This window comes from Dermochelys coriacea, chromosome 6 (assembly GCF_009764565.3).
Source record: "Dermochelys coriacea isolate rDerCor1 chromosome 6, rDerCor1.pri.v4, whole genome shotgun sequence".
Lineage (NCBI taxonomy): Eukaryota > Metazoa > Chordata > Testudines > Dermochelyidae > Dermochelys > Dermochelys coriacea.
The window spans coordinates 10,270,543-10,377,296 of record NC_050073.1 but is presented as its reverse complement, the minus strand read 5'-3'; the positions used below and the strand labels follow the sequence as shown (position 1 = coordinate 10,377,296).

General features: G+C 51.7%; 5 protein-coding genes and 1 pseudogene across 9 annotated transcripts; 1 reads left to right on the top strand and 5 right to left on the bottom strand.

Moving 5' to 3' along the window:
• Nucleotides 1-2,404: 2,404 nt before the first annotated feature.
• On the bottom strand, nt 2,405-10,327 carry TMEM109 (transmembrane protein 109). Of its 5 annotated transcripts, none has more exons than XM_043516895.1 (4): nt 9,574-10,327; nt 8,887-9,155; nt 5,668-5,770; nt 2,405-4,616 (listed from the first exon to the last, which is right to left on the bottom strand). In XM_043516895.1, exons 1-4 carry the CDS (start codon nt 9,599-9,601, stop codon nt 4,228-4,230), a joined length of 789 nt encoding a protein of 262 aa, XP_043372830.1. In that variant the 5' UTR covers nt 9,602-10,327; the 3' UTR covers nt 2,405-4,227. The 5 variants fall into 5 exon arrangements, with proteins under 5 accessions (XP_043372830.1, XP_043372831.1, XP_043372829.1 ...); XM_043516896.1 differs by having other exon boundaries at nt 10,169-10,312; XM_043516894.1 differs by having other exon boundaries at nt 9,580-10,162.
• A 13-nt stretch (nt 10,328-10,340) lies between these two features.
• Nucleotides 10,341-18,794, top strand: PRPF19 (pre-mRNA processing factor 19). Its single transcript, XM_038405347.2, has 16 exons — nt 10,341-10,707; nt 11,986-12,135; nt 13,083-13,159; nt 13,401-13,542; nt 13,793-13,866; nt 13,961-14,023; nt 14,236-14,277; nt 14,520-14,594; nt 15,088-15,163; nt 15,457-15,566; nt 15,768-15,923; nt 16,046-16,115; nt 16,609-16,694; nt 17,452-17,622; nt 18,036-18,141; nt 18,330-18,794. The coding sequence occupies exons 1-16, from the start codon at nt 10,689-10,691 to the stop codon at nt 18,425-18,427; spliced, it is 1,515 nt and encodes a 504-aa protein (XP_038261275.1). The 5' UTR covers nt 10,341-10,688; the 3' UTR covers nt 18,428-18,794.
• A 1,154-nt stretch (nt 18,795-19,948) lies between these two features.
• On the bottom strand, nt 19,949-24,198 carry LOC119856935 (annotated as a pseudogene).
• Nucleotides 24,199-30,735: 6,537 nt separating this feature from the next.
• On the bottom strand, nt 30,736-44,352 carry LOC119858105 (zona pellucida sperm-binding protein 1-like). The gene is made up of 13 exons (XM_043516899.1): nt 44,111-44,352; nt 43,254-43,375; nt 42,897-43,082; nt 42,524-42,680; nt 41,167-41,310; nt 40,189-40,373; nt 40,005-40,102; nt 34,719-34,846; nt 34,436-34,625; nt 34,197-34,347; nt 33,899-33,983; nt 32,724-32,849; nt 30,736-32,161 (listed from the first exon to the last, which is right to left on the bottom strand). The coding sequence occupies exons 1-13, from the start codon at nt 44,295-44,297 to the stop codon at nt 32,022-32,024; spliced, it is 1,899 nt and encodes a 632-aa protein (XP_043372834.1). The 5' UTR covers nt 44,298-44,352; the 3' UTR covers nt 30,736-32,021.
• Nucleotides 44,353-50,647: 6,295 nt separating this feature from the next.
• On the bottom strand, nt 50,648-64,062 carry LOC119857180 (zona pellucida sperm-binding protein 1-like). Its single transcript, XM_038405726.2, has 12 exons — nt 63,861-64,062; nt 63,007-63,128; nt 62,442-62,835; nt 61,085-61,228; nt 60,107-60,291; nt 59,923-60,020; nt 54,637-54,764; nt 54,354-54,543; nt 54,115-54,265; nt 53,817-53,901; nt 52,641-52,766; nt 50,648-52,080 (listed from the first exon to the last, which is right to left on the bottom strand). Exons 1-12 carry the CDS (start codon nt 64,045-64,047, stop codon nt 51,941-51,943), a joined length of 1,950 nt encoding a protein of 649 aa, XP_038261654.1. The 5' UTR covers nt 64,048-64,062; the 3' UTR covers nt 50,648-51,940.
• A 7,583-nt stretch (nt 64,063-71,645) lies between these two features.
• LOC119856933 (zona pellucida sperm-binding protein 1-like) lies at nt 71,646-103,774 on the bottom strand. The gene is made up of 24 exons (XM_043516321.1): nt 103,533-103,774; nt 102,679-102,800; nt 102,114-102,507; nt 100,757-100,900; nt 99,779-99,963; nt 99,595-99,692; nt 94,308-94,435; nt 94,025-94,214; nt 93,786-93,936; nt 93,488-93,572; nt 92,312-92,437; nt 91,619-91,750; nt 83,779-83,931; nt 82,981-83,042; nt 82,191-82,308; nt 80,838-80,981; nt 79,860-80,044; nt 79,676-79,773; nt 74,389-74,516; nt 74,106-74,295; nt 73,867-74,017; nt 73,569-73,653; nt 72,393-72,518; nt 71,646-71,830 (listed from the first exon to the last, which is right to left on the bottom strand). The coding sequence occupies exons 1-24, from the start codon at nt 103,717-103,719 to the stop codon at nt 71,691-71,693; spliced, it is 3,522 nt and encodes a 1,173-aa protein (XP_043372256.1). The 5' UTR covers nt 103,720-103,774; the 3' UTR covers nt 71,646-71,690.
• Nucleotides 103,775-106,754: the final 2,980 nt, after the last annotated feature.

Genomic DNA, 106,754 nt, shown 5'->3' with positions numbered 1-106,754 from the left:
GAAGGTGTGAGCAAGGAAATGAAGGAGGGGAAAGAGGAAGGGGATGAGTGAGAAGCTATCGAAGGAGGAAGAGACAAATGGAATGACTGTGAGCGCTGGAGAGGGCCAAGCAAGGCGCAGAAGGAGCCAAGGATGGACAGGGTGAGCCAGTGAGGGGGGAGGGGACACGGTGTGTCAGCTGGAGGCACGATTGGTGCTTCCCTGTGCATGGGAGATTGGAAGCTGCTTGGGGCAGGGACTGGCTCCCGTGCTGTGCATACAGAGCCTGGCGCCATTGTTCCTGAAACACTGATTTGGGCTCGGGGCTCCAGTATCATACAGGCTATAACAGGGACGGGACAGATCAAGGGAGCAACAGGAGAGGAAGTGCAAAGGAGAGAGAACGTGAGCAGGAGGCCAAAACAGGCAGAAGGAGAAAGAGCAAAAGAGAGCAAGAGGCAACAAGGAAGAGTGGTAGGAGAAAGAGCGAGGGAAGGTGAAAGGTGAATAGACAGATGGCCAAAGAACCACAAGGGACAGACAGGTAGACAGTGAGAGACCCACAGGGACAGATCGGAAATCCAGCCCTGTGTCTGCCTGCCTATTAGGCACAGTAGACATGTGCCTAGGGGCACTAGCGTTCTAGGGGTGCCTTCTCTTTCTAAAATTGTGTGCAACACGAATATCAGCTGCGGCGAGAGTGCTGAAGATGTAAATCCGGCCCTGGGCAGACAGCTAGAGAGAGCCACAGGGACAGACAGAGGTGGGGACAGCTCAGCCCTCTGGTGACTGGTGCTTTGTAAATAACCAGACAGCCGGGACAGAGCGAGTGGATTCTTGAGAGTGCCATAAAGCCTTTGCCCTGCGGCTCCCCCCAGCCCAGCTGCACCAGGGCCTGCGTCATGGCCTGCAGCCTTTCAGAGCTCCCGGGCACCAGAGGAGTGCTGGGAACCACCCGAGAGCTCACGCCCAGTGCTCTTGCTCTGACATGCCTCCCCCCCACCGAGAGGGGCCAGCCAGCAGGAAGGAGCTGCAGCTGGTCGGCTCTGCCCTCAGGCTCTGGGAGAGCACAGGCTGCCATGGACCCTACTTCACCTGCACCCTGCCAGGGCAGAAATAAACCTGCCTAGGCCCCGAAAGGTTAAAAAGGCCAGAAAGCAACAGCTGTATCATATAACAGCTGGATGATCATGGGGGAGACCCAGACAGGGGCATGGGGAGGAATTGGAAGCTTCAGATACAGGGATAGAGGGGATAAGCAAACAAGGGACATGGGAGAGAAGTGGGGTGAGGGTGATACTGAGCCCACACATAGCTGCTTTGAGATCAGGAGCAGCCTAGCCAGACGCAGCCCCCCAGGACCCCACCCCTTTCTTCTCTGTGACTGTACAGTGCCTAGTGTAACGGGGCCCTGGGCCACAAGTGGGGCTGCGAGAGTCCTAGAGTTTAAAGCCACAAAGGTCCATCAGGTCTGCTAGCCTGACCTCCTGCATGCCACAGGCCTGCACACCACACCACCACCACCCACCTGCTAAACCCAACCAGCAAAGTATTATAGCCTGCAGGAGACCTGGCCAGTGTGTGCCAGAGGCAGAGACCAAGAGAGAACGAGGTGCACCAATGCCCGAGACCCCTGCAGCAGCAGGGAATTGATTGAGAGGAGCTGATCAGCCTGCAGGGGCGAGGGGATGGGACCCCACCCCGCTGCTGGACTATCCCAGCGCTCCATTCACATCCAAAGAGGGGGAGAGCTCTGGGACTGCAGCCCCTTCTTGCTCCCACCCTGCTGGATGGTATCCCCACTCCCCCCTGGCATGTCCTGAACTCTCAGTCCCTGGGGGACTGTAACCCCGCAGGGGAACCGGCCCTTCTCCTACTGAGCACAGTGAGGGATGGCAGCACAACTCCTCTCCCCTTCCCAGCTACACACTCCTGTTCATCCCTGGGGCTTCTGGGGGCTCCAGGTGGTGAGGGATGAGCACAGACAGCTTCATGGACTTTAATCCTCCCTCCCCAAGACACCAGGGCTTGTTGCCTAAAACCCGACTGTAATACAAGAAGTGCTGGGAATCCCTATCCTGACAGCTGGGCACAGAGAGGAGAGGCAAGGGCTTAGCCAGCGCGTTGGCAAAGACTCCCTCCCACAAGGCTTGTAGCAGCTGTCCTTGTGCAGCAGCACCTCCCGCACCATCCATCTCCCAGCAGCCAGGGCACAGCTCTACTTCCCCCCAGCGCTCCTGCCCCACTCCTTGCTGGCAGAGGCTGCGACCAGAGTCGCACATTGTTCACCCCCACAGCCAGTACTCCTGTGCTCTAGTCCTCCAGCGGGGAAAGACTGGGACTGGAGTGCAGTCATTCCCTGCAGCGCCACCTGCTGGGAGTGGCGGAAGAAAGAAACCCAAACTTGCCCATGGGCTGGACAGAGTGTGGTTAAATAGATTTTATTTCGAACCTGGTAACAAAATGGCCTGTTCGTTTAAAATAGACAGAACTTTCAAAACACAGATTGGCAACTATCAGCCAACAACACATGCCCAGTCCAAGCCCCGGCCGCACTGGCCTCCTCTCCAGCCCCTAGCTGGTGGGGCAGGGGAAACAACAGCTGAGCTCATCGTGGTCATGACAGGATGGGGCTACGAATCCCTGCAGCTCAGAGATGCTCGCCCTACTTCTCATGGAGCTAGCACAGTAAAAACAGCAGCGTAGCTGGGGTAGCAGGAGCTGCAGAGAGTGGTGGAAGGGGCTACTTGGGCCAAGTCTGCACCCACGGGGTTCAGGAGGGTTTGTACTTGGCCAAGCTGTCTATACTACTGTTTTCAGCACGCTAGCGGAATGAAAGCTAGCACAAGTATCTACACGAGCTGGGAATCACACCCCTTGCTCCAAGTGTAGACGTTCCCTAGGGCACATAGGAGGATGAACAGGAATTGCTACGTACCCCTCCTTTCTGATCAATCGTGGCCTGCTCCACCACGATCCTGGGGCAGATTAACACGAAGGCCACCTGCCATGCTTGAGGTGGCACCAAAAGACAACTCCCACACCAGCTGTGACAAACGTAGGAGGAACTTCCATGTGCCCACTTCCATGTGCTGTGTGTCTTTGGCTTGGATGGTGTTGGAGGGTTCTTAAAAAGGACCTGTAAACATCTTCCCATATCCACATATCCCAGTTTCCCCTCCCGCCCCACAACAAACACCATCCACTTAGCATAAGAAGGCACCATTGGCTTGGATGAAGGCACTTGGGGGAAACCCTTCCCCTGTACACACCCTCCCTGATCAGAGATCCCCCAGGGGTACACTGCCCCCTCCTGCAATAGGATACAATGCCCCTGCTCCCAGTTTATCTACCCAGTTTCTGATTTCTAAAAGCACTGAGCAACCGCCAGCTCCAGCTGAAGTCAATGGGAGTGGCAAGAGCTCAGAACCTCTGTGCATCAAACCCTTAGGACCCAGCCTTCTTAGTGAGACTCGTCTGGGGCTAGGTGAGGGGGTGGAGAAATGAGGATGGGGTGGTGGTGGGGAAAGGATCAGGCAGAGGTAGAGGGTGGAGGGAAAGGCCAGGAACCCCAGCGGCAGCTGTAGGGCAGCATGGGAAGGGGACAAGAGGGAGACAGCAGGGACATAAGAAGGGGCGGAATTCAGCATCTTAGCACCCAAGACCAAACATTACTTGGTCCCAGACTTCACCAACATCAAAGCAGCCCTTTTAAGCCCCAGCATGATGAGCCCCATGGCAGCAAATCTATGGGAGATGGCAGGGGTAGGGGCAGGCAACTGAGGGAGCACCTCCCATCCCCAGCCCATGGGACCAGGGCAGGCTGGGGAAAATCACACCACCTCCCACTGGTTCATTCCTCCACTCCAGAGAGCTCTCTTTTGGTTTTACTTGCATTCTGTCCCCCACACCCGCCCCAGAGACAAGTGCCCTAGGGAATACAGGTGTGGGTAAATTTGTGCATGGGGGTGGGGCCTGCGAGTCCCTGAGGTGGGTAGTGTCTGTCAGTTTGAACAATGGGGAGGCACCTCAGGAGGACCATGGGGCAGGTGGGGCCTGTGAGTGTGCAGAGGAGAGGGGCCTGAGAAGAGCCACTGAGTGGGTGGGGCCTGTGAATGTGCATAGAAGGGAGGGGCTGTGAGTACCCGAGGGTGGAGATGCCCCCATGAGCACGTGCAGAGGACCAGGGTAGCTGTGAATTGTGGAGTGAGAGTCCGTAGTGTGCTGGGAGGGGCCACCTCCTGCCCCTCACTCGTCCTGCTCCAGGTTCCTAGGGGATACCCGCCTCTGCTGGCGCCGCAGCTCCTCCACCTGCCACTCCAGGTTGCGCACCTTGGCCTCCAGTTGACTCCCGGAGTGGCGCGCCCCACTAAGCCTCCCCAGCAGGGCATACAGGATGAGCAGGCACAGCAGCAGCAAGGCCTGCACCGAGGGGTTGGGCACCGCCGAGACGATCAGCAGGAAGCAGCCCAGGAAGAACACCACCTTCAGCCCCCACATGACACATCCCAGGATGGATAGCAACAGGCCCAACAGCTGCGAGAGCAGCCAATAGCCCACCACAGCGGCCAGGCCCCACAGCAGAAGGGTCTGTACCTGGGCAGGGCCCAGCTTAAGGGGCTGGACCACATGATCACCTGGAAAGGGAAGGAGAAGGAAAGTGGTTAGACACATGTGCTGACCCTCTGTGGGGCTGGGATAACCCCCATGTACAGGCAGGAGGATCCCCACCCTAATGGGGCTGGGACAGGCTGGGGGTGGGTGGGTTAACCCCTGTGCTGGAAGGAGGATCCCCACCCCTGTAGGGCTGGTACAGGCTGCTCCTGGAGAGAAGGGCATGATGGGGAAGGAGGTGATGGTTGCAGGAGTAACCCCTCCTGTCCTGGAAGGAGAAACCATGTTGTCTCCTGATCTCCTCACACAGGCTCGGGCATCCTGAGGTGGGGTACTAGGGGCTGCATGTGTGAAGTAACCCCCCTGCACTGGAAGGAGAGATTCCCTTGAGAGACACAAACCTTCACCATCAGACTGGGAGGCCCCTCTTTCCTCAGGGGAAGGACCATTTTTAACCCATCAAGTGCTGGAAGGGAAGAAGCACCATACAGTGATACGGACACCAAGTGCAGATTGGACAAACCCCTCTTTGCTGTGGAGGGTGGACTGGGTCCCTTGTGCTCCATTTAGAGACAATGATGAAATGGATCCTCCCTGCCAGGTAGGTGAATGAGAAACACACGGTCTCCTCCATCACATGCAGGTGAGGAATATGCCCCGATGGCTCAGAAAGGCAGTGTCAAACAGGGGAACAGACACTGAACCGGGACTCAGGAGAACTGGGTTTTATTCCCAGCTCTATCACTGGCCTACTGGGCCAGCTTCCTCACACTCTTTGTGCCTCAGTTTCCTCTCCCACCCTTTGTCTATTTGATCTGTTTAGACTGTAAACTCTTTGGGGCAGGGGCTGTCTCTCACAGTGCGTCTGTGCAGCGCTTGGCATAATGGGACCCTGAACTCAGCAGAGGCAGGGACTGTCTCTCGCTATCTGTGCAGCACATGGCACAATGTGGACCTGATCTCAGCTGGGGCAGGGACGGTCTCTCCCTGTGTGTCTGTGCAGCACCTGGCACAATGAGGACCTGATCTCAGCTGGGATCTCTAGGTGACACTGATAAATAACGAACAACTTACCATTCACTCCGAAGGCGCTTAGGATGTGCCCTGCGATTCCGGACAGGGTGATCAGACCTGCCGAGATGCCAGAGGACACAATCCAGAACCCGGCAGAGACATTCTGCAGGGAAGAGAGCGTGAGAATGCTTTTATCAGTCGGCTCGGAGATACCCAAGAGGGTGAGAGGAGCCAGGGAGGAAAATAAGGGGAGAATGTGGGAGCACCCTACTCCTTCATGTCTGCTAAAGGCACTGGGTCAGAGCCTCAGCCCTGACTTGGCCAAGTTTCAATTTTCTGGCTGTGCAGGTAAATTCACATGGGAGTCCCAACAGGAGCTGGTGCCTGGCTGGGTGAGTACAGCCTTCCCTGCCAGTAAGGGGAGCAGCACCTGACATGGGAGATTTGTCCAAGCTGCCTCCTACAGGGAGCCCTGTGCCCCTGCTGTGCCCCCCTCTGCTCCAGGGTGAAAGGGAGATCTTGCCATTGCTTGCCCTGTGGAGAAGCCAGGGCAAGCAGAAAAGCCCCAGCAGATCCCTCTCCCAAGCTGCAAAGGAAGGAGGGATGGCTGGGCTGTGCTTAAAGTGCTGATTTAGGACACTCATTCTTGGCTCCATGTTAGCCCCCCGTGTGACCTGCAAGTCACTGCATCTCTGCAGAGCTCTGCTGCCCAGCTGTAAGATGGGGAGAACAAAGGCTATTCCTCCACACTGGCTTTGGGCCTGTCTGGAGACATGGCTGCCTTTCAGATCTACCACTCCCTTGCCTTCAAGATAATAGAAACGTAGGGCTGGAAGAGCCTGGGGAATTCCCCTTGCATAGGGAGAGTCTCTGGAGAGCCTAAGGCAAGCTCTAACTACATTGGGAGCTGTTGGTGGACAGTGCTACGGTCTTCCTTGGGGAAGGGGTGGCATGGCCTGAGTGTCATTGTGCTCTGGCTATTCCTGACTGCAAGGGTAGCCTCTTGGGGTCTTGGGCAGCCTCTGAAGCTGTTCTAACTATACCAGGGGCTGAGACAGTCTCATCATAGGAAAACCACAAAGGTGGCGTGGAGTCCGTTTTCCCACCACCCCTGAGGCCTGGTGCCAAGCTCAGCTGGGCTGCAATCAGGGTGGAGTGATTTAAATCAAGGGGATTTACATCAGTGATTTAAATCACCAAGTGGAAAGCCTCAATTTTAAATCAATTTTAATTAATGGTTCCATTTGTACTTCAGTTATTTTCTAAAGAAAAGTGTTCTCATTGGTTGATCTAATCTTAGAACATGCTGATCTACAGCTAAATAGAGCCTTGACACTAGATTTGGTATATCTTTTTGCTCCCTAGTGATAAGACACATGGTAGCGGCTTCTAGAGTCAGAGGCCAGATCCCAATGCCCATGACTAGATCAGTCTCTTGCGTCCAGTAGCCCAGCCCCCATGTCCCCTCTTAATACAGGACATGACCTGTTGTGCCATATGTAGAAAGCATGACCTCAAAAGTGAGATGTTTTACCCCTTATTCTTTATCTAGTAAAGCAGCCTTTAACTCACAGTTTTTGATAGAGGCTCAGGGATTTTTTTATTTAAATGTTCTAAGAGATTACAATAAATGTAGGCCTTAACATATTTTGATTAAATTCAGGATTTCATTTTAAACAGGTTTATTTTTTTTAAAAGAAACTGATTTAAATAATTTTAAAAAATCCAATTTAAAAACAAAAAACAAAAATACCCACAAATTTTTATCCATCCTGGCTGCAATCCAGCCCAGAGCAAACAGACTCCACTCAGCTCTTGCATCCAAGAGAATGCATCCAAGAGGCACAAGTATTTAGGGAACGTATCCCAAACCTTCAGCTAGTCAGGTGCCAACACTGCTATTTTCAAAGGCGGCTGGCTGGTTTCCCCGGTGACAGAGACACAGCCAGTTTCCCCTACACATAAGTCAGCCTGGGTGCTGGAATCTCACTCACTTAGTAAGCCTTAATGCTCTGAAGTGCTGCTGAACCAGCCAGCTGGCTCCACCACCCCGGATGAAAAACACAGGGGCTCCTTCTCTCTAACACACTTTTACAGCCCCCTTTACCATAGTATCTGCGCGCCTCACAATCTTTAATGTATTTATCCTCACAGCACAAACAGGAAAGGGCTGTTGTCCCCCTTTTACAGATGGGGAGCTGAGACACAGAGGGGCTAAAGGACTTGACCAGGAAAGCTGGGGCAGAGGAGGAAATTCAATCCAAGTCCCCCAATCTCAGGCTACTACCATAACCATGGGACCATCCTTCTGATATAACCATTTCTGTGCACTTAACGATCCTTAATAAACCAAGGGCTATCACCCCCTACCTTGGGAGGCAACTGTCACTTGACAGATCAGGTAAGAGGTTGCAGGGGGTTGCCACCAGAGGAGCTAGGAATAGAACCTATTGAGAGTCCCAAGACTTTGGCACACCCTGCCTTCTGTCAGAGTAGATGGCTAAGTTGATCTAAACTTCCCTGCTCTGAAATCCCTGGGGGGACATACCAAGCTTCTGGAAATGAGTAAGCTGGGTTTTGGCCAATAGAGGCTGCACTGGAAATGTATTGTACCAGACTTCCTAGCCTATCGCAATGTGCTTCAGATGCTTCACCAAATTTGGTTCACTGGTTGGATCATTAGCTTTCCCAGCTCAGGCCGGGTACTGACGGGGGAGTGTGATGTGAGCACTGATCCATACCCCTCTGTACCAGTTATTTTGCCTAATGTAGATAATAAAATAATACTACCACCACCTAACTCATATCTATCACTTGTCATCACTAGATCTCAAAATACCTTACAGTAGCTTTTGCTTCATTTTATAGATGGGGAATCTGAGGCATACCCAAGGTCACCTTGCCCAGCTGGGAATGGAACCCTGATCTGCTGAGTCCCAGTGGCTGCTCAATCCACTAGACTATGCTGCCTCCCTCCATAGGCCTCTTTTGACAGCTCTGGCAATGCTTATAAAGTTATTTCAATGGAAATGACAGAGGAGGTGAACCTTGATCCTAGAGAGCAGTCAAGCACACTGCACAAATACATGAAGCCCCAACCCCTTTTCCTGACTCAGCTAGGATTCCTCTGTATTTTCCACTGAATGCATCCGATGAAGTGAGTGTAGCTCATGAAAGCTTATGCCCAAATAAATTTGTTAGTCTCTAAGGTGCTACAAGTACTCCTTTTCTTTTTGCGAATACAGACTAACAGGACTGTTACTCTGAAACCCACCTTACCTCTGTCACTAGCTGAAGTGTGTCCCGGCCAATCCACTCCTCCAGGGTCTCCCTCATGCCCTGAGCCAGCTGGGACAAGAAGTCAGCCTGGAAAGCCCCCTCTCTCCAAGCTTCCCTGCAATAGTGCTGAGTGCGCACCACGGCTACATGAAGGAAAGCGACTGACATCAGGATAACCACGGCTGGTTGGAGCAGAGCTTGGCGGCAGCACCAGACCTTAGGATCCCACCCAGTCATCTCTCCAGCTCTACTCTCAGCCCCAGGAATCTCTGCCGAGAGAAACGAGAGAGATGGCTAAAGGCACAGATCGTAATGAAGTTATAGGATCCATGTAATTTTTCTGGCCCCAGGCCTGAACCGCAATGTCAGGAATGCCGAGTAGGCAAATAACATCCTAGCAACCCCAGGGCAATTGCAATCTCTCCTTTTAGTTGAGAATCAGCCTCTTACCAGTTCTCACTTATAGGCTTTGTGACCTCTCCCCAGCTCCCCCCCCCCCCACTCATTTCCCTGTGAGCTGCATAGCCCCATGGAAAAGGAAAAGGTGACTCATGTTTCAGCCTGTGAGCTATGATGATGCAGACTGACAGGGCACCAAGCCAGTCAGAGGGAGTCATTTGACACCCAAGTCCCACCCTCTGGACCCCAAGCATTCACAGCACATGGGAATGAGGTCAAAGGTCAAACCTTCACCCATCTGAGGCAGCGATTGCATCACACAGCCCCTGCTGAGCAAGTTCACAGTAGCTCAGTACTTGGATGGGAGAGACTGAAAGAACAGCTCGGTGTTGCAGGCGGGCTGACTCAAAAGGAGGCGCTCTCTCTGCACGGGGACCAGCAATGACTCAGCAGCCAGAGGGGCCATCTTTGGGAAGAATCATCTAAGCCAGGTCCAGGATCACTCCTGACCCGACGCCAAGTTCCCACGTAGCAGCATATTGCAAAGCCGCAGCGTGTCACACAACAAGAGGAAAACAGCAAGGGCAGCGCAGGCACCGCTCGCTGGCTCCAATTACTGCGTGCAGGTGGCCCAAGCTCCCCTGTGTCATTGTGAGCTCCCCCCTCCTGTCCTCTATGAAGTCAGCTGCCTGCCCGGAACAGGTGCCGCGGCGCTCCCCAGGGCTGGCTGCCTTCCCGGCGATGGCGGAGCCAGCACAGCGCGTGACACAGGGGCGAGTCGCCCCGGCGGGAGCAACGAGCGTCGTGGGTGCTCCAGGCTTCGCACGTCACCGCCAGGCCCGTGACTCCCAGGGAACGCCCCTGGCCCAGCAGCGCGTCTCACCCGCTGAAGGCGGGGCGGCCTGGGCCCATCTGGCTCCTGGCAGGGCGGGCCTGAGCGGAGGCTGCCTGGCTGGGGCTGCTGCTGCTGGGAGCGAAAGTCAAATCCGGCAGCTGGCCCGGGCCCGCTGGGAATTGGAGTCGTCGGGGCTGGGAGGCGGGCAGGGATGTGTCCGCCCAGTGCATTCTGGGAATGGCAGTCTCCAGGAAGAGGTGCATGCCGGGAGCGGCAGTTCCAGCCAGGCAGTTCTCCCCCTCCGGAAACTCCCGAGCAGTAGCCGGAAGGTCCCGATCTATGCGGCGAGCCGGCCCGGGGCATGCCGGGAAGAGTAAAGTTCCGTTTCCGGTGAGGGCGGGACTCCGGGTCTCCCGCGCGCGCTGGGGCCCCGCGTGAGCGAGTGGACGCGGAACGGGGCCGCCCTCAGTTGGGACCCGGAGAGGAGACACCCTGCCCCCGGAAGCAGAACCGGAAGCGGAGCCCGTGACCCGGAAGCAGAACCGGGACCCATAGGGGAGACGCCGCCATGTCCCTCATCTGCTCGAGTGAGTGACGGGCTGGGGGCTGGGGGGGGGGCGCCGGCTTCCCGAGCCGGCCCCGGTTACTGGCCGAGCCGCGCGCCTCGTGGAGCTGACACCCCCTCGCCCCAGCCGCGGGCCCTGGTGTCTCCCCAGCTCGAGGAGACTCTAAAAACTGCCCCCCCCCCCGCACTGTGCCGCCCGCTCTGGGGGTCCTCGAACTCGGCTCCTCTGCAAAGCCAGGGACCGCATCCCCTCCCCCCCGTAGGGCCCCGAGTCTGCACCTGCACCCCTCCCTCTGCATGGCCGCTTCTGCCTGGCGCGCAGTCACTCCCCCGCCGGCGCCCCGTGGTTCTTGAGATAGAAGCAGTGTCTGGGTTGGGAAGGCTCAAGGACAGACAAACAGATTCCCGCCCTCCTACCTCAAGCTGTTAGGGCAAGGGAGTTTCATAGCCAACACAGCGATGGGGCCGGCGTCACCCGCCTTTGCCTGCTCTAGGGCTCAGGTACTAATTTTGCAGCTTGGGTAAATTGAAGGTGGCCTTCCAGAGTGGACTCGAACTCACAACCTTCAGTATTGTGGTAGAGCACTGTAACCCCTTGCCCACTGTGCTGCTAAATAAATAAAGTTGGGGAGAATTAGTGGAGCTAAAATATCAGTAAAAACATTTTAGATGTTTGGGTGGAAATCTGCATGTGCAGTTTTCAGTGATGCCAAGATCCTACCAGTTCATGTGGAAATGAGCTTGGAGAACTTTCCATGGTAGCTCCTTCCCCTTATGCACGTGCACCATAACAATTAAACCTCTGAGTATTTCTCACATTTTATACCTGTACAAATGTTGCATGTTGCATTGGTCTGTACACCTCTGACAGCTTGTGATGTATAAAAGCAAGCCAAGGTTTTGCAGCCTACGCTATGGATTACATGTAACGGCACAGAAGAATAGCTATGGTGTTTGTAGTTATGTTAGATTCGTCATTAACTGCCTGATCTGCCCCAAGGAAGACTGAGCTGCTGGTTGAAAGGGAAATGTGTAGCACAAAGGAACTAACAGCATTATTAGAATGCAGACCTTAGGGAGAAGGACTGAGCACAGAAGTGTAAGTTGCTAAAAATAAATTAGGCCATGGTGTCAATAGCGTACGTAGAAAACATGGTAACAATGCTGCACATGTAGAGGCTGTAGGAAAGATTGATCTGTGTCTTGAGGCTTCTCTGTTCTCTGGTAAGCATGGGGTACGGGTGGGGATTTAGGCTCTGTTTGTCCACTTCTCACCCCTGCAGTCTCTGTCTCTTTGCAGTCTCAAATGAGGTGCCAGAGCACCCCTGCGTGTCTCCGGTCTCAAACCACGTCTATGAGCGAAGGCTGATTGAAAAATACATCGCGGAAAATGGGACTGACCCAGTGAACAACCAGCCGCTGTCTGAAGAGCAACTGATTGACATCAAAGGTATCAAGCAGAGGAGAGCAGAGCTAGAGGTGTGACCTGGTAGATTCTCACCAGCTCCAGGCAGTTGGGCAGACCATCGCTACCCTGATGGCCTGAGCTCCCACAGCTCACCAAGCAATTGCCAGGTGGGCCTGACCATCGCAGAAAGATTTGGGGAAGGAAGGACACCAAAAGAATGTAGCAACCCTTATAAAGGGGTGAATCAGTATTCATTTTATCATCACCGACACTCAGAATCTTTAGGATTTCCCCATAGTCCTCTTACTTGCCAGGCAAGTCCAAAGTTTCCTGGGGAGGCAGGCCCATTCTCACCGAACTCTGTACCTTTCCCCCAAGGAATTTGACTCTCCCCTGGCTCCTTTCTGGCTATGTTTTTTCTCTTGACATGCCTTCAGCCTTTTTGAATGCTGCCTCTTCCTCTCCCTTGTTGGAATGAGCTGGGTTTGGCTTGTATAAGCCAGAGTCCTCCCACTCCCAGCAGCCTCTGAGAGGACTGGTTAAATGGAGTCAGCTGCTTGGGGATTTCTTTTCCTCTCCCTCCCATTGACAGTTCACAGTATTACAAGAATTGCATCGCTGGGTTTGGGGGGGGTCTCTGCTGTACTTGATACTGGACACCATCCTAGGCAGGCTACTGGGCTAGCTGGGCTACTAACTGGGGTCTGGTGTGGTAGTAGTTGAGACACCAGTTTAGCTGCTGTGACCCAGTATGATGACTGCAGAGATACGTTAACAGCCTCATTTTGCAATGGGATTCTTCCATCAACAGCTGATGTAGGCATAAAGTAGACAATGAAGTGAGGGTGCAAATGGATCTGGATAAAGGGATGGATGAGTGGGTGTGTTTGAGGGTGGGCGGTGGGGATGGAGAAGTAGGGATGCAGGAGACAGGGAAAGGAATTAATCCTCGCTGCTGAGGCTAACACTCCCATGCATCTCATTCACAGTTGCCCATCCGATCCGACCCAAGCCACCCTCGGCCACCAGCATCCCGGCCATTCTGAAAGCCCTTCAGGATGAGTGGGTAAGAGCTGTCATGGGGACAGTGTTGGGGGCCATTGAAGTGGGCAGATGATGGGATGGGTGCTGGGGCAGCAGAAAAAACAGGGTTCTGCTCCAATTGGGTGGGGGGACCCACCCTCTTTTGTTGCTGAGGTTGGGTGGAGCCATCCACTCTACTTACCGGGTGGGCGGAGCTTGCTGAGCTGGGGTGGGCAGAGCATTGAACCCTGGCTGGCTCCCTCACATTGCGGGTCCTTCCATAGGACGCTGTCATGCTGCACAGCTTCACACTCCGCCAGCAGCTGCAGACCACCCGCCAGGAGCTGTCGCATGCACTGTACCAGCACGACGCTGCCTGCCGCGTCATCGCCCGTCTCACCAAAGAGGTTACCGCTGCCAGAGAAGGTAAATCAGTGGGGGCAGGGGGTCTGACTGAAGACAAGGCTGCAGCACCATGGGGACAGTCAGTCCAGGGAGAGAATCTGACTCTAATGCCCTGGGAGCAGGTAGAGGGAGGAACAGCTTGCGCTTCTGGAGCAGGCAGGGGTCAGTACTGATGGGAAAAGGGAGCTGTAACAAAACCTCTGTGGCACTCCCGTGAGCCTGTAGTTGGCTCCCATTTTAACCTATTGAGCCGCTGTTTGTGTCTCCGCAGCGCTAGCGACTCTGAAACCCCAGGCTGGCCTCATAGTCCCTCAGGCCATGCCATCTTCCCAGCCCAACATCACGGTGAGTCCTACCCGCACAGCTCTCTCTGTGTGTCTCCTGACTGTGTTCTCTCTCTTCCTGCTGGACTCACGGGCCTCTTATTTCCCTGATCCAGGGTGCTGGCGAGCCAATGGATCTCGGAGAGCTGGCAGGCATGACCCCTGAGATCATCCAGAAGGTAAGGAGTCATCCGTCTCAGATTCACCCTTTGCTCTGCTGTAGGAGTGACTCTCATTCCTGCTTCCCATGAGGTCACTCCTTTTCCATCTCCCTGACCCATCTGTTGTGCCCTGGTGCCTGCATGGTGCAGGCAGTCAGATAGCTGCCCTCCTGTGCCAGCCTTCCGGCTATTAGGGTCACGATTCCTGAGTTCACTTTCCTGTTTTCCAGCTTCAAGACAAAGCCACAGTGCTGACCACGGAGCGTAAGAAGGTGAGAGCCTGCTCCCTGAATCCCCTTTCTTCTCTGCGATGGGGTCAGGATCTGGGGGGGCCTAAGTTGGGAGGGGACTCTCCATTGGAGCAGGGGTAAAGAAGCAGGGAGGTGAGCTCGGCAGTTTTGGAGGTCTCTATGGAGGGAATCTGTCTGCTCCCTGGGTGGGGGAAAAAGGCAGGGGGCTGGGTGCTCTCCCAGAAGCATAGTCATTTCTCTTTGGGTGCTCTTCTCTTCTGCAGAGAGGCAAGACGGTTCCAGAGGAGTTGGTGAAGCCGGAGGAGCTCAGCAAGTATCGACAGGTGGCCTCACATGTGGTGAGTTCTCTGATGCAGAGGGTTGAAAGTTAACTTGGGGTCTCAAACCTTGCTGTTGACAGCGAATGCCTTCCCTGGATAGCACAGTCCCTTTTGCATCTACACTGGGCTGTGCTGCCCTTCAGAACCTGGGCACACTTTGTCCCCACCCTGACATGGCAGCAGAGGGTGCTGTGCTGTTTGGGGATGGTTGCTGCTTCTCCCTCTTCGTCCACTGAGGCTCTGGAGTCTCCTCTCAGCAGGTGGGCCATTAGCCTTGGTGCATCTCTTGGCACCTGGACCCTGAGCTGTCTCCTGCTTGCTTCTCCCATCATTGTTGGCCATTAGTGCTGCTGCAGGGGGGATATAGCAGAGTGCGGAGCAGATCTGGGTGGGAACAAAGAGCCCTGGTTATGGAGTCTGTTTCCAGAGCTCTTTGTTAGGGTCCCTCCCTGTCTCGAGGGGCTCTTCCTGCTTGGCAGTGGTTCTGTCTGATTCCCTTCTCTTTGTACAGGGCTTGCACAGCGCCAGCATCCCAGGGATCCTCGCTCTGGACCTTTGTCCTTCTGACACCAACAAGATCCTCACCGGTAAGGCAACCGCCTCGGCGGCAGCTTCTCCCACTGGACTTCCGGGGATTGTGGCCTCTGGGACCCACTGCTGATGTTTGCCAGATGGCGGGAATATGGGTTAAAAGTCTCCCTGTTTCCTGGGGACACCCCTCTTCGGCTGCGGGCTGGTGGGGATGAGGTAGAGGGCAGTAAGGATCTCTCTACTCACAGCTGCCAGGAATTGTGGGTCTCGTTCAGTTCCAAGTTGGTGGATGTTGAGGGGAGACAGATCTGCACAGCTCTGGGCACCACCCCCTCTGTTTGTGTTCCAGGCGGGGCGGATAAAAATGTCATTGTCTTTGACAAGATCTCGGAGCAGATCCTGGCGACTCTCAAAGGGCACGCCAAGAAGGTCACCAGTGTAGTGTTCCATCCGTCCCAGGTAAGGGCCAGGGCCAACTCTCCATCTCCCCTATGGCCATGCCATGCCAGGGGAGGGATTGTGGGGCCACCTCTTGGGGGTCTCCAGGCCCATATCGCAGTCTGGTCCCCTTCTACAATGTGCCTTGATTATTAACCCTTTCTCGCCCCTCCCAATGCTGGTGCTCTATCCCCCAGGCATGTTCTCTCCCCACACATCTAGGAGCTGGTGTTCTCTGCTTCTCCCGATGCCACTATCCGGATCTGGTCAGTCCCAAGCGCCACTTGCGTGCAGGTTGTCCGGGCCCATGAGAGTGCCGTGACGGGGCTGAGTTTGCATGCCACGGGCGACTATCTCCTGAGCTCCTCTGATGACCAGGTGAGACTCAGGTCGCCCCGACCTCTCCTTTCCCCCATGTCGATCAGTGAGCTGGTGTGGGCAGGAGGCAGTGGAGGGCTGGCAACTGTGGGATGCACTCATGCCTTGTTCCTCTCTTTCAGTACTGGGCTTTCTCTGATATCCAGACAGGCCGTGTGCTCACCAAGGTCACGGATGAGACCTCTGGCTGTGGTAAGGATTGGGTATTGAGGATCCCTGGCTCGCAGGGTCATTGTGCTCCATTTCATTTTAGCTGGATGATTTTCTAGAGCATAAGATGAGGAGCTTGTTAAGAACATGTTTCAGAAATAGACCGTAGAACATGGTCACTATTAACCTTGGATTACATGTTCTCACTCCTTGCATGTTAATCTAGTGTACAGTTTAAGTGGAGTCCAACATCAAAATCAGATAAAGTTGCTTTCTGTAACATTTTTAGCAGGACCTTTTAAAGAAACTATTTTATATGTTAAAAGAATATTTTCTTCTAGATAATTTTTCTGTACTCTTGCTGAGGAAGAGGCTGCAGGAAGGGCTGTATTATGTGTCACGAGAGTCCTTCAGAACCCTGTCATGGGGAAGGCTGGGAGAGGGCCTTGCTTTCTGCTGTATCCTTTTGTTATCCAAGTGAGATGTCCTCTTCGGCAGTGTCCCTGAATCTTTCTGTCTCTCTCTGTCTCTGCAGCTCTCACCTGTGCTCAGTTTCACCCTGATGGGCTCATTTTTGGGACGGGGACTATGGACTCTCAAATCAAGATCTGGGACTTGAAGGTAGGGCTGGCTGACTGGGTGTGCCCGATGGGTGCAGAGCCTGGTGCCGGAGGATGCTGGCATGCTGGCACCTCCAACCTCATGGCTAGGAGTGCATTCAGACTAAGGCCTGGTCTCTCTATACTTTCTAGAGCATGGGGCCATCAGGCCAGCTAGGGCCTCCTCCCTGGCATACTAGGATCTGTGCTTTCATTTAAAGAAAGATGTCTCTAGCTCTTACCTTGTTGTCACAACCATTCTCCACGTGACTGGTGTGAGTGAGGCAGCAGTGGCTTCCTGAGTTTGCAGTCAGTTTGAACCAGTGGGGGCGGAGTGCTCCATTCAGCTCAGTAATGTTAGCTCTGTAATGTAACGATGCTGTACGTTAACATTGACTGTGTTCAGTGCTGTTTGAAGCATGCAGGAAAAGAGAAGGATGGTCTTAATATGGAGAGCTGGCCATGAGCTTGGGTGGTGGGTGGAGCTTAGCGATCACATATGTCTTCCACTCTGACCCCTGTTGGATAGATGCACAGATATCCTAGCTGGGTGTTTTCCCCAGGGAAGAGTCGCTCTGTAGCTGTAGTCTGGTTGTGGGGGATGAGAATCTATCACAGCACAAAGGGGTGCGGAGAAGGCTCCTGTCCCCTGGACCAAGCTCTCTTTGTGGGAAGAGAAGATCCAGCCTACCTGCTGCCCCCATCTTTTCCCAGCTGGCCCAGGCTCGACTCAGCGCCTGCCTTTCAGCGACAGGTGACTAACTGTCTGTCTGTCTCAGGAACGCACCAATGTGGCAAACTTCCCAGGGCACTCGGGTCCCATCACCAGCATCGCATTCTCAGAGAATGGCTATTACCTGGCCACAGCTGCTGATGATTCCTCCGTCAAACTCTGGGATCTGCGCAAGCTCAAGAACTTCAAGACGCTGCAGCTGGACAATAACTTTGAGGTGCATGCGACCCTCCTGCTCTGTTGAGTCCCGTCCCTGCTCTCCCAAATATAATGAGCCAGCTGAGGGGTGTGACCTGGGGGCTTTTCCTCTACATCCTTGTGCATCCTAGTTTGACTGGGCTTCTCCCTGCATCAGGGAGCCAGTGCCTAGTATGGGGTGTGTGCATGCATATATGTTGGGGGTTCTCCCTCTCCCCAGGGTGGGTATATGGGGAGAGGTGTCCCTCTGGGAGCCAGGTGTATGGTAGGAGTAGGTGAGTGTGCCGGGGAGGGGGTTGCCCAGTGTGTGTGTGTGTGTGTGTGTGTGTGTGTGTGGGGAGGGAGTACGTGGCAGCCTGGAACAGGTGCCCCCCTCCCCCCCAGTCTGGCTCAGAGTTGTGCCTGGGGCTCAGATCTCTCTTTTCTCTGTAGGTGAAGTCCCTCATATTTGACCAGAGTGGTACCTACTTGGCCCTGGGTGGCACAGACGTCCAGATCTACATCTGCAAGCAGTGGACGGAAATCCTCCACTTCACAGGTGAGGTGCTCAGCTGGGAGAGTGATGTGCCTGTGCTAGGCTCATCAAGTGGATGAGCGAGCTGCTCCTCTCCCTGTGTTCCTGAGATCCCATTCCCATGGAGTGCGCTGCGTGAGGTGGCCCTGGGATGGAGGGCAAGGTCTAGTAGGATGAGTTCCAAATTAACCATGTGGTGTCTCTCCCCACAGAGCACAGTGGCCTGACTACGGGTGTGGCCTTTGGCCACCATGCTAAATTCATCGCTTCCACAGGCATGGACAGGAGCCTGAAGTTCTACAGTCTGTAGCCTCTTTTACTAGGATCTGGGGGGATGGGCTGTGTCCTTCACTGTAGTGTTGGGGTTATTGAGGGGGAGGTAACATGGGTGGGTGGGGTTATTGCTTTACTTTGATGTATCAAGGGCAGGCCAACCTAGCGCGTCCCCTTCCCTGTGCTCAAAGGCTTTGTTTTTCCAGTTTTATGTTTGTCTTTCCAGCTTAATTCTGTTCCGTGACTGTAACAAACAAAATAGAACCAAACCCATCCACTAACAGACAGCTGTGAATGAGAGGCTGGGTGGCATAGGAAAGGGAGGATGGGGAAATGTGCTTTTTTTATATATATAAGCAGCTATCTACTTTCATTAAAAAAAAAATAAAGAATGTTGAACCCTCTCAGGGTGTAGGAGTTGTATGTACCTTCTCCCAGATGAGCTGTGGGGTAGAACATGGAGGGAAAAGAGCCCCTAGGCTTGGGGCAAGGGGATCTAAGGGTAAGAGATACTATCCACATCATCTGAATCCTTTCTAAGTGCTCCCAATGCTGTTTGTGTAGTGATGACAGGAAGAGAGGTGAGGGCCTGCATAGGGTTAGGATGCCCTAGCCCTATTTCCTTGCAGTTCTCAGGTGATGAGTAAAGTCCTGGTACCTGGATGAGTTGTAAAATTGTCTACCTCCTTTGCGTTTGTGGGATAGCACTGGACTTGCTGTAGTTTCTTGAACAAACAGGCTCTTGCTATTTTGCATGTGCCCCTCAGCTAGTGATCTCCAAACACTTTAAGAATGAGTCCTCTGCAAAGTTGGTATGGAATGTATCTCAATCCCATGTTACAGCAAGGGCAATGAACGTGGCAGAGGTCACATAGCAGGGCTGGGAATACCCGGCTGCAGGCCTGAAGCCCTAGCCCTTGGTCTAACCACCAGATCAGGCCTCCCAAAGCAATTCACAGATCTACAGAATTTAGTTTTGTTGCAGTTTGAACCACTAAAGATGAAATGGGTCATTTTAGTGGGGTTTGAAAAGGATTTGTCAAAGGGTGGCCCTGCTTGGAGCCCAGGACTAGTATGCCTGCCTCACTTTCCCCTGAAATAGTCCTTAAAGACTTTCCAAATGTGCATAACCCTTGCAGGGTTAATTTATTACAAGAAACCACCACAGGAGACCAGAATTCCCCAGCACAGTCCAAAGTGTATCTGCAACACACCAAGTATAGTGCTGGTCTCTCCATGACAGCTCTTGTGTCTCATCACACCTCATGCCCAGCCTTGAGCCCTATCTGGCTCTGAATGAGCCAGCTTATCCTGTTGCTGCCTTCAGCCTTCTCCAGTGCAGGAAGGGTAGCAGGCCCAGCCCCTCCATTGGCTTCCTGACACTTCCTTCTCCCTCTCCAAGGAGGGTCTGGAGTAAGCATTTCCTGATTGGTTGCTTACAATGCATATAACCAGGTGCACTGTATTTTGAAGGTTATACCGAAATGGTTGACTTGTGGTCTGCTGAGGAGAAGTTAGGCTGTGCTTATGTTAAATCATCAGCTGGTATCTAGAATGTGCCTGCTTCTGGTATTTAGGTCCTTAGAGAGTGATCTGGTGCTGGTAAAACTGCCTCACATCCTGCCTGCTCTACAGATAATAGATCAGACTTGCTTGTAGCAGCCCCTGGTGGACAAGTGGTCCTGCAGGCCTCCAGCTGAGAGGGGTAACAGGTAGATGCACTACAGAAAATGTACACCTGAAACCCATGAGGTAGATCTGGCCAGGGCTGCCTAATGCACTGAGCCAGGTGCTGTGAGGTCCTACTTTCTAGGGGAAGCACTGGTGCAGAACCAGGGATGGGTCTGTTCTCTGCAGGATGCAAACCTCCACGTAGACAGGGTCCCTGAGCACCTTCACCACAGGGTAATCTCTCTCTGGAAGATAAGATCTGTAGCTCATGTCTGTGGGGGAGAGGGCAGAGCTGAGATGCCTGTGGCCCTTCAGGGGGGATGGGTTCTCTGTGCTGGAGTCAAAGGGGCTGCCTACCTGTGGCGATGTGCAGCTCAAGCCAAAGGGGTCCTGCCTGGGTGACTGGAGCAGGTGTGGAGGGCAAGACTACCTCGACCTGGACTGGCAGGAAGTCACTGGTGTTGTAGATGCAGCGAGCATGGAGGCTGCACAGGAGAGAGCAGAGGGAGGAGGGCATGCTCAATAAATTCAGATTGAGCTAATACTGCTTCTGGCAGTGACCTTATTAGCACTTCAGACAAGCAGGGGCAGGCCCTATCAGTACTTGGATGGGAGACATCCAAGGATGCCAGTACATCAACTCGGATGTTCTTTACGACTCAGGGGCTCAGCAGGAGTGTCTGAGCATGGCCACATGGGGGCCTTCTCAGACAGGCTAGAAGCACCTGCTCACTTGTAGTCAAATCTCATTCCTGGCATATCAAGTGTCATGAACAGAGGGTACTTCTGGTCTGCCTCCCTAGATGAGCCCATTACAGCAGTTGTTTCTATATGCTGTTAGCTAGGTGGTGCACTGCATCTCAGAAAAGGGTTAGCTCACTTCAGAAGATGGCTTCGACTGCAAGATGCTTGGGAAACCTTCTGGACAGGAGAGGCTGTTGAAGTGGGGAATTGTGGGATCACAGTATCTCACTAGTCAGTGAGGCAGCCTATTCCCTTCCCCTAGGGATATGGGAAGGTTAGAGTTACTTCTCTAACACCATCCCTTCAAGCATGGAGCAGGCCAACTTACACTAAGATGCTGTCCTGGGTGATGGAGCCATCTGGCCCAGTCTGAATGTCAATGCCTGAGATCAGCTAGTTCTCATAGATCAGTTTGTCCTCAGTCACCTGGCAGAGTTGAGACATAAGGTGGGTTAGTCCCCCAAAACCCTGAGCAAAGCACTCACCCTGGCTTCCACAGGGAGTGTCCTCACCTGGACTGTGGTGCCACACTGCATGAGGGGGAAGTGGAAGATCACAAAAGCCTCTGTCATCCTGATGGGAATCTCACCCTGTCTGGGCATAGGCTAGCTGGACACTATTTAGGATGATGGGGTGATCAGACATGTCCCTGGAGACCACCAGAATGAAGTGACCATCCACGAGCCACTGAACAGTGACTAACACAAGGGAGCAGGTTAAGTACAGAGGCCTTAGAGAAATAGATTTGGAACACTATGGGGCAGGAGTCCTGGATCCCACCCTGGTTTATATAGTGATTGTTAAGCATCAGTATTTCATATTCCTTGTAGGGTAGCAGCTTATATCTGTCAAGAATCAGCAGAGCTCTTGAAGCAGGTTCCAGGCCCTACTAACTCACAATGCAACCCTATGGAGCTAGAAAATGGGGTTCCTCTGCTAGTTAGGTAGCAACAGAATGTGTGTTGTTTAGGATCTCTATATACACACTGGCTGTTTCTCAGCCTCAACTCTGTGGATGCCAGGCTGTGCTCCCTGGCTGCTCTCTTCTGCCACACACCTTTGGTGGTATTAGTCTTGCTTTACTCAAGACAGATCTGAAGAGCAGATGAGAGAGACCATGCTCTGGGAAGTAACTCATTCTGCATGTGACTGGCCCTCACTGCAACCCTGAGTAAGAGGTACATGATAGTAGTTTCCACTTGAGACAGCAGTCCTAGAGCAGCAGCTAAATCCCAGCCTAGTTCACCACATTAATAGGTGGTGACCAATCAAATCTGAGATTATATTACCAGGCTTCACAGGACAGAGAAGGGCTCCATGTGTCAACACAAGGCCAGGTCTCTTACCTGTGTTGCCATAGTAGCAGGGGGTAGAGAGGTCAGTCTCATAACAGCAGCCAGCCTGGAAGCAAGCAGCTTGACCTGGGGCGTCTGCACAAGGAATCTTCCTAGCCACTACATGGCACTGCTCCTGTGTGAGATGGGCCCCTAGAACAGCAGGGTGTGGATTAAGGAGAGCTGGAGATCCTCTGAAGGGATTGCAGTTAGTCCTACCCAAAATCCTTTAGATCCATCAAATTTAGCCATTTGTGCGCTCCATTATTCCAGCTGCCAAATCACCGGATACTCCTCCCACCCCTTCAAATAGCCCTCTACTCCAGATAATCATTGCAGTATCCTTACACCACAGGTTACCTCAAACCACCATGTACTCAGAGCCCCATGCCAGGCCTCACAAGTATGAGATGTGGCCGGTCATCTTCTTGGCAAAAAGCAGGCACAAGTGACAGAATTTCTCATGTGAACTCATGTTCCTTTTCTACTGGCTAGCGTGGTCGTGGGAGAGAAGAGCCACATGACAAACCCCTGAGACATGACCACTATCAATTTTAACAATATATCAGCTGTGAGAAGGAACATTTCCAGTGAAGGCCACCACACAAAATGACATACCTATGTTGATTGGTGGAAGATAGATCTGGGCACCGGGCGCACCAGGCCCGGCTGCGGCATGTAGCACATGGTCTCCTCTGGGGAGGAGTCACATTCAGTGGGCTTGGGGCAGCTCATGTTCACATCATAGGTGGCAGCAATGGCCCTGATGCTCAGCAGTTCCTCCACTCGGACCTGCAGCTGGTTACGCCCATCCTGCAATAAAGAGACACCAATCAGAATTGTGGCATAACAGACTTTCTGTAGGCGCTAAGCACAGCAGCCCCCAGCTGCACAGGCTGCTGTGACAACAGGTATGGACCCATCTACAGCTTCTGTAGTTGCTCAGGTACACTGGGGTGAGGCGCGCCAACCGCCCTCACCTTCTTATGGACATGGCAGCCATTGTAGCCAGCCGAGAAGATCATCACTCCTTGCTCACCAGATGTGACCAATGGAGACAAATGGAGCAGTTGGTAACTTCAAAGGGTGTCCCAAACTCATCTGTGGAGAGAGTCATACAGGTCATGGGTAAGGAAGAGTTAAAGCCCTTGATGAAGCTTAGCCAGGTAGCCATGTTTGGAACAGTGACCGTGGTTTGTCACATCCTTCAGTTTAGTGGAGTTTAGCATGGTGGTAAGCAGCTCCAAAGGTACAGGATGGCCCTCATTTACCAAGTCTGACCTACAGCCAGGAGTGCTGAGAGTGGCCTAGCCAGGCCAGGCCATCCCACACTAGGTCATGACAACAGTGAGGTGAGGCCCACAGAGGCCACAGGATTCAGGTGTCTGGAGCTCAGAGGGCTGAGTTACACCAGAGCTTGGGATACCCAGCCACATTTTGCTATGTCCTTTTACAGTCTCCCCCCCCCCCCCCAGCATGATTCCCGATTTACCCTTTGCTATTTTTTGGGTCACGGTCAGCAGGCTGTTGTGAGGAAAACTTAGCTACCTGGATTCAACTGTTAGGGCTAACTCCAGTCTTTTCTCCAGGGGACAGAAACCACAGACTCTCACTTCAGGAGACCAGGGTTCTCAACATTTGAGGGTAACAGCCAGGCCACCAAGAAGCACTAGAGTAGGACCTTCTTTTTCCCCTTCCTAAAGTTCTCATTACATACTGTAGAAGTAAGAGGTTTCCACAGGAGACCCATAAAACCCTCCTGCATGTCTAAGAGGACAGACAACCAGGAGGCTTTTCAGCTTTCTTAAGAAGCAGCCAGGCAGCTACTTACCCACAACTTTGAAGCGGACGGTGCGGCCCTGGCTGGGAAAGACCAGCAGCTGCATCCCATAGTCTCCACAATCATACTCATGTTGCAAGACAGAGAAGCTGACCCTGTGGAAGTCCCCCTGCCCAAGGGCTATCCTTAGGGACCAGAGCAGCACTAAGCCCACAAAATACCTACAGCTCAGCCCCATGGCTGAAAGTGCTAAGAAAGAAGCCTTGCTCAACAGCCACTTCACATCAATAGGGAATCTGTGGGACTGGGGCTTTCTAGGGTGAGTGGTGTGGAAGGGGCGGGGTGTGAATCAGATGAGTAGAGAGGCAGCACCTGGGGAGCTGCCTGCTGCTGGGGAGGGACCGGGTGAAAAGTGCAAAGCTCAGGGTGAAAAGTCCCATGGTAACTGATGTTTTATTTCAAGCTGCATCTCCTGGAAAGCTGGAGCTTCAAGAAAAGCACAACGTATTGCATCACGCACAATAACCTGATGAGAGTTGGTAACTCTGTCTCTGCTTCTTCCCCACTTCCCTGTTGTGTTGTGAACACTGGGGCGGAGGGGCATCGGTGGAGGAATATAAAACTTATTCAAAGATGCTTTACCTTTGCAACAGGCAAGGTATTTAGAGAAACTGCTCCTGTGACTGGGGAATGGAGAATGGGGCCCTGAGCCTGATGCTAGCAGCTGCCAAACACGCCTCCCCCACAGCTCTGCTAGTGTAACATTACATGTCATACCTTTGGACGGATCAGGCCTGCTCAGTGCTGAGTAGGGGATCTGTGGGCAAAACCCAGGAGGTTCAGGAAACAGTGGTGTTTCACTAGGAGTCACTGCGTTCTTTCTGAGTCCATGTTGAAACAGGGCTCTGGCATGGTGCCAGGGGCTGATGGAGGTGCCACTGTTCTGCTGAGGTGTGCAACTGAGGCCCATGATTGTTAATGATTTTATAGCTCTTTAAGATTAAGGGGGTTAGCCCTGGTGGCCTGTGCAGAGTCCAAGTTCGGAGTGAAACTAGTCAAAAAGCAGGGAGGCCTCATACCAGGCCTTGAAGAAACCTAACCTGGCCAAGTATGGAGCTCCACAGAACGAGGCAGGCCTCAGCCTGAGCTATTTGAAACCTGAGGATGGGACGCAAGGACACCTCAATAGGCTTGGGCCTCTTGAGCTTCTCTTGGCTGGTGACTTTCCTAGGCTCCCTCTGTCTTTTTCTCATGGCACTGCTAACCCTCAGTACGTCCACAGTACAAAATTATTTCAAAATTATTCTATTCAACTTTTCGGAAGCTATTTTATACGTTCGGTCTTCTGTGTCCCCACTAAAGCGCGTGAATTTGCGTCCACATTACCATGCTAGCATCGAATGTCGGAGCGGTGCACGGTGAGTAGCTCGCCCACAGTTCCCGCAGTCCCTGCCACCCATTGGAATTCTGGGTTAAGCTCCCAGCGCATGATGGGGCAAAAACATTCTGGCGGGTGTTTTTGGGTGTGTGTTGTCAGAAAGCTATGGCAGACAATCGTTTCGTGCCTTTTTGGCGTGCAGACGCCATACTGCTTTCAGCAGATGGTGCACCGCTGCTCTCCTGCTACGATGAATCCACCTCTCCAACTCAACTGTGCTCGGCCATCGTGAACCGAGCAGCACAGCTTCTGCTGCCGCTCTGCTCTCCTACGTTTCGCGCCCTTTTTCCAGCATTACCCGTGCAAGCGCTATAACCATGGAGCCCGATCAGATCTCTGCTGCAGTTTTGACCATTGTAAATACCTCGCGCATTATCCAGCAGTATGTGCAATACCTGCAAAACCGGGCGAGGAAGTGATGACAGCGCGATTACTATACTGATGAGGACATGAACACAGACGGCACGGCATGTGGCGATTGGGAGATCATGGTGCTGTTGAGCCAGGTTCATGCTGTGGAATGCCGATTCTGGGCCTGGGAAACAAGCACAGACTGGTGGGACCGCATAGTGTTGCAGGTATGGGATGATTCCCAGTGGCTACGAAACTTTCGTATGCCTAGGGCCACTTTCATGGAACTTTGTGACTTTCTGTCCCCTGCCCTGAAGCGCAAAGACACCAAAGTGAGAGCAGCCCTCACAGTTGAGAATCATAGAATATCAGAGTTGGAAGGGACCTCAGGAGGTCATCTAGTCCAACCCCCTGCTCAAAGCAGGACCAATCCCCAACTAAATCATCCCAGCCAGGGCTTTGTCAAGCCTGACCTTAAAAACTTCTAAGGAAGGAGATTCCACCACCTCCCTTGGTAACGCATTCCAGTGTTTCACCACACTCCTCGTGAAAAAGTTTTTCCTAGTATCCAACCTAAACCTCCCCCACTGCAACTTGAGACCATTACTCCTTGTTCTGTCATCTGCTACCACTGAGAACAGTCTACATCCGTCCTCTTTGGAACTCCCTTTCAGGTAGTTGAAAGCAGCTATCAAATCCCCCCTCATTTTTCTCTTCCACAGACTAAACAATCCCAGTTCCCTCAGCTTCTCCACATAAGTCATGTGTTCCAGTCCCCTAATCATTTTTGTTGCCCTGTGCTGAACTCTTTCCAATTTTTCCACATCCTTCTTGTAGTGTGGGGCCCAAAACTGGACACAGTAATCCAGATGAGGCTCACCAACGTCGAATAGAGGGGAACGATCACGTCCCTCGATCTGCTGGCAATGCCCCTACTTATACATCTCAAAATGCCATTGGCCTTCTTGGCAACAAGGGCACACTGTTGACTCATATCCAGCTTCTTGTCCACTGTAACCCCTAGGTCCTTTTCTGCAGAACTGCTGCCGAGCCATTCGGTCCCTAGTCTGTAGTGGTGCATGGGATTCTTCCATCCTAAGTGCAGGACTCTGTACTTGTCCTTGTTGAACCTCATCAGATTTCTTTTGGCCCAATCCTCTAAATTGTCCAGGGTCCTCTGTATCCTATCCCTACCCTCCAGCGTATCAACCTCTCCTCCCAGTTTAGTCATCTGAAAACTTGCTGAGGGTGCAATCCACACCATCCTCCAGATCATTTATGAAGATATTGAACAAAACCGGCCCAAGGACCGACCCTTGGGGCACTCCACTTGATACCAGCTGCCAACTAGACATGGAGCCATTGATCACTACCCGTGGAGCGTGACAATCTAGCCAACTTTCTATCCACCTTATAGTCCATTCATCCAGCCCATACTTCTTTAACTTGCTGGCAAGAATACTGTGGGAGACCGGGTCAAAAGCTTTGCTAACATCAAGGAACAACACATCCACTGCTTTCCCCTCATCCACAGAGTCACTTATCTCATCGTAGAAGGCAATTAGATTAGTCAGGCATGACTTGCCCTTGGTGAATCCATGCTGACTGTTCCTGATCACTTTCCTCGAAGCGAGTGGCCATTGCCCTGTGGAAGCTTGCAACGCCCCACAACTACCGGTCAGTCAGGAATCAGTTTGGAGTGGGGAAATCTACTGTGGGGGTTGCTGTGCTGCAAGTAGCCAACGCAATCATTGACCAGCTGCTATCAAGAGTAGTGACTTTGGGAAACGTGCAGACCATTGTGGATGGCTTTAATGAGCTGGGGTTCCCTAAGCGTGGCGGGTGACAGACGGAACACAAATCCCCATCTTGGTCCCGGAACACCGGGGCGCCCAGTCCATAAACTGCAAGGGGTACTGTTCCATGGTTCTGCAAGCACTGGTGGATCACAAGGGATGTTTCACCGACATCAACGTGGGATGGCCGAGAAAGGTGCATTACGCTTGCACCTAAGGAACTCTGGTCTGTTTGAACAGCTGCAGGAAGGAACTTACTTCCCAGACCAGAAAATTACTCTTGGGGATGTTGAAATGCCTATAATTATCCTCAGGGACGCAGCCTACCCCCTAATGCCATGGCTCATGAAGCCGTACACAGGCACCCTGGACAGTAGTAAGGAGCAGTTCAACTCTAGGCTGAGCAAGTACAGAATGGTGGTAGAATGTGCATTTGGACGTTTGAAAGTGCGCTGGCGCAGTTTACTGACTTGGTTAGATCTCAGCACAACCAATATTCCAATTGTAATTGCTGCTTGTTGTGTGCTCCACAATATCTGTGAGAGTAAGGGGGAAGACATTTATGGTGAGGTGGGAGGTTGAAGCAACTTGCCTGGTGGCCAGTTTCACACAGCCAGACAACAGGGCGATTAGAAGAGCGCAGCAGGGCACGCTGCACATTAGAGAAGCTTTGAAAGCCAGTTTCATGAGCGGCCAGGGTACGGTGTGAGAGTTGCGGTTGTTTCTCTTAAAGTTACCCACCCCCGTGTGTATGTATATATATATGAAAGGAAATAAAGTCACCGTTGTTTAAAAAATGTTCTTTATTATTTGTTGCACAAAACATTGAGAGAAATCAGAAGCTAGAGGGGGGTATTGGGTTAGGTGGGTGGAGGAGGAGGAGGGAAGGATAAGTCCAGAAACCAAATCAAAATTTAGGATATGCTAGCTTTCTGCTGCTTGTGCAATCCCCTGGGGTTGACTGTGTTGGTCCCCGTAGCCTCCCCTCCCATGTTCTTGGGCATCTGGACGAGGAGGCAATAGAACTTGAAGAGGAGGGAGGATGGTTATTCAAGGGCGTCAGCGGCGCAGTCTGTGGTCTTGCTTCCTTTCCCGCATTAGATCCACCATACAGCAGAGCAGGTCAGTTTACTCCCATGACTGTGAAGCAGGCCTTTTCTGTCAGTGGAAAATCATCCCTCACCTTCAGTGTCTGGAAGAAACCCCACGCAATGCCATTTTATATATGTTCAGAACTGGCCTTTCAGTAGGCTACTGAGGCCTCCCTTCTTCTTCACCCTACCTTTAGAATTAGGGATAGCCAGGGTTTTCCGTTTAAAGATTTTAATAGGCAGCAATAGCAAAAAGACAGAAGTTACCCCCTTGTGTCTGAAACTTGTTCTTCTGCTGCCACCCTATTCTTTTGGCTCCAGGGTAGTTCGGTTAGCTAAGCTCCCCTCTCCATCACTACAGTCCTGGAAAGCACATAACCCGCCCCCCTCCCCCACTGTCCATCAACCAGTACTGATGCCCAGTTTTGCATCATTTAAATACACCGTTGGGTTGTTGGAGGAAACAGCTTATTGCTATTGTTGTATCCTGGCACAGATCGGTGCTGGCAATCCCGATGCAAACATTGTAGCTTGCACCATTCCCTGTGGATTATATCCGGTACCCTAAGGCAATCATGTGTCTTACTTCTGGGCCAAGATGATACCAAGTCTTTCATGTGCAAGATGTGACAATGCAATCAGCATAGACAGTCATTTAGCTGGTAGAAAGAAAGGCACAGGCACCCATCCAGTTGCATGCAACTTGTATCTCCAGTGTTGCGTTATTCCTTATAGTTAGCTGTCCGCTGCCAGTGTTGATCTTTCAGGGAACCCCCTCTCTCTTCTTTCATAGACTTTAAGGCCAGAAGGGACCATCCTGGTCATTTAGTCTGACCTCCTACGCATTACAGGCTACAGAACCTCACCCACCCACTCCTGCAATAGACCCATGACCTCTGTCTGAGTTACTGATGTCCTCAAATAATAAATATAAAGACAAAACTAAACAGAATCCCCCATTTACATTAGTTTAAACCTGCAAGTGACCCCGTGCCCTGTGCTGGAGAGGATGGCAAACCCCCACCCACAGGGTCTCAGACATGGGGGAAATTCCTTCCCAATCCCCAAAATGGTCACCAACTAGATACCTTGGGGAAAGAATTCTCTATAGTAACTCAGAGCCCTCCCCATCTAGTGTCCTAGTCTCCAGCCCCTGGAGATATTTGCAGCTAGCAGTCACAGATCAGCCATGTGCCATTGTAGGCAGTCTCATCCTACCATCCCCTCCATAAACTTATCAAGCTCAGTCTTGAAGCCAGTTAGGCTTTTGCCCCCCGCCCCCTTTGAAAGGTTGCTCCACAACCTCACTCCTCTGCTGGAGAGAAACTTTTATTTAATCTAGAGCCTAAACTTCTTTATGGCCAGTTTATATCCATTTGTTCTTGTGTCCACAGTGGTGCTTATGTTGTTAATTCCTCTGTGATAGTTATCCCTCTGCTGCAGTTGGAGAGAGCATTCATCACTCTCTCTCCTCAGCCTTCTTTGGGTTAGGCTAAATAGAAAGTATTTCAGTCTCCTCTCCTAAGTGAGGTTATCCATTCCTCTGGACATCCTCGTAGCCCTTCTCCAGATCTGGTGCAGTTGGAATTCATCTTCCACATGGGACCACCACAACTGCATACAGTATTCCAGATGAGGTCTCACCAGTGCCATGTATGATGGTACTAGCACTTCCCTGTCTCTACTGGAAATACCTCACCTGAGTATCCCATGACTGGTTTAGCCTTGTTCCCAGCTGTAGCACAGTGAAATCGCAGAGTCAATCTGTGATCAAGCAATACACCCAAGTCTTTCTCCGTTGCTTCTAGTGGATAAGTGCCCAGCTTTCAGCAAAAATTCTCCTCGTTAGCCCCCAAGTACAGAACTTAAGCACAGAAGCAAAGGCCTTTACAACTACAGCACGATCTTTATACTACCTTGAAATTTTAGCAAATGGCAAATTCGTTGCCTTGTGCCTGTAAGCCACCAGGCTTCAATTCGTTATTGTGCCAAGCCATGCGGCAATGCTTTTTACAGAGTAACAAAAGCATGATCCCTGCTGTCATCCTCTTCCAGTCCAGGACTCCGACTTGCAACACTCCATTTTGGGACGCAGGAGTAGCCAGTCAGGCAGAGCAGGGACTCAAACCACGTCTCCTAGATCTCAGGAGAGTGCCCATGCATTTCTAGGATACACATGCCTTTCGGCTTTTTCCATGAGGAGTTTTGAGGCATTGGTTTTGCCTACTGCAGAATGAAAGTTGACATTTAATGAAAAGTTTGTGTTGCTTGGCCTGCCCTCAGCATGTGCTTAACTCCATGCATGGATGAAGTCATTACACATGCACGTTCAGTGTCTGCAGGATCAGGTCCCACAGCAGGCAACCCTAGAAGATAGTAGTAGAGGGGTTAGAACAGTTACACCACGTTAGCGTGACTGGCCCTGTGGGTTCTACAGTAGGTGGAGGGTGTTGACATGGTAGGAGCAGTGGGAGAGAAGATTTTAGCTGTTGGAAGGGGATTTGGAGAGGAGCTGGAGGGCTGTAGTTTCCCCAGGTGAGATGGAAGGAAACTAATGCAAATGGAGAAGGGTAGAATGCCGTGTAGACAGAGGCGAGGGTGTAGATGTAGCCGAGGTAGCTTTGGCCTAGCCAGATCAAGCAGTAGAGCAACAGCAGCACAGGCTACCCACGGGAGTGCGACCCAGAGGCCCAGGTAGTCTTGTATAGTCCATGCTTCCACTACTGTTATTGCAACTCGCTTGATGAAAGCTCGCTCATTTACGTCCGTGTGTGCACACTACAGCCACACTTTGGAATGCCCCATAGATATAGCCTACGTGTCAAGAAGCAGAAGATACAGCTGGGATCTCCCCCATAAGTTGTAAGGCAGGATGCTTAAGGTCTTGAAGCACCAGGTTTCCCAGTCACTAAACACAAGGGGGAAATCTTCACCACCCCTGTAAGCTAGGGGCTGGCCACAGCCCCCACAGAAGACACGAGAGTTTCTAGTTACCAGACTTAGGCTCGTCCCCGGGCTTGCTCACATGGACTTCACGGTAGATTGGCAAGAACCAGTAGTTCTTACTGTGTGCCCAGTGGAGTTAGAATCTAGCTCTTCACAGGAAAATTAGCCAAAAAGTCTCTAGTTCGGCTGACTGGCTACCCCTCCCCCCCATAGGGCCCCAGGAGACAAGACAACGTCACTTGATTTACCTTGTCTAGTGCTAGCTTGCAGTCTTCTTCCTGTCCTCTATGCCACATCCTATTCTGGTGTCTATCCCTGCAGAGAGGTCTGTTCTGCTGCTGAATGGGGAAAAGCTACAAGGCCAGTAGTGGACCCCTGGCCTCAGCAACTGCTGTTCCCTCCCCCAGAGGGACACATGCTACCACAAGACATTAGAGCAGTCCAGAGACTTTATTTCTGCCCCCCCCCCCCATTTCACAGTCATTTGCCTTGGAAGATTTGGGACCTTGCCATCCAGTTGCTTCTCCTACAGAGTAGTGTCACAGTAACGAGAGAAACCACAGCCACCAGTGAGAGCATGGCCAGAAGCATCAGGGTCAGGTCCAGTCTCGAGACAGGGTCTGGAGGAGGAGGAGGAGGGGAGGTTAAGACACTCCAGATTTGTGGAGGGTCTAAAGTGTGGAGACGACACCTGGACTTCCCTGCCCCGGTAGTGCTCCCCCTACCGCTTAGGCCAGCCTTCATCAGAAAGATACTTGAATTGTCAACTCACTTTTTAGATTGTGAGTCAGCACCACCATCCCATTGATTGCCCTCTATTGGATGGCTGAGGCAATGCTAGCCCCAGTGCATTGAGTGCCATGGAGGCTCAGGGCATACAAATCACCATTGAGGTGCTAAAGTGTCGTCCCCCCCTCCCCCCCAAGTTGGCTGGTTTTTGAGACATCCTATGAATGTCCAAAGAATAAGGAAATAACCCAACATTGGCCCACTCATAGGAAGCACTCACAGGGGTGGTGTTAGCCAGCATTAGCTTACATATGGATCGTCAAGGAGTGACTTCTGCATGTAGCCCCCCCATGAACATTTATATTAGAACCCCCTAGACAGCATTGACTTGCACAGTAATCTGGAATACAGCAAGATGTCAGTTGTCCTACGAGGGGTTAACAGAAAACTCACCCTTGTTCTCATAGACGTGTTCTCTCCACAGCTCTGGGCTCTCCTGGAAGATCACAGGGCCATGAGAACTCACCAGGTCCTGGGGCTCTCCTGTCCCATTGTCAATATCCAGAAACCGGCGGCCTCCTGGGAGATGGAATGGAGAGTTAGGGAGCTGTCCATCCAGGGCCCTCTGGTTGCGAGTGTGCATCATGTGATGAAATGCAGCGTCACCATGGACTCAGCCATGAGCCCTTACAGGCCTCCTGACAGGTTGTGGTACCAGGTATTAGATCTTCATGAATTGCTTATTTGAAGCGTGGGAGAAGATGGGAAGAAAGGCCATTTCATCATCAGGAGTAGCAGACACTCCACTCTCCAGAGGCAGTTTCTAGTATGGTCTCCTATATAGGGCAGGTGTAGGAGATTAGGCCATTTACCTCTTAGCGTTAGCCCATCATACCCTAGCTAGTGCTACAGTACATGGTAGAGGTACATAAGGAGCTGGGCTGAACTCCTTCCAGTCAGTATATAGCACAGGGCTGGGCAAACCTTTTGGCCTGAGGCCAATATTAGCATTGCAAAACTATATGGAAGGCCAGGTAGCGAAGGCTGTGCCTCCCCAGACAGCCTGGCTCCCTCCCACTTCCTGCCCCCGACTGCCCACCTCAGAACCCCCCCCCCGCCCCCAACTCCTTGTCTCCTGACTGCCCCCTCCCAGGACCCCTGCCCCTAACTGCCCCCTGGGACCACACCCCTATCCAACCCGCTGCTCCCCGACAGCCCCCACCGGACTCAGATGGGGGATCCAATGCCCCGACTGCCCCCTGAGCCTCTGCCCAATCCAACCAGCCCCTGTGCCCCCCAGGACCCTCAGCCCCTTATCAAATCCCAACCCCCTTATGATGCTGCTCAGAGCAGCGGGAGCTCACAGCCCTACTGGAGCAGAGTGCTGGAGGCGTGCTGAGGCTGCGAGGGAGAGGGACAGTACGGGAGTGGCCGGGGGCTAGCCTCCCCGGCTGGGAACTCAGGGGCCGGGCACAATGGTCCTGCGGGCTGTATTTCGCCCACCTCTGATATAGCAGGACAGGCAGATCTCTGTTCACTACGAGTCCTCTGGTATTTGGGAGGGGAGCTTGTAGAAACCCACATGGATTTCAGACCACTGGTGTCCGGATGAAGCCACTCTCACTTACTTGTGGCAGCTCCTGATGGGCACATGGTCCTGCAGGGCTCCAGCCGGGAGGGGTAGCAAGCAGAGGCGCTACAGTAAATGTACACCTAAAATCCACATAAGTGAGAATAGAGTTAGTGAGTGACTGGCCAGTGCTGCTAGGAGCCAGGAAGTAGATCCACAGCCATCCGTTTGGTTGTGCACGTGCAGCGCCTCAGCAGAGACAATTTGAAGGTCAGAACCTGACTAAAATAGGAGCTCCTGCCCCTGCACTCAGACGTCCCCCTCCTCACCCCCTTTATATGCAGGCCCCTTCTCACCTCTCCGACAAGCACCACTGGGGAAGCGGAGTCCACAAAGGCAAAGGTGGAGAGGACGAAGCGCTGGTGGTGAGTCGGGAAGGGCAGCTCTGATGAGGCAGGGCCCACGGGCACAAGCTGGGTTCTGTAGTTGTCTCCCAGGAACGGGCACCTGGGAGCAAGGCATGAGAGAATGGTGGACCAAGGAAACTGCCTTCCTCCTCCCCAAGCCATGCTCCCCCTCCAACCCAGCCACTCACCCGTCCACCAGGATGGGCCACTGCGGCTGCTGCAGGGGGTTAGCGCTTGGGGTGGCCCAGCACTGGTGCAGAACGAGAACCAGGGATGGGTCTGTTCTCTGCAGGATGCGAACCTCCATGTAGACAGGGTCCCTGAGCACCTTCACCACAGGGTAGTCTCTCTCCGCGAGATAGGATCTGTAGCTCAGGTCTGTGGGGGAGAGGGCAGGAGGAGAGCAGAGCTGAGACACCTGTGGTTCTTCAGGGGGATGGGATCTCAGTGCTGGAGTGAGGGGTCACCTACCTGTGGCGATGCGCAGCTCAAGCCGGAGGGGTCCTGCCTGGGTGACTGGAGCAGGTGTGGGGGGCAAGAAGACCTCGACCTGGACTGGCAGAAAGTCACTGGCATTGTAGATGCAGCGAGCATGGAGGCTGCACAGGAGAGAGCAGAGGGAGGAGACAGGGGCTGATGCTCTGTGAATTCAGATTGAGGCCACGCTGTTTCTGATAGTGACCTTATTAGTGCTTGAGACAAGCAGGGTCAGGCCCCATCAGTGTTTGGATGGGAGACATCCAAGGATGCGAGCGTATCAACCCTTTTAGCATCTCAGATGTTCTGCCCTACAACGCAGGGACTCAGCAGGAGTGCCTGAACACGGCCACAGGGGGGCCTTCTCAGACAGGCTAGAAGCACCTGCTCACTTGTAACAGGTTTCAGAGTAGCAGCCGTGTTAGTCTGTATTCACAAAAAAGAAAAGGAGTACTTGTGGCACCTTAGAGGCTAACAAATTTATTTGAGCATAAGCTTTCGTGAGCTACAGCTCACTTCATCGGATGCATTCGGTGGAAAATACAGTGGGGACATTTATACACACAGAGATCATACACACTGTAAGGAGAGTAAGGAGACTGAATTTAGCCGTATGGAGTGGAAATCTATCAACTTCATGACAAAAAGCTTGTACAGATACAGACAGACATCTTCCTCTCCAAATGCAAAGAGATGGACAACATACCAAGAGGACTGAAGGGAAAAAAATCCATTACAATCTGCATACCACACAGACTATGCCAACAGCTTGTGCCACACACTCTCAAAGAAACTGCGGAACCACCTGGTCAACATCCTCTACAGCAAACCGGGAAAGATTACGAATGAGCTCTCAAAACGGGATACTCTCATAAGAGCCAACCTTCCACACAAACTTCCTCATGGCTGGACTTTACAAAAAGTAGACAAGCCATCTACAACACACTTGTCCTTTTTCTCTTGTAGAGAAGCAGGACACTAAACTCTTGAAACTACTACATGCCACAAGGGGCCACAACAGAGGTTCCCTTATCCCACCCAGCAATATTGTTCATCTGTCCAACTATACTCTTAGCCCAGCAGAAGAATCTGTCCTATCTCGGGGCCTCTCCTTTTGCCCCTCCACCCCCACGAACACGATACAGTTCTGTGGTGACCTAGAATCCTATTTGACGTCTCCGACTCAAGGAATATTTCCAACACACCTCTAACCAACGTATTAACCCACAAGGACCTTCCTACCAACGCTACAAAAAGAAGGATTCTGGGTGGACTCCTCCTGAAGGTCGAAACAACAGACTGGACTTCTCCATAGAGTGCTTCCGCCGACGTGCACGGGCTGAAATTGTGGAAAAGCAGCATCACTTGCCCCATAACCTCAGCCATGCAGAACACAATGCCATCCACAGCCTCAGAAACAACTTTGACATCATAATCATAAAGGCTGACAAAGGAGGTGCTGTCGTCGTCATCATCATGACTAGGTCGGAATATGAACAAGAGGCTACTAGGCAGCTCTCCAACACCGTTTTCTACAAGCCATTACCCTCTGATCCCACTGAGGGTTACCAAAAGAAACTACAGCATTTGCTCAAGAAACTCCCTGAAAAAGCACAAGAACAAATCTACACAGACACAGCCCTGGAACTCCAACCTGGGGTAGTCTAACCTGGAAATCCTGGACGCCCCATCATCTCAGGCATTGGCACCCTGACAGCAGGATCGTCTGGCTATGTAGACTCCCTCCTCAGGCCCTACGCTACCAGCCCTCCCAGCTATCTTCGAGACACCACTGACTTCCTGAGGAAGCTACAATCCATCGGTGATCTTCCTAAAAACACCATCCTAGCCACTATGGATGTGGAAGCCCTCTACACCAGCATGCCACACAAAGACGGACTGCAAGCCATCAGGAACAGTATCCCCGATAATGTCACAGCTAACCTGGTGGCCGAACTTGGTCCTCACCCATAACTATTTCACATTTGGGGACCATGTATACCTTCAAATCAGCGGTACCGCTATGGGTACCCACATGGCCCCACAGTAGGCCAACTTTTTTATGGCTGACTTAGAACAACGCTTCCTCAGCTCTCGTCCCCCAATGCCCCTACTCTACTTGCGCTACATTGATGACGTCTTCATCATCTGGACCCATGGAAAAGAAGCCCTTGAGGAATTCCACCAGAATTTCAACAATTTCCATCCCACCATCAACCTCAGCCTGGACCAGTCCACACAAGAGATCCACTTCCTGGACACTACAGTGCTAATAAGCGATGGTCACATAAACACCACCCTATATCGGAAACCTACTGACCGCTATTCCTACCTACATGCCTCCAGCTTTCATCCAGATCACACCACACGATCCACTGTCTACAGCCAAGCTCTACGATATAACCGCATTTGCTCCAACCCCTCAGACAGAGACAAACACCTACAAGATCTCCATCATGCATTCTTACAAGTGAAGAAACAGATTGACAGAGCCAGAAGAGTGCCCAGAAGTCACCTACTACACGACAGGCCCAACAAAGAAAACAACAGAAGGCCACTAGCCATCACCTTCAGCCCCCAACTAAAACCTCTCCAACGCATCATCAAGGATCTACAACTTATCCTGAAGGACGACCCATCACTCTCAGACCTTGGGAGACAGGCCAGTCCTGTCCTGTGCCAGTCCAGGACAGCCCCCCAACCTGAAGCAAATATTCACCAGCAACCACACACCACACAACAGAACCACTAACCCAGGAACCTATCCTTGCAACAAAGCCCGTTGCCAACTCTGTCCACATATCTATTCAGGGGACACCATCACAGGGCCTAATCACATCAGCCACACTATCAGAGGCTCGTTCACCTGCGCATCTACCAATGGGATATATGCCATCATGTGCCAGCAATGCCCCTGCCATGTACATTGGTCAAACTGGACAGTCTCTACGTAAAAGACTAAACGGACCCAAATCGAACGTCAAGAATTAGAACATTCAAAAACCAGTCGGAGAACACTTCAATCTCTCTGGTCACATGATTACAGACCTGAGAGTGGCGATCCTTCAACAACATAAAACCAGACTCCAACGAGAGACTGCTGAATTGGAATTAATTTGCAAACTGGATAAAATCAACTTAGGCTTGAATAGAGACTGGGAGAGGATGAGTCATTTCCCCATGTTATTTCTCTCCCCACCCCACCCTCCACTGTTTCTCAGACGTTCTTGTTAACTGCTGGAAACGGCCCACCTTGATCATCACTACAAAAGATTTTCCTCCTCCCCCCCCGCCCCCGGTAATAGCTCATCTTAAGTCATCACTCTCCTTACAGTGTGTATGATAAAACCCATTGTTTCACGTTCTCTCTCTCTCTCTGTGTGTATATATAAATAGATCTCCCCACTGTATTTTCCACCAAATGCATCCGGTGAAGTGAGCTGTAGCTCACGAAAGCTTATGCTCTAATAAATTTGTTAGTCTCCAAGGTGCCACAAGTACTCCTTTTCTTTTTTGCTCACTTGTTGTCACATCTCTCTTGGCAGCATTCTCAAGTTTGCCACCAACTGTTATCCAAGCTCTCTTTCCACCAACCCTGTAGTGAGTTATCCAGGTGGAGGCCTTCTCAGGTCAGACTGGCTGTGCCTACTTGTCATCATTGGAGATCACATAGCAAGTGGCATGTAGAATCATAAGATGAGGATTGGAAGAGCTAGTCCCACCCGCTGCTCAAAGCAGGACCAACCCCAACTAAATCATCCCAGCCAGGGCTTGGTCAAGCCAGGTATTCAGAACCTCTAAGGATGGAGATTCTGCCACCTCCCTAGGTGAGCATTCCAGTGCTTCACCACCCTCCTAGTGAAATAGTCCCATCCCACCCCCCAGTAGCCAACCTCGACCTCCCCCACTGCAGCTTGAGACCATTGCTCCTTGTTCGGTCATCTGCCACCACTGAGAACGGCCTAGCTCCATCCTCCTTGGAACCCCTTCAGGTAGTTGAAGGCTGCTATCAAATCCCCCCCCACACTCGTCTCTTCTGCGGACTAAACAAGCCCAGTTCCCTCAGCCTCTCCTCATGAGTCACGTGCCCTAGCCCCCTAATCATTTTTGTTGCCCTCTGCTGGACTCTCTCCAATTTTTCCACATCCTTTCTGTAGTGGGGGGACCAAAGCTGGACACAGTACTCCAGATGGGCCTCCCTAGTGCTGAATAGAGGGGAATCGTCACTACCCTCCATCTGCTGGCAGTGCTCCTACTAATGCAGCCCAATATAGTAGTAGCTTTCTTGGGAACAAGGGCCCACTGTTGATTCGTAGCCAGCTTCTCGTCCACTGTAATCCCCAGGTCCTTGTCTGGGGAACTGCTGCTTAGCCAGTCGGTCCCCAGCCTGTACCAGGGAATGGGATTCTTCCCTCCTAAGTGCAGGACTCTGCACTGGTCCTGATCGAACCTCGGATTTCTTTTAGCCCAATTTTCAATTTTTCCTAGGTCACTCTGGACCCTATCTACCTCTCCCCCCAACCTAGTGTCATCCATTAACTTGTGAGGGTGTAAGCCATCCCATCATCCAGATCATTAATGACGAACAAAACCAGCCCCAGGACCGACCCCTGGGGCATGCCGCTTGATACCAGCTGCCAACTAGACAGAGCTGTTGATCACTACCCGTTGAGCTTGACGATCTAGCCAGCTTTCGATCCACCTTTTGCCAGCAAGTTAAAGTAGTATGGGCTGGATGAATGGCGAGACTACTGTGGGAGACTGTATCAAACTTTGTTAGAGTCAAGGTATATCATATCCACAGAGCCAGCTCTCATCATAGAAAGCAATCCGGTTGGTCAGGCATGACTTGCCCTTGGCGAATCCATTTTGGCTGGTCCCGATCACCTTCCTCTCCTCCAAGTGCTTCAAAACGGATTCCTTGATGACCTGCTGCAGGATTTTTCCAGGGACTGAGGTGAGGCTGACCAATGTTGGCATTTGATGAGACAGTCAGCTGCACAGAGTGTCCTTCCCTTCACAAAGCAAGATTTTGCCCCATGCCCCATTAGGGATCAGGTGCATTGCCCCACACTCAGAAAAGGGGATGTCCCCGACTGCAGGGAATCCATACCTGTAGAACATCCCCCAAGTCCTTTGGTGCTCAGGAGAGGCTGTCGAAAGAGATTGATGGATCGGATCTTTGCCAGGGGAAGTATCTGGCCTCACGCTTGCACTGTGGAAGGGCTGAAGACTGCTCACCATCACTTCCTTGCTAGTCAATAGAGCAGGCCAACTTACATGAAGGTGCTGTCCCGGGTGATGGAGCCGTCTGGCCCAGTCCGGATGTCGATGCCAGAGATCAGCTGGTTCTCATAGATCAGTTTGTCATGGATCACCTGGAAGAGTGGAGACATGGGGCAGGTTAGTCCCCCAAGACCCTGAGCAGAGCACTCACCCTGGCTTCCCGTGGGTGTCCCCTCACCTGGACTGTGGTGCCGCACTGCATGAGGGGGAAGCGGAAGATCACAAAAGCCTCAGTCATCCTGATGGGGTCACACCCTGCCTGGGCATAGGCTAGCCGGACACTCTCCAGGATGATGGGGTGATCAGACACGTCCCTGGAGACCACCAGAACAAAGTGACCGTCCAGGAGGCACTGAACAGTGACTGCAACACAAAGGAGCAGGATTAAGTATACATGTTCCTGGTATAGGAATTGGGCAAGAGTTCCATGCCACACCACGGATGATAGATTGGAGAAGAGCCATGAGAAATATTAGAAACCAGGCCTTGTAGTGACCAAATTCTGTCTCTTTAGACAGAGAGAAGGTTAAGTATTTAAAGAAGGTGTAGATCGGAGAGCGAGGGTAGTTAGCCATTGGAATGGTTTGCCCAGGGTCATGGTGGATTCTCCATCACTGATAAGGCAAGACTGGATGTCTGCCAAGAGATCTGCTCTAGGAGTTATTTCAGGGAAATTCTATAGCTTGTGTTATATAGGAAATCAGACTAATGATCACAATGGTCCCTTCTGGCTTTGGAATCTATCAAATGAAGCCCCAGGGGGGTAAGTGGGTTTGCCTGACACAGCATGATTGCAGCTCATGTTGTGGAGGAACAAGACAAGCCGGCAGAGTTATCCATCGATCCGATGATGGAGCACCAGCCTGTACCGTCTGATGGTTCTTCCTCTGCCACCACACATTTAGTGTTTGCTCTCAAGATCTGCCAGGCATTGGGCAGCTGAGGAGAGACCGTGATGTAGGAAGGAATCCCTTTGCACACAACTGATGCCAGCTGCAGCCTAGAGAGAGAGATACAAAGACATTGTATCCAAGGCTACTTCACTATGCTAGTAGGTAGTGACCAAACTCATCTGAGAGCTATGGCGTCTCACCAAGCTTCCCAGGACAGAGATGGCAAAAGGCTCCATAAGCTGACAGGAGGGCAGGTCTCCTACCTGTGTTGCCATAGTAGCAGGGGGTAGTGAGGTCAGTCTCATCATAACAGCAGCCAGCCTGGAAGCAAGCAGCTTGGCCTGGGGCATCTGCACAGGGAATCTTCCCAGCCACCACACGGCACTGCTCCTCTGTGAGATGGGCACCTGGAACAGCAGGGTGTGGATTAAAGAGAGCTAGAGATCCTCTGAAGGGATCACAAGAGACCCTTCCCCAGAGGCTTTTGAATATCTGTAGTGACCTCTGGACAAGTGGCCGACCTCAACACCAGTCCAACCCTCTTGCCCTTCCCCAAAGGGCTGCAAGAGCTCCCACCATGGTCCTCCATCCCAGCTCACCCTGCCCCCACAACCATAACCTCCAACCACATACCACCTCAGACAGCATTGTGCTCAAATCCCCACCCCCGTCCTCCAGATGTAGCACGTTGCCCTTCTTAGCATTAAGCCCGATACCAGGCTTAAAGTTTCACATGGAAATTCAGGCTCCTGATCTGCTGCTGCGTCAGAGCAGAGCCCCCACCCACACCCTACAGCCCCCTCCACACAGCCAGCAGTGTGGTCCACTCCCATTTATCACAGTTAGCAGTTCTGGGGTGGGTTTTTCTAGCCATCTTATGAAATGGTGATCAGACGCCTACTCTAGGAATTTTTCCTTTATTAAAGTCACTATCTCCCTTTACTGCTAATGGGGCAGAAGCTAGCAGGATGGCCACCATTTCCCCATAGCCGATCAGAGGAAAGTGCCCCTCATAAACATGGCTGTGAATTTCTTTAATGAGACTGAAGCTGTACCTACAGGCAAAGTGGCTGCCACTCTGGTTTAGGGGAAGGGCTAGACAGGACTCTAAGAGCGCAGAGGGACTAAGAGCTGTGGAGAGCCTGCGTGAGACGCATGGGGAGAAGGAGACAGATTGCAAGCAGATGTGGCGGTGAGATCTGAAGGGAAACAACATCAGATCCCAAACCCTGGGATAGTGGAGGAACAGGGGAAACCCCTCTGAGCAGCCAATGGCAAGGACACATTGGTGGATGTGCGACTGGATTTTGCCCCAAAGAAGCTCAGACTTGGAAAGCAAGTGCTTTCCCTCTAAAGCTTTGGAAAACCAGAAGGCAAATAGCCACCCCTCCCTCTTCAAATAAACTGGGGGCGAACAGCATGATTTCTAAACGAATCTCATTTTTGATCATGGATTACAACACTGTCAACACCAGCTCGAACATGGCAGCCACAAGCAGGGGACAAGGTTCAGCTCCCCTGTAGACCAACACAGGGGTCAGAAGTGGACCATGAAACCTTCCATTAGAGGGGACCCACATGCACTCAGAACAGTTGGGGAGTCTGTGACCTCTGACACACCTATGTTGCTTGGTGGAGGAGAGATGTGGGGCACCGGGCGCACCAGGCCCGGCTGCGGCTGGGGCACCGGGCGCACCAGGCCCGGCTGCGGCTGGGGCACCGGGCGCACCAGGCCCGGCTGCGGCTGGGGCACCGGGCGCACCAGGCCCGGCTGCGGCTGGGGCACCGGGCGCACCAGGCCCGGCTGCGGCTGGGGCACCGGGCGCACCAGGCCCGGCTGCGGCTGGGGCACCGGGCGCACCAGGCCCGGCTGCGGCTGGGGCACCGGGCGCACCAGGCCCGGCTGCGGCTGGGGCACCGGGCGCACCAGGCCCGGCTGCGGCTGGGGCACCGGGCGCACCAGGCCCGGCTGCGGCTGGGGCACCGGGCGCACCAGGCCCGGCTGCGGCTGGGGCACCGGGCGCACCAGGCCCGGCTGCGGCATGTAGCGCATGGTCTCCTCTGGGGAGAAGTCACGTTCAGTGGGCTTGGGGCAGGTCATGTTCACATCATAGGTGGCAGCAATGGCCCTGGTGCTCAGCAGTTCCTCCACTCGGACCTGCAGCTGGTTACGCCCATCCTGCAATAAAGAGACACCAGTGAATCAGTATTGTGGCATAACAGACTCTCTGTAGGCACTAAGCACAGCACTCCCCAGCTGCACAGGCTGCTGTGACAGCAGGTATGGACCCATCTACAGCTTCTGTAGTTGCTCAGGTACACTGGGGTGAGGCGCGCCAACCCCCCTCACCTTCTTATGGACATGGCAGCCATTGTAGCCAGCCGAGAAGATCATCACTCCTTGCTCACCAGATGTGACCCAATGGAGACAAATGGAGCAGTTGGTAACTTCAAAGGGTGTCCCAAACTCATCTGTGGAGAGAGTCATACAGGTCATGGGTAAGGAAGAGTTAAAGCCCTTGATGAAGCTTAGCCAGGTAGCCATGTTTGGAACAGTGACCGTGGTTTGTCACATCCTTCAGTTTAGTGGAGTTTAGCATGGTGGTAAGCAGCTCCAAAGGTACAGGACGGCCCTCATTTACCAAGTCTGACCTACAGCCAGGAGTGCTCAGAGTGGCCTAGCCAGGCCAGGCCAGGCCATGCCACACTAGGTCACGACAACAGTGAGGTGAGGCCCACAGAGGCCACAGGATTCAGGTGTCTGGAGCTCAGAGGGCTGAGTTACACCAGAGCTTGGGATACCCAGCCACATTTTGCTATGTCCTTTTACAGTCCCCCCCCCCCCCCCCCAGCATGATTCCCGATTTACCCTTTGCTATTTTTTGGGTCACGGTCAGCAGGCTGTTGTGAGGAAAACTTAGCTACCTGGATTCAACTGTTAGGCCTAACTCCAGTCTTTTCTCCAGGGGACAGAAACCACAGACTCTCACTTCAGGAGACCAGGGTTCTCAACATTTGAGGGTAACAGCCAGGCCACCAAGAAGCACTAGAGTAGGACCTTCTTTTTCCCTTCCTAAAGTTCTCATTACATACTGTAGAAGTAAGAGGTTTCCACAGGAGACCCATAAAACCCTCCTGCATGTCTAAGAGGACAGACAACCAGGAGGCTTCTCAGCTTTCTTAAGAAGCAGCCAGGCAGCTACTTACCCACAACTTTGAAGCGGACGGTGCGGCCCTGGCTGGGAAAGACCAGCAGCTGCATCCCATAGTCTCCACAATCATACTCATGTTGCAAGACAGAGAAGCTGACCCTGTGGAAGTCCCCCTGCCCAAGGGCTATCCTTAGGGACCAGAGCAGCACTAAGCCCACAAAATACCTACAGCTCAGCCCCATGGCTGAAAGTGCTAAGAAAGAAGCCCTGCTCAGCAGCCACTTCTCATCAATGGGGAGGTTGTGGGACTGGGGCTTTCTAGGGTGAGTGGTGTGGAAGGGGCGGGGTGTGAATCAGATGAGCAGAGAGGCAGCACCTGGGGAGCTGCCTGCTGCTGGGGAGGGACCGGGTGAAAAGTGCAAAGCTCAGGGTGAAAAGTCCCATGGTAACTGATGTTTTATTTCAAGCCCCATCTCCTGGAAAGCTGGAGCTTCAAGAAAAGCACAACGTATTGCATCACTCACAATAACCTGATGAGAGTTGGTAACTCTGTCTCTGCTTCTTCCCCACTTCCCTGTTGTGTTGTGAACACTGGGGCGGAGGGGCATCGGTGGAGGGATATAAAACTTATTCAAAGATGCTTTATCTTTGCGGCAGGCAAGGTATTTAGAGAAACTGCTCCTGTGACTGGGGAATGGAGAATGGGGCCCTGAGCCTGATGCTAGCAGCTGCCAAACACGCCTCCCCCACAGCTCTGCTAGTGTAACATTACATGTCATACCTTTGGACGGATCAGGCCTGCTCAGTGCCGAGTAGGGGGATCTGTGGGCAAAACCCAGGAGGTCCAGGAAACAGTGGTGTTAATTCACTTGGAGTCACTGCGTTCTTTCTGAGTCCGTGTTGAAACAGGGCTCTGGCATGGTGCCAGGGGCTGATGGAGGTGCCACTGTTCTGCTGAGATGTGGAACTGAGGCCCATGATTGTTAATGATTTTATAGCTCTTTTAAAATAAGATTAAGGGGGTTAGCCCTGGTGGCCTGTGCAGAGTCCAAGTTCGGAATGAAACTAGTCAAAAAGCAGGGAGGCCTCATACCAGGCCTTGAAGAAACCTAACCTGGCCAAGTATGGAGCTCCACAGAACGAGGCAGGCCTCAGCCTGAGCTATGTGAAACCTGAGGATGGGACGCAAAGACACCTCAATAGGCTTGGGCCTCTTGAGCTTCTCTTGGCTGGTGACTTTCCTAGGCTCCCTCTGTCTTTTTCTCATGGCACTGCTAACCCTCAGTACGTCCACAGTACAAAATTATTTCAAAATTATTCTATTCAAATTTTCGGAAGCTATTTTATACGTTCGGTCTTCTGTGTCCCCACTAAAGCGCGTGAATATGCGTCCACGTTACCATGCTAGCATCGAATGTCGGAGCGGTGCACGGTGAGTAGCTCGCTCACAGTTCCCGCAGTCTGTAGCGGTGCATGGGATTCTTCCATCCTAAGTGCAGGACTCTGCACTTGTCCTTCTTGAACCTCATCAGATTTCTTTTGGCCCAATCCTCTAATTTGTCCAGGGCCCTCTGTATCCTATCCCTACCCTCCAGCGTATCAACCTCTCCTCCCAGTTTAGTCATCTGCAAACTTGCTGAGGGTGCAATCCACACCATCCTCCAGATCATTTATGAAGATATTGAACAAAACCGGCCCAAGGACCGACCCTTGGGGCACTCCACTTGATACCAGCTGCCAACTAGACATGGAGCCATTGATCACTACCCGTTGAGCCCAACAATCTAGCCAACTTTCTATCCACCTTATAGTCCATTCATCCAGCCCATACTTCTTTAACTTGCTGGCAAGAATACTGTGGGAGACCGGGTCAAAAGCTTTGCTAACATCAAGGAACAACACAGTCCACTGCTTTCCCCTCATCCACAGAGCCACTTGTCTCATCGTAGAAGGCAATTAGATTAGTCAGGCATGACTTGCCCTTGGTGAATCCATGCTGACTGTTCCTGATCACTTTCCTCGAAGCGAGTGGCCATTGCCCTGTGGAAGCTTGCAACGCCCCACAGCTACGGGTCAGTCGGGAATCAGTTTGGAGTGGGGAAATCTACTATGGGGCTGCTGTGTTGCAAGTAGCCAATGCAATCATTGACCAGCTGCTATCAAGAGTAGTGACTTTGGGAAACGTGCAGACCATCATGGATGGCTTTAATGCGCTGGGGTTCCCTAAGCGTGGCGGGCGACAGACGGAACACAAATCCCCATCTTGGCCCCGGAACACCGGGGCGCCCAGTCCATAAACTGCAAGGGGTACTTTTCCATGGTTCTGCAAGCACTGGTGGATCACAAGGGATGTTTCACCGACATCAACGTGGGATGGCCGAGAAAGGTGCATTACGCTTGCACCTTCAGGAACTCTGGTCTGTTTGAACAGCTGCAGGAAGGAACTTACTTCCCAGACCAGAAAATTACTCTTGGGGATGTTGAAATGCCTATAATTATCCTCAGGGACGCAGCCTACCCCTTAATGCCATGGCTCATGAAGCCGTACACAGGCACCCTGGACAGTAGTAAGGAGCAGTTCAACTCTAGGCTGAGCAAGTGCAGAATGGGGGTAGAATGTGCATTTGGACGTTTGAAAGTGTGCTGGCGCAGTTTACTGACTCGGTTAGATCTCAGCACAACCAATATTCCAATTGTAATTGCTGCTTGTTGTGTGCTCCACAATATCTGTGAGAGTAAGGGGGAGACATTTATGGTGGGGTGGGAGGTTGAGGCAACTTGCCTGGTGGCCAGTTTCACACAGCCAGACAACAGGGCGATTAGAAGAGCGCAGCAGGGCACGCTGCACATCAGAGAAGCTTTGAAAGCCAGTTTCATGTGCGGCCAGGGTATGGTGTGAGAGTTGCGGTTGTTTCTCTTAAAGTTACCCACCCCCGTGTGTATGTATATATATATATATATGAAAGGAAATAAAGTCACCGTTGTTTAAAAAATGTTCTTTATTATTTGTTGCACAAAACATTGAGAGAAATCAGAAGCTAGAGGGGGGTATTGGGTTAGGTGGGTGGAGGAGGAGGAGGGAAGGATAAGTCCAGAAACCAAATCAAAATTTAGGATATGCTAGCTTTCTGCTGCTTGTGCAATCCCCTGGGGTTGACTGTGTTGGTCCCCGTAGCCTCCCCTCCCATGTTCTTGGGCATCTGGGTGAGGAGGCGATGGAACTTGGGGAGGAGGGAGGGCGGTTATTCAAGGGCTGCAGCGGCAGTCTGTGGTCTTGCTTCCTTTCCCGCATTAGATCCACCATACAGCAGAGCAGGTCAGTTTGCTCCCCCACGAACTTGACCATAGCATCCTGCCTGCTCTCATCACCCACGTCCCTCCTCTCTTTGTATTCATGTAACGCTTTACGCGACTCCGCAATTGTTTGCCTCCGTGCATTCAACTGGGCCCTATCACTGCGGGAGGACTGCATGAGCTCGGCAAACTTCGTCTCGAGTTCAACTTTTCCACCTTCTAATCTGGACCAGCCGCGGGGACAGAGTAGATAGGGGCCGCATTGAACCATTTGCACCTGCTGTAGGAGGAGAAAAAGGGAGGTTAGTATTTTAAAAGATACACAGTTAGAGAACAAAGGGGACACTTTCTCAGTGAAACAGGCAATTCATAATACACAGCACATGTTCTTTCTGTACAAGGTCTCATTTTGCCTCTCATACTGAAGTGCCTGCCACTTTGGTGTGAGTAAGCCATCACATGCGGCCGGGCAACAGAATTCAGTTTGCAGCTCCTTGATTTTTGTACGACACTGTTCTGTGTCCCTGGAGTAGCCTCTTTCCATCATGGCCGAGTTTAGCGTACATATTTGCGTTCCTTTTTTTGGAACTTAGTTGTGCCATAAGAGATTCGTCTATCCAACATGCAGTGAGATCCAGTATCTCCCGTTCGGACCATGCTGGAGCTCATCTGCGAATCTGGGACTGCGTGGTCTCTTGAGATGGTGGACTCTGCATGGTCGCCTGTGCTGATGGTGACCAAACAGGAAATTCAAAAGTTCCCGGGGCTTTTACTGCCTAGTGCAGCGGAGTTCAGAGAGTTGTCCAGAGCGGTCACAAGTGAGCATTCTGGGATCGCTCCTGGAGGCCAATATCGTCATATTGCGTCCACAGTACCTGTAACCCGGAACTACGATCTCGATTTAGTGCTACTCCACTTGCCCAGGTGGAGTACAGAAATAGGAATAAAGAGCCCTTACAATCAAAAAAACTGGTTTGGTCGTGTGGACGGAACCAGTTTTATTTTGAGGTAACACTGTTATTTTGGAAATAACCGCATACTGTAGACCAGGGCCAAGTCTTTCTACTTCTGCAGGAGAAACATTTTATTTGGCCATTTTTCTATCACACTCAGCACTTGTCCCCTAAGTGGAGAAGTTTCATCCTCTCCTCCAACTCTCTCCTGTCTAGTGTCTCTGCCCCTGAAGTCAATGGAAGGATTCCCATGACTTTGAAGCAGGCCTTTTCTGTCAGTGGAAAATCAGCCCTCACCTTCAGTGTCTGGAAGAAACCCCACGCAATGCCATTTTATACATGTTCAGAACTGGCCTTTCAGTAGGCTACTGCAGGCCTCCCTTCTTCTTCACCCTACCTTTAGAATTAGGGATAGCCAGGGTTTTCCGTTTAAAGATTTTAATAGGCAGCAATAGCAAAAAGACAGAAGTTACACCCTTGTGTCTGAAACTTGTTCTTCTGCTGCCACCCTATTCTTTTGGCTCCAGGGTAGTTCGGTTAGCTAAGCTCCCCTCTCCATCACTACAGTCCTGGAAAGCACATAACCCGCCCCCCTCCCCCACTGTCCATCACCCAGTACTGATGCCCAGTTTTGCATCATTTAAATACACCGTTGGGTTGTTGGAGGAAACAGCTTATTGCTATTGTTGTATCCTGGCACAGATCGGTGCTGGCAATCCCGATGCAAACATTGTAGCTTGCACCATTCCTGTGGATTGTTTCCGGTACCCTAAGGCAATCATGTGTCTTACTTCTGGGCCAAGATGATACCAAGTCTTTCATGTGCAAGATGTGACAATGCAATCAGCATAGACAGTCATTTAGCTGGTAGAAAGAAAGTCACAGGCACCCATCCAGTTGCATGCAACTTGTATCTCCAGTGTTGCGTTATTCCTTATAGTTAGCTGTCCGCTGCCAGTGTTGATCTTTCAGGGAACCCCCTCTCTCTTCTTTCATAGACTTTAAGGCCAGAAGGGACCATCCTGGTCATTTAGTCTGACCTCCTACGCATTACAGGCTACAGAACCTCACCCACCCACTCCTGCAATAGACCCATGACCTCTGTCTGAGTTACTGATGTCCTCAAATAATAAATATAAAGACAAAACTAAACAGAATCCCCCATTTACATTAGTTTAAACCTGCAAGTGACCCCGTGCCCTGTGCTGGAGAGGATGGCAAACCCCCACCCACAGGGTCTCAGACATGGGGGAAATTCCTTCCCAATCCCCAAAATGGTCACCAACTAGATACCTTGGGGAAAGAATTCTCTATAGTAACTCAGAGCCCTCCCCATCTAGTGTCCTAGTCTCCAGCCCCTGGAGATATTTGCAGCTAGCAGTCACAGATCAGCCATGTGCCATTGTAGGCAGTCTCATCCTACCATCCCCTCCATAAACTTATCAAGCTCAGTCTTGAAGCCAGTTAGGCTTTTGCCCCCCGCCCCCTTTGAAAGGTTGCTCCACAACCTCACTCCTCTGCTGGAGAGAAACTTTTATTTAATCTAGAGCCTAAACTTCTTTATGGCCAGTTTATATCCATTTGTTCTTGTGTCCACAGTGGTGCTTATGTTGTTAATTCCTCTGTGATAGTTATCCCTCTGCTGCAGTTGGAGAGAGCATTCATCACTCTCTCTCCTCAGCCTTCTTTGGGTTAGGCTAAATAGAAAGTATTTCAGTCTCCTCTCCTAAGTGAGGTTATCCATTCCTCTGGACATCCTCGTAGCCCTTCTCCAGATCTGGTGCAGTTGGAATTCATCTTCCACATGGGACCACCACAACTGCATACAGTATTCCAGATGAGGTCTCACCAGTGCCATGTATGATGGTACTAGCACTTCCCTGTCTCTACTGGAAATACCTCACCTGAGTATCCCATGACTGGTTTAGCCTTGTTCCCAGCTGTAGCACAGTGAAATCGCAGAGTCAATCTGTGATCAAGCAATACACCCAAGTCTTTCTCCGTTGCTTCTAGTGGATAAGTGCCCAGCTTTCAGCAAAAATTCTCCTCGTTAGCCCCCACGTACAGAACTTAAGCACAGAAGCAAAGGCCTTTACAACTACAGCACGATCTTTATACTACCTTGAAATTTTAGCAAATGGCAAATTCGTTGCCTTGTGCCTGTAAGCCACCAGGCTTCAATTCGTTATTGTGCCAAGCCATGCGGCAATGCTTTTTACAGAGTAACAAAAGCATGATCCCTGCTGTCATCCTCTTCCAGTCCAGGACTCCGACTTGCAACACTCCATTTTGGGACGCAGGAGTAGCCAGTCAGGCAGAGCAGGGACTCAAACCACGTCTCCTAGATCTCAGGAGAGTGCCCATGCATTTCTAGGATACACATGCCTTTCGGCTTTTTCCATGAGGAGTTTTGAGGCATTGGTTTTGCCTACTGCAGAATGAAAGTTGACATTTAATGAAAAGTTTGTGTTGCTTGGCCTGCCCTCAGCATGTGCTTAACTCCATGCATGCATGCATGAAGTCATTACACATGCACGTTCAGTGTCTGCAGGATCGGGTCCCACAGCAGGCAACCCTAGAAGATAGTAGTAGTAGAGGGGTTAGAACAGTTACACCACGTTAGCGTGACTGGCCCTGTGGGTTCTACAGTAGGTGGAGGGTGTTGACATGGTAGGAGCAGTGGGAGAGAAGATTTTAGCTGTTGGAAGGGGATTTGGAGAGGAGCTGGAGGGCTGTAGTTTCCCCAGGTGAGATGGAAGGAAACTAATGCAAATGGAGAAGGGTAGAATGCCGTGTAGACAGAGGCGAGGGTGTAGATGTAGCCGAGGTAGCTTTGGCCTAGCCAGATCAAGCAGTAGAGCAACAGCAGCACAGGCTACCCACGGGAGTGCAACCCAGAGGCCCAGGTAGTCTTGTATAGTCCATGCTTCCACTACTGTTATTGCAACTCGCTTGATGAAAGCTCGCTCATTTACGTCCGTGTGTGCACACTACAGCCACACTTTGGAATGCCCCATAGATATAGCCTACGTGTCAAGAAGCAGAAGATACAGCTGGGATCTCCCCCATAAGTTGTAAGGCAGGATGCTTAAGGTCTTGAAGCACCAGGTTTCCCAGTCACTAAACACAAGGGGGAAATCTTCACCACCCCTGTAAGCTAGGGGCTGGCCACAGCCCCCACAGAAGACACGAGAGTTTCTAGTTACCAGACTTAGGCTCGTCCCCGGGCTTGCTCACATGGACTTCACGGTAGATTGGCAAGAACCAGTAGTTCTTACTGTGTGCCCAGTGGAGTTAGAATCTAGCTCTTCACAGGAAAATTAGCCAAAAAGTCTCTAGTTCGGCTGACTGGCTACCCCTCCCCCCCATAGGGCCCCAGGAGACAAGACAACGTCACTTGATTTACCTTGTCTAGTGCTAGCTTGCAGTCTTCTTCCTGTCCTCTATGCCACATCCTATTCTGGTGTCTATCCCTGCAGAGAGGTCTGTTCTGCTGCTGAATGGGGAAAAGCTACAAGGCCAGTAGTGGACCCCTGGCCTCAGCAACTGCTGTTCCCTCCCCCAGAGGGACACATGCTACCACAAGACATTAGAGCAGTCCAGAGACTTTATTTCTGCCCCCCCCCCCCATTTCACAGTCATTTGCCTTGGAAGATTTGGGACCTTGCCATCCAGTTGCTTCTCCTACAGAGTAGTGTCACAGTAACGAGAGAAACCACAGCCACCAGTGAGAGCATGGCCAGAAGCATCAGGGTCAGGTCCAGTCTCGAGACAGGGTCTGGAGGAGGAGGAGGAGGGGAGGTTAAGACACTCCAGATTTGTGGAGGGTCTAAAGTGTGGAGACGACACCTGGACTTCCCTGCCCCGGTAGTGCTCCCCCTACCGCTTAGGCCAGCCTTCATCAGAAAGATACTTGAATTGTCAACTCACTTTTTAGATTGTGAGTCAGCACCACCATCCCATTGATTGCCCTCTATTGGATGGCTGAGGCAATGCTAGCCCCAGTGCATTGAGTGCCATGGAGGCTCAGGGCATACAAATCACCATTGAGGTGCTAAAGTGTCGTCCCCCCCCCCCCCCCAAGTTGGCTGGTTTGAGACATCCTATGAATGTCCAAAGAATAAGGAAATAACCCAACATTGGCCCACTCATAGGAAGCACTCACAGGGGTGGTGTTAGCCAGCATTAGCTTACATATGGATCGTCAAGGAGTGACTTCTGCATGTAGCCCCCCCATGAACATTTATATTAGAACCCCCTAGACAGCATTGACTTGCACAGTAATCTGGAATACAGCAAGATGTCAGTTGTCCTACGAGGGGTTAACAGAAAACTCACCCTTGTTCTCATAGACGTGTTCTCTCCACGGCTCTGGGCTCTCCTGGAAGATCACAGGGCCATGAGAACTCACCAGGTCCTGGGGCTCTCCTGTCCCATTGTCAATATCCAGAAACCGGCGGCCTCCTGGGAGATGGAATGGAGAGTTAGGGAGCTGTCCATCCAGGGCCCTCTGGTTGCGAGTGTGCATCATGTGATGAAATGCAGCGTCACCATGGACTCAGCCATGAGCCCTTACAGGCCTCCTGACAGGTTGTGGTACCAGGTATTAGATCTTCATGAATTGCTTATTTGAAGCGTGGGAGAAGATGGGAAGAAAGGCCATTTCATCATCAGGAGTAGCAGACACTCCACTCTCCAGAGGCAATTTCTAGTATGGTCTCCTATATAGGGCAGGTGTAGGAGATTAGGCCATTTACCTCTTAGCGTTAGCCCATCATACCCTAGCTAGTGCTACAGTACATGGTAGAGGTACATAAGGAGCTGGGATGAACTCCTTCCAGTCAGTATATAGCACAGGGCTGGGCAAACCTTTTGGCCTGAGGCCAATATTAGCATTGCAAAACTATATGGAGGGCCAGGTAGCGAAGGCTGTGCCTCCCCAGACAGCCTGGCTCCCTCCCACTTCCTGCCCCCGACTGCCCACCTCAGAACCCCCCCCCCCGCCCCCAACTCCTTGTCTCCTGACTGCCCCCTCCCAGGACCCCTGCCCCTAACTGCCCCCTGGGACCACACCCCTATCCAACCCGCTGCTCCCCGACAGCCCCCACCGGACTCAGATGGGGGATCCAATGCCCCGACTGCCCCCTGAGCCTCTGCCCAATCCAACCAGCCCCTGTGCCCCCCAGGACCCTCAGCCCCTTATCAAATCCCAACCCCCTTATGATGCTGCTCAGAGCAGCGGGAGCTCACAGCCCTACTGGAGCAGAGTGCTGGAGGCGTGCTGAGGCTGCGAGGGAGAGGGACAGTACGGGAGTGGCCGGGGGCTAGCCTCCCCGGCCGGGAACTCAGGGGCCGGGCACAATGGTCCTGCGGGCTGTATTTCGCCCACCTCTGATATAGCAGGACAGGCAGATCTCTGTTCACTACGAGTCCTCTGGTATTTGGGAGGGGAGCTTGTAGAAACCCACATGGATTTCAGACCACTGGTGTCCGGATGAAGCCACTCTCACTTACTTGTGGCAGCTCCTGATGGGCACATGGTCCTGCAGGGCTCCAGCCGGGAGGGGTAGCAAGCAGAGGCGCTACAGTAAATGTACACCTAAAATCCACATAAGTGAGAATAGAGTTAGTGAGTGACTGGCCAGTGCTGCTAGGAGCCAGGAAGTAGATCCACAGCCATCCGTTTGGTTGTGCACGTGCAGCGCCTCAGCAGAGACAATTTGAAGGTCAGAACCTGACTAAAATAGGAGCTCCTGCCCCTGCACTCCGACGTCCCCCTCCTCACCCCCTTTATATGCAGGCCCCTTCTCACCTCTCCGACAAGCACCACTGGGGAAGCGGAGTCCACAAAGGCAAAGGTGGAGAGGACGAAGCGCTGGTGGTGAGTCGGGAAGGGCAGCTCTGATGAGGCAGGGCCCACGGGCACAAGCTGGGTTCTGTAGTTGTCTCCCAGGAACGGGCACCTGGGAGCAAGGCATGAGAGAATGGTGGACCAAGGAAACTGCCTTCCTCCTCCCCAAGCCATGCTCCCCCTCCAACCCAGCCACTCACCCGTCCACCAGGATGGGCCACTGCGGCTGCTGCAGGGGGTTAGCGCTTGGGGTGGCCCAGCACTGGTGCAGAACGAGAACCAGGGATGGGTCTGTTCTCTGCAGGATGCGAACCTCCATGTAGACAGGGTCCCTGAGCACCTTCACCACAGGGTAGTCTCTCTCCGCGAGATAGGATCTGTAGCTCAGGTCTGTGGGGGAGAGGGCAGGAGGAGAGCAGAGCTGAGACACCTGTGGTCCTTCAGGGGGATGGGATCTCAGTGCTGGAGTGAGGGGTCACCTACCTGTGGCGATGCGCAGCTCAAGCCGGAGGGGTCCTGCCTGGGTGACTGGAGCAGGTGTGGGGGGCAAGAAGACCTCGACCTGGACTGGCAGAAAGTCACTGGCATTGTAGATGCAGCGAGCATGGAGGCTGCACAGGAGAGAGCAGAGGGAGGAGACAGGGGCTGATGCTCTGTGAATTCAGATTGAGGCCACGCTGTTTCTGATAGTGACCTTATTAGTGCTTGAGACAAGCAGGGTCAGGCCCCATCAGTGTTTGGATGGGAGACATCCAAGGATGCGAGCGTATCAACCCTTTTAGCATCTCAGATGTTCTGCCCTACAACGCAGGGACTCAGCAGGAGTGCCTGAACACGGCCACAGGGGGGCCTTCTCAGACAGGCTAGAAGCACCTGCTCACTTGTAACAGGTTTCAGAGTAGCAGCCGTGTTAGTCTGTATTCACAAAAAGAAAAGGAGTACTTGTGGCACCTTAGAGGCTAACAAATTTATTTGAGCATAAGCTTTCGTGAGCTACAGCTCACTTCATCGGATGCATTCGGTGGAAAATACAGTGGGGACATTTATACACACAGAGATCATACACACTGTAAGGAGAGTAAGGAGACTGAATTTAGCCGTATGGAGTGGAAATCTATCAACTTCATGACAAAAAGCTTGTACAGATACAGACAGACATCTTCCTCTCCAAATGCAAAGAGATGGACAACATACCAAGAGGACTGAAGGGAAAAAAATCCATTACAATCTGCATACCACACAGACTATGCCAACAGCTTGTGCCACACACTCTCAAAGAAACTGCGGAACCACCTGGTCAACATCCTCTACAGCAAACAGGGAAAGATTACGAATGAGCTCTCAAAACGGGATACTCTCATAAGAGCCAACCTTCCACACAAACTTCCTCATGGCTGGACTTTACAAAAAGTAGACAAGCCATCTACAACACACTTGTCCTTTTTCTCTTGTAGAGAAGCAGGACACTAAACTCTTGAAACTACTACATGCCACAAGGGGCCACAACAGAGGTTCCCTTATCCCACCCAGCAATATTGTTCATCTGTCCAACTATACTCTTAGCCCAGCAGAAGAATCTGTCCTATCTCGGGGCCTCTCCTTTTGCCCCTCCACCCCCACGAACACGATACAGTTCTGTGGTGACCTAGAATCCTATTTTTGACGTCTCCGACTCAAGGAATATTTCCAACACACCTCTAACCAACGTATTAACCCACAAGGACCTTCCTACCAACGCTACAAAAAGAAGGATTCTGGGTGGACTCCTCCTGAAGGTCGAAACAACAGACTGGACTTCTCCATAGAGTGCTTCCGCCGACGTGCACGGGCTGAAATTGTGGAAAAGCAGCATCACTTGCCCCATAACCTCAGCCATGCAGAACACAATGCCATCCACAGCCTCAGAAACAACTTTGACATCATAATCATAAAGGCTGACAAAGGAGGTGCTGTCGTCGTCATCATCATGACAGGTCGGAATATGAACAAGAGGCTACTAGGCAGCTCTCCAACACCGTTTTCTACAAGCCATTACCCTCTGATCCCACTGAGGGTTACCAAAAGAAACTACAGCATTTGCTCAAGAAACTCCCTGAAAAAGCACAAGAACAAATCTACACAGACACAGCCCTGGAACTCCAACCTGGGGTAGTCTAACCTGGAAATCCTGGACGCCCCATCATCTCAGGCATTGGCACCCTGACAGCAGGATTGTCTGGCTATGTAGACTCCCTCCTCAGGCCCTACGCTACCAGCCCTCCCAGCTATCTTCGAGACACCACTGACTTCCTGAGGAAGCTACAATCCATCGGTGATCTTCCTAAAAACACCATCCTAGCCACTATGGATGTGGAAGCCCTCTACACCAGCATGCCACACAAAGACGGACTGCAAGCCATCAGGAACAGTATCCCCGATAATGTCACAGCTAACCTGGTGGCCGAACTTGGTCCTCACCCATAACTATTTCACATTTGGGGACCATGTATACCTTCAAATCAGCGGTACTGCTATGGGTACCCACATGGCCCCACAGTAGGCCAACTTTTTTATGGCTGACTTAGAACAACGCTTCCTCAGCTCTCGTCCCCCAATGCCCCTACTCTACTTGCGCTACATTGATGACGTCTTCATCATCTGGACCCATGGAAAAGAAGCCCTTGAGGAATTCCACCAGAATTTCAACAATTTCCATCCCACCATCAACCTCAGCCTGGACCAGTCCACACAAGAGATCCACTTCCTGGACACTACAGTGCTAATAAGCGATGGTCACATAAACACCACCCTATATCGGAAACCTACTGACCGCTATTCCTACCTACATGCCTCCAGCTTTCATCCAGATCACACCACACGATCCACTGTCTACAGCCAAGCTCTACGATATAACCGCATTTGCTCCAACCCCTCAGACAGAGACAAACACCTACAAGATCTCCATCATGCATTCTTACAAGTGAAGAAACAGATTGACAGAGCCAGAAGAGTGCCCAGAAGTCACCTACTACACGACAGGCCCAACAAAGAAAACAACAGAAGGCCACTAGCCATCACCTTCAGCCCCCAACTAAAACCTCTCCAACGCATCATCAAGGATCTACAACTTATCCTGAAGGACGACCCATCACTCTCAGACCTTGGGAGACAGGCCAGTCCTGTCCTGTGCCAGTCCAGGACAGCCCCCCAACCTGAAGCAAATATTCACCAGCAACCACACACCACACAACAGAACCACTAACCCAGGAACCTATCCTTGCAACAAAGCCCGTTGCCAACTCTGTCCACATATCTATTCAGGGGACACCATCACAGGGCCTAATCACATCAGCCACACTATCAGAGGCTCGTTCACCTGCGCATCTACCAATGGGATATATGCCATCATGTGCCAGCAATGCCCCTGCCATGTACATTGGTCAAACTGGACAGTCTCTACGTAAAAGACTAAACGGACCCAAATCGAACGTCAAGAATTAGAACATTCAAAAACCAGTCGGAGAACACTTCAATCTCTCTGGTCACATGATTACAGACCTGAGAGTGGCGATCCTTCAACAACATAAAACCAGACTCCAACGAGAGACTGCTGAATTGGAATTAATTTGCAAACTGGATAAAATCAACTTAGGCTTGAATAGAGACTGGGAGAGGATGAGTCATTTCCCCATGTTATTTCTCTCCCCACCCCACCCTCCACTGTTTCTCAGACGTTCTTGTTAACTGCTGGAAATGGCCCACCTTGATCATCACTACAAAAGATTTTCCTCCTTCCCCCCGCCCCCGGTAATAGCTCATCTTAAGTCATCACTCTCCTTACAGTGTGTATGATAAAACCCATTGTTTCACGTTCTCTCTCTCTCTCTGTGTGTATATATAAATAGATCTCCCCACTGTATTTTCCACCAAACGCATCCGGTGAAGTGAGCTGTAGCTCACGAAAGCTTATGCTCTAATAAATTTGTTAGTCTCCAAGGTGCCACAAGTACTCCTTTTCTTTTTTGCTCACTTGTTGTCACATCTCTCTTGGCAGCATTCTCAAGTTTGCCACCAACTGTTATCCAAGCTCTCTTTCCACCAACCCTGTAGTGAGTTATCCAGGTGGAGGCCTTCTCAGGTCAGACTGGCTGTGCCTACTTGTCATCATTGGAGATCACATAGCAAGTGGCATGTAGAATCATAAGATGAGGATTGGAAGAGCTAGTCCCACCCGCTGCTCAAAGCAGGACCAACCCCAACTAAATCATCCCAGCCAGGGCTTGGTCAAGCCAGGTATTCAGAACCTCTAAGGATGGAGATTCTGCCACCTCCCTAGGTGAGCATTCCAGTGCTTCACCACCCTCCTAGTGAAATAGTCCCATCCCACCCCCCAGTAGCCAACCTCGACCTCCCCCACTGCAGCTTGAGACCATTGCTCCTTGTTCGGTCATCTGCCACCACTGAGAACGGCCTAGCTCCATCCTCCTTGGAACCCCTTCAGGTAGTTGAAGGCTGCTATCAAATCCCCCCCCACACTCGTCTCTTCTGCGGACTAAACAAGCCCAGTTCCCTCAGCCTCTCCTCATGAGTCACGTGCCCTAGCCCCCTAATCATTTTTGTTGCCCTCTGCTGGACTCTCTCCAATTTTTCCACATCCTTTCTGTAGTGGGGGGACCAAAGCTGGACACAGTACTCCAGATGGGCCTCCCTAGTGCTGAATAGAGGGGAATCGTCACTACCCTCCATCTGCTGGCAGTGCTCCTACTAATGCAGCCCAATATAGTAGTAGCTTTCTTGGGAACAAGGGCCCACTGTTGATTCGTAGCCAGCTTCTCGTCCACTGTAATCCCCAGGTCCTTGTCTGGGGAACTGCTGCTTAGCCAGTCGGTCCCCAGCCTGTACCAGGGAATGGGATTCTTCCCTCCTAAGTGCAGGACTCTGCACTGGTCCTGATCGAACCTCGGATTTCTTTTAGCCCAATTTTCAATTTTTCCTAGGTCACTCTGGACCCTATCTACCTCTCCCCCCAACCTAGTGTCATCCATTAACTTGTGAGGGTGTAAGCCATCCCATCATCCAGATCATTAATGACGAACAAAACCAGCCCCAGGACCGACCCCTGGGGCATGCCGCTTGATACCAGCTGCCAACTAGACAGAGCTGTTGATCACTACCCGTTGAGCTTGACGATCTAGCCAGCTTTCGATCCACCTTTTGCCAGCAAGTTAAAGTAGTATGGGCTGGATGAATGGCGAGACTACTGTGGGAGACTGTATCAAACTTTGTTAGAGTCAAGGTATATCATATCCACAGAGCCAGCTCTCATCATAGAAAGCAATCCGGTTGGTCAGGCATGACTTGCCCTTGGCGAATCCATTTTGGCTGGTCCCGATCACCTTCCTCTCCTCCAAGTGCTTCAAAACGGATTCCTTGATGACCTGCTGCAGGATTTTTCCAGGGACTGAGGTGAGGCTGACCAATGTTGGCATTTGATGAGACAGTCAGCTGCACAGAGTGTCCTTCCCTTCACAAAGCAAGATTTTTGCCCCATGCCCCATTAGGGATCAGGTGCATTGCCCCACACTCAGAAAAGGGGATGTCCCCGACTGCAGGGAATCCATACCTGTAGAACATCCCCCAAGTCCTTTGGTGCTCAGGAGAGGCTGTCGAAAGAGATTGATGGATCGGATCTTTGCCAGGGGAAGTATCTGGCCTCACGCTTGCACTGTGGAAGGGCTGAAGACTGCTCACCATCACTTCCTTGCTAGTCAATAGAGCAGGCCAACTTACATGAAGGTGCTGTCCCGGGTGATGGAGCCGTCTGGCCCAGTCCGGATGTCGATGCCAGAGATCAGCTGGTTCTCATAGATCAGTTTGTCATGGATCACCTGGAAGAGTGGAGACATGGGGCAGGTTAGTCCCCCAAGACCCTGAGCAGAGCACTCACCCTGGCTTCCCGTGGGTGTCCCCTCACCTGGACTGTGGTGCCGCACTGCATGAGGGGGAAGCGGAAGATCACAAAAGCCTCAGTCATCCTGATGGGGTCACACCCTGCCTGGGCATAGGCTAGCCGGACACTCTCCAGGATGATGGGGTGATCAGACACGTCCCTGGAGACCACCAGAACAAAGTGACCGTCCAGGAGGCACTGAACAGTGACTGCAACACAAAGGAGCAGGATTAAGTATACATGTTCCTGGTATAGGAATTGGGCAAGAGTTCCATGCCACACCACGGATGATAGATTGGAGAAGAGCCATGAGAAATATTAGAAACCAGGCCTTGTAGTGACCAAATTCTGTCTCTTTAGACAGAGAGAAGGTTAAGTATTTAAAGAAGGTGTAGATCGGAGAGCGAGGGTAGTTAGCCATTGGAATGGTTTGCCCAGGGTCATGGTGGATTCTCCATCACTGATAAGGCAAGACTGGATGTCTGCCAAGAGATCTGCTCTAGGAGTTATTTCAGGGAAATTCTATAGCTTGTGTTATATAGGAAATCAGACTAATGATCACAATGGTCCCTTCTGGCTTTGGAATCTATCAAATGAAGCCCCAGGGGGGTAAGTGGGTTTGCCTGACACAGCATGATTGCAGCTCATGTTGTGGAGGAACAAGACAAGCCGGCAGAGTTATCCATCGATCCGATGATGGAGCACCAGCCTGTACCGTCTGATGGTTCTTCCTCTGCCACCACACATTTAGTGTTTGCTCTCAAGATCTGCCAGGCATTGGGCAGCTGAGGAGAGACCGTGATGTAGGAAGGAATCCCTTTGCACACAACTGATGCCAGCTGCAGCCTAGAGAGAGAGATACAAAGACATTGTATCCAAGGCTACTTCACTATGCTAGTAGGTAGTGACCAAACTCATCTGAGAGCTATGGCGTCTCACCAAGCTTCCCAGGACAGAGATGGCAAAAGGCTCCATAAGCTGACAGGAGGGCAGGTCTCCTACCTGTGTTGCCATAGTAGCAGGGGGTAGTGAGGTCAGTCTCATCATAACAGCAGCCAGCCTGGAAGCAAGCAGCTTGGCCTGGGGCATCTGCACAGGGAATCTTCCCAGCCACCACACGGCACTGCTCCTCTGTGAGATGGGCACCTGGAACAGCAGGGTGTGGATTAAAGAGAGCTAGAGATCCTCTGAAGGGATCACAAGAGACCCTTCCCCAGAGGCTTTTGAATATCTGTAGTGACCTCTGGACAAGTGGCCGACCTCAACACCAGTCCAACCCTCTTGCCCTTCCCCAAAGGGCTGCAAGAGCTCCCACCGTGGTCCTCCATCCCAGCTCACCCTGCCCCCACAACCATAACCTCCAACCACATACCACCTCAGACAGCATTGTGCTCAAATCCCCACCCCCGTCCTCCAGATGTAGCACGTTGCCCTTCTTAGCATTAAGCCCGATACCAGGCTTAAAGTTTCACATGGAAATTCAGGCTCCTGATCTGCTGCTGCGTCAGAGCAGAGCCCCCACCCACACCCTACAGCCCCCTCCACACAGCCAGCAGTGTGGTCCACTCCCATTTATCACAGTTAGCAGTTCTGGGGTGGGTTTTTCTAGCCATCTTATGAAATGGTGATCAGACGCCTACTCTAGGAATTTTTCCTTTATTAAAGTCACTATCTCCCTTTACTGCTAATGGGGCAGAAGCTAGCAGGATGGCCACCATTTCCCCATAGCCGATCAGAGGAAAGTGCCCCTCATAAACATGGCTGTGAATTTCTTTAATGAGACTGAAGCTGTACCTACAGGCAAAGTGGCTGCCACTCTGGTTTAGGGGAAGGGCTAGACAGGACTCTAAGAGCGCAGAGGGACTAAGAGCTGTGGAGAGCCTGCGTGAGACGCATGGGGAGAAGGAGACAGATTGCAAGCAGATGTGGCGGTGAGATCTGAAGGGAAACAACATCAGATCCCAAACCCTGGGATAGTGGAGGAACAGGGGAAACCCCTCTGAGCAGCCAATGGCAAGGACACATTGGTGGATGTGCGACTGGATTTTGCCCCAAAGAAGCTCAGACTTGGAAAGCAAGTGCTTTCCCTCTAAAGCTTTGGAAAACCAGAAGGCAAATAGCCACCCCTCCCTCTTCAAATAAACTGGGGGCGAACAGCATGATTTCTAAACGAATCTCATTTTTGATCATGGATTACAACACTGTCAACACCAGCTCGAACATGGCAGCCACAAGCAGGGGACAAGGTTCAGCTCCCCTGTAGACCAACACAGGGGTCAGAAGTGGACCATGAAACCTTCCATTAGAGGGGACCCACATGCACTCAGAACAGTTGGGGAGTCTGTGACCTCTGACACACCTATGTTGCTTGGTGGAGGAGAGATGTGGGGCACCGGGCGCACCAGGCCCGGCTGCGGCTGGGGCACCGGGCGCACCAGGCCCGGCTGCGGCTGGGGCACCGGGCGCACCAGGCCCGGCTGCGGCTGGGGCACCGGGCGCACCAGGCCCGGCTGCGGCTGGGGCACCGGGCGCACCAGGCCCGGCTGCGGCTGGGGCACCGGGCGCACCAGGCCCGGCTGCGGCTGGGGCACCGGGCGCACCAGGCCCGGCTGCGGCATGTAGCGCATGGTCTCCTCTGGGGAGAAGTCACGTTCAGTGGGCTTGGGGCAGGTCATGTTCACATCATAGGTGGCAGCAATGGCCCTGGTGCTCAGCAGTTCCTCCACTCGGACCTGCAGCTGGTTACGCCCATCCTGCAATAAAGAGACACCAGTGAATCAGTATTGTGGCATAACAGACTCTCTGTAGGCACTAAGCACAGCACTCCCCAGCTGCACAGGCTGCTGTGACAGCAGGTATGGACCCATCTACAGCTTCTGTAGTTGCTCAGGTACACTGGGGTGAGGCGCGCCAACCCCCCTCACCTTCTTATGGACATGGCAGCCATTGTAGCCAGCCGAGAAGATCATCACTCCTTGCTCACCAGATGTGACCCAATGGAGACAAATGGAGCAGTTGGTAACTTCAAAGGGTGTCCCAAACTCATCTGTGGAGAGAGTCATACAGGTCATGGGTAAGGAAGAGTTAAAGCCCTTGATGAAGCTTAGCCAGGTAGCCATGTTTGGAACAGTGACCGTGGTTTGTCACATCCTTCAGTTTAGTGGAGTTTAGCATGGTGGTAAGCAGCTCCAAAGGTACAGGACGGCCCTCATTTACCAAGTCGGACCTACAGCCAGGAGTGCTCAGAGTGGCCTAGCCAGGCCAGGCCAGGCCATGCCACACTAGGTCACGACAACAGTGAGGTGAGGCCCACAGAGGCCACAGGATTCAGGTGTCTGGAGCTCAGAGGGCTGAGTTACACCAGAGCTTGGGATACCCAGCCACATTTTGCTATGTCCTTTTACAGTCTCCCCCCCCCCCCAGCATGATTCCCGATTTACCCTTTGCTATTTTTTGGGTCACGGTCAGCAGGCTGTTGTGAGGAAAACTTAGCTACCTGGATTCAACTGTTAGGCCTAACTCCAGTCTTTTCTCCAGGGGACAGAAACCACAGACTCTCACTTCAGGAGACCAGGGTTCTCAACATTTGAGGGTAACAGCCAGGCCACCAAGAAGCACTAGAGTAGGACCTTCTTTTTCCCTTCCTAAAGTTCTCATTACATACTGTAGAAGTAAGAGGTTTCCACAGGAGACCCATAAAACCCTCCTGCATGTCTAAGAGGACAGACAACGAGGAGGCTTCTCAGCTTTCTTAAGAAGCAGCCAGGCAGCTACTTACCCACAACTTTGAAGCGGACGGTGCGGCCCTGGCTGGGAAAGACCAGCAGCTGCATCCCATAGTCTCCACAATCATACTCATGTTGCAAGACAGAGAAGCTGACCCTGTGGAAGTCCCCCTGCCCAAGGGCTATCCTTAGGGACCAGAGCAGCCCCAGTCCCACAAAATACCTACAGCTCAGCCCCATGGCTGAAAGTGCTAAGAAAGAAGCCCTGCTCAGCAGCCACTTCTCATCAATGGGGAGGTTGTGGGACTGGGGCTTTCTAGGGTGAGTGGTGTGGAAGGGGCGGGGTGTGAATCAGATGAGCAGAGAGGCAGCACCTGGGGAGCTGCCTGCTGCTGGGGAGGGACCGGGTGAAAAGTGCAAAGCTCAGGGTGAAAAGTCCCATGGTAACTGATGTTTTATTTCAAGCCCCATCTCCTGGAAAGCTGGAGCTTCAAGAAAAGCACAACGTATTGCATCACTCACAATAACCTGATGAGAGTTGGTAACTCTGTCTCTGCTTCTTCCCCACTTCCCTGTTGTGTTGTGAACACTGGGGCGGAGGGGCATCGGTGGAGGGATATAAACTTATTCAAAGATGCTTTATCTTTGCGGCAGGCAAGGTATTTAGAGAAACTGCTCCTGTGACTGGGGAATGGAGAATGGGGCCCTGAGCCTGATGCTAGCAGCTGCCAAACACGCCTCCCCCACAGCTCTGCTAGTGTAACATTACATGTCATACCTTTGGACGGATCAGGCCTGCTCAGTGCCGAGTAGGGGGATCTGTGGGCAAAACCCAGGAGGTCCAGGAAACAGTGGTGTTAATTCACTTGGAGTCACTGCGTTCTTTCTGAGTCCGTGTTGAAACAGGGCTCTGGCATGGTGCCAGGGGCTGATGGAGGTGCCACTGTTCTGCTGAGATGTGGAACTGAGGCCCATGATTGTTAATGATTTTATAGCTCTTTTCAAATAAGATTAAGGGGGTTAGCCCTGGTGGCCTGTGCAGAGTCCAAGTTCGGAATGAAACTAGTCAAAAAGCAGGGAGGCCTCATACCAGGCCTTGAAGAAACCTAACCTGGCCAAGTATGGAGCTCCACAGAACGAGGCAGGCCTCAGCCTGAGCTATGTGAAACCTGAGGATGGGACGCAAAGACACCTCAATAGGCTTGGGCCTCTTGAGCTTCTCTTGGCTGGTGACTTTCCTAGGCTCCCTCTGTCTTTTTCTCATGGCACTGCTAACCCTCAGTACGTCCACAGTACAAAATTATTTCAAAATTATTCTATTCAAATTTTCGGAAGCTATTTTATACGTTCGGTCTTCTGTGTCCCCACTAAAGCGCGTGAATATGCGTCCACGTTACCATGCTAGCATCGAATGTCGGAGCGGTGCACGGTGAGTAGCTCGCTCACAGTTCCCGCAGTCTGTAGCGGTGCATGGGATTCTTCCATCCTAAGTGCAGGACTCTGCACTTGTCCTTCTTGAACCTCATCAGATTTCTTTTGGCCCAATCCTCTAATTTGTCCAGGGCCCTCTGTATCCTATCCCTACCCTCCAGCGTATCAACCTCTCCTCCCAGTTTAGTCATCTGCAAACTTGCTGAGGGTGCAATCCACACCATCCTCCAGATCATTTATGAAGATATTGAACAAAACCGGCCCAAGGACCGACCCTTGGGGCACTCCACTTGATACCAGCTGCCAACTAGACATGGAGCCATTGATCACTACCCGTTGAGCCCAACAATCTAGCCAACTTTCTATCCGCCTTATAGTCCATTCATCCAGCCCATACTTCTTTAACTTGCTGGCAAGAATACTGTGGGAGACCGGGTCAAAAGCTTTGCTAACATCAAGGAACAACACATCCACTGCTTTCCCCTCATCCACAGAGCCACTTGTCTCATCGTAGAAGGCAATTAGATTAGTCAGGCATGACTTGCCCTTGGTGAATCCATGCTGACTGTTCCTGATCACTTTCCTCGAAGCGAGTGGCCATTGCCCTGTGGAAGCTTGCAACGCCCCACAGCTACGGGTCAGTCGGGAATCAGTTTGGAGTGGGGAAATCTACTATGGGGCTGCTGTGTTGCAAGTAGCCAATGCAATCATTGACCAGCTGCTATCAAGAGTAGTGACTTTGGGAAACGTGCAGACCATCATGGATGGCTTTAATGCGCTGGGGTTCCCTAAGCGTGGCGGGCGACAGACGGAACACAAATCCCCATCTTGGCCCCGGAACACCGGGGCGCCCAGTCCATAAACTGCAAGGGGTACTTTTCCATGGTTCTGCAAGCACTGGTGGATCACAAGGGATGTTTCACCGACATCAACGTGGGATGGCCGAGAAAGGTGCATTACGCTTGCACCTTCAGGAACTCTGGTCTGTTTGAACAGCTGCAGGAAGGAACTTACTTCCCAGACCAGAAAATTACTCTTGGGATGTTGAAATGCCTATAATTATCCTCAGGGACGCAGCCTACCCCTTAATGCCATGGCTCATGAAGCCGTACACAGGCACCCTGGACAGTAGTAAGGAGCAGTTCAACTCTAGGCTGAGCAAGTGCAGAATGGGGGTAGAATGTGCATTTGGACGTTAGAAAGTGTGCTGGCGCAGTTTACTGACTCGGTTAGATCTCAGCACAACCAATATTCCAATTGTAATTGCTGCTTGTTGTGTGCTCCACAATATCTGTGAGAGTAAGGGGGAGACATTTATGGTGGGGTGGGAGGTTGAGGCAACTTGCCTGGTGGCCAGTTTCACACAGCCAGACAACAGGGCGATTAGAAGAGCGCAGCAGGGCACGCTGCACATCAGAGAAGCTTTGAAAGCCAGTTTCATGTGCGGCCAGGGTATGGTGTGAGAGTTGCGGTTGTTTCTCTTAAAGTTACCCACCCCCGTGTGTATGTATATATATATATATATATATGAAAGGAAATAAAGTCACCGTTGTTTAAAAAATGTTCTTTATTATTTGTTGCACAAAACATTGAGAGAAATCAGAAGCTAGAGGGGGGTATTGGGTTAGGTGGGTGGAGGAGGAGGAGGGAAGGATAAGTCCAGAAACCAAATCAAAATTTAGGATATGCTAGCTTTCTGCTGCTTGTGCAATCCCCTGGGGTTGACTGTGTTGGTCCCCGTAGCCTCCCCTCCCATGTTCTTGGGCATCTGGGTGAGGAGGCGATGGAACTTGGGGAGGAGGGAGGGCGGTTATTCAAGGGCTGCAGCGGCAGTCTGTGGTCTTGCTTCCTTTCCCGCATTAGATCCACCATACAGCAGAGCAGGTCAGTTTGCTCCCCCACGAACTTGACCATAGCATCCTGCCTGCTCTCATCACCCACATCCCTCCTCTCTTTGTATTCATGTAACGCTTTACGCGACTCCGCAATTGTTTGCCTCCGTGCATTCAACTGGGCCCTATCACTGCGGGAGGACTGCATGAGCTCGGCAAACTTCGTCTCGAGTTCAACTTTTCCACCTTCTAATCTGGACCAGCCGCGGGGACAGAGTAGATAGGGGCCGCATTGAACCATTTGCACCTGCTGTAGGAGGAGAAAAAGGGAGGTTAGTATTTTAAAAGATACACGTTAGAGAACAAAGGGGACACTTTCTCAGTGAAACAGGCAATTCATAATACACAGCACATGTTCTTTCTGTACAAGGTCTCATTTTGCCTCTCATACTGAAGTGCCTGCCACTTTGGTGTGAGTAAGCCATCACATGCGGCCGGGCAACAGAATTCAGTTTGCAGCTCCTTGATTTTTGTACGACACTGTTCTGTGTCCCTGGAGTAGCCTCTTTCCATCATGGCCGAGTTTAGCGTACATATTTGCGTTCCTTTTTTTGGAACTTAGTTGTGCCATAAGAGATTCGTCTATCCAACATGCAGTGAGATCCAGTATCTCCCGTTCGGACCATGCTGGAGCTCATCTGCGAATCTGGGACTGCGTGGTCTCTTGAGATGGTGGACTCTGCATGGTCGCCTGTGCTGATGGTGACCAAACAGGAAATTCAAAAGTTCCCGGGGCTTTTACTGCCTAGTGCAGCGGAGTTCAGAGAGTTGTCCAGAGCGGTCACAAGTGAGCATTCTGGGATCGCTCCTGGAGGCCAATATCGTCATATTGCGTCCACAGTACCTGTAACCCGGAACTACGATCTCGATTTTAGTGCTACTCCACTTGCCCAGGTGGAGTACAGAAATAGGAATAAAGAGCCCTTACAATCAAAAAAACTGGTTTGGTCGTGTGGACGGAACCAGTTTTATTTTGAGGTAACACTGTTATTTTGGAAATAACCGCATACTGTAGACCAGGGCCAAGTCTTTCTACTTCTGCAGGAGAAACATTTTATTTGGCCATTTTTCTATCACACTCAGCACTTGTCCCCTAAGTGGAGAAGTTTCATCCTCTCCTCCAACTCTCTCCTGTCTAGTGTCTCTGCCCCTGAAGTCAATGGAAGGATTCCCATGACTTTGAAGCAGGCCTTTTCTGTCAGTGGAAAATCAGCCCTCACCTTCAGTGTCTGGAAGAAACCCCACGCAATGCCATTTTATACATGTTCAGAACTGGCCTTTCAGTAGGCTACTGAGGCCTCCCTTCTTCTTCACCCTACCTTTAGAATTAGGGATAGCCAGGGTTTTCCGTTTAAAGATTTTAATAGGCAGCAATAGCAAAAAGACAGAAGTTACACCCTTGTGTCTGAAACTTGTTCTTCTGCTGCCACCCTATTCTTTTGGCTCCAGGGTAGTTCGGTTAGCTAAGCTCCCCTCTCCATCACTACAGTCCTGGAAAGCACATAACCCGCCCCCCTCCCCCACTGTCCATCAACCAGTACTGATGCCCAGTTTTGCATCATTTAAATACACCGTTGGGTTGTTGGAGGAAACAGCTTATTGCTATTGTTGTATCCTGGCACAGATCGGTGCTGGCAATCCCGATGCAAACATTGTAGCTTGCACCATTCCCTGTGGATTGTTTCCGGTACCCTAAGGCAATCATGTGTCTTACTTCTGGGCCAAGATGATACCAAGTCTTTCATGTGCAAGATGTGACAATGCAATCAGCATAGACAGTCATTTAGCTGGTAGAAAGAAAGGCACAGGCACCCATCCAGTTGCATGCAACTTGTATCTCCAGTGTTGCGTTATTCCTTATAGTTAGCTGTCCGCTGCCAGTGTTGATCTTTCAGGGAACCCCCTCTCTCTTCTTTCATAGACTTTAAGGCCAGAAGGGACCATCCTGGTCATTTAGTCTGACCTCCTACGCATTACAGGCTACAGAACCTCACCCACCCACTCCTGCAATAGACCCATGACCTCTGTCTGAGTTACTGATGTCCTCAAATAATAAATATAAAGACAAAACTAAACAGAATCCCCCATTTACATTAGTTTAAACCTGCAAGTGACCCCGTGCCCTGTGCTGGAGAGGATGGCAAACCCCCACCCACAGGGTCTCAGACATGGGGGAAATTCCTTCCCAATCCCCAAAATGGTCACCAACTAGATACCTTGGGGAAAGAATTCTCTATAGTAACTCAGAGCCCTCCCCATCTAGTGTCCTAGTCTCCAGCCCCTGGAGATATTTGCAGCTAGCAGTCACAGATCAGCCATGTGCCATTGTAGGCAGTCTCATCCTACCATCCCCTCCATAAACTTATCAAGCTCAGTCTTGAAGCCAGTTAGGCTTTTGCCCCCCGCCCCCTTTGAAAGGTTGCTCCACAACCTCACTCCTCTGCTGGAGAGAAACTTTTATTTAATCTAGAGCCTAAACTTCTTTATGGCCAGTTTATATCCATTTGTTCTTGTGTCCACAGTGGTGCTTATGTTGTTAATTCCTCTGTGATAGTTATCCCTCTGCTGCAGTTGGAGAGAGCATTCATCACTCTCTCTCCTCAGCCTTCTTTGGGTTAGGCTAAATAGAAAGTATTTCAGTCTCCTCTCCTAAGTGAGGTTATCCATTCCTCTGGACATCCTCGTAGCCCTTCTCCAGATCTGGTGCAGTTGGAATTCATCTTCCACATGGGACCACCACAACTGCATACAGTATTCCAGATGAGGTCTCACCAGTGCCATGTATGATGGTACTAGCACTTCCCTGTCTCTACTGGAAATACCTCACCTGAGTATCCCATGACTGGTTTAGCCTTGTTCCCAGCTGTAGCACAGTGAAATCGCAGAGTCAATCTGTGATCAAGCAATACACCCAAGTCTTTCTCCGTTGCTTCTAGTGGATAAGTGCCCAGCTTTCAGCAAAAATTCTCCTCGTTAGCCCCCACGTACAGAACTTAAGCACAGAAGCAAAGGCCTTTACAACTACAGCACGATCTTTATACTACCTTGAAATTTTAGCAAATGGCAAATTCGTTGCCTTGTGCCTGTAAGCCACCAGGCTTCAATTCGTTATTGTGCCAAGCCATGCGGCAATGCTTTTTACAGAGTAACAAAAGCATGATCCCTGCTGTCATCCTCTTCCAGTCCAGGACTCCGACTTGCAACACTCCATTTTGGGACGCAGGAGTAGCCAGTCAGGCAGAGCAGGGACTCAAACCACGTCTCCTAGATCTCAGGAGAGTGCCCATGCATTTCTAGGATACACATGCCTTTCGGCTTTTTCCATGAGGAGTTTTGAGGCATTGGTTTTGCCTACTGCAGAATGAAAGTTGACATTTAATGAAAAGTTTGTGTTGCTTGGCCTGCCCTCAGCATGTGCTTAACTCCATGCATGCATGCATGAAGTCATTACACATGCACGTTCAGTGTCTGCAGGATCGGGTCCCACAGCAGGCAACCCTAGAAGATAGTAGTAGTAGAGGGGTTAGAACAGTTACACCACGTTAGCGTGACTGGCCCTGTGGGTTCTACAGTAGGTGGAGGGTGTTGACATGGTAGGAGCAGTGGGAGAGAAGATTTAGCTGTTGGAAGGGGATTTGGAGAGGAGCTGGAGGGCTGTAGTTTCCCCAGGTGAGATGGAAGGAAACTAATGCAAATGGAGAAGGGTAGAATGCCGTGTAGACAGAGGCGAGGGTGTAGATGTAGCCGAGGTAGCTTTGGCCTAGCCAGATCAAGCAGTAGAGCAACAGCAGCACAGGCTACCCACGGGAGTGCAACCCAGAGGCCCAGGTAGTCTTGTATAGTCCATGCTTCCACTACTGTTATTGCAACTCGCTTGATGAAAGCTCGCTCATTTACGTCCGTGTGTGCACACTACAGCCACACTTTGGAATGCCCCATAGATATAGCCTACGTGTCAAGAAGCAGAAGATACAGCTGGGATCTCCCCCATAAGTTGTAAGGCAGGATGCTTAAGGTCTTGAAGCACCAGGTTTCCCAGTCACTAAACACAAGGGGGAAATCTTCACCACCCCTGTAAGCTAGGGGCTGGCCACAGCCCCCACAGAAGACACGAGAGTTTCTAGTTACCAGACTTAGGCTCGTCCCCGGGCTTGCTCACATGGACTTCACGGTAGATTGGCAAGAACCAGTAGTTCTTACTGTGTGCCCAGTGGAGTTAGAATCTAGCTCTTCACAGGAAAATTAGCCAAAAAGTCTCTAGTTCGGCTGACTGGCTACCCCTCCCCCCCATAGGGCCCCAGGAGACAAGACAACGTCACTTGATTTACCTTGTCTAGTGCTAGCTTGCAGTCTTCTTCCTGTCCTCTATGCCACATCCTATTCTGGTGTCTATCCCTGCAGAGAGGTCTGTTCTGCTGCTGAATGGGAAAAGCTACAAGGCCAGTAGTGGACCCCTGGCCTCAGCAACTGCTGTTCCCTCCCCCAGAGGGACACATGCTACCACAAGACATTAGAGCAGTCCAGAGACTTTATTTCTGCCCCCCCCCCCCCATTTCACAGTCATTTGCCTTGGAAGATTTGGGACCTTGCCATCCAGTTGCTTCTCCTACAGAGTAGTGTCACAGTAACGAGAGAAACCACAGCCACCAGTGAGAGCATGGCCAGAAGCATCAGGGTCAGGTCCAGTCTCGAGACAGGGTCTGGAGGAGGAGGAGGAGGGGAGGTTAAGACACTCCAGATTTGTGGAGGGTCTAAAGTGTGGAGACGACACCTGGACTTCCCTGCCCCGGTAGTGCTCCCCCTACCGCTTAGGCCAGCCTTCATCAGAAAGATACTTGAATTGTCAACTCACTTTTTAGATTGTGAGTCAGCACCACCATCCCATTGATTGCCCTCTATTGGATGGCTGAGGCAATGCTAGCCCCAGTGCATTGAGTGCCATGGAGGCTCAGGGCATACAAATCACCATTGAGGTGCTAAAGTGTCGTCCCCCCCCTCCCCCCCAAGTTGGCTGGTTTTGAGACATCCTATGAATGTCCAAAGAATAAGGAAATAACCCAACATTGGCCCACTCATAGGAAGCACTCACAGGGGTGGTGTTAGCCAGCATTAGCTTACATATGGATCGTCAAGGAGTGACTTCTGCATGTAGCCCCCCCATGAACATTTATATTAGAACCCCCTAGACAGCATTGACTTGCACAGTAATCTGGAATACAGCAAGATGTCAGTTGTCCTACGAGGGGTTAACAGAAAACTCACCCTTGTTCTCATAGACGTGTTCTCTCCACAGCTCTGGGCTCTCCTGGAAGATCACAGGGCCATGAGAACTCACCAGGTCCTGGGGCTCTCCTGTCCCATTGTCAATATCCAGAAACCGGCGGCCTCCTGGGAGATGGAATGGAGAGTTAGGGAGCTGTCCATCCAGGGCCCTCTGGTTGCGAGTGTGCATCATGTGATGAAATGCAGCGTCACCATGGACTCAGCCATGAGCCCTTACAGGCCTCCTGACAGGTTGTGGTACCAGGTATTAGATCTTCATGAATTGCTTATTTGAAGCGTGGGAGAAGATGGGAAGAAAGGCCATTTCATCATCAGGAGTAGCAGACACTCCACTCTCCAGAGGCAATTTCTAGTATGGTCTCCTATATAGGGCAGGTGTAGGAGATTAGGCCATTTACCTCTTAGCGTTAGCCCATCATACCCTAGCTAGTGCTACAGTACATGGTAGAGGTACATAAGGAGCTGGGCTGAACTCCTTCCAGTCAGTATATAGCACAGGGCTGGGCAAACCTTTTGGCCTGAGGCCAATATTAGCATTGCAAAACTATATGGAGGGCCAGGTAGCGAAGGCTGTGCCTCCCCAGACAGCCTGGCTCCCTCCCACTTCCTGCCCCCGACTGCCCACCTCAGAACCCCCCCCCCTGCCCCCAACTCCTTGTCTCCTGACTGCCCCCTCCCAGGACCCCTGCCCCTAACTGCCCCCTGGGACCACACCCCTATCCAACCCGCTGCTCCCCGACAGCCCCCACCGGACTCAGATGGGGGATCCAATGCCCCGACTGCCCCCTGAGCCTCTGCCCAATCCAACCAGCCCCTGTGCCCCCCAGGACCCTCAGCCCCTTATCAAATCCCAACCCCCTTATGATGCTGCTCAGAGCAGCGGGAGCTCACAGCCCTACTGGAGCAGAGTGCTGGAGGTGTGCTGAGGCTGCGAGGGAGAGGGACAGTACGGGAGTGGCCGGGGGCTAGCCTCCCCGGCTGGGAACTCAGGGGCCGGGCACAATGGTCCTGCGGGCTGTATTTCGCCCACCTCTGATATAGCAGGACAGGCAGATCTCTGTTCACTACGAGTCCTCTGGTATTTGGGAGGGGAGCTTGTAGAAACCCACATGGATTTCAGACCACTGGTGTCCGGATGAAGCCACTCTCACTTACTTGTGGCAGCTCCTGATGGGCACATGGTCCTGCAGGGCTCCAGCCGGGAGGGGTAGCAAGCAGAGGCGCTACAGTAAATGTACACCTAAAATCCACATAAGTGAGAATAGAGTTAGTGAGTGACTGGCCAGTGCTGCTAGGAGCCAGGAAGTAGATCCACAGCCATCCGTTTGGTTGTGCACGTGCAGCGCCTCAGCAGAGACAATTTGAAGGTCAGAACCTGACTAAAATAGGAGCTCCTGCCCCTGCACTCCGACGTCCCCCTCCTCACCCCCTTTATATGCAGGCCCCTTCTCACCTCTCCGACAAGCACCACTGGGGAAGCGGAGTCCACAAAGGCAAAGGTGGAGAGGACGAAGCGCTGGTGGTGAGTCGGGAAGGGCAGCTCTGATGAGGCAGGGCCCACGGGCACAAGCTGGGTTCTGTAGTTGTCTCCCAGGAACGGGCACCTGGGAGCAAGGCATGAGAGAATGGTGGACCAAGGAAACTGCCTTCCTCCTCCCCAAGCCATGCTCCCCCTCCAACCCAGCCACTCACCCGTCCACCAGGATGGGCCACTGCGGCTGCTGCAGGGGGTTAGCGCTTGGGGTGGCCCAGCACTGGTGCAGAACGAGAACCAGGGATGGGTCTGTTCTCTGCAGGATGCGAACCTCCATGTAGACAGGGTCCCTGAGCACCTTCACCACAGGGTAGTCTCTCTCCGCGAGATAGGATCTGTAGCTCAGGTCTGTGGGGGAGAGGGCAGGAGGAGAGCAGAGCTGAGACACCTGTGGTCCTTCAGGGGGATGGGATCTCAGTGCTGGAGTGAGGGGTCACCTACCTGTGGCGATGCGCAGCTCAAGCCGGAGGGGTCCTGCCTGGGTGACTGGAGCAGGTGTGGGGGGCAAGAAGACCTCGACCTGGACTGGCAGAAAGTCACTGGCATTGTAGATGCAGCGAGCATGGAGGCTGCACAGGAGAGAGCAGAGGGAGGAGACAGGGGCTGATGCTCTGTGAATTCAGATTGAGGCCACGCTGTTTCTGATAGTGACCTTATTAGTGCTTGAGACAAGCAGGGTCAGGCCCCATCAGTGTTTGGATGGGAGACATCCAAGGATGCGAGCGTATCAACCCTTTTAGCATCTCAGATGTTCTGCCCTACAACGCAGGGACTCAGCAGGAGTGCCTGAACACGGCCACAGGGGGGCCTTCTCAGACAGGCTAGAAGCACCTGCTCACTTGTAACAGGTTTCAGAGTAGCAGCCGTGTTAGTCTGTATTCACAAAAAAGAAAAGGAGTACTTGTGGCACCTTAGAGGCTAACAAATTTATTTGAGCATAAGCTTTCGTGAGCTACAGCTCACTTCATCGGATGCATTCGGTGGAAAATACAGTGGGGACATTTATACACACAGAGATCATACACACTGTAAGGAGAGTAAGGAGACTGAATTTAGCCGTATGGAGTGGAAATCTATCAACTTCATGACAAAAAGCTTGTACAGATACAGACAGACATCTTCCTCTCCAAATGCAAAGAGATGGACAACATACCAAGAGGACTGAAGGGAAAAAAATCCATTACAATCTGCATACCACACAGACTATGCCAACAGCTTGTGCCACACACTCTCAAAGAAACTGCGGAACCACCTGGTCAACATCCTCTACAGCAAACAGGGAAAGATTACGAATGAGCTCTCAAAACGGGATACTCTCATAAGAGCCAACCTTCCACACAAACTTCCTCATGGCTGGACTTTACAAAAAGTAGACAAGCCATCTACAACACACTTGTCCTTTTTCTCTTGTAGAGAAGCAGGACACTAAACTCTTGAAACTACTACATGCCACAAGGGGCCACAACAGAGGTTCCCTTATCCCACCCAGCAATATTGTTCATCTGTCCAACTATACTCTTAGCCCAGCAGAAGAATCTGTCCTATCTCGGGGCCTCTCCTTTTGCCCCTCCACCCCCACGAACACGATACAGTTCTGTGGTGACCTAGAATCCTATTTTTGACGTCTCCGACTCAAGGAATATTTCCAACACACCTCTAACCAACGTATTAACCCACAAGGACCTTCCTACCAACGCTACAAAAAGAAGGATTCTGGGTGGACTCCTCCTGAAGGTCGAAACAACAGACTGGACTTCTCCATAGAGTGCTTCCGCCGACGTGCACGGGCTGAAATTGTGGAAAAGCAGCATCACTTGCCCCATAACCTCAGCCATGCAGAACACAATGCCATCCACAGCCTCAGAAACAACTTTGACATCATAATCATAAAGGCTGACAAAGGAGGTGCTGTCGTCGTCATCATCATGACTAGGTCGGAATATGAACAAGAGGCTACTAGGCAGCTCTCCAACACCGTTTTCTACAAGCCATTACCCTCTGATCCCACTGAGGGTTACCAAAAGAAACTACAGCATTTGCTCAAGAAACTCCCTGAAAAAGCACAAGAACAAATCTACACAGACACAGCCCTGGAACTCCAACCTGGGGTAGTCTAACCTGGAAATCCTGGACGCCCCATCATCTCAGGCATTGGCACCCTGACAGCAGGATCGTCTGGCTATGTAGACTCCCTCCTCAGGCCCTACGCTACCAGCCCTCCCAGCTATCTTCGAGACACCACTGACTTCCTGAGGAAGCTACAATCCATCGGTGATCTTCCTAAAAACACCATCCTAGCCACTATGGATGTGGAAGCCCTCTACACCAGCATGCCACACAAAGACGGACTGCAAGCCATCAGGAACAGTATCCCCGATAATGTCACAGCTAACCTGGTGGCCGAACTTGGTCCTCACCCATAACTATTTCACATTTGGGGACCATGTATACCTTCAAATCAGCGGTACTGCTATGGGTACCCACATGGCCCCACAGTAGGCCAACTTTTTTATGGCTGACTTAGAACAACGCTTCCTCAGCTCTTGTCCCCCAATGCCCCTACTCTACTTGCGCTACATTGATGACGTCTTCATCATCTGGACCCATGGAAAAGAAGCCCTTGAGGAATTCCACCAGAATTTCTACAATTTCCATCCCACCATCAACCTCAGCCTGGACCAGTCCACACAAGAGATCCACTTCCTGGACACTACAGTGCTAATAAGCGATGGTCACATAAACACCACCCTATATCGGAAACCTACTGACCGCTATTCCTACCTACATGCCTCCAGCTTTCATCAGATCACACCACACGATCCACTGTCTACAGCCAAGCTCTACGATATAACCGCATTTGCTCCAACCCCTCAGACAGAGACAAACACCTACAAGATCTCCATCATGCATTCTTACAAGTGAAGAAACAGATTGACAGAGCCAGAAGAGTGCCCAGAAGTCACCTACTACACGACAGGCCCAACAAAGAAAACAACAGAAGGCCACTAGCCATCACCTTCAGCCCCCAACTAAAACCTCTCCAACGCATCATCAAGGATCTACAACTTATCCTGAAGGACGACCCATCACTCTCAGACCTTGGGAGACAGGCCAGTCCTGTCCTGTGCCAGTCCAGGACAGCCCCCCAACCTGAAGCAAATATTCACCAGCAACCACACACCACACAACAGAACCACTAACCCAGGAACCTATCCTTGCAACAAAGCCCGTTGCCAACTCTGTCCACATATCTATTCAGGGGACACCATCACAGGGCCTAATCACATCAGCCACACTATCAGAGGCTCGTTCACCTGCGCATCTACCAATGGGATATATGCCATCATGTGCCAGCAATGCCCCTGCCATGTACATTGGTCAAACTGGACAGTCTCTACGTAAAAGACTAAACGGACCCAAATCGAACGTCAAGAATTAGAACATTCAAAAACCAGTCGGAGAACACTTCAATCTCTCTGGTCACATGATTACAGACCTGAGAGTGGCGATCCTTCAACAACATAAAACCAGACTCCAACGAGAGACTGCTGAATTGGAATTAATTTGCAAACTGGATAAAATCAACTTAGGCTTGAATAGAGACTGGGAGAGGATGAGTCATTTCCCCATGTTATTTCTCTCCCCACCCCACCCTCCACTGTTTCTCAGACGTTCTTGTTAACTGCTGGAAACTGGCCCACCTTGATCATCACTACAAAAGATTTTCCTCCTTCCCCCCCGCCCCCGGTAATAGCTCATCTTAAGTCATCACTCTCCTTACAGTGTGTATGATAAAACCCATTGTTTCACGTTCTCTCTCTCTCTCTGTGTGTATATATAAATAGATCTCCCCACTGTATTTTCCACCAAATGCATCCGGTGAAGTGAGCTGTAGCTCACGAAAGCTTATGCTCTAATAAATTTGTTAGTCTCCAAGGTGCCACAAGTACTCCTTTTCTTTTTTGCTCACTTGTTGTCACATCTCTCTTGGCAGCATTCTCAAGTTTGCCACCAACTGTTATCCAAGCTCTCTTTCCACCAACCCTGTAGTGAGTTATCCAGGTGGAGGCCTTCTCAGGTCAGACTGGCTGTGCCTACTTGTCATCATTGGAGATCACATAGCAAGTGGCATGTAGAATCATAAGATGAGGATTGGAAGAGCTAGTCCCACCCGCTGCTCAAAGCAGGACCAACCCCAACTAAATCATCCCAGCCAGGGCTTGGTCAAGCCAGGTATTCAGAACCTCTAAGGATGGAGATTCTGCCACCTCCCTAGGTGAGCATTCCAGTGCTTCACCACCCTCCTAGTGAAATAGTCCCATCCCACCCCCCAGTAGCCAACCTCGACCTCCCCCACTGCAGCTTGAGACCATTGCTCCTTGTTCGGTCATCTGCCACCACTGAGAACGGCCTAGCTCCATCCTCCTTGGAACCCCTTCAGGTAGTTGAAGGCTGCTATCAAATCCCCCCCACACTCGTCTCTTCTGCGGACTAAACAAGCCCAGTTCCCTCAGCCTCTCCTCATGAGTCACGTGCCCTAGCCCCCTAATCATTTTTGTTGCCCTCTGCTGGACTCTCTCCAATTTTTCCACATCCTTTCTGTAGTGGGGGGACCAAAGCTGGACACAGTACTCCAGATGGGCCTCCCTAGTGCTGAATAGAGGGGAATCGTCACTACCCTCCATCTGCTGGCAGTGCTCCTACTAATGCAGCCCAATATAGTAGTAGCTTTCTTGGGAACAAGGGCCCACTGTTGATTCGTAGCCAGCTTCTCGTCCACTGTGATCCCCAGGTCCTTGTCTGGGGAACTGCTGCTTAGCCAGTCGGTCCCCAGCCTGTACCAGGGAATGGATTCTTCCCTCCTAAGTGCAGGACTCTGCACTGGTCCTGATCGAACCTCGGATTTCTTTTAGCCCAATTTTCAATTTTTCCTAGGTCACTCTGGACCCTATCTACCTCTCCCCCCAACCTAGTGTCATCCATTAACTTGTGAGGGTGTAAGCCATCCCATCATCCAGATCATTAATGACGAACAAAACCAGCCCCAGGACCGACCCCTGGGGCATGCCGCTTGATACCAGCTGCCAACTAGACAGAGCTGTTGATCACTACCCGTTGAGCTTGACGATCTAGCCAGCTTTCGATCCACCTTTTGCCAGCAAGTTAAAGTAGTATGGGCTGGATGAATGGCGAGACTACTGTGGGAGACTGTATCAAACTTTGTTAGAGTCAAGGTATATCATATCCACAGAGCCAGCTCTCATCATAGAAAGCAATCCGGTTGGTCAGGCATGACTTGCCCTTGGCGAATCCATTTTGGCTGGTCCTGATCACCTTCCTCTCCTCCAAGTGCTTCAAAACGGATTCCTTGATGACCTGCTGCAGGATTTTTCCAGGGACTGAGGTGAGGCTGACCAATGTTGGCATTTGATGAGACAGTCAGCTGCACAGAGTGTCCTTCCCTTCACAAAGCAAGATTTTTGCCCCATGCCCCATTAGGGATCAGGTGCATTGCCCCACACTCAGAAAAGGGGATGTCCCCGACTGCAGGGAATCCATACCTGTAGAACATCCCCCAAGTCCTTTGGTGCTCAGGAGAGGCTGTCGAAAGAGATTGATGGATCGGATCTTTGCCAGGGGAAGTATCTGGCCTCACGCTTGCACTGTGGAAGGGCTGAAGACTGCTCACCATCACTTCCTTGCTAGTCAATAGAGCAGGCCAACTTACATGAAGGTGCTGTCCCGGGTGATGGAGCCGTCTGGCCCAGTCCGGATGTCGATGCCAGAGATCAGCTGGTTCTCATAGATCAGTTTGTCATGGATCACCTGGAAGAGTGGAGACATGGGGCAGGTTAGTCCCCCAAGACCCTGAGCAGAGCACTCACCCTGGCTTCCCGTGGGTGTCCCCTCACCTGGACTGTGGTGCCGCACTGCATGAGGGGGAAGCGGAAGATCACAAAAGCCTCAGTCATCCTGATGGGGTCACACCCTGCCTGGGCATAGGCTAGCCGGACACTCTCCAGGATGATGGGGTGATCAGACACGTCCCTGGAGACCACCAGAACAAAGTGACCGTCCAGGAGGCACTGAACAGTGACTGCAACACAAAGGAGCAGGATTAAGTATACATGTTCCTGGTATAGGAATTGGGCAAGAGTTCCATGCCACACCACGGATGATAGATTGGAGAAGAGCCATGAGAAATATTAGAAACCAGGCCTTGTAGTGACCAAATTCTGTCTCTTTAGACAGAGAGAAGGTTAAGTATTTAAAGAAGGTGTAGATCGGAGAGCGAGGGTAGTTAGCCATTGGAATGGTTTGCCCAGGGTCATGGTGGATTCTCCATCACTGATAAGGCAAGACTGGATGTCTGCCAAGAGATCTGCTCTAGGAGTTATTTCAGGGAAATTCTATAGCTTGTGTTATATAGGAAATCAGACTAATGATCACAATGGTCCCTTCTGGCTTTGGAATCTATCAAATGAAGCCCCAGGGGGGTAAGTGGGTTTGCCTGACACAGCATGATTGCAGCTCATGTTGTGGAGGAACAAGACAAGCCGGCAGAGTTATCCATCGATCCGATGATGGAGCACCAGCCTGTACCGTCTGATGGTTCTTCCTCTGCCACCACACATTTAGTGTTTGCTCTCAAGATCTGCCAGGCATTGGGCAGCTGAGGAGAGACCGTGATGTAGGAAGGAATCCCTTTGCACACAACTGATGCCAGCTGCAGCCTAGAGAGAGAGATACAAAGACATTGTATCCAAGGCTACTTCACTATGCTAGTAGGTAGTGACCAAACTCATCTGAGAGCTATGGCGTCTCACCAAGCTTCCCAGGACAGAGATGGCAAAAGGCTCCATAAGCTGACAGGAGGGCAGGTCTCCTACCTGTGTTGCCATAGTAGCAGGGGGTAGTGAGGTCCGTCTCATCATAACAGCAGCCAGCCTGGAAGCAAGCAGCTTGGCCTGGGGCATCTGCACAGGGAATCTTCCCAGCCACCACACGGCACTGCTCCTCTGTGAGATGGGCACCTGGAACAGCAGGGTGTGGATTAAAGAGAGCTAGAGATCCTCTGAAGGGATCACAAGAGACCCTTCCCCAGAGGCTTTTGAATATCTGTAGTGACCTCTGGACAAGTGGCCGACCTCAACACCAGTCCAACCCTCTTGCCCTTCCCCAAAGGGCTGCAAGAGCTCCCACCATGGTCCTCCATCCCAGCTCACCCTGCCCCACAACCATAACCTCCAACCACATACCACCTCAGAGAGCATTGTGCTCAAATCCCCACCCCCGTCCTCCAGATGTAGCACGTTGCCCTTCTTAGCATTAAGCCCGATACCAGGCTTAAAGTTTCACATGGAAATTCAGGCTCCTGATCTGCTGCTGCGTCAGAGCAGAGCCCCCACCCACACCCTACAGCCCCCTCCACACAGCCAGCAGTGTGGTCCACTCCCATTTATCACAGTTAGCAGTTCTGGGGTGGGTTTTTCTAGCCATCTTATGAAATGGTGATCAGACGCCTACTCTAGGAATTTTTCCTTTATTAAAGTCACTATCTCCCTTTACTGCTAATGGGGCAGAAGCTAGCAGGATGGCCACCATTTCCCCATAGCCGATCAGAGGAAAGTGCCCCTCATAAACATGGCAGTGAATTTCTTTAATGAGACTGAAGCTGTACCTACAGGCAAAGTGGCTGCCACTCTGGTTTAGGGGAAGGGCTAGACAGGACTCTAAGAGCGCAGAGGGACTAAGAGCTGTGGAGAGCCTGCGTGAGACGCATGGGGAGAAGGAGACAGATTGCAAGCAGATGTGGCGGTGAGATCTGAAGGGAAACAACATCAGATCCCAAACCCTGGGATAGTGGAGGAACAGGGGAAACCCCTCTGAGCAGCCAATGGCAAGGACACATTGGTGGATGTGCGACTGGATTTTGCCCCAAAGAAGCTCAGACTTGGAAAGCAAGTGCTTTCCCTCTAAAGCTTTGGAAAACCAGAAGGCAAATAGCCACCCCTCCCTCTTCAAATAAACTGGGGGCGAACAGCATGATTTCTAAACGAATCTCATTTTTGATCATGGATTACAACACTGTCAACACCAGCTCGAACATGGCAGCCACAAGCAGGGGACAGGTTCAGCTCCCCTGTAGACCAACACAGGGGTCAGAAGTGGACCATGAAACCTTCCATTAGAGGGGACCCACATGCACTCAGAACAGTTGGGGAGTCTGACCTCTGACACACCTATGTTGCTTGGTGGAGGAGAGATGTGGGGCACCGGGCGCACCAGGCCCGGCTGCGGCTGGGGCACCGGGCGCACCAGCCCGGCTGCGGCTGGGGCACCGGGCGCACCAGGCCCGGCTGCGGCTTGGGGCACCGGGCGCACCAGGCCCGGCTGCGGCTGGGGCACCGGGCGCACCAGGCCCGGCTGCGGCTGGGGCACCGGGCCGGCTGCGGCTGGGCACGGGCGCACCAGGCCGGCTGGGCTGGGGCACCGGGGCACCAGGCCCGGCTGCGGCTGGGGCAGGGCGCACCAGGCCGGCGGCGGGGCACCGGCGCACCAGGCCCGGCTGCGGCTGGGGCACGGGCGCACCAGGCCCGGCTGCGGCTGGGCACCGGGCGCACCAGGCCCGGCTGCGGCTGGGGCACCGGGCGCACCAGGCCGGCTGCGGCATGTAGCGCATGGTCTCCTCTGGGGAGAAGTCACGTTCAGTGGGCTTGGGGCGGTCATGTTCACATCATAGGTGGCAGCATGGCCCTGGTGCTCAGCAGTTCCTCCACTCGGACCTGCAGCTGGTTACGCCCACCGCAATAAAGAGACACCAGTGAATCAGTATTGTGGCATAACAGACTCTCTGTAGGCACTAAGCACAGCACTCCCAGCTGCACAGGCTGCTGTGACAGCAGGTATGGACCCATCTACAGCTCTGTAGTTGCTCAGGTACACTGGGGTGAGGCGCGCCAACCCCCCTCACCTTCTTATGGACATGGCAGCCATTGTAGCCAGCCGAGAAGATCATCACTCCTTGCTCACCAGATGTGACCCAATGGAGACAATGGAGCAGTTGGTAACTTCAAAGGGTGTCCCAAACTCATCTGTGGAGAGAGTCATACAGGTCATGGGTAAGGAAGAGTTAAAGCCCTTGATGAAGCTTAGCCAGGTAGCCATGTTTGGAACAGTGACCGTGGTTTTGTCACATCCTTCAGTTTAGTGGAGTTTAGCATGGTGGTAAGCAGCTCCAAAGGTACAGGACGGCCCTCATTTACCAAGTCTGACCTACAGCCAGGAGTGCTCAGAGTGGCCTAGCCAGGCCAGGCCAGGCCATGCCACACTAGGTCACGACAACAGTGAGGTGAGGCCCACAGAGGCCACAGGATTCAGGTGTCTGGAGCTCAGAGGGCTGAGTTACACCAGAGCTTGGGATACCCAGCCACATTTTGCTATGTCCTTTTACAGTCTCCCCCCCCCCCCCCCAGCATGATTCCCGATTTACCCTTTGCTATTTTTTGGGTCACGGTCTGCAGGCTGTTGTGAGGAAAACTTAGCTACCTGGATTCAACTGTTAGGCCTAACTCCAGTCTTTTCTCCAGGGGACAGAAACCACAGACTCTCACTTCAGGAGACCAGGGTTCTCAACATTTGAGGGTAACAGCCAGGCCACCAAGAAGCACTAGAGTAGGACCTTCTTTTTCCCTTCCTAAAGTTCTCATTACATACTGTAGAAGTAAGAGGTTTCCACAGGAGACCCATAAAACCCTCCTACATGTCTAAGAGGACAGACAACCAGGAGGCTTCTCAGCTTTCTTAAGAAGCAGCCAGGCAGCTACTTACCCACAACTTTGAAGCGGACGGTGCGGCCCTGGCTGGGAAAGACCAGCAGCTGCATCCCATAGTCTCCACAATCATACTCATGTTGCAAGACAGAGAAGCTGACCCTGTGGAAGTCCCCCTGCCCAAGGGCTATCCTTAGGGACCAGAGCAGCACTAAGCCCACAAAATACCTACAGCTCAGCCCCATGGCTGAAAGTGCTAAGAAAGAAGCCCTGCTCAGCAGCCACTTCTCATCAATGGGGAGGTTGTGGGACTGGGGCTTTCTAGGGTGAGTGGTGTGGAAGGGGCGGGGTGTGAATCAGATGAGCAGAGAGGCAGCACCTGGGGAGCTGCCTGCTGCTGGGGAGGGACCGGGTGAAAAGTGCAAAGCTCAGGGTGAAAAGTCCCATGGTAACTGATGTTTTATTTCAAGCCCCATCTCCTGGAAAGCTGGAGCTTCAAGAAAAGCACAACGTATTGCATCACTCACAATAACCTGATGAGAGTTGGTAACTCTGTCTCTGCTTCTTCCCCACTTCCCTGTTGTGTTGTGAACACTGGGGCGGAGGGGCATCGGTGAAGGGATATAAAACTTATTCAAAGATGCTTTATCTTTGCGGCAGGCAAGGTATTTAGAGAAACTGCTCCTGTGACTGGGGAATGGAGAATGGGGCCCTGAGCCTGATGCTAGCAGCTGCCAAACACGCCTCCCCCACAGCTCTGCTAGTGTAACATTACATGTCATACCTTTGGACGGATCAGGCCTGCTCAGTGCCGAGTAGGGGGATCTGTGGGCAAAACCCAGGAGGTCCAGGAAACAGTGGTGTTAATTCACTTGGAGTCACTGCGTTCTTTCTGAGTCCGTGTTGAAACAGGGCTCTGGCATGGTGCCAGGGGCTGATGGAGGTGCCACTGTTCTGCTGAGATGTGGAACTGAGGCCCATGATTGTTAATGATTTTATAGCTCTTTTCAAATAAGATTAAGGGGGTTAGCCCTGGTGGCCTGTGCAGAGTCCAAGTTCGGAATGAAACTAGTCAAAAAGCAGGGAGGCCTCATACCAGGCCTTGAAGAAACCTAACCTGGCCAAGTATGGAGCTCCACAGAACGAGGCAGGCCTCAGCCTGAGCTATGTGAAACCTGAGGATGGGACGCAAAGACACCTCAATAGGCTTGGGCCTCTTGAGCTTCTCTTGGCTGGTGACTTTCCTAGGCTCCCTCTGCCTTTTTCTCATGGCACTGCTAACCCTCAGTACGTCCACAGTACAAAATTATTTCAAAATTATTCTATTCAAATTTTCGGAAGCTATTTTATACGTTCGGTCTTCTGTGTCCCCACTAAAGCGCGTGAATATGCGTCCACGTTACCATGCTAGCATCGAATGTCGGAGCGGTGCACGGTGAGTAGCTCGCTCACAGTTCCCGCAGTCTGTAGCGGTGCATGGGATTCTTCCATCCTAAGTGCAGGACTCTGCACTTGTCCTTCTTGAACCTCATCAGATTTCTTTTGGCCCAATCCTCTAATTTGTCCAGGGCCCTCTGTATCCTATCCCTACCCTCCAGCGTATCAACCTCTCCTCCCAGTTTAGTCATCTGCAAACTTGCTGAGGGTGCAATCCACACCATCCTCCAGATCATTTATGAAGATATTGAACAAAACCGGCCCAAGGACCGACCCTTGGGGCACTCCACTTGATACCAACTGCCAACTAGACATGGAGCCATTGATCACTACCCGTTGAGCCCAACAATCTAGCCAACTTTCTATCCACCTTATAGTCCATTCATCCAGCCCATACTTCTTTAACTTGCTGGCAAGAATACTGTGGGAGACCGGGTCAAAAGCTTTGCTAACATCAAGGAACAACACGTCCACTGCTTTCCCCTCATCCACAGAGCCACTTGTCTCATCGTAGAAGGCAATTAGATTAGTCAGGCATGACTTGCCCTTGGTGAATCCATGCTGACTGTTCCTGATCACTTTCCTCGAAGCGAGTGGCCATTGCCCTGTGGAAGCTTGCAACGCCCCACAGCTACGGGTCAGTCGGGAATCAGTTTGGAGTGGGGAAATCTACTATGGGGCTGCTGTGTTGCAAGTAGCCAATGCAATCATTGACCAGCTGCTATCAAGAGTAGTGACTTTGGGAAACGTGCAGACCATCATGGATGGCTTTAATGCGCTGGGGTTCCCTAAGCGTGGCGGGTGACAGACGGAACACAAATCCCCATCTTGGCCCCGGAACACCGGGGCGCCCAGTCCATAAACTGCAAGGGGTACTTTTCCATGGTTCTGCAAGCACTGGTGGATCACAAGGGATGTTTCACCGACATCAACGTGGGATGGCCGAGAAAGGTGCATTACGCTTGCACCTTCAGGAACTCTGGTCTGTTTGAACAGCTGCAGGAAGGAACTTACTTCCCAGACCAGAAAATTACTCTTGGGGATGTTGAAATGCCTATAATTATCCTCAGGGACGCAGCCTACCCCTTAATGCCATGGCTCATGAAGCCGTACACAGGCACCCTGGACAGTAGTAAGGAGCAGTTCAACTCTAGGCTGAGCAAGTGCAGAATGGGGGTAGAATGTGCATTTGGACGTTAGAAAGTGTGCTGGCGCAGTTTACTGACTCGGTTAGATCTCAGCACAACCAATATTCCAATTGTAATTGCTGCTTGTTGTGTGCTCCACAATATCTGTGAGAGTAAGGGGGAGACATTTATGGTGGGGTGGGAGGTTGAGGCAACTTGCCTGGTGGCCAGTTTCACACAGCCAGACAACAGGGCGATTAGAAGAGCGCAGCAGGGCACGCTGCACATCAGAGAAGCTTTGAAAGCCAGTTTCATGTGCGGCCAGGGTATGGTGTGAGAGTTGCGGTTGTTTCTCTTAAAGTTACCCACCCCCGTGTGTATGTATATATATATATATATATATGAAAGGAAATAAAGTCACCGTTGTTTAAAAATGTTCTTTATTATTTGTTGCACAAAACATTGAGAGAAATCAGAAGCTAGAGGGGGGTATTGGGTTAGGTGGGTGGAGGAGGAGGAGGGAAGGATAAGTCCAGAAACCAAATCAAAATTTAGGATATGCTAGCTTTCTGCTGCTTGTGCAATCCCCTGGGGTTGACTGTGTTGGTCCCCGTAGCCTCCCCTCCCATGTTCTTGGGCATCTGGGTGAGGAGGCGATGGAACTTGGGGAGGAGGGAGGGCGGTTATTCAAGGGCTGCAGCGGCAGTCTGTGGTCTTGCTTCCTTTCCCGCATTAGATCCACCATACAGCAGAGCAGGTCAGTTTGCTCCCCCACGAACTTGACCATAGCATCCTGCCTGCTCTCATCACCCACATCCCTCCTCTCTTTGTATTCATGTAACGCTTTACGCGACTCCGCAATTGTTTGCCTCCGTGCATTCAACTGGGCCCTATCACTGCGGGAGGACTGCATGAGCTCGGCAAACTTCGTCTCGAGTTCAACTTTTCCACCTTCTAATCTGGACCAGCCGCGGGGACAGAGTAGATAGGGGCCGCATTGAACCATTTGCACCTGCTGTAGGAGGAGAAAAAGGGAGGTTAGTATTTTAAAAGATACACGTTAGAGAACAAAGGGGACACTTTCTCAGTGAAACAGGCAATTCATAATACACAGCACATGTTCTTTCTGTACAAGGTCTCATTTTGCCTCTCATACTGAAGTGCCTGCCACTTTGGTGTGAGTAAGCCATCACATGCGGCCGGGCAACAGAATTCAGTTTGCAGCTCCTTGATTTTTGTACGACACTGTTCTGTGTCCCTGGAGTAGCCTCTTTCCATCATGGCCGAGTTTAGCGTACATATTTGCGTTCCTTTTTTTGGAACTTAGTTGTGCCATAAGAGATTCGTCTATCCAACATGCAGTGAGATCCAGTATCTCCCGTTCGGACCATGCTGGAGCTCATCTGCGAATCTGGGACTGCGTGGTCTCTTGAGATGGTGGACTCTGCATGGTCGCCTGTGCTGATGGTGACCAAACAGGAAATTCAAAAGTTCCCGGGGCTTTTACTGCCTAGTGCAGCGGAGTTCAGAGAGTTGTCCAGAGCGGTCACAAGTGAGCATTCTGGGATCGCTCCTGGAGGCCAATATCGTCATATTGCGTCCACAGTACCTGTAACCCGGAACTACGATCTCGATTTTAGTGCTACTCCACTTGCCCAGGTGGAGTACAGAAATAGGAATAAAGAGCCCTTACAATCAAAAAAACTGGTTTGGTCGTGTGGACGGAACCAGTTTTATTTTGAGGTAACACTGTTATTTTGGAAATAACCGCATACTGTAGACCAGGGCCAAGTCTTTCTACTTCTGCAGGAGAAACATTTTATTTGGCCATTTTTCTATCACACTCAGCACTTGTCCCCTAAGTGGAGAAGTTTCATCCTCTCCTCCAACTCTCTCCTGTCTAGTGTCTCTGCCCCTGAAGTCAATGGAAGGATTCCCATGACTTTGAAGCAGGCCTTTTCTGTCAGTGGAAAATCAGCCCTCACCTTCAGTGTCTGGAAGAAACCCCACGCAATGCCATTTTATACATGTTCAGAACTGGCCTTTCAGTAGGCTACTGAGGCCTCCCTTCTTCTTCACCCTACCTTTAGAATTAGGGATAGCCAGGGTTTTCCGTTTAAAGATTTTAATAGGCAGCAATAGCAAAAAGACAGAAGTTACACCCTTGTGTCTGAAACTTGTTCTTCTGCTGCCACCCTATTCTTTTGGCTCCAGGGTAGTTCGGTTAGCTAAGCTCCCCTCTCCATCACTACAGTCCTGGAAAGCACATAACCCGCCCCCCTCCCCCACTGTCCATCAACCAGTACTGATGCCCAGTTTTGCATCATTTAAATACACCGTTGGGTTGTTGGAGGAAACAGCTTATTGCTATTGTTGTATCCTGGCACAGATCGGTGCTGGCAATCCCGATGCAAACATTGTAGCTTGCACCATTCCCTGTGGATTGTTTCCGGTACCCTAAGGCAATCATGTGTCTTACTTCTGGGCCAAGATGATACCAAGTCTTTCATGTGCAAGATGTGACAATGCAATCAGCATAGACAGTCATTTAGCTGGTAGAAAGAAAGGCACAGGCACCCATCCAGTTGCATGCAACTTGTATCTCCAGTGTTGCGTTATTCCTTATAGTTAGCTGTCCGCTGCCAGTGTTGATCTTTCAGGGAACCCCCTCTCTCTTCTTTCATAGACTTTAAGGCCAGAAGGGACCATCCTGGTCATTTAGTCTGACCTCCTACGCATTACAGGCTACAGAACCTCACCCACCCACTCCTGCAATAGACCCATGACCTCTGTCTGAGTTACTGATGTCCTCAAATAATAAATATAAAGACAAAACTAAACAGAATCCCCCATTTACATTAGTTTAAACCTGCAAGTGACCCCGTGCCCTGTGCTGGAGAGGATGGCAAACCCCCACCCACAGGGTCTCAGACATGGGGGAAATTCCTTCCCAATCCCCAAAATGGTCACCAACTAGATACCTTGGGGAAAGAATTCTCTATAGTAACTCAGAGCCCTCCCCATCTAGTGTCCTAGTCTCCAGCCCCTGGAGATATTTGCAGCTAGCAGTCACAGATCAGCCATGTGCCATTGTAGGCAGTCTCATCCTACCATCCCCTCCATAAACTTATCAAGCTCAGTCTTGAAGCCAGTTAGGCTTTTGCCCCCCGCCCCCTTTGAAAGGTTGCTCCACAACCTCACTCCTCTGCTGGAGAGAAACTTTTATTTAATCTAGAGCCTAAACTTCTTTATGGCCAGTTTATATCCATTTGTTCTTGTGTCCACAGTGGTGCTTATGTTGTTAATTCCTCTGTGATAGTTATCCCTCTGCTGCAGTTGGAGAGAGCATTCATCACTCTCTCTCCTCAGCCTTCTTTGGGTTAGGCTAAATAGAAAGTATTTCAGTCTCCTCTCCTAAGTGAGGTTATCCATTCCTCTGGACATCCTCGTAGCCCTTCTCCAGATCTGGTGCAGTTGGAATTCATCTTCCACATGGGACCACCACAACTGCATACAGTATTCCAGATGAGGTCTCACCAGTGCCATGTATGATGGTACTAGCACTTCCCTGTCTCTACTGGAAATACCTCACCTGAGTATCCCATGACTGGTTTAGCCTTGTTCCCAGCTGTAGCACAGTGAAATCGCAGAGTCAATCTGTGATCAAGCAATACACCCAAGTCTTTCTCCGTTGCTTCTAGTGGATAAGTGCCCAGCTTTCAGCAAAAATTCTCCTCGTTAGCCCCCACGTACAGAACTTAAGCACAGAAGCAAAGGCCTTTACAACTACAGCACGATCTTTATACTACCTTGAAATTTTAGCAAATGGCAAATTCGTTGCCTTGTGCCTGTAAGCCACCAGGCTTCAATTCGTTATTGTGCCAAGCCATGCGGCAATGCTTTTTACAGAGTAACAAAAGCATGATCCCTGCTGTCATCCTCTTCCAGTCCAGGACTCCGACTTGCAACACTCCATTTTGGGACGCAGGAGTAGCCAGTCAGGCAGAGCAGGGACTCAAACCACGTCTCCTAGATCTCAGGAGAGTGCCCATGCATTTCTAGGATACACATGCCTTTCGGCTTTTTCCATGAGGAGTTTTGAGGCATTGGTTTTGCCTACTGCAGAATGAAAGTTGACATTTAATGAAAGTTTGTGTTGCTTGGCCTGCCCTCAGCATGTGCTTAACTCCATGCATGCATGCATGAAGTCATTACACATGCACGTTCAGTGTCTGCAGGATCGGGTCCCACAGCAGGCAACCCTAGAAGATAGTAGTAGTAGAGGGGTTAGAACAGTTACACCACGTTAGCGTGACTGGCCCTGTGGGTTCTACAGTAGGTGGAGGGTGTTGACATGGTAGGAGCAGTGGGAGAGAAGATTTTAGCTGTTGGAAGGGGATTTGGAGAGGAGCTGGAGGGCTGTAGTTTCCCCAGGTGAGATGGAAGGAAACTAATGCAAATGGAGAAGGGTAGAATGCCGTGTAGACAGAGGCGAGGGTGTAGATGTAGCCGAGGTAGCTTTGGCCTAGCCAGATCAAGCAGTAGAGCAACAGCAGCACAGGCTACCCACGGGAGTGCAACCCAGAGGCCCAGGTAGTCTTGTATAGTCCATGCTTCCACTACTGTTATTGCAACTCGCTTGATGAAAGCTCGCTCATTTACGTCCGTGTGTGCACACTACAGCCACACTTTGGAATGCCCCATAGATATAGCCTACGTGTCAAGAAGCAGAAGATACAGCTGGGATCTCCCCCATAAGTTGTAAGGCAGGATGCTTAAGGTCTTGAAGCACCAGGTTTCCCAGTCACTAAACACAAGGGGGAAATCTTCACCACCCCTGTAAGCTAGGGGCTGGCCACAGCCCCCACAGAAGACACGAGAGTTTCTAGTTACCAGACTTAGGCTCGTCCCCGGGCTTGCTCACATGGACTTCACGGTAGATTGGCAAGAACCAGTAGTTCTTACTGTGTGCCCAGTGGAGTTAGAATCTAGCTCTTCACAGGAAAATTAGCCAAAAAGTCTCTAGTTCGGCTGACTGGCTACCCCTCCCCCCCATAGGGCCCCAGGAGACAAGACAACGTCACTTGATTTACCTTGTCTAGTGCTAGCTTGCAGTCTTCTTCCTGTCCTCTATGCCACATCCTATTCTGGTGTCTATCCCTGCAGAGAGGTCTGTTCTGCTGCTGAATGGGGAAAAGCTACAAGGCCAGTAGTGGACCCCTGGCCTCAGCAACTGCTGTTCCCTCCCCCAGAGGGACACATGCTACCACAAGACATTAGAGCAGTCCAGAGACTTTATTTCTGCCCCCCCCCCCCCATTTCACAGTCATTTGCCTTGGAAGATTTGGGACCTTGCCATCCAGTTGCTTCTCCTACAGAGTAGTGTCACAGTAACGAGAGAAACCACAGCCACCAGTGAGAGCATGGCCAGAAGCATCAGGGTCAGGTCCAGTCTCGAGACAGGGTCTGGAGGAGGAGGAGGAGGGGAGGTTAAGACACTCCAGATTTGTGGAGGGTCTAAAGTGTGGAGACGACACCTGGACTTCCCTGCCCCGGTAGTGCTCCCCCTACCGCTTAGGCCAGCCTTCATCAGAAAGATACTTGAATTGTCAACTCACTTTTTAGATTGTGAGTCAGCACCACCATCCCATTGATTGCCCTCTATTGGATGGCTGAGGCAATGCTAGCCCCAGTGCATTGAGTGCCATGGAGGCTCAGGGCATACAAATCACCATTGAGGTGCTAAAGTGTCGTCCCCCCCCCCCCCCCCAAGTTGGCTGGTTTGAGACATCCTATGAATGTCCAAAGAATAAGGAAATAACCCAACATTGGCCCACTCATAGGAAGCACTCACAGGGGTGGTGTTAGCCAGCATTAGCTTACATATGGATCGTCAAGGAGTGACTTCTGCATGTAGCCCCCCCATGAACATTTATATTAGAACCCCCTAGACAGCATTGACTTGCACAGTAATCTGGAATACAGCAAGATGTCAGTTGTCCTACGAGGGGTTAACAGAAAACTCACCCTTGTTCTCATAGACGTGTTCTCTCCACGGCTCTGGGCTCTCCTGGAAGATCACAGGGCCATGAGAACTCACCAGGTCCTGGGGCTCTCCTGTCCCATTGTCAATATCCAGAAACCGGCGGCCTCCTGGGAGATGGAATGGAGAGTTAGGGAGCTGTCCATCCAGGGCCCTCTGGTTGCGAGTGTGCATCATGTGATGAAATGCAGCGTCACCATGGACTCAGCCATGAGCCCTTACAGGCCTCCTGACAGGTTGTGGTACCAGGTATTAGATCTTCATGAATTGCTTATTTGAAGCGTGGGAGAAGATGGGAAGAAAGGCCATTTCATCATCAGGAGTAGCAGACACTCCACTCTCCAGAGGCAATTTCTAGTATGGTCTCCTATATAGGGCAGGTGTAGGAGATTAGGCCATTTACCTCTTAGCGTTAGCCCATCATACCCTAGCTAGTGCTACAGTACATGGTAGAGGTACATAAGGAGCTGGGATGAACTCCTTCCAGTCAGTATATAGCACAGGGCTGGGCAAACCTTTTGGCCTGAGGCCAATATTAGCATTGCAAAACTATATGGAGGGCCAGGTAGCGAAGGCTGTGCCTCCCCAGACAGCCTGGCTCCCTCCCACTTCCTGCCCCCGACTGCCCACCTCAGAACCCCCCCCCCTGCCCCCAACTCCTTGTCTCCTGACTGCCCCCTCCCAGGACCCCTGCCCCTAACTGCCCCCTGGGACCACACCCCTATCCAACCCGCTGCTCCCCGACAGCCCCCACCGGACTCAGATGGGGGATCCAATGCCCCGACTGCCCCCTGAGCCTCTGCCCAATCCAACCAGCCCCTGTGCCCCCCAGGACCCTCAGCCCCTTATCAAATCCCAACCCCCTTATGATGCTGCTCAGAGCAGCGGGAGCTCACAGCCCTACTGGAGCAGAGTGCTGGAGGTGTGCTGAGGCTGCGAGGGAGAGGGACAGTACGGGAGTGGCCGGGGGCTAGCCTCCCCGGCCGGGAACTCAGGGGCCGGGCACAATGGTCCTGCGGGCTGTATTTCGCCCACCTCTGATATAGCAGGACAGGCAGATCTCTGTTCACTACGAGTCCTCTGGTATTTGGGAGGGGAGCTTGTAGAAACCCACATGGATTTCAGACCACTGGTGTCCGGATGAAGCCACTCTCACTTACTTGTGGCAGCTCCTGATGGGCACATGGTCCTGCAGGGCTCCAGCCGGGAGGGGTAGCAAGCAGAGGCGCTACAGTAAATGTACACCTAAAATCCACATAAGTGAGAATAGAGTTAGTGAGTGACTGGCCAGTGCTGCTAGGAGCCAGGAAGTAGATCCACAGCCATCCGTTTGGTTGTGCACGTGCAGCGCCTCAGCAGAGACAATTTGAAGGTCAGAACCTGACTAAAATAGGAGCTCCTGCCCCTGCACTCCGACGTCCCCCTCCTCACCCCCTTTATATGCAGGCCCCTTCTCACCTCTCCGACAAGCACCACTGGGGAAGCGGAGTCCACAAAGGCAAAGGTGGAGAGGACGAAGCGCTGGTGGTGAGTCGGGAAGGGCAGCTCTGATGAGGCAGGGCCCACGGGCACAAGCTGGGTTCTGTAGTTGTCTCCCAGGAACGGGCACCTGGGAGCAAGGCATGAGAGAATGGTGGACCAAGGAAACTGCCTTCCTCCTCCCCAAGCCATGCTCCCCCTCCAACCCAGCCACTCACCCGTCCACCAGGATGGGCCACTGCGGCTGCTGCAGGGGGTTAGCGCTTGGGGTGGCCCAGCACTGGTGCAGAACGAGAACCAGGGATGGGTCTGTTCTCTGCAGGATGCGAACCTCCATGTAGACAGGGTCCCTGAGCACCTTCACCACAGGGTAGTCTCTCTCCGCGAGATAGGATCTGTAGCTCAGGTCTGTGGGGGAGAGGGCAGGAGGAGAGCAGAGCTGAGACACCTGTGGTCCTTCAGGGGGATGGGATCTCAGTGCTGGAGTGAGGGGTCACCTACCTGTGGCGATGCGCAGCTCAAGCCGGAGGGGTCCTGCCTGGGTGACTGGAGCAGGTGTGGGGGGCAAGAAGACCTCGACCTGGACTGGCAGAAAGTCACTGGCATTGTAGATGCAGCGAGCATGGAGGCTGCACAGGAGAGAGCAGAGGGAGGAGACAGGGGCTGATGCTCTGTGAATTCAGATTGAGGCCACGCTGTTTCTGATAGTGACCTTATTAGTGCTTGAGACAAGCAGGGTCAGGCCCCATCAGTGTTTGGATGGGAGACATCCAAGGATGCGAGCGTATCAACCCTTTTAGCATCTCAGATGTTCTGCCCTACAACGCAGGGACTCAGCAGGAGTGCCTGAACACGGCCACAGGGGGGCCTTCTCAGACAGGCTAGAAGCACCTGCTCACTTGTAACAGGTTTCAGAGTAGCAGCCGTGTTAGTCTGTATTCACAAAAAAGAAAAGGAGTACTTGTGGCACCTTAGAGGCTAACAAATTTATTTGAGCATAAGCTTTCGTGAGCTACAGCTCACTTCATCGGATGCATTCGGTGGAAAATACAGTGGGGACATTTATACACACAGAGATCATACACACTGTAAGGAGAGTAAGGAGACTGAATTTAGCCGTATGGAGTGGAAATCTATCAACTTCATGACAAAAAGCTTGTACAGATACAGACAGACATCTTCCTCTCCAAATGCAAAGAGATGGACAACATACCAAGAGGACTGAAGGGAAAAAAATCCATTACAATCTGCATACCACACAGACTATGCCAACAGCTTGTGCCACACACTCTCAAAGAAACTGCGGAACCACCTGGTCAACATCCTCTACAGCAAACAGGGAAAGATTACGAATGAGCTCTCAAAACGGGATACTCTCATAAGAGCCAACCTTCCACACAAACTTCCTCATGGCTGGACTTTACAAAAAGTAGACAAGCCATCTACAACACACTTGTCCTTTTTCTCTTGTAGAGAAGCAGGACACTAAACTCTTGAAACTACTACATGCCACAAGGGGCCACAACAGAGGTTCCCTTATCCCACCCAGCAATATTGTTCATCTGTCCAACTATACTCTTAGCCCAGCAGAAGAATCTGTCCTATCTCGGGGCCTCTCCTTTTGCCCCTCCACCCCCACGAACACGATACAGTTCTGTGGTGACCTAGAATCCTATTTTTGACGTCTCCGACTCAAGGAATATTTCCAACACACCTCTAACCAACGTATTAACCCACAAGGACCTTCCTACCAACGCTACAAAAAGAAGGATTCTGGGTGGACTCCTCCTGAAGGTCGAAACAACAGACTGGACTTCTCCATAGAGTGCTTCCGCCGACGTGCACGGGCTGAAATTGTGGAAAAGCAGCATCACTTGCCCCATAACCTCAGCCATGCAGAACACAATGCCATCCACAGCCTCAGAAACAACTTTGACATCATAATCATAAAGGCTGACAAAGGAGGTGCTGTCGTCGTCATCATCATGACAGGTCGGAATATGAACAAGAGGCTACTAGGCAGCTCTCCAACACCGTTTTCTACAAGCCATTACCCTCTGATCCCACTGAGGGTTACCAAAAGAAACTACAGCATTTGCTCAAGAAACTCCCTGAAAAAGCACAAGAACAAATCTACACAGACACAGCCCTGGAACTCCAACCTGGGGTAGTCTAACCTGGAAATCCTGGACGCCCCATCATCTCAGGCATTGGCACCCTGACAGCAGGATCGTCTGGCTATGTAGACTCCCTCCTCAGGCCCTACGCTACCAGCCCTCCCAGCTATCTTCGAGACACCACTGACTTCCTGAGGAAGCTACAATCCATCGGTGATCTTCCTAAAAACACCATCCTAGCCACTATGGATGTGGAAGCCCTCTACACCAGCATGCCACACAAAGACGGACTGCAAGCCATCAGGAACAGTATCCCCGATAATGTCACAGCTAACCTGGTGGCCGAACTTGGTCCTCACCCATAACTATTTCACATTTGGGGACCATGTATACCTTCAAATCAGCGGTACTGCTATGGGTACCCACATGGCCCCACAGTAGGCCAACTTTTTTATGGCTGACTTAGAACAACGCTTCCTCAGCTCTTGTCCCCCAATGCCCCTACTCTACTTGCGCTACATTGATGACGTCTTCATCATCTGGACCCATGGAAAAGAAGCCCTTGAGGAATTCCACCAGAATTTCTACAATTTCCATCCCACCATCAACCTCAGCCTGGACCAGTCCACACAAGAGATCCACTTCCTGGACACTACAGTGCTAATAAGCGATGGTCACATAAACACCACCCTATATCGGAAACCTACTGACCGCTATTCCTACCTACATGCCTCCAGCTTTCATCCAGATCACACCACACGATCCACTGTCTACAGCCAAGCTCTACGATATAACCGCATTTGCTCCAACCCCTCAGACAGAGACAAACACCTACAAGATCTCCATCATGCATTCTTACAAGTGAAGAAACAGATTGACAGAGCCAGAAGAGTGCCCAGAAGTCACCTACTACACGACAGGCCCAACAAAGAAAACAACAGAAGGCCACTAGCCATCACCTTCAGCCCCCAACTAAAACCTCTCCAACGCATCATCAAGGATCTACAACTTATCCTGAAGGACGACCCATCACTCTCAGACCTTGGGAGACAGGCCAGTCCTGTCCTGTGCCAGTCCAGGACAGCCCCCCAACCTGAAGCAAATATTCACCAGCAACCACACACCACACAACAGAACCACTAACCCAGGAACCTATCCTTGCAACAAAGCCCGTTGCCAACTCTGTCCACATATCTATTCAGGGGACACCATCACAGGGCCTAATCACATCAGCCACACTATCAGAGGCTCGTTCACCTGCGCATCTACCAATGGGATATATGCCATCATGTGCCAGCAATGCCCCTGCCATGTACATTGGTCAAACTGGACAGTCTCTACGTAAAAGACTAAACGGACCCAAATCGAACGTCAAGAATTAGAACATTCAAAAACCAGTCGGAGAACACTTCAATCTCTCTGGTCACATGATTACAGACCTGAGAGTGGCGATCCTTCAACAACATAAAACCAGACTCCAACGAGAGACTGCTGAATTGGAATTAATTTGCAAACTGGATAAAATCAACTTAGGCTTGAATAGAGACTGGGAGAGGATGAGTCATTTCCCCATGTTATTTCTCTCCCCACCCCACCCTCCACTGTTTCTCAGACGTTCTTGTTAACTGCTGGAAATGGCCCACCTTGATCATCACTACAAAAGATTTTCCTCCTTCCCCCCGCCCCCGGTAATAGCTCATCTTAAGTCATCACTCTCCTTACAGTGTGTATGATAAAACCCATTGTTTCACGTTCTCTCTCTCTCTCTGTGTGTATATATAAATAGATCTCCCCACTGTATTTTCCACCAAATGCATCCGGTGAAGTGAGCTGTAGCTCACGAAAGCTTATGCTCTAATAAATTTGTTAGTCTCCAAGGTGCCACAAGTACTCCTTTTCTTTTTTGCTCACTTGTTGTCACATCTCTCTTGGCAGCATTCTCAAGTTTGCCACCAACTGTTATCCAAGCTCTCTTTCCACCAACCCTGTAGTGAGTTATCCAGGTGGAGGCCTTCTCAGGTCAGACTGGCTGTGCCTACTTGTCATCATTGGAGATCACATAGCAAGTGGCATGTAGAATCATAAGATGAGGATTGGAAGAGCTAGTCCCACCCGCTGCTCAAAGCAGGACCAACCCCAACTAAATCATCCCAGCCAGGGCTTGGTCAAGCCAGGTATTCAGAACCTCTAAGGATGGAGATTCTGCCACCTCCCTAGGTGAGCATTCCAGTGCTTCACCACCCTCCTAGTGAAATAGTCCCATCCCACCCCCCAGTAGCCAACCTCGACCTCCCCCACTGCAGCTTGAGACCATTGCTCCTTGTTCGGTCATCTGCCACCACTGAGAACGGCCTAGCTCCATCCTCCTTGGAACCCCTTCAGGTAGTTGAAGGCTGCTATCAAATCCCCCCCCACACTCGTCTCTTCTGCGGACTAAACAAGCCCAGTTCCCTCAGCCTCTCCTCATGAGTCACGTGCCCTAGCCCCCTAATCATTTTTGTTGCCCTCTGCTGGACTCTCTCCAGTTTTTCCACATCCTTTCTGTAGTGGGGGGACCAAAGCTGGACACAGTACTCCAGATGGGCCTCCCTAGTGCTGAATAGAGGGGAATCGTCACTACCCTCCATCTGCTGGCAGTGCTCCTACTAATGCAGCCCAATATAGTAGTAGCTTTCTTGGGAACAAGGGCCCACTGTTGATTCGTAGCCAGCTTCTCGTCCACTGTAATCCCCAGGTCCTTGTCTGGGGAACTGCTGCTTAGCCAGTCGGTCCCCAGCCTGTACCAGGGAATGGGATTCTTCCCTCCTAAGTGCAGGACTCTGCACTGGTCCTGATCGAACCTCGGATTTCTTTTAGCCCAATTTTCAATTTTTCCTAGGTCACTCTGGACCCTATCTACCTCTCCCCCCAACCTAGTGTCATCCATTAACTTGTGAGGGTGTAAGCCATCCCATCATCCAGATCATTAATGACGAACAAAACCAGCCCCAGGACCGACCCCTGGGGCATGCCGCTTGATACCAGCTGCCAACTAGACAGAGCTGTTGATCACTACCCGTTGAGCTTGACGATCTAGCCAGCTTTCGATCCACCTTTTGCCAGCAAGTTAAAGTAGTATGGGCTGGATGAATGGCGAGACTACTGTGGGAGACTGTATCAAACTTTGTTAGAGTCAAGGTATATCATATCCACAGAGCCAGCTCTCATCATAGAAAGCAATCCGGTTGGTCAGGCATGACTTGCCCTTGGCGAATCCATTTTGGCTGGTCCCGATCACCTTCCTCTCCTCCAAGTGCTTCAAAACGGATTCCTTGATGACCTGCTGCAGGATTTTTCCAGGGACTGAGGTGAGGCTGACCAATGTTGGCATTTGATGAGACAGTCAGCTGCACAGAGTGTCCTTCCCTTCACAAAGCAAGATTTTTGCCCCATGCCCCATTAGGGATCAGGTGCATTGCCCCACACTCAGAAAAGGGGATGTCCCCGACTGCAGGGAATCCATACCTGTAGAACATCCCCCAAGTCCTTTGGTGCTCAGGAGAGGCTGTCGAAAGAGATTGATGGATCGGATCTTTGCCAGGGGAAGTATCTGGCCTCACGCTTGCACTGTGGAAGGGCTGAAGACTGCTCACCATCACTTCCTTGCTAGTCAATAGAGCAGGCCAACTTACATGAAGGTGCTGTCCCGGGTGATGGAGCCGTCTGGCCCAGTCCGGATGTCGATGCCAGAGATCAGCTGGTTCTCATAGATCAGTTTGTCATGGATCACCTGGAAGAGTGGAGACATGGGGCAGGTTAGTCCCCCAAGACCCTGAGCAGAGCACTCACCCTGGCTTCCCGTGGGTGTCCCCTCACCTGGACTGTGGTGCCGCACTGCATGAGGGGGAAGCGGAAGATCACAAAAGCCTCAGTCATCCTGATGGGGTCACACCCTGCCTGGGCATAGGCTAGCCGGACACTCTCCAGGATGATGGGGTGATCAGACACGTCCCTGGAGACCACCAGAACAAAGTGACCGTCCAGGAGGCACTGAACAGTGACTGCAACACAAAGGAGCAGGATTAAGTATACATGTTCCTGGTATAGGAATTGGGCAAGAGTTCCATGCCACACCACGGATGATAGATTGGAGAAGAGCCATGAGAAATATTAGAAACCAGGCCTTGTAGTGACCAAATTCTGTCTCTTTAGACAGAGAGAAGGTTAAGTATTTAAAGAAGGTGTAGATCGGAGAGCGAGGGTAGTTAGCCATTGGAATGGTTTGCCCAGGGTCATGGTGGATTCTCCATCACTGATAAGGCAAGACTGGATGTCTGCCAAGAGATCTGCTCTAGGAGTTATTTCAGGGAAATTCTATAGCTTGTGTTATATAGGAAATCAGACTAATGATCACAATGGTCCCTTCTGGCTTTGGAATCTATCAAATGAAGCCCCAGGGGGGTAAGTGGGTTTGCCTGACACAGCATGATTGCAGCTCATGTTGTGGAGGAACAAGACAAGCCGGCAGAGTTATCCATCGATCCGATGATGGAGCACCAGCCTGTACCGTCTGATGGTTCTTCCTCTGCCACCACACATTTAGTGTTTGCTCTCAAGATCTGCCAGGCATTGGGCAGCTGAGGAGAGACCGTGATGTAGGAAGGAATCCCTTTGCACACAACTGATGCCAGCTGCAGCCTAGAGAGAGAGATACAAAGACATTGTATCCAAGGCTACTTCACTATGCTAGTAGGTAGTGACCAAACTCATCTGAGAGCTATGGCGTCTCACCAAGCTTCCCAGGACAGAGATGGCAAAAGGCTCCATAAGCTGACAGGAGGGCAGGTCTCCTACCTGTGTTGCCATAGTAGCAGGGGGTAGTGAGGTCAGTCTCATCATAACAGCAGCCAGCCTGGAAGCAAGCAGCTTGGCCTGGGGCATCTGCACAGGGAATCTTCCCAGCCACCACACGGCACTGCTCCTCTGTGAGATGGGCACCTGGAACAGCAGGGTGTGGATTAAAGAGAGCTAGAGATCCTCTGAAGGGATCACAAGAGACCCTTCCCCAGAGGCTTTTGAATATCTGTAGTGACCTCTGGACAAGTGGCCGACCTCAACACCAGTCCAACCCTCTTGCCCTTCCCCAAAGGGCTGCAAGAGCTCCCACCGTGGTCCTCCATCCCAGCTCACCCTGCCCCCACAACCATAACCTCCAACCACATACCACCTCAGACAGCATTGTGCTCAAATCCCCACCCCCGTCCTCCAGATGTAGCACGTTGCCCTTCTTAGCATTAAGCCCGATACCAGGCTTAAAGTTTCACATGGAAATTCAGGCTCCTGATCTGCTGCTGCGTCAGAGCAGAGCCCCCACCCACACCCTACAGCCCCCTCCACACAGCCAGCAGTGTGGTCCACTCCCATTTATCACAGTTAGCAGTTCTGGGGTGGGTTTTTCTAGCCATCTTATGAAATGGTGATCAGACGCCTACTCTAGGAATTTTTCCTTTATTAAAGTCACTATCTCCCTTTACTGCTAATGGGGCAGAAGCTAGCAGGATGGCCACCATTTCCCCATAGCCGATCAGAGGAAAGTGCCCCTCATAAACATGGCTGTGAATTTCTTTAATGAGACTGAAGCTGTACCTACAGGCAAAGTGGCTGCCACTCTGGTTTAGGGGAAGGGCTAGACAGGACTCTAAGAGCGCAGAGGGACTAAGAGCTGTGGAGAGCCTGCGTGAGACGCATGGGGAGAAGGAGACAGATTGCAAGCAGATGTGGCGGTGAGATCTGAAGGGAAACAACATCAGATCCCAAACCCTGGGATAGTGGAGGAACAGGGGAAACCCCTCTGAGCAGCCAATGGCAAGGACACATTGGTGGATGTGCGACTGGATTTTGCCCCAAAGAAGCTCAGACTTGGAAAGCAAGTGCTTTCCCTCTAAAGCTTTGGAAAACCAGAAGGCAAATAGCCACCCCTCCCTCTTCAAATAAACTGGGGGCGAACAGCATGATTTCTAAACGAATCTCATTTTTGATCATGGATTACAACACTGTCAACACCAGCTCGAACATGGCAGCCACAAGCAGGGGACAAGGTTCAGCTCCCCTGTAGACCAACACAGGGGTCAGAAGTGGACCATGAAACCTTCCATTAGAGGGGACCCACATGCACTCAGAACAGTTGGGGAGTCTGTGACCTCTGACACACCTATGTTGCTTGGTGGAGGAGAGATGTGGGGCACCGGGCGCACCAGGCCCGGCTGCGGCTGGGGCACCGGGCGCACCAGGCCCGGCTGCGGCTGGGGCACCGGGCGCACCAGGCCCGGCTGCGGCTGGGGCACCGGGCGCACCAGGCCCGGCTGCGGCTGGGGCACCGGGCGCACCAGGCCCGGCTGCGGCTGGGGCACCGGGCGCACCAGGCCCGGCTGCGGCTGGGGCACCGGGCGCACCAGGCCCGGCTGCGGCATGTAGCGCATGGTCTCCTCTGGGGAGAAGTCACGTTCAGTGGGCTTGGGGCAGGTCATGTTCACATCATAGGTGGCAGCAATGGCCCTGGTGCTCAGCAGTTCCTCCACTCGGACCTGCAGCTGGTTACGCCCATCCTGCAATAAAGAGACACCAGTGAATCAGTATTGTGGCATAACAGACTCTCTGTAGGCACTAAGCACAGCACTCCCCAGCTGCACAGGCTGCTGTGACAGCAGGTATGGACCCATCTACAGCTTCTGTAGTTGCTCAGGTACACTGGGGTGAGGCGCGCCAACCCCCCTCACCTTCTTATGGACATGGCAGCCATTGTAGCCAGCCGAGAAGATCATCACTCCTTGCTCACCAGATGTGACCCAATGGAGACAAATGGAGCAGTTGGTAACTTCAAAGGGTGTCCCAAACTCATCTGTGGAGAGAGTCATACAGGTCATGGGTAAGGAAGAGTTAAAGCCCTTGATGAAGCTTAGCCAGGTAGCCATGTTTGGAACAGTGACCGTGGTTTGTCACATCCTTCAGTTTAGTGGAGTTTAGCATGGTGGTAAGCAGCTCCAAAGGTACAGGACGGCCCTCATTTACCAAGTCGGACCTACAGCCAGGAGTGCTCAGAGTGGCCTAGCCAGGCCAGGCCAGGCCATGCCACACTAGGTCACGACAACAGTGAGGTGAGGCCCACAGAGGCCACAGGATTCAGGTGTCTGGAGCTCAGAGGGCTGAGTTACACCAGAGCTTGGGATACCCAGCCACATTTTGCTATGTCCTTTTACAGTCTCCCCCCCCCCCCAGCATGATTCCCGATTTACCCTTTGCTATTTTTTGGGTCACGGTCAGCAGGCTGTTGTGAGGAAAACTTAGCTACCTGGATTCAACTGTTAGGCCTAACTCCAGTCTTTTCTCCAGGGGACAGAAACCACAGACTCTCACTTCAGGAGACCAGGGTTCTCAACATTTGAGGGTAACAGCCAGGCCACCAAGAAGCACTAGAGTAGGACCTTCTTTTTCCCTTCCTAAAGTTCTCATTACATACTGTAGAAGTAAGAGGTTTCCACAGGAGACCCATAAAACCCTCCTGCATGTCTAAGAGGACAGACAACGAGGAGGCTTCTCAGCTTTCTTAAGAAGCAGCCAGGCAGCTACTTACCCACAACTTTGAAGCGGACGGTGCGGCCCTGGCTGGGAAAGACCAGCAGCTGCATCCCATAGTCTCCACAATCATACTCATGTTGCAAGACAGAGAAGCTGACCCTGTGGAAGTCCCCCTGCCCAAGGGCTATCCTTAGGGACCAGAGCAGCACTAAGCCCACAAAATACCTACAGCTCAGCCCCATGGCTGAAAGTGCTAAGAAAGAAGCCCTGCTCAGCAGCCACTTCTCATCAATGGGGAGGTTGTGGGACTGGGGCTTTCTAGGGTGAGTGGTGTGGAAGGGGCGGGGTGTGAATCAGATGAGCAGAGAGGCAGCACCTGGGGAGCTGCCTGCTGCTGGGGAGGGACCGGGTGAAAAGTGCAAAGCTCAGGGTGAAAAGTCCCATGGTAACTGATGTTTTATTTCAAGCCCCATCTCCTGGAAAGCTGGAGCTTCAAGAAAAGCACAACGTATTGCATCACTCACAATAACCTGATGAGAGTTGGTAACTCTGTCTCTGCTTCTTCCCCACTTCCCTGTTGTGTTGTGAACACTGGGGCGGAGGGGCATCGGTGGAGGGATATAAAACTTATTCAAAGATGCTTTATCTTTGCGGCAGGCAAGGTATTTAGAGAAACTGCTCCTGTGACTGGGGAATGGAGAATGGGGCCCTGAGCCTGATGCTAGCAGCTGCCAAACACGCCTCCCCCACAGCTCTGCTAGTGTAACATTACATGTCATACCTTTGGACGGATCAGGCCTGCTCAGTGCCGAGTAGGGGGATCTGTGGGCAAAACCCAGGAGGTCCAGGAAACAGTGGTGTTAATTCACTTGGAGTCACTGCGTTCTTTCTGAGTCCGTGTTGAAACAGGGCTCTGGCATGGTGCCAGGGGCTGATGGAGGTGCCACTGTTCTGCTGAGATGTGGAACTGAGGCCCATGATTGTTAATGATTTTATAGCTCTTTTCAAATAAGATTAAGGGGGTTAGCCCTGGTGGCCTGTGCAGAGTCCAAGTTCGGAATGAAACTAGTCAAAAAGCAGGGAGGCCTCATACCAGGCCTTGAAGAAACCTAACCTGGCCAAGTATGGAGCTCCACAGAACGAGGCAGGCCTCAGCCTGAGCTATGTGAAACCTGAGGATGGGACGCAAAGACACCTCAATAGGCTTGGGCCTCTTGAGCTTCTCTTGGCTGGTGACTTTCCTAGGCTCCCTCTGTCTTTTTCTCATGGCACTGCTAACCCTCAGTACGTCCACAGTACAAAATTATTTCAAAATTATTCTATTCAAATTTTCGGAAGCTATTTTATACGTTCGGTCTTCTGTGTCCCCACTAAAGCGCGTGAATATGCGTCCACGTTACCATGCTAGCATCGAATGTCGGAGCGGTGCACGGTGAGTAGCTCGCTCACAGTTCCCGCAGTCTGTAGCGGTGCATGGGATTCTTCCATCCTAAGTGCAGGACTCTGCACTTGTCCTTCTTGAACCTCATCAGATTTCTTTTGGCCCAATCCTCTAATTTGTCCAGGGCCCTCTGTATCCTATCCCTACCCTCCAGCGTATCAACCTCTCCTCCCAGTTTAGTCATCTGCAAACTTGCTGAGGGTGCAATCCACACCATCCTCCAGATCATTTATGAAGATATTGAACAAAACCGGCCCAAGGACCGACCCTTGGGGCACTCCACTTGATACCAGCTGCCAACTAGACATGGAGCCATTGATCACTACCCGTTGAGCCCAACAATCTAGCCAACTTTCTATCCGCCTTATAGTCCATTCATCCAGCCCATACTTCTTTAACTTGCTGGCAAGAATACTGTGGGAGACCGGGTCAAAAGCTTTGCTAACATCAAGGAACAACACATCCACTGCTTTCCCCTCATCCACAGAGCCACTTGTCTCATCGTAGAAGGCAATTAGATTAGTCAGGCATGACTTGCCCTTGGTGAATCCATGCTGACTGTTCCTGATCACTTTCCTCGAAGCGAGTGGCCATTGCCCTGTGGAAGCTTGCAACGCCCCACAGCTACGGGTCAGTCGGGAATCAGTTTGGAGTGGGGAAATCTACTATGGGGCTGCTGTGTTGCAAGTAGCCAATGCAATCATTGACCAGCTGCTATCAAGAGTAGTGACTTTGGGAAACGTGCAGACCATCATGGATGGCTTTAATGCGCTGGGGTTCCCTAAGCGTGGCGGGCGACAGACGGAACACAAATCCCCATCTTGGCCCCGGAACACCGGGGCGCCCAGTCCATAAACTGCAAGGGGTACTTTTCCATGGTTCTGCAAGCACTGGTGGATCACAAGGGATGTTTCACCGACATCAACGTGGGATGGCCGAGAAAGGTGCATTACGCTTGCACCTTCAGGAACTCTGGTCTGTTTGAACAGCTGCAGGAAGGAACTTACTTCCCAGACCAGAAAATTACTCTTGGGGATGTTGAAATGCCTATAATTATCCTCAGGGACGCAGCCTACCCCTTAATGCCATGGCTCATGAAGCCGTACACAGGCACCCTGGACAGTAGTAAGGAGCAGTTCAACTCTAGGCTGAGCAAGTGCAGAATGGGGGTAGAATGTGCATTTGGACGTTTGAAAGTGTGCTGGCGCAGTTTACTGACTCGGTTAGATCTCAGCACAACCAATATTCCAATTGTAATTGCTGCTTGTTGTGTGCTCCACAATATCTGTGAGAGTAAGGGGGAGACATTTATGGTGGGGTGGGAGGTTGAGGCAACTTGCCTGGTGGCCAGTTTCACACAGCCAGACAACAGGGCGATTAGAAGAGCGCAGCAGGGCACGCTGCACATCAGAGAAGCTTTGAAAGCCAGTTTCATGTGCGGCCAGGGTATGGTGTGAGAGTTGCGGTTGTTTCTCTTAAAGTTACCCACCCCCGTGTGTATGTATATATATATATATATATGAAAGGAAATAAAGTCACCGTTGTTTAAAAAATGTTCTTTATTATTTGTTGCACAAAACATTGAGAGAAATCAGAAGCTAGAGGGGGGTATTGGGTTAGGTGGGTGGAGGAGGAGGAGGGAAGGATAAGTCCAGAAACCAAATCAAAATTTAGGATATGCTAGCTTTCTGCTGCTTGTGCAATCCCCTGGGGTTGACTGTGTTGGTCCCCGTAGCCTCCCCTCCCATGTTCTTGGGCATCTGGGTGAGGAGGCGATGGAACTTGGGGAGGAGGGAGGGCGGTTATTCAAGGGCTGCAGCGGCAGTCTGTGGTCTT

Excerpts from the sequence above, each read along its gene's own strand:
- TMEM109 (XM_043516895.1), bottom strand. The coding sequence starts at position 9,601 with ATGCAATCGCTGCCTCAGATGGGTGAAG. Across the intron at positions 5,771-8,886 it reads CACTTCAGCTAGTGACAGAG|AATGTCTCTGCCGGGTTCTG; the intron begins GTAAGGTGGGTT and ends TCTTCCCTGCAG. Across the intron at positions 4,617-5,667 it reads AAGCGCCTTCGGAGTGAATG|GTGATCATGTGGTCCAGCCC; the intron begins GTAAGTTGTTCG and ends TTCCCTTTCCAG.
- PRPF19 (XM_038405347.2), top strand. Across the intron at positions 13,543-13,792 it reads GGTTACCGCTGCCAGAGAAG|CGCTAGCGACTCTGAAACCC; the intron begins GTAAATCAGTGG and ends GTGTCTCCGCAG. Across the intron at positions 16,695-17,451 it reads TCAAGATCTGGGACTTGAAG|GAACGCACCAATGTGGCAAA; the intron begins GTAGGGCTGGCT and ends TGTCTGTCTCAG.
- LOC119858105 (XM_043516899.1), bottom strand. The coding sequence starts at position 44,297 with ATGGGGCTGAGCTGTAGGTATTTTGTGGGCTTAGTGCTGCTCTGGTCC. Across the intron at positions 43,376-44,110 it reads CGTCCGCTTCAAAGTTGTGG|ATGAGTTTGGGACACCCTTT; the intron begins GTAAGTAGCTGC and ends CTCTCTCCACAG. Across the intron at positions 32,162-32,723 it reads ACACGTCTATGAGAACAAGG|ACCCTGTCTCGAGACTGGAC; the intron begins GTGAGTTTTCTG and ends CTCCTCCTCCAG.
- LOC119857180 (XM_038405726.2), bottom strand. The coding sequence starts at position 64,047 with ATGGGGCTGAGCTGTAGGTATTTTGTGGGACTGGGGCTGCTCTGGTCC. Across the intron at positions 63,129-63,860 it reads CGTCCGCTTCAAAGTTGTGG|ATGAGTTTGGGACACCCTTT; the intron begins GTAAGTAGCTGC and ends CTCTCTCCACAG. Across the intron at positions 54,266-54,353 it reads TGGCCCATCCTGGTGGACGG|GTGCCCGTTCCTGGGAGACA; the intron begins GTGAGTGGCTGG and ends CCTTGCTCCCAG.
- LOC119856933 (XM_043516321.1), bottom strand. The coding sequence starts at position 103,719 with ATGGGGCTGAGCTGTAGGTATTTTGTGGGCTTAGTGCTGCTCTGGTCC. Across the intron at positions 91,751-92,311 it reads ACACGTCTATGAGAACAAGG|ACCCTGTCTCGAGACTGGAC; the intron begins GTGAGTTTTCTG and ends CTCCTCCTCCAG. Across the intron at positions 80,045-80,837 it reads CTGCTACTATGGCAACACAG|TCACTGTTCAGTGCCTCCTG; the intron begins GTAGGAGACCTG and ends TTTGTGTTGCAG.